Genomic DNA, 131,825 nt, shown 5'->3' on the forward strand with positions numbered 1-131,825 from the left:
TGTCCTGTGCGATCTCCAAACGGAGTTGCTTCTGCTCAATCGTTAGCAGCTTTGGTACGAACTTCGCTGAGATTCTCCTGAAGCCCAAATCCTCCTTCATAATGGAATGAACGGTGTTGAATCTTGCGGATCGTTTCCACTTGGGAATCGCCAAGCTTTACACAAAATTTGATGCAGTAGCGTTGTTCAAGTTTTTCCGTCATTTTGTCAAAAACGAAAATCCGACGGCGCTCACTTACATGTCCTCACTCATTGGCGGTCTGCCGTCGAATGACAGCTTCTGCAGGTAGGAAAAAATTCACGCGTGTGCATTAGAATCGCCTACATACGTGCACCAATCAACGCCTCCCTAGCTTCTTTTTTTTTACGCACGAAAAATAAAGGTCGGATACTTTGTGAACACAGTAGTATGTGCGACTCCTCCTGCAGCATTTTTAATGATAATTATAACGTCATAGGTCATGTGGTTCAGACGCCATCTTGGAAAAAATCGAAAAAGTTGCACCTCCATATCTCCGAAACTGCTCCATGGAAAAAATTGAAACATGGCTCATTGTCAAGTACTGCCCTTGGAGAATAAGATATGTTAATGATGATGTCATCGGTGCTTTCGCTATGATGTCATAATTGAACAAGTACAACACTTATCCGATCATTGTGATTTTTTTTTTCTCAGCAACTTTTGGTCTGATGGGCACAAAATTTTCACTATAGGAGCACCTCCTCCTGTATAATATTTTAATGGTAATCATGACGTCATGGGTCATGTGGTACAGGTGCCATCTTGGAAAAACCGAAAAATGTTGTATCTCTATATCTCCAAAACCGCTGCATCTTACTATAATTCACCAAATGTCCGTCCGTCTGTCTGTCCGTCCGTCTATCCATCCGTTCGAAGGTACCGCAAAAACAGCGAAACCAATCGCAACTATATTTTGGGTGGGTAATCCTGGGATCCCCTGGAGTAAAATAGGCTATATTGTTTTTCCAATTTCAGCTTTGGCCTCCAGCATTTTCAGGTTTGGACTCCCGCATAACGTTATTTTCCCGGGTGCCGCACAAACGGCTGCACCAATCGCTGCACAGCTGCACCGATCGGACTCTGTGACCTCAGACAAAGACCTTTTATAAGGACATGGGTTGAATCTCTGCTTGAGAGAATGCCAACCCCCTCCCCGCCATCACGATCGTCTCTCCAACTCACAATCTCACGAGATATGCGGAAAGGACGACCCAAAACCAATTTTATCTTCTTTTTGATTCGTATATAAACATCATTAAAGGTGAATATTGACCCCGGCCAAAGTTCAAATGACGTGGATTTAATCTCTACATGAGAGAATTCCACATAGCTATTTGGGCGGTGTATAAGCTAACAGATCGCTGTCTCCATCGATCTTGCCAAGGCCGTAACACCTATCGGCTAAAAATCATTTTAACTGTTGACTTGATAGTTTTTACAATGAAGGAAACATTAACAATGTTGTTAAAAGTTTATTTTGTGATTAATTGGAGTTATGTTGTTTGGAATGAAAAAAGAGATATCGAGTTCATAGTCAGGTTCACTATGTTTTTTCGTTCAAAATCATGGTAGATTAGCAAACCTATACATTTTTGGAAACGTTATTACATGGAAAATCTGAAAATCAATGTTTACATTTGCCAATTCCGACCAATTCGATTCGACCAATTCGACCAATCGACCAATTCCATTCGACCAATTCGACCATTCGACCAATCGCTTCGATCGACCATTCGACCATTCGACCAATTCGATCGATTCGATTCATCGAATTCGATTCGATCGACCATTCGACCAATTCGATTTGCCAATCAATTTGACCGACCGTTGCTTGTGTGGAACGGACTGTGAAAACGATGCGGACTATATTGTCGGATACGACACACAGGACAGTGATGACGAACTCGAAATGGCATATTCTGTAATCGTGTATGTTTGATGCCATTGACTGCCTGTGTAGATGTGAAGTTATACTGACTGCATGTGTATATATGATTTTACTGACTGCCTGTGTATGTTTGGTGATATGAATTATTGTGACACATTTTGATGTTATTAACTGCCTGTACAAAATGATAACATGTATTTGATTATGCAACATATCGCGAATATAAAGACAGTATTTTGCAATTCAAAACCTTTGATTCATGTCTTACCATTCCCCATAGCACTAATTTGATACTTTCATTGGATTCCTTGTCCCTGAAAATATAGGTTTAGTATATTTTAAAAAGTTTTTAGGGTAATTAGAGGCAGAAATAGAACAAAATATGTATTTTACAGTGGCCATTTTGAAAATCCAAAATGGCCGCCATACAGGTATCTCTCCAAATGTAAACATTGATTTTTAGTTTCCTTATGCTATAACCTTTCCAAAAATGTATAGGTTTGCTAATCTACCATGATTTTGAACGAAATATAATTTATTGACATGGTGAACCTATCAAGTGAATGACGACATGCCGTGATGGTTGCTACTTTCTGAACGTGAACTTCGCAGATCGCCATATGCAGATTCGCCACGGTGCCACGGTCCCACGATCGATGTTTCTATACGTGAACGTACCCGTTTGTTTGCGAACGGGTACGTTTTTCATGGAAGTCCTTCACGAACTTGCTGTCCATGTCTGACGTGCGACTGAAGGTGCTACAGGAATGTGGAATTTATTGGTTTCATGCTTTAGCATTCACCGTTTCTGCATTGCCCGTTTGCTTCTGGCCTCCCAACCGTGCGTAGCATGGGTATCTCACGAGTGGAAAAAATTTAAACATGGCTCATTGTAAAGATCTCCATGTGGGGAATAGGTGTTGTTAACGATGACGTCATTGGTGCCATAATTATGACGTCATAATTCGACAGGGACAACGCTGAGTCTGATCAGTTTGAAATGTATTGAGCGTGATCTTTGCAACAATTACATTCGAGAATATAAATTTGTCATCGCTCACGTGGTCTGGCAGCCATATTGGATCAAAGAAAAAAATGGTCAAAAACAGAAGAGTTGGCTAGCAACAAGTTGACTGCGCAGGGTAAGTATTCCATGAATCTAGTTGGAAATAGGTCGCAGGCCGAGGCTGGTAAAGGAGTGAGGACGAGTCGAAACGAGTTCACCAAATTCAGCTTGAACAGGCACATCAACAAGCGTTTTATGAACTATGTGAAGTTATTGACAACAGCATACTTACGTCATAAGCAAGCTATGAAGGTAACCGACCGGTGTGACTTGTACATAGCAAACTTGGATGCCACAAAGTTTCCAAACATTAAGTAAAAGAGTGGAAAAGTCGATGATAAACTGCAGGATAGTGAGGTTTACGGAAGCAAGGTGATTCTCACCCAGGTGAAACACAACAAACGAATTCAAACAGGTGCTGTACAGCTCTGAGGTGGACATGGACAGCGCAGTGAAGTACGCTTGATCAACTTTGGACTGCCGACCTGATCAACGAAGAGACGGAGAATCTATTGTTGGTTTACTCTTGTTTTTTCTTTGTCTGATTCCACTTGGTGCAATGCTACAGAATTTCAATATGACCTTTCACTATTATGCTAAAGATACCCACATTCACCTGTCCATTGAATCTGATGATGCCCTTTCTTCTGCAACTCAGAGTTCCTGTCCCTCTGTTGCTGTCGTTTCGTATGCAGCCTGTGGCTGCTGGTTGCATCATTTTTCTGGGAGTGTTTGTGCCGCTGATGCAATGCCCCAATTACCAGTGACCAGGTATTCAATTTGCCGACCTTGGAAGGATGACAGGCTGAGTCAACCTCCCTGGCGTTAATTCAACGATCCACCGGGATTCAAACTCAGGATCCTGGGATCCCAAGCCAGCACCCTAACCGCTGAGCCAACACCAGGCTTATCCTGTCTCTCTGAAATTCAAATATGGATGTCTTTGAACTTTCTCAAACTCCATGCTGACAAGACTAACATACTGGTCCTTGTCCCCTCCTCCTCCCTAATAAGCGTCAATTCTCCTTCATTGCCCTGCCGACTGCGGAGAGGGAAGAGATGTCACAAAGATGGCGTCACCATGAGTACCCATAGTGTGCTGGGAATTTGCACAACCTCCTCCAAGGTCATTAAGTCAGTGGCTGAATTGACTGCAGTCAAGTCTGGTGTTGTCTCGTGTATTTGTCGACATCAGTGTTTGTGCGATTTGTGCTACTGCTGCTCCATGAGCCTAAGACGATGTAAAATAAATAATTATAAGCACTATACAGTACAGTTTAAGAAAGATTGATTGACGCAGTCTCCACCACTAATTTATCCATTGTCAGGGAGCAAACAAGTTTTAGATTCTTGAGATGGCTTTACTGTGAATCACGTGATTACTGTTGCCACAAAGAGCACCAACCAGCATGGCACCAATACCTTCTTCATCAGATGCTTCTTACATCAGCATGACTCTTTTGACACATTTGCTCACACCTAGCAAGACATTAAAGACATTAAAAGAGCTAACACATTAAAGATGAAAACATGCACAGACACATAAAACGTGCAATGAAGGGAGCGGGAGACAAGAGGGGGAGAGAGAGGGAAGCACACAAGCACAACAGAAGAGAACAGGGACGTCGGTAGATCTGTGGGAGGGGGAGGAGGGAAGGGTACACGGCTATAAACTGTTATCCTGGTGTTTAACAGACAGGGTGATTCATCAATGTGTGTGCCTCTCTCGGATGGACAATTAAACTGGGCGTCCCGTCTGCAAGAATTAGGTGGTGGACGTTAAAGACCCCACAGTGTCCTTCACGAAGCGTTGACGAGGTATCGTCGGAACCACGGCCAAATTACAAATTCCCGCCCGAACTACTTCTGGGAATGCAATGGCAAACCACCCAGCATAACCATTGCCAAGAAACTGCTTCGGCAGTACTGGACCTGCCTGCAGGTAGAACACCAAAATCCGAGAGTACGCGCGTACTCTTTATGTAAGGATGGCACGGAAAAGAATAGGTAAAAAGGTAAAAGAATAGGAAGGGATCCGAGGGGTGGGAAGGACTACGACTGTCAATCAGCTTGGTGGGGGCGGGGCCTCTCGACACATTTGCCTCAGTGTCGTTGTATTTTGCGTGAAAATGTGACGTCAAATAATATCAGCAGAAATTTCAGCGTTACATTTATGAAAATAAAATTAATAGCGATGTACCAGTGCTACACGCAGGACACACGTGATCACAAATCCTCTCCAGTAACGATGTCAAAATTAAAAGCGAACCGAGTGATCAAGAACCTTCTCAAGTCACAGTTTCCTGGCGGCAGATTCGCCACATCGGGGCATCACGTAGGCATTTGGCATTGCATAGAACAACCTGAACAGGGGATTATCCACCAACGATGATTACCGCGATGAAGCTAACTCCGAGGGCCTTTCACTCACACACCGCAGCCAGGTAGGTGGTCTTTCTGTCTTATATCGACCCCTAACTGGCCTTGCTCCCCCAGCTCTCTCTGGGCTCTGTCCCCCAAATATTCCTGCAGGTCGCACAAGATCTGCCTGCAACCCTCTTATGGTTAAACTGCCAAAATCAAGACTCTCTGCTCACATTCACTCCTTCATTCCCCTTTTCTCCCGCCTCTGGAACAAACTCCATCACTCTCTTCAATCCCACTCCTCCCTCCAGGTCATTAAAACATCTGTTCACCACCATCTCTTATCTTCCCCCATCCAAAACCTTGATCTCTTCTACCCCCGTTAATTCACCCAAGATCCACTTTTTTTTTTGGAAATCCCGACTTCTTTCTTTCCTGGAAGTTCCAGCAGTGTCCATGTGTTTTATACCTTTCCCACCCCCTTCCCCCGCCTTCCCATGCCTCCTCCCCCCAAGCCCTCTCCCTCCCACAGATCTTCCGTTGTCCCTGTTCTCTGCTGTTGTACTTGTATGCTTCCCTCTCTCTCCCCCCCATCTTGTCTCACGCTCCCCTTATTGTATGTTTTGTGTGTCCGTTTGTCCTTTTTTGTGATTGATGTTAGTTGTTACACGAACCTCGATCTTGTATACAAAAAAAACAAAAACAAACAAACAAAAAAACACTGAATCGAATAAATATTTGAACTGACATAGTGTTCCTTTCATCTTTGTTTTGGCATACTGCATCGAGAGGAGTGGTTAATGGTGAATTATTGATATTTGAATATAAAGATCCCAGTTTCAATATGTCTCTACCCTATGGTGACTGGGGTTGGGGATTTGAGGGAGGGAAATTATTTTGGAAAAATAATTTTGGAAGCAGGGAAAAAATTATGCAAATTGGAGCGCAAAATTATGTTTTTCCCCTGGGCGTCAGACACCATCAGTATGCCTCTGGTGAGCACGTCTATAAAGTTTGTACTACATTTGTAAATCAGTAGTAGAACATCTTTGTATATTTCTAAAAAAGTAAATAAACAAGTATTAAAAACTTTTTTTTTTAATGTAAAAGGATGTAGGGATGTTACTCCAAAAAGTATGGAAACAAGGTCGAGATGATCCCAAGATATCAGGCATTTCTTATTGGATTTTGATCCAACTAAGTGTGCACAATGGCTTTATCAAGCCTTAAATCATCATATTCCACGCACATTTTATGCACATGCCACATATTGTCTGTAATGCATCATTGAAATAAAAATGTCAAATTTGACCCTTTTGACCTTGAAAACGACCTCAAGGTCAAGACTGAAGCCAAGTCAATGGCACGCCATCGCAAATCCTCACAAAAAGCAAAGTTGAAAGATGGTAAAATATTCCACCAAGAATGACCCAATGTCAAATTTTGAGTTGGAAAAACCTTCGGTTTCGACGCCGAAAACTCCGAGTCTCCATGGTCAAATTAAAAACAAAATCATTACATATTTCATGGGTCCCCCATTGCTGATCACATATACAGTTTCATAAACACATCTTTAAATGTGAATGTACAAAAGAGCACGCACAGCTGTAAGGACGAAGGACGGGAACAGTGGTGAGTTTGAGGTGAAGGTGGGAGTGCATCAGGGGTCGGTACTAAGTCCACTACTATTTGTAGCTGTGATGGAGGTGCTGGCTCAGACCGTAAAGGAGGGTTTACCGTGGGAGTTGTTGTATGCAGATGATCTGGTGTTGATTGCGGAAAGTATGGATGGACTGAAGGAAAAGATGAACAAGTGGAAGGAATGTATGGAGACAAAAGGTCTGAAGGTGAATATCGGAAAGACAAAGGTGATGGCAAGTGGTAAAGCATATAGTGAGGTGGAAAGAACTGGGAAGTGGCCGTGTGCTGTGTGTAGGAAGGGTGTCGGAGTGAACTCCATTCAATGTACAATGTGTGCTGAGTGGGTTCATCAAAAATGTAGTGGTCTGAGAGGGTCATTAACCAGTGTGGCAGCTACATTCAAATGTAAGGTGTGCACAGAGGGAGCTGCAGATGGAGGAAATGTTGAGTTGGATCTTGGAGACGGCGTGAAGCTGGAAGGTGTGAAAACATTTTGCTACCTCGGAGACATGCTGAATGGAGAAGGTGGATCAGACTCGGCAACGGTTGCTCGAGTGAGATGTGCATGGAAGAAGTTTCGGGAACTGAGTGGCGTGCTGATGAGGAGGAGAGTGTCGCTGAAGCTGAAGGGAAAGGTGTATGCTGCATGTGTGAGAAGTGTTATGATTTATGGGAGCGAGACATGGGTAATGAACGTAGAGCAGCAACGAAGGCTGGAAAGGGTGGAAATGCGAATGGTTCGATGGATGTGCGGAGTATCGTTGAGAGAGAGGAAGACAAATGATGAATTGCGAAAGATGATGGGAATATTGCCTGTGATTGATGCTGTGAAGAGGAACAGGTTGAGATGGTTTGGTCATGTATTGAGGAAGGATGAAAGTGACTGGTTGAGAAGAGTGATGGAAGTTAATGTAGAAGGAAGTAGAGGACGGGGAAGACCGAGAAAGACTTGGCTAAAGATGGTGGAAGAAGAAATGCGGGCAAGGGGGTTAACAAGGAGAGATGCAGAAAATAGGGCAAAATGGAGAAGATTGTCATGGGGACCGCAAGGCTAACCCCCGCTCTAGCAGGGAACATGGCCTTAAAATGCATGTTGTTGTTGTATCTTTAAATGTGACCATGGTTGCATTTTTCGGTCATTCACCTTTTGACCCTCCCCTAGGACCTGGGGGGCGGAGCCAAAAATGATACCGCTCTTACACCTTCTTGCCCTGTGGTGATCATAACTACCAAGTTTGGTGAATTTCAAACATTTTTATTTTTTAAAAACATTTTAAAATGAAACTTTAGTCCCGAAAAGGGGAGGCATGAAATGTGCAACGATTTTTTGAATTTGACCCCCGGTTCATGCTCGATGGGTGGGAAATTGGGGTCACAGGGGTCAAACCATTAGATTTTTAAACTCAAAATTTCATGTTCGGTATATTACTGGAGGAAGTTTTTGGCATCGTTTAACTTGCATCGAGTGGGAAGCGTGGAGATTTGCGATGACGCGTCATCGACTTTGCTCCAGTTATTATTAATTTCCCTGCAGCAAGAACGGATCATATTCCAGGAAAACTCAATGTGCCACGAGCACATCCACAAAGAATATTTATTGTGCCACTGCATATAAAACTTGGCCTAATGAAGAACTTTGTAAAGGCAATGAGTGTTGAAGGTGTGAGACTTATTTACCTGAAAGAAAAAAAATTGGAGCAATTTTAACCGAAGCCAAATTGAAATTCAGGATTTATTGTCCGATCCCGTCGTCCAATCAAAGCTGAACGCACTTGGAGCTGGCTGCATGGGAGGCTTTCAAACTGGACGTCTCCCCAGCCAACCTTAGAGCTACAAGCGATGAGAGGTTCCACTAATATATCAGCACAATGGAGACGCACTATCGGGGGAGTTTCAACCCCCAACATGACGGGGGACCACTGCTGGTTTCTTCAGAGGCCAACCCGCTGCCAGTCACAAGCGTATAAGCAGGGGCTTAAAGTATTTTTTCAAAACAGTTAAATGCATACTTCCGCGATGCTCAAAATACAAATGTAACTAAAAATCCTGACGCACCGAGTGAATTCTCAATGCAATACTGTTCCCCACTCTGGGCCGGTCCTCCTGCCTCACACCTAGCTCGGCTTAACGCTGTTGAAACCAAAGCGTTCAGAATCATTGGAATCTCCGACGATGAAGCTACCTCCGAGGACCTTTCACTCACTCACCGCAGGCAGGTTGGTGGTCTTTCTGTCTTCTACCGACTCCTCTCCGGCCTTGCTCCTCCAGCTCTCTCTGGGCTCTGTCCTCCAAATATTCCTACAGGTCGCACAAGATCTGCCAGCAACCCTCTTATGGTGAAATTGCCAAAATCTAGGCTCTCTGCTCACCTTCACTCCTTCATTCCTCTTTTCTCCCACCTCTGGAACAAACTCCCCCACTCTCTTCAATCCCACTCCTCCCTCCAGGTCTTTAAAACAGCTGTTCACCACCATCTCTTATCTTCCCCCATCCAAAACCTTGATCTTTTATACCCCCCGTTAATTCACCCCAGATCCACTTTTTGAAATTCCGACTTCTGTCCTGGAAGTCCTAGCAATGTCAATGTGTTTTATACCTCTCCTGCCCTCCCCCCAAGCCCTCTAACTCCCACAGATCTCCCGATGTCGCTGCTCTCAAATGTTGTACTTGTGTGCTTCCCTCTCTCTCCCCATCTTGTCTCCTGCTCCCTTTATCTTATGTTTTACGTGTCATTTTGTCTTTTTTTACGTGTCATTCACCTCGGTCAATTACACCAGAGGGTAGCAGAGGGAAAGTTTCTTTTTGTCGGCCAGTGTATTCGTTCAAGCCATCACGAGGCCGAAAGCCTGAGCTGACGGACCACGTACTCGTTAAATGTCATCAGAAAATGGGCCATTAGATCGTTTCAGTCAAAACTCAAGTCACTTGCACTTTGAGCTATCCTCGAGTGATCCCCAGACAAAAGTTAGGGCTCACAAGATGGACAATTGTTTGTGCGACAATGAACACAAGGCAAACTCTGTTGACTGAGCATGTATTGAACAGCCCAGAACAGAAGTAGGCCATGCAATGAAAAAAACCAAGGTGTGTGGAGGTCTAGTTATCCGCAAGAGGTAACTAGCGATTGCTAACACACCAGGTTACTAAAGGGATTTATAAACAAGCACTTGAAGTTCTCCATGAAGAGTTGTCCAAACGAAAGTTCAACATTATATTTATTTAAATGAAACTTTCCTGACAGTGTGGGGCTTGTGGTTGGATGACGTCACGATGACGTCATCGCATCACCTTTCCCACCGCACAAATGGGAAACCAAAGGAGCGGTTTTCTTTACAGACCGTGGAATCGGTGAAGATCGCAGATTGGACGTCGTTGTCACAGTCGCTTTGGGTCGAGCCGCTCGAGGGACACCAAAGGACGCAGCAGGTCGGCCATCGCTCGGACAGCGTTGGCACCACCCTCGCCGCCTCCGGGTCCGGCCCAGCTCACCTCCACGAGATGAGACGCCGTCAGGGGTTCGGGGGGAGTCGGAGATCCGGGCTGCGGCAGGCGGCACAGCTTGGACACGGCGACCTTGACTCGGCCGCGGCGAAACACGTGACCCCGCGCCGTGTACTCGTAGTCCAGCGCGAATCCCATGTGCGCGAGGAGCGCGTGCGCCGACTCCGACACGTGCACGTCCACGCATGCGCGGACCGTGGCGATGCGCGCGCGCTCCCCGCTTTCCGCCTGGCCGAGGTATCGCAGCAGGTGCGGGTAATCGGGCCGATCGAGCGCCGTTCGGGTCCGCAGCGTCAGGGTCGGCGCGCCCTGCACCCTGAGGACCCAAACCGCCTCGCGGTCGGTGAAGCTCTCCGGGTCGAGGTTGTCACAGACGCCTCGGAGGCGGGCGATCAGGGCATCCAGGGACGAGTCCAGCACGCTCCCCTGCAAGAGGTACTCGGTCGTATTGACGCTTCCTCCAGTCAACGGCTGCACCGCGATATGCTCGTCCATGCTCGACAGGCCGATAATTCAACTTCCGGCAGCGAAGTACAGTATTACCAACTCCAATAACCCAGCCTTCCGGGCCTGAATCCTACACCATAATACAGGATGATCGTTATTTTGAGACGACTTTAATAACTTGTATCGATAAGTATAGGAAACATTAAAAAAAAAAAAACCATTCGCTTGAAAAGACGAACGCCATCTTTACTAACTGAATACCTACCAATACACCTCCGATTACGATTTCTTCGTTTACCTCGTAACTCGTATTGATTTTATCAATATATAAAATAGCCGGCTAACAACTAGATAGAGACGTGATACCGAACTGTATTACACGTAATTAACAAGACTGCTGCATTTGTTATTCTCAATTCAAATGGTGAGGCGGATTCACCTTGGGAAAAGCGGAATACTCCGCAATGCGACACCACGCGGTCTCCAGGCGAGACAAGACAAACCCGTGGCATTTGGTCGGATCTCGGATACCATTCTGGCGGTAATGGGTAATCGAACGATTAGACTCATCTAGGCAACGTTTTCATTCCCATGTCGATCCAAAGTACACGCTGAACGGTTGAACCAAGCCACCTATACCCCTGTTTGGCATTAGTAATCCTATAATAATACGATAAAATTGCTTTTTTTACTCCCACGGGGCCGGGGGAAGGAGCACTGGGGCACCCAATGGTGTGACCGCATAGCGGTCTCGTCATGACGTAAAACAACGAGGGGTGAGAAGTGCGTGAGAGTTTACACAGACGCACAGGTGAGGGGGTGCAACGAATGGAGCTGAAGACGAATTCCTAATGGAGGAAATGTTCGAAGGAGGGAAGAACTAAGAAGAGGAAGGAGGGAAGACGACGAGGAGGGGAGGGGGGATAGGCCGTGGGATGGAGAAAGGAATGTGACCATGAGGCGAGAGAGAGGCAAATAATCGAGTTCTGCGAACGTTGGGGAGAAGAACAGGCGGCGAGGGACTTGGAGCTGTGGGAAAGGTATTTTACATCGGGGATTAAATGGGATCCGGGCGGCTCGGGAATGCGGCGGGGGGTTCTGGTGCTCCGTGGGGAATCATAAAACATGAACATCCATGTGCGCCTGGGGCTGGAGCTGCGAGAACCTTTTGGAAAGTTATCCTCGGGAAACGAAACGATGGATGACGAGCTGTGTCGTTGCCGAACTCGGACCCGGCGCTCTCCCTCTGGCTGCATCTGCCTCGACTGTTCTCAAACTCGAAAACAAACACTGAGGTTGTTTTCACCCCTGTCTGTCTGTCTGTCTGTCTGTCTGTGAACAGGATATCTTAAAAAGTTGTGGACGGATTCGGCCGAAACCTGGTGGACAGGTAGGGTGTGTGACGAGAAAGAATCGATTCGATTTTGGTGAAGATCCGAATCTGGATGCGAGAATTATTTTTTTAATGTAAGTGATTTTTACCATTGAGCGATGGCGCCAAAACGATATACTGCACGATATTTCAAAAAGTTGTGGACGGATTTGGACGAAACTTGGTGGACTGGTTGGGTGTCTGACAAGGACTAACCGATTCGATTTTGGTGAAGATCTGAATATGGATTCGGATTTGAGAATTATTTAATTTTTAAGTGATTCTTCACCATTGGGAGATGGGGCCAAAAACGATACATAGCGGGATATCAAGAAAAGTTATGGATTGATTTGGACGAAACTTGGTGGACAGGTTGTGTGTGTGACGAGGAAGAATTGGTTCGATTTGGATGAAGATCCGAATCTGGATGCGATAAAAAAATTTAATGAAGTGATTTTTACCATTTAGCGATGGGGCCAAAACGATTAATTGCACGATATTTCAAAAAGTTGTGGACGGATTTGGACGAAACTTGGTGGACTGGTTGGGTGTCTGACAATGACTAACCGATCGATTTTGGTGAAGATCTTAATATGGATTTGGATATGAGAATTATTTAATTTCTAAGTGATTCTTCACCATTGGGAGATGGGGCCAAAAACGATACATAGCAGGATATCAAGAAAAGTTATGGATGGATTTGGACGAAGCTTGTTGGACAGGTTGTGTGCGTGACGAGGACTATTCGATTCGATTTTGGTGAAGATCTTAATATGGATTTGGATATGAGAATTATTTAATTTCTAAGTGATTCTTCACCATTGGGAGATGGGGCCAAAAACGATACATAGCGGGATATCAAGAAAAGTTATGGATGGATTTGGACGAAGCTTGTTGGACAGGTTGTGTGCGTGACGAGGACTATTCGATTCGATTTTGGTGAAGATCTTAATATGGATTGGGATATGAGAATTATTTAATTTTTAAGTGATTCTTCAGCATTGGGAGATCGGGCCAAAAACGATACATAGCGGGATATCAAGAAAAGTTATGGATGGATTTGGACGAAACGTGTTGGACAGGTTGTGTGTGTGACGAGGAAGAATCGATTCAATTTCGTGAAGATCCGGATCGAGCTAATATATATTTTAAAGTAATTCTTCACCATTGAGTGATATGGCCAACCAGGTGGAGGTATGCTCTCTCATGAGTGCCGTTCTGGTATGTATTGCAACATAAACTCACATGACGCTATTTTGTTGCGATTTTTAATCATTCAAACGAATATGGTAGCAGATAAACCATCATTTACAAAACCGTCCAATTTATCAACCCAAGTACGAGAATAATACGACTCAATGGATTTAACCCTTTCACTGCCACGTTTGGAAACAGGTTCCAGGGCCTTGAGGATCGAGATCGTATTTCGTTCCTGATGTGCAACACCGAGGTCTTTAGCACCATCAGAACGATAGAGTCGTATGTGTTTTCGACAGTCTGAAGCTCATTGAAGAGCTTGTACAAACATCGTAAATGCATGATGAATGGACATCAGGAGACATCGGTGTACCCTCAGAAAAATTACAAGGACATTCTAAAAGACAATGGACAAGCCAAATCGATGTAGTCTCACGAGATTTGAACGTGGGATTCCAACACCGTGAGCTCGCTATGTTATCGGGGGTGAGCGCTGAACCAGGCCAACAAGAAACAATGGCGGGGATGTATTAAACAGGGAGTGCTTGAAAACCTGGCAAGAATCTCTTACTTTCTCAGTTTTGAAAAGAAAACTGTGACTTGTTTTGTTGAAATGCATCCATTTTAGTGCTTTACTTTGGATCAGTCATATATATATATATTGTTGTATGCAGATATATATATATATATATTGTAGGATTTGAGATATTAAATGTTCTCAACTGATGAAAAACAGCTGTTCAGAGATTTTATGAAAAAAACAAAACATTCTTTCTTTCCTTCAATGTTTATTGTCATTTTCCCTCGAAATCCTGATCTTTTCAGCCGACAAGATGGTGCAGAGGGAGTGCATTTGCTTTAGAGTGGGCTAGTCTGGGTTTGATTCCCGACCCGACTATAAACTGTCAGATTGGTGTTTCACAGACAGGGAGTTAGTTGCGTCACAAAGTACGCCGTCACTTGGATTGCCATTAAGCTGGGTGTCCCATCTGCTAGCATTAGTTGGTGAACGTTAAACATCCCGTGGTGTCTTTCGTGAATAATAGGTGAGTTATTGCCGGCACACTGAACAAATTACAAATTTCTGGCACAGTCGAATGTTGCAAGTCTCACCAGCCGGATTATAAAAGACCGATCCCCCACATTGGGAATCATTTGGGCCCTTTAAGAAAATAATGAAAACATGTAGTCCATATTATTTTGAGAGATGAAAATTTAAATATTAACACAGTTGTTAACTTTTATTTTGGAACAAAGTTTGATTTTAAAATGATAAACATTTGAAGTCTGTGTCACCATCCCCACTTTATTCATGAAGAGTTGATAAGAATGTTTTGTGGCCTAGCATGGAAGGTCGAGGGAATTGAATTGGATGATTGTTCAATTAAAAGCAGAAGATTGTTGCAAAAAGGACTCGTAAAGGAAATCTGTTAAAAAATATTGTTGGAGAAAATGTTTTAAATGTTTTGTTCATTTCAACAATCAAGTTTTTACAGCGAGCGACATATTTCATTTTAGAATTCCCAGAAAGTGCCAAGAAGGTTAATATCTTGTACATTAAAAATGTAATGAAGCTGCATGCGTACGAAGCCTTCGAACCCATTGGCTGAGGAGCTGTCTTGACCTCACCCACAAGAATTATCAGGAATAAAATCAAATGCCCACCATATTGACTTTCTGGTAAGCCTAAGCCATCTTTGGAAGTCTCATATTCACAATTTTAATTATCTGAGCTATATAACCACAATGCGTTGTCTATGCACATTTAAGCAGTTGGCATGATTTTGCTTCATGTAGTAAACGGGGTTATTTTTCTTTCATTTTTGGGAGCAATCGAGACCTGTCTGGCCCATACACTGCCCAAATAAAGGAATGAACAATGATAAATGAATGTTTTTGTATGTCATTTTGGTTTTAGCCTGAACTTGAATTTTAGCATTGCAATACAGCCCACTGAAGAGCCTTTCCCGTTTGTTTGGCAACGACGTCAGTTCCCAGTAGAGCTCGCATTTGGCACAACAATAAACAAATAAGGCTCAAGATTAAACTTTGCAAAAAGTTGGAGTAACTTATACCTGCATGATCCAGTTTTCACACATGGCCAACTATATGTTGTTGTTTCCTGCATTTGCCGTCCACAAAATATTTGGTTCGCAGTAGCAGTAGATTAATTCAACAAAACCCGAAACATTGTACAATAAATGCTTTGAATTTTTTGTTGAAAAAAAAAAATGGGTTTTTTTCCTTTTTTTTCTTTTTCTTTTTTTATATACAGGATCGAGGCTCGTGAAAGAGCTAACATTTATCACACAAAAAATCAAACAGACACATAAAACATATAATAAGGGGAGCGGTAGACAAGATGGGGAGAGAAGGGGAAGCACACAAACACAACATTTGGGAGCAGGGACATCGGGAGATCTGTGGGAGGGAGAGGGCTTGGGGGGAGAAGGTGTGGGAGGGGGGGGGGGGGGGGAGAGAAGTATAAAACACAAGGACACTGCAAGGACTTCCAGGAAAGAAGTTGGTATTTCAAAGTGGATCTGGGGTGAAATTAGCGGGGGCAGAAAAGATCAAGGTTTTGGATGGGGGAAGACGAGAGATGGTGGTGAACAGCTGTTTTAAAGACCTGGAGGGAGGAGTGGGATTGAAGAGAGTGAGGGAGTTTGTTCCAGAGGTGGGAGAAAAGAGGAATGAAGGAGTGAAGGTGAGCAGAGAGTCTTGATTTTGGCAGTTTAACCATAAGAGGGTTGCTGGCAGATATTGTGTGACCTGCAGGAATATTTGGGGAACAGAGCCCAGAGAGAGCTGGGGGAGCAAGGCCGGAGATGAGTCGGCAGAAGACAGAAAGACCACCAACCTGCCTGCAGTGAGTAAGTGAAAGGCCCTCACAATCAGCTTCATCGCGGGATGCATAACCGATAACCGATAAAAACAAAATCTCCATCCACCTTTGGTGGCGGAGGTAAAGAGAGCAATGATGTTTCCTAAAAGCCCAACTCTCGTGATCTCTGTTGCGCATACAGCCCTTTACTCTTAGAACCTCCAAGGTCATTCCTCAATCACGTGGCTGCTCTTGTCATTGGCTGTCCCGCTGCAAACAAGCAAAGCACCCATAAAAGTGTTCCGCCCCTCTCCAGGGCTCCACAGCACACGACACCACCGACCTCGCCTGTAGTCCTTGGACAAAATGGCCTGTGTTGTTTCCCATGGAAGTGTATTGTGCTTTCCTGATGCATTTGTGCCCACAAGTCCTCCATCTGGCCTTACCTGTACAGGGGGCTTCACATAATACAACCTCACCCGATTCTGCTCTGTAGTGGATGAATACCTCCATAGTGGATGAGTACGATTGTGAACTTCCACCTTTGTGGCAACAGTTTGGGGAAGGCCCTTTCCTGTTTCAGGATGACAATCCCACATGCACAAAGCAAAGTCCATACAGAAATGGTTTGTTGAGATCGGTGTGGAAGAACTTGTGCCATACGTGTCACTGTCATCAAGCATATCTGAATAAACATCTTCCGTCTTAATTTCTAACAGAAAACTATCCGTATCCATATGAAGTAGAAACATTACCGTCTTATTTAAACATTATTTAAACATTATTAAACATAAAACAGAAACATAACGTCCCGTATACCGTATAACTGGGTTGATTATATAATTTTGATGCTTGCTTCCAAGATGTAACAAGTTTTATGCATCGTCTATTCCTAAGATTTTCCATCGTCTTTCCAAATACAGCATTATTCATCAATTTATAAAAAATCTTTCTCGGCAGCAGTTTTTGCCTCGGTTCTCCTTTGAGTGTTCAAATCAATACATATGACTTCATCCAATGACTTGTTTAGAATAGGTACACCGTATCCCTGCGTGTCGTAAGAGGTGACTAAAAGGTTGGCGTCAGGAAGGGCATCCAGCCATAAAAACATTGCCTCATAAAGAGGAAGTTTGGATTTATGCCAGGAAGAGGAACGACAGACGCGCTTTTTATTGTGAGGCAGTTGCAGGAGAAGTACATGGAGAAGAGGAAGAAGTTGTTTCTTGGGTTTGTTGATCTGGAGAAAGCATTCGATAGGGTTCCACGTGAAGTAGTGACGGGCATTGAGGAAGTTAGGAGTGGAGGAATGGTTGATCAGAGTAGTGATGGCAATGTACAAAAGAGTGCGCACAGCTGTAAGGACGAAGCACGGGAACAGTGGTGAGTTTGAGGTGAAGGTGGGAGTGCATCAGGGGACGGTACTAAGTCCACTACTATTTGTAGCTGTGATGGAGGTGCTGGCTCGGAACGTAAAGGAGGGTTTACCGTGGGAGTTGTTGCATGCAGATGATCTGGTGTTGATTGCAGAAAGTATGGATGGACTGAAGGAGAAGATGAACAAGTGGAAGGAATGTATGGAGACAAAAGGTCTGAAGGTGAATATTGGAAAAACAAAGGTGATGGCAAGTGGTAAAGCATGTGGTGAGGTGGAAAGAACTGGGAAGTGGCCGTGTGCTGTGTGCAGGAAGGGTGTCGGAGTGAATTCCATTCAATGTACAATGTGCGCTGAGTGGGTTCATCAAAAATGTAGTGGTTTGAGAGGGTCATTAACCAGTGTGGCAGCTACATTCAAGTGTAAGGTGTGCACAGAGAGAGTTGCAGATGGAGGAAATGTTGAGTTGGATCTTGGAGACGGCGTGAATCTGGAAGGTGTGAAAACATTTTGTTACCTAGGAGACATGCTGAATGGAGAAGGTGGATCAGACTCGGCAACGGTTGCTGGAGTGAGATGTGCATGGAAGAAGTTTCGGGAACTGAGTGGCGTGCTGACGAGGAGGGGAGTGTCGTTGAAGCTGAAGGGAAAGGTGTATGCTGCATGTGTGAGAAGTGTTATGATTTATGGGAGCGAGACGGGTTATGAACGTAGAGCAGCAACGAAGGCTGGAAAGGGTGGAAATGCGAATGATTCGGTGGATGTGTGGAGTATCGTTGAGAGAGAGGAAGACAAAATGATGAATTGCGAAAGATGATGGGAATAGAGCCTGTGATGGATGCTGTGAAGAGAAACAGTTTGAGATCGTTTGGTCATGTGTTGAGGAAGGGTGAAAGTGACTGGTTGAGAAGAGTGATGGAAATGAATGTAGAAGGAAGTAGAGGACGGGGAAGACCGAGAAAGACTTGGCCAAAGATGGTCGAAGAAGAAATGCGGGCAAGGGGGTTAACAAGGGGAGATGCAGAAAATAGGGAAAATGGAGAAGATTGTCATGGGGACCGCAAGGCTAACCCCCGCTCGTGCAGGGGAAATGGCCTTAAAATGCATGTTGTTGTTGTTGGTGTGGAAGAACTTGACTGGCCTGCACAGAGCCCTGATCTCAATCCCATCGAACACCTTTGGGATGAATTGGACCACCAACTGCAAACCAGGCCTAATCGCCCAACATCAGTGACCGACCTCACTAATGCTCTTGTGGCTGAATGGAAGCAAATCCCCGCAGCAATGTTCCAACATGTAGTGGAAAGCCTTCCCAGAAGAGTGGAGGCTGTTAGAGCAGCAAAGGGGGGTGGGGAGGGGGGGGGACCAACTCCGTAGTAATGCCCATGATTCTGGAATGAGATGTTCGACGAGCACATACGGGTGTGATGTTCGGATGTCCATATACTTTTGGCCATGTAGTGTATATATATATTGTTACGGATATGGGGGACGGCTCTCCCATTAGCAAGGGGTGATTAGCCCCTTGTCCTGTTAAGCTGGCCGTCTGCCCGGTCCTTGTACTTGTAATGCTCTCCCGCGGGATGGAACGGATCAGGGTTATGGGTCCAGGGTTTATCCCGAATACCTTTATCCGTCCCTCCGCAGACAAGGGAGACAAGTACCGCTCGAACCCCGGTTTTAGATGGACTAGTTGCCGAGCGGTTTTAGCAACCCGAAGTTCGAGCCATTAACAGTACTAAACCCGATCCTAACATTGGCCAAATCGTGCCACAGGTATTCAATGAAGGAAATCACTAAAGCGACCGAATGTGAAGAAGAAGACGAAGGTAGGAAGAACAAATATCATTTATTACTATTATTTACAAGACCAAAAATAACCAAGGAGAATGGAAAGGATAAGAAAATAACTGAACAGAAAGAAGCAAGGAGACACAGTGCAATATTAGCTTATATTAAACAGGCTTAACTTATACCCCGACAGGACAACACAAACAGACTCACACGAATGGGGAATTGCAGGTTGGTTTGGCTTGAGGGAGAAGAAGGTCAAACCACAAGCTGGAAGGCTTGGCAGGGCGCACAGCAAGCCGGTCCTTTTCAGGCTGGGAGCGAGCAGGGCGACGTCGGCACACGTATCTCGTTGCACGCAGCAGGGGCTGGTTGTCGCTGCACGCCTCAGGCTCTTTTGGTCCTCTCCTTCTCTCCAAGTCGTCTGACGCGTCTTTCTCCCTCAATCTCCTGCCTGCGCGATCGTCGCACGTATCTCTCCCTTGGGGGCCGTGCCACCGCGGGTTATATATGGCCCTCCCTTGAACCTTCGCGAAGCTCCTCGATGTTTCTCTCCACACCCTCTCCAAGCCCAACCCCTTGTTCTTGGTTGGTTGAGCGGGGCTGACTCACTCCTCCCCTCTATGACGAGGTGGAGACACACCTTTCTTCTCCGAGGTTACCTCATGCGTAATGGAGTCAAATGCAGCAAAGTGGACGGGAGATGAAAATGCAGCAAAGTGGCTAAAGGAGTCAATTGCAGCAAACCTGGCACTTGGAAGATGCCATGGGGCGTCGGAGGGACCTGTCTTATTTAATTGATGCAACTTAATGAACTAATGGATCACAGAACCTTCAACTACATTTACTAAGGACATAACTAATGAGGGAAATCACAGATTTGCTACATGTGTGCGATGACCTAACTACAGACGGCCTTTGATCTTTGACACTACAATTGGAGGGTGATATTTACAGGGAATATTTACAGCATACAAAAGGGGAAAATTTACATCGAATTACCCACACAATTCCCATATCCCCAACAATATATACATATATTGTTACGTTTGTAGGGGTAGGTGACGAATTGCCATAATGGAGATAGGAATGTATAGATTAGCATGGACTGTGTGACGTGTGGAAGACATCTTGATGTACATAAGCATGGAACCAGTGAGTTTCAGGTTGTTTATGTGTCACCACGCCGAGGGTGGTTTTGTGTTAGTTAAATAGGGCTTAAGGATAATTCCCAGAATGTACTTGCCTCCTGTGATTTTCCCTTCTGTTTTTACATTCACTCGGCCAGCCAGGCAAACGAGCGCTCCATTAAACCATGACAACCGAGATAATGCCGACAGAGACCCAGACAATTAACCCCGCCCCACAAACTGTCTAAGGGACAAGGCCACACCCCCAGAGTGGGACCATGGGCGTGGCAACTATCGTGGCCGGCAGACCACGCGCCGAGCTTCGTCATTAGTGGAGGCCGACCGTGGAGAGATGGGTGGAATGCGGGGATTGGTCGTATGACGTGAGAGAGCTGGAATGTTCGAGGAGGAGTAAAGAGGAAGATTCAATTTCTCTTTCTTTCTCTTGTGAGCCTGGTGTTGGCTTAGCGGTTAGGGTGCCGGCATGGGATCAGAGGATCCTGGGTTCGAATCCCGGTCTATCGCTGAATTAACACCAGGGGGGTTGACTCAGCCTGTCATCCTTCCGAGGTCGGCAAATTGAGGACCAGTTCACTGGTAATTCCCTGTGTGTCATCAGAGGCGACTAACATGGTTGGCGGCAGGAAGGAAGGGCATCCGGCCATAAAACATTGCTTCAAAAAAGGGGACCAAGGTGCCCGAAAAAGGCCAACCCCTGCTCTGTGGGGAAAAATGGCCTCTAAAGGTGGTTCTTCTTTCTTTCTCTGGTGCTGGCTTGTGGCGGGCGGTCGCGTTTCTCGTGTGCGCCGTGAAGGGAACATTTCGGAGCTTTTTGGAGCCTTTGCCACATTGAAGGAGGGGGTGTTGTTCGACTCGGTGGTTCTTCGGGGGAGGAGAGAGCCGTGTCTGGCTTGGCGGTGGAAGCGAGGAGGGGTCGGTTAACTGCTTGCTTCGCGCCTGTGCATTTTCGACGCGCGGTTTCGGTGCCATTGCTGGAGCGTTTCCCGTGTGGGTGGCTGCACGGGTTGCCGCGACCATCAAGCTCCCTGGCGCATTTTTGGGACGCAAAGCTAAGTGCCGGCACTATAAAAAGGGAACAATTCTTTTCTTTTCTTTTATCTTTCCCCAGTGTGTCTGCATTTGTGTCAGTGTGGAGGGTTCCTCAAGTAGAGCTATAGTTTTTTTTAACCTCAACCGTCATTTTTATTGGTTTACAATTATTTCATTAAACCATTATTTGTTGCATTTAATTTATTGTATTGTCGAGTGACAATAAGTGGTGAGGTATTTTGAATTATGTGGTAGTGAGGTGTTTTTAAATGACGTGGTGGTGAGGTGTTTTTAAATCACATGGTGGTGAGTTGTTTTGAATTATGTGGTGGTGAGGTGTTTTTAAATGACGTGGTGGTGAGGTGTTTTTAAATCACATGGTGGTGAGGTGTTTTGAATTATGTGGTGGTGAGGTGTTTTGAATTACGTGGTGGTGAGGTATTTATAATTATGTGGTGGTGAGGTGTTTTGAATTATGTGGTGGTGAGGTGTTTTGAATTACTTGGTGGTGAGGTGTTTTTAAATGACTTGGTGGTGAGGTGTTTTTAATTTCGTGGCTGTCAGGTATTCTTATTACGTGTTTTATGGCTGTGAGGTGTTTTAATTTCGTGGTGGTGAGGTGTTTTTATTCCGTGTTTTATGGCTGTGAGGTGTCTTCAAATTTATGGCTGTGAGGTGTTTTTAATTTTGTGGTGGTGAGGTGTTTTTATTATGTGTTTTATGGCTGTGAGGTGTTTTAAATTACTTGGTGGTGAGGTGTTTTAAATTACTTGGTGGTGAGGTGTTTTGAATTACTTGGTGGTGAGGTGTTTTGAATTACTTGGTGGTGAGGTGTTTTGAATCACGTGGTGGTGAGGTGTTTTGAATTACTTGGTGGTGAGGTGTTTTAAATTACGTGGTGGTGAGGTGTTTTAAATTATGTGGTGGTGAGGTTTTGAATCACTTGGTGGTGAGGTGTTTTGAATTATGTGGTGGTGAGGTGTTTTGAATTACTTGGTGGTGAGGTGTTTTAAATTACTTGATGGTGAGGTGTTTTGAATCACGTGGTGGTGAGGTGTTTTGAATTACTTGGTGGTGAGGTGTTTTGAATCACGTGGTGGTGAGGTTTTGAATTACTTGGTGGTGAGGTGTTTTGAATCACTTGGTGGTGAGGTGTTTTGAATTATGTGGTGGTGAGGTGTTTTGAATTACTTGGTGGTGAGGTGTTTTAAATTATGTGGTGGTGAGGTGTTTTAAATTACTTGGTGGTGAGGTGTTTTAAATTATGTGGTGGTGAGTTGTTTTAAATTATGTGGTGGTGAGGTGTTTTGAATCACTTGGTGGTGAGGTGTTTTGAATTATGTGGTGGTGAGGTGTTTTAAATTACTTGGTGGTGAGGTGTTTAAAATTATGTGGTGGTGAGTTGTTTTGAATCACTTGGTGGTGAGGTGTTTTGAATTATGTGGTGGTGAGGTGTTTTGAATCACTTGGTGGTGAGGTGTTTTAAATTATGTGGTGGTGAGGTGTTTTGAATCACTTGGTGAGGTGTTTTAAATTATGTGGTGGTGAGGTGTTTTGAATCACATGGTGGTGAGGTGTTTTAAATTATGTGGTGGTGAGGTGTTTTGAATCACTTGGTGGTGAGGTGTTTTAAATTATGTGGTGGTGAGGTGTTTTGAATCACTTGGTGGCGAGGTGTTTTGAATTATGTGGTGGTGAGGTGTTTTAAATTACTTGGTGGTGAGGTGTTTTAAATTATGTGGTGGTGAGTTGTTTTAAATTATGTGGTGGTGAGGTGTTTTGAATCACTTGGTGGTGAGGTGTTTTGAATTATGTGGTGGTGAGGTGTTTTAAATTACGTGGTGGTGAGGTGTTTTAAATTATGTGGTGGTGAGTTGTTTTAAATTATGTGGTGGTGAGTTGTTTTAAATTATGTGGTGGTGAGGTGTTTTGAATCACTTGGTGGTGAGGTGTTTTGAATTATGTGGTGGTGAGGTGTTTTAAATTACGTGGTGGTGAGGTGTTTTAAATTATGTGGTGGTGAGTTGTTTTAAATTATGTGGTGGTGAGGTGTTTTGAATCACTTGGTGGTGAGGTGTTTTAAATTATGTGGTGGTGAGGTGTTTTGAATCACTTGGTGGCGAGGTGTTTTGAATTATGTGGTGGTGAGGTGTTTTAAATTACTTGGTGGTGAGGTGTTTTAAATTATGTGGTGGTGAGTTGTTTTAAATTATGTGGTGGTGAGGTGTTTTGAATCACTTGGTGGTGAGGTGTTTTGAATTATGTGGTGGTGAGGTGTTTTAAATTACGTGGTGGTGAGGTGTTTTAAATTATGTGGTGGTGAGTTGTTTTAAATTATGTGGTGGTGAGTTGTTTTAAATTATGTGGTGGTGAGGTGTTTTGAATCACTTGGTGGTGAGGTGTTTTGAATTATGTGGTGGTGAGGTGTTTTAAATTACGTGGTGGTGAGGTGTTTTAAATTATGTGGTGGTGAGTTGTTTTAAATTATGTGGTGGTGAGGTGTTTTAAATTACGTGGTGGTGAGGTGTAATCGTCCCAAACCTCCAGTCTGCACCTACCCCTCCCCTATGTGTGTGCTGAGGGGTTCTTTCTTGAAAAAAAACATTCAACCTAAATCTTCAACCTAAATTGCCTATAAAAATGTAATATCACAAACACAACAAATACATTTGTGCAAAATAATTGTTTGTATTATGATTGGTGTAAATCATGACAACACAGCAACGCAGGTACAGTCAGGTGCAGTCATTTTAGCCTCAGCAAAAATAAGCCCGTTCCTCAGTAACGACGCTTGGTGAGGCGATCACCACCACATAATTTAAAACACCTCACCACCACATAATTATAAATACCTCACCACCAAGTAATTTAAAACACCTCACCACCACATAATTCAAAACACCTCACCACCAAGTGATTCAAAACACCTCACCACCAAGTGATTCAAAACACCTCACCACCACATAATTCAAAACACCTCACCACCAAGTGATTCAAAACACCTCACCACCACGTGATTCAAAACACCTCACCACCACGTGATTCAAACACCTCACCACCAAATAATTAAAACACCTCACAACCATAAAACACATAATAAAAACACCTCACCACCACAAAATTAAAAACACAAAACATATTACCCACATACATTTTATAGTCCATTGTATAATTTAAATAAACATAAATGCAAATTTCGCATGTGGAAAAAGTAAGTACACCCTTGGCTCTAATAGGTGGTATTGCCCCCTTTGGCAGAAACAACCTCAAGGAGGCGTTTCTTATAACTGTCTACCTGTCTCTGACATCGACTGGGAGAAATTTTTGCCCACTCCTCCATGCAGAATTCTTTCAGCTGTGCGATGTTTGAGGGGTTTCTTGCATGCACAGCTCGTTTCAAATCCCCCCACAACATCTCGATGGGATTTAGATCCGGGCTTTGACTTGGCCATTCCAGAACCCTCCATTTCTTTCTTTTCAGCCATTCCTTGGTGGATTTACTGGTATGTTTAGGGTCATTGTCATGTTGCAAGGTCCACCTTTGGCTGAGCTTCAACTTTCCGACAGATGGCCTCACATTATCCTCAAGAACCCTCTGGTACAATGAAGAATTCATAGTGGATTCTATGATGGTGAGCTGCCCAGGCCCTGATGCAGCAAAGCTGCCCCAAACCATATTTCCACCTCCATGCTTTACAGTTGGTATCAGGTTCTTGTGGTCAAATGCTGTCTTTGGTTTTCGCCAAACATGTCTTCTGGTACTGTGGCCAAATAGCTCTACCTTTGACTCATCTGTCCAGAGCACATTGTTCCAGAAGTGCGGGTCTTTGCCTCGGTGTTCATTGGCAAACTTTAGTCTTGCCCTGATGTTCTTTCTGGACAGCAAAGGTTTCTTCCTGGCACACCTCCTATGTAGATCAAATTTGTGCAGGCTCTTTCTAATGATAGACTCGTGCACTTTGACATAAACAGTGGCAAGAGCTACCTGTAGGTCCCGTGATGACATTCTGGGGTTCTGACAGACTTCTTTCAGCATCTTGCGGTCTGCTCTCGGGCTGAACTTGCTGGGGTAGCCTGGGCTGAACTTGCTGGGGCGGCCTGGGCTGAACAAGTTGGCAATTGTTTGGAATCTTCTCCACTTGTAGATGATCTTCCAGCCAGTCGAATGATTGATTTCAAATTGTTTGGAGATCTTTTTAAATCCCTTCCCAGACTCGTAGGCATCTATAACCTTCTTTCTGAAGGCCTCAGAGAGCTCTTTTGATCTGGACATGGTGACGCCGCACACTTCAACAACAAAGGGCAAACCAAACTAAATGTTGGAGGTTTAAATAAGACAGGTTCCTCCAAGATCCTCTCTAACGATGTTCTAATCATTTGCCCCTGAGCTGGTGCACCTGATTCTAATTTTAGGTATTTGAAGTAGTGATAAATGTAGGGGTGTACTTACTTTTTCCACATGCGAAATTTGCATTTATGTTTATTTAAATTATACAATGGACTACAAAATGTAAATGTTTCATGATATTTGTTGTATTATATCACCTTTATCTATTAATATTGTTGAAATGAAGATCAAATAGCTGTATGTTGAAATATGTTGAAAAAGTCCAAACTTTAGAAGGGGTGTACTTACTTTTTCACGTGAGTGTATATATATTGTTGCGGATCTCGAGCTCGTCGACGTACTGAGGGGGGATGAAGCCCTGCTCCCCCTCGAGCTTTGAGTCCACGAGGCCGCTACCCACCCAGCACTCGTGGGGGCGGATTGCTGAGCAATTCCAGCCGCCAAACCCGCAGCGAGCACGTGGAAGGGTTTCCGGTCACAACCCGGGTACCTTCGATACACACGCTGCTGCGAGGATGGGGGCTGGACCTTACATGAGTCACGCTGGTCTGATATGCCCGAGCGGTTTGCGTGTTGCGTAACTCGTGCCGTTAATTACTATGAACCCGATCGAGCGGTTTTAACTCGTGCAATGCGAGGCCAATGGTGAAGGGACAAAAACGGCCAAGTTGGAAACGAGCACAGGTTTATTCACAAATGTACACTGGTGAGAGAAAAGAGACACAGAAGAGAAACTTAACAGTCCTAACTTCCTTTACCCAGACAAGGGCCCTCTGACTCGCTCGGGGAAGCAGAGGAAGAAGAGGACACGCACAAAGCGCGGCCGCTTAGTGCAGTTCGCCCTTGACGGCTCGTTGGGCATTTCCCCCGAGGATGTTCGCGGCAGGGACGTCGGCCTCAGTCGTGCACGAACGGGAATCCATGCAGCATGTCCCGAAGCCAGCGAGGCAAAAGCGCATGTGCAGGGAGTCCAGGCAGGGAGATCGTTGGAGTACAGGGCCAACGAGAGAGATCGTCCTGCGAGAGCCTGAATCCCAAGAGAGCGAGGGCAAAAGAGAGACCAGAGCCAGGGAGAACGGGGGCAGCAGAGAACGAGTTCGGGGGTCCGGGCTGGGTCCTATATCCCCCCGGAGCCCCACTAGAATGTTCCACGGGCCTCCACTGGCCGCCGGGGGTCACGTGTCGTGATAGCCCATCAGTTACTCCCCTTAGTTCTCATTGGCCGCCGTTGCTGGCCACTCCCCTTTAGCTCCCATTGGCTGTTTGCTGCTTACCAGCCACGCCCTCTGGCTCCTCCCTCGGGCCTCCTCGACTTGTCCTAGGCCCACCACATGGCATTCCAGGCCCAATGAGGCCTACCCTTACTTACCTTGCTTAACGCATGCTAACACTGGGAAGGAGACTATACTTCACATTTAATAATAAATAACTGGCTAATCGAGGCTGCATGTTGTGGTGCAACTAACTAAAAGGGGGGTTGCCTTTATTCCAAAAACCACAACAATCTATATATATAAAACACAGTTTGTGTGTGTGTGTGTGTGTGTGTGTGTGTGTGTGTGTGTGTAATGTTACCGATAGACTCCGAAACGGAGAGGCTCACGTGCTTGATATTTGGCATAGACATGGCCATTGAGCCTGGGACGAACATGGCCGAGACAATATTTGACGAGATCCATATTTTTTATTCATATTTACCTCAGCGCATTTCAGCGAAGTACCCGCTAATCTCAGCCAGTCCGAGCAGCTCGCTGATTCGCTCAGAGCGATCACGTGATGTTCCATCCCATCACACGTCACACGTTTGCACGTAATTCAGGGCGAAAAGCCATTGCGTTTTTTCGCCTTCATGCGATCGTGTTTTGTGTCGATTTTGTGCGATATGAATTAAATTTTAATTCATATTTCGTGTTTACGAATTCGAATACGAAGGATTTCCCCTTTCGATTTCGAATACGAATCGAATACGAGCTTGAGCCGAGAGGGCGAATGTACGGGTTGGGAATGTGCGGGTCTCCCTTCCCCCGCCCGGCAACGCCGGTACTGGACGGCATGGGTCACAGGATCGGTGAGTCTCCAAAATCCGCTTCGTACTCTTGCGAAGATGCAAGCTCTTGCGAGAACTGCAACGTCATTGTTGACTGGCCCTCCCCTTCCCTCCCCCTTCCCCCTTCCCCGTCCGTCCTCCCCCTCCCCCGTCCGTCCTCCCCCTCCCCCGTCCGTCCTCCCCCTCCCCCGTCCGTCCTCCCCCTCCCCCGTCCGTCCTCCCCTCCCCCCCACCCTACCCCTTCCCCTTCTCCCCTCCCCCTCCCTATCCCCCTCCCTTTCCCCCCTACCCCTCCCTTTTCCCCTCCCCCTCCCCCTCCCTTTTATATATATATATATATACACGGCTATACACAAACGGCTATACACGCGTGTGTCTGCATGTGTACATCGGCTACTTGGTCCAGATTAGGGCATGAATGACAATGGGTTGGCATTAGGGCATTAATGACAGGATCAACTTTTGCATTATTGAGGGCTTACCCTGTACAGGGTGCATCTTTATTACAGGGTGCAGGCAGCAGAAGCAACCTTCAATGAAAGTAGAAATTGTAATTTTGGCCAAGTATCTTCACACAGTGGCATACCGTTTTTGAAAAGTGTCAACATGTTCAATGTCCACAAGGGAATGCTGACATACGAGAAGCTGGCCTAACAATCCTTTAAGAGTACCGCCAATATTGATGAAACGCCTGCGAAGCACCAGGCTGACCGATTATAGTCAGGTCTGCCATCGAAACCAGGCTCGGCAGCACAAAGGCAAGTACACTAACTCTGAGTTATTGTCAGTACATGTACACTCCAGTCTCTGAAAAGTTCCTTTCTTTTTTTATATGCATGCCCCTCACATTAATTGTGTTTGCATTATTTAATGCTTATACCAAACGCTCTACCTGCCTCCCGCTCTCCCTCACCCACAGCCCAGTCGCCTCTCCGACCCCCCTCAATGAGTAGTGGAATGTTGCTGCAGCAATTCAACCAGATCTTGCCTGTGCTGCTGCTGTCTGTTTGCTTTGCCTCTCACAGCACCCTCAACGGACCCACACAGTAAACCCACTCATAGAATAAGCTGAGAATGCATATACCGATACATTTGTATATTCTGAATGATTTGTCTGCAGTTGCATAACATCGTTTGTTTGTCTCTCAATTACTGTCTCATCGATTATATTTCCTCTTCTTCTGCATCTTCTTTCCATCTGCATTTCTTGGCCTCTGTTTGTCCCAGCTGAGGGGCCCCCCAGGCCCCACATCATTTTCTTATTAGCCGATGACCAGGGATGGGGAGATGTTGGTTACCATAGTGCTGGGGTGCAGACTCCAACCATGGACCGGCTGTCAGGGGAAGGTGTGCGCTTGGAGAGCTACTATGTGCAGCCTCTGTGCACTCCCAGCCGCAGCGCACTTATGACTGGACGGTAAAAAGAAAAGAACATTTCATTTATCGTTTGTTTTAAATGGATAACCCCATAATCCCCATATGGAAGATCGAAAATCATTGCCAGTTTCGTGCAATAATTTGTGTTACAGGTGATAAACAAGGCAGCATTTGTCGAAAGTTTATATTTCAGTGTTTTTCAAGCATGTTTCAACAGCAAAGAACTTCTCTCATTTGTCAAGCCATTCCCAACATTCCCAGCTTCTGTAATTCTCAACAGTGAATGGATCTCGTGATGTTGCGTTTGTCTTGACCTGTAGTATGCAGACACACTGAGATGCAGCATCTTACTATAATTCACCAAATGTCTGTCCGTTCCCAGGTACCGCAAAAACGGCTGAACCGATCGCAACGAAATTTTGGGTGGGTAATCCTTGGACCCCCTGGAGTAAAATAGGCTATATTGTTTTTCCAATTTTTCCCCAATTTTCCAATTTTTCCCCAATTTTCCAGTTTTTCCAAACACGATGGAATAATATTGTTACGGACGCGGATAAGATGTTACTTTGCCGAGCGGATGGCGCCGCGCCCGAACAGTTACCCCGACTAACCCGATTCCTGAACGTTGGCCAAAATTGCGCCACAGATATTCAATATGGAAACCTCTAAAGCGACCGAATGTAAAGAGGAAGAAGAAGACGTACAGAAGAATAACAGGATTTATTATTTACACACACTAAAGCAAAAGGAGCAGTCAAGGTTATATACAGGGAAAATGGAAAAAGCAGGTGACACAGTGAAAATACTAGCTTATCTAAACAGGCTTAACTTATACCCTGGACAGAGCAAACAAAGACGGACTCACACGGGGAATTGCAGAGTGGATTGGCTGGAAGGAGGTGGGTGGCTGGAGGGGGAGGAAGGCACGGAGCTGGCTGGAGCTTCATCCCGCACGGGACGTCGGGCTGGACCTCGACGGCCGCCGATGCCACCGATCCTGTCGTGTGCGCGGGGTAACGGGTCGGAGCTGCTTGGTGGAGCCAACGCTGCTGGTGGGGGGTCTGGCGTGACGGGTTCTCTCTCCCTTTCTCACAAACTCCAGGACTCTTTCTCTCTTTGCTTCGCTTCGCCCCTTCTCTCCTCTCTCTTTCTTAGTCCAACCCAGTCCAACAACTTCCTCTCTTGCTTAGTCCAACTACTTCAAGGCTTTTCTGTGTTCTGATCTCCTCCCTCCTCGACTCTCTCTGGGGGCATCTTCCTCGGGTTATATAAGCCTCACCTTTGACCCTTCTGCGAACCTCCCCCAAACGTTCTCTCTCCGCCCTCTAAAGCCAACCCCTCGTTCTGGGTTGGTCGGCAAGGGCTGGTTCACTCCTCCCCTCTATGACGAGGTGGAGACACGCCCTTCTTCCCCGACCTTACCTCATGGCCAATGGTGGTTTTGGGGCGATTCGAGCTAGCCCCAGCCAAAGGGCAGCAATGGCGAATGAAGAAAACCGCCCAAAATGCAGTTGGCAATTGCAGCAAAGTGGACGGCAGATGAAATGCAGCAAAGTGGACGGCAGATGAAATGCAGCAAAGTGGCTAAACCTGGCACTTGGAAGATGCCATGTCGGAGGGATCTACTTTATTTAATGCAGTGCAATGGAGTGTCAAATTAATGGAAGACAAATCCTTAGCCTAATACACAGAATAAGGAAATAACTGTCAACAAGGGGGAAAATCTATGATTGGCTAACGTGTGGTGTTTATGAACTAATTACGGGACGCACTTTGACCTTTATACATAACTGGAGCAAGGAGGGCGATATTTTTACGACAATTTACACAACAACAAAAAAAAAACACCATTCTCATATCCACAACAATATTTACCGATATGAACAGTGATGTGGCTTTTATTGAAATTCTACAAATACTGTTTAAAATAGGTACCGCAAAAACGGCTGAACCGATCGCAACGAAATTTTGGGTGGGTAATCCTGGGACCCCTGGAGTAAAATAGGCTATTTTATTTTTCCTATTTTTCCAATTTTCCAGTTTTTTCAAACACAATGGAATAATATTTACCGATATGAACAGCGATTTGGCTTTTATTGAAATTCTACAAATAGTTTAGATTTTGATGATTTGTGTGTGTTATGATTTAACGGATGTTTATATAAATCGTTTAAAATAAAAAAAACCTTCAATTTCTGATATCTTGCCTTTTCATTTGGGCTTCCCAATTGAAGCCCCGCCCGTAGGGCAGGTACCGTTGCTAGGACATATAATTGGCCAAGTGCCCTTCAACTGTACAGATACGTTTTAGCTCACCTGTAACGTAGTTCCAGGGAGCTTATCGATGGCGCGTCGTCAGTCACTCAGTCCGTAAACACTTGCAACTTCTTCTCCGAAACCGCTGATGGGATTGTGACCAAATTTGGCACAAATTGTACTTGTTGTGTTTTTTTTTTTTTTTTTTTTTTTTTTTTTGTATACTGAATCGAGGCTCGTGAAAGAGCTAACATTTACTTCACAAACAAATCAACCAGACAAACAAAATATATAAAAAGCGGGAGCGGAAAACAAGATGGGGAGAGAAGGTGAAGCACACAAACACAACATTTGAGAGCAGGGAGATGTGTGGAAGGGAGAGGGCTTGGGGGGAGGAGGCATGGGAAGGGGGGGGGGGGTGGAGGGAGAAGTATAAAACACAAGGACACCAATGACTTCCAGGACAGAAGTTGGTATTTCAAAAAAGTGGAATTGGGGTGAAATTAGCGGGGGTAGAAAAGATCAAGGTTTTGGATGGGGGAAGATAAGAGATGGTGGTGAACAGCTGTTTTAAAGACCTGGAGGGTGGAGTGGGATTGAAGAGAGTGAGGGAGTTTGTTCCAGAGGCGGGAGAAAAGAGGAATGAAGGAGTGAAGGTGAGCAGAGAGTCTTGATTTTGGCAGTTTGACCATAAGAGGGTTGCAGGCAGATCTTGTGCGACCTGTAGGAATATTTGCGGGACAGAGCCCAGAGAGAGCTGGGGGGGCAAGGCCAGAGAGGAGTCGGTAGAAGATGGAAAGACCACCAACCTGCCTGCGGTGAGTGAGTGAGAGGCCCTTGGAGTTAGCTTCATCGCGGGAGATTCCAATGATTCTGAATGCTTTGGTTTCAACAGCGTGAAGACGAGCTAGGTGTGAGGCAGGAGCACCAGCCCAGAGGGGAGAGCAGTATTCCATTGAGCTGCGGATGAAAGCCTTGTATGTGGTGAGGAGCTCAGGTGTGCCAAGGAAGGACTTCGCACGACGGAGGATGCCCAGTCGGCGACTGGCTTTGGAGGCCAGATTTGAAATGTGGTTTTCCCAGGAAAGATCATGGCAGATAGTGAGACCCAAAAGCTTGAGTGACAGAACTTCTCGGAGAGGATTATTCAGAAAGTGGATGGGAGGGTTGTCCAGTCGGTCTTTTCGGAGAGACATCGTAAGAGAGTGAGATTTGTCAGGATTGAAAGACATGTTCCACTTGTTTGCCCAATCTGTGATTTTGTCCAGGTCTGCAGAGAGTGAGGAGGCAGCAGACTGCCGATCTGAGGGATGAAGAATGGAGCGACAGAGAGTAGAGTCATCAGCAAAGAGATACAGAGGATTTTCAAGAGAGTCAGAGAGATCATTGATGAAGACCAGAAAAAGGACAGGGCCGAGAACACTGCCTTGTGGAACTCCAGCCTGAACAGGAAGAGGAGATGAGAGAAACCCATTCAGGGCCACACGTTGACTACGACTAGAGAGGAAGTCCGCCAGCCATGCGTGGAGATTTCCATGGATACCAAAAGAGGAGAGTTTGGTGAGCAGAGCGGGGTGCCAGACCGTATCGAAGGCACGTGATATGTCAATGGAGACTGCTCTAATTTCCTGTTTGGCATTGAGGACCTCCATCCATTGTTGAGAAAGCAGAAGCAGCATGTCCAGAGTAGAGTGTCCAGGTCTGAAACCAAATTGATGATCAGAGATCAAGCGATTGGAGAAGAGGAAAGATTTCATATCTGAAGCAATGATGGATTCCATGACTTTGCTGATAATTGGGAGAAGGCTGATTGGTCTGTAGTTGCTGGGATCTGTTTTTGCCCCTTGTTTGTGCAAAGCGGTGATGTTGGCAGATTTCCAAGCAGATGGAAGATGACCTTGAGCAAAAGAGAGGGTGAAGAGAACAGAGAGAGGGAGTGAAAGAGCGGAAGAACAGGATTTTAGGACCCGTGGGCTGATGCCGTCAGGTCCAGTTGCAGAATCCGAGTCGAGGGTTGACAGAAACTTTTCCACCTTGTCAGGAGGAAAGGACACAGAGTCCAGGAGCAGCTGGGTACGACTGGGTACGGTGGGTACAGAGAGGGATGGGTTTGGGACACAAGACTTGGTTGTGTTGTGACTGTTGTGACTGTTGTGAGTGTTGTGACTAAAGGTTGTTCACGGCATAAAAAAAAAAATCGGGCTCCAAGGGGGTCTACCGGGGGTCAAAGTTGATCCAGGTTTGACCCTCCAAAATGGGAATTTGCTTTCTTCCTAGAAACTACACACACAATTCTGATTAAACTTGACCACGACCTTCATCACCCGTGATGTATCAACGTTTGTTCATGGTATTAAAAAAAAAAATCGGCCTCTGAGGGTCTACAGGGGGGTTGCCCGCCAAATAGGTATTTGCTTGCTTCTCAGAAACTACACATACAATTCCAATGAAAATTGACTGCAACATTCCTTTCATCACCCCTGATGTACCAATTGTTTGTTCCCAGCTTTTTTTAAAAAAGCCACTTTGGGCATCTATTGGGGAATTGTCCCCCAAAATAAGTATTTGCTTTCTTTCAGAAACTACACACGCAATTTCGATGAAACTTCACCACAACCTTCATCACCGGTGATGTATCAACGTTTGTTCACGGCATGAGAAAAATTGGGGTCTGAGGAGGCATACCGGGTTGAGGTTGGGGAGGGGGGGGTGGTTGCCCCCCAGAATATGTATTTGCTTTATTCTCAGAAACTACACATGCAATTCTGATTAAACCTGACCACAACCTTCACCACCCATGATGTACCAACGTTTGTTCACGGCACTAAAAAACGGGGCCCTAAGGACGTGTATGGGGGTGGGGTTGCCCCCCAAAATAGGTATTTCCTTTATTCTCAGAAACTACACATGCAATTCTAATTAAACCTGACCACAACATTAGTATCCTATGTTGTACCAAAGTTTGTTCACAGCATTTAAAAAATCGGGCCCTAAAGGGGTCTACAGGGGTGTGTAAGGGGGTTGCCCCCCAAAATAGGTATTTGCTCTTTTCTCTGAAACTACACACACAATTTCAATGAAACTTCACCACAACCTTCATCACCCGTGACGTACCAATGTTTGTTCAACGCATTGGAAAAATTGGGGTCTGGGGAGGTCGACGGGGTTAGGGTTTTCCCAAAAATAGGTATTTTTTTTTGTTTGTTTGTTTAAAGTCTAATGATTACGTTAGTATGATTGTACATGCTGCGCTGTCTTCCATCAACAATTGAAGTTGGGTTAAAATACCGCGATACTGTTTAAAATAACTTTCGTCAGTGTGGTGGGGACTGCTTTATTCTAGCAGGGGTATTACCCCTATTTTTAAATATTACGATTTGGTGTCAGGATGGTTCAGACATAGCGTACTCGCCTTTGAGCTCATATATTTAGGTATGATTCCCTTACCCGTATATAAGCTGTCGTCCTGGTGCTTTTCGGGCAGGACCTTGTGATAAAAAAGGGCACATTCAGCAAGCTATCACCTCTGTAAGCATTTGTTTGTGGGTATTGAATATCCAAAGGATGGGAATGAACAAATAAAAGAATAGAGGAGGAGGGGAGACAGTAACCCACAAGACGAGGATTGGATTGTGGGGTGTGGGAGGTTACCCAACACCCTAGCCAAATGGTAACCAAATTTAAAAAGAGTAGATCATTCTGTTCCAGCATTCTGGCCAAATTATAAATGGCTGCCCTGATTAATGAGTGGCACTACATCAGTAGGATAGCCGTGCCGCCATATATGACGCTTACCCACAGCTCCTGTGCTACAGACATAAATATCCTGATTAAGTACATAATACACTGCCATATATTTTTTCAATAGGATAAGTCTGCCAAACCAGAGCTTACATAAATTAACTGGTAAGTGAGTGGATATGTGATTTGCCAAAACATTTTATCTCAATATGTGTCCGTAGGTATGAGATACACACGGGCTTGCAGCATTCGGTGATCCGACTGCAGCAACCCACCTGCTTGCCCACGGATGGTGTCACACTGCCCAAACTCCTTGCTACTCATGGATACAGCTGCCACATGGTTGGGAAGTGGCATCTCGGATATTCACACTCGGTAAACACAACAAGCAAGAATGTTTCCTCCAAAGAAAAAAGAACGTGGTGGACAGGAGAATAAGTAATATTGAAATGATCTTAAATTGTACCTCTAATCAAAATGGTGCCCCCAAACATTTAAAACATATACGTTGGCTCATAAAAGCCTTAATGGGAAAATGCATACTCTCGCCTTTGGTACTGCATTAGGTTCTATTGAGTGCTTTATTTGACTTGTTTATTTTGTCAATTTTTAGTTGATACAGTACCTTCAGAAAGTATTCACACTGTTACGTGCTCCTCCCCAAACCCCGGTCACGGTGTACCTCCGAGCCCCGAAAGGAGTCACGGCAGAAAGATGTGCTATTATGAGTGCCAATGACCAATGGTGAAACCACACCAATCAGTTGTTACAAAAAACCAAGTATTGTATTAATATCGCACAATAATAACAACTTGCACAAGTACAATATAACTTCAATTGCACAACAAAATACCATATCATTCCTATGATGGTACCACCAGTTTCTTAACTCGATAACTCACGGTGCCCCACATGAGCGAAATGTAACGCCCCCAAAGTCACTGTCACGGCACGAGGCCAAAGTCGATCCACGCTCCGGTGATCACGAGAAAAAGATCGTATTGAGACCAGAACCCAGGACGGCTGACAGTCGACGCTGCCGAAGAGCCGCTGCGTGGGTGTCGGGCCGACGTCGGTCAGGCAAAAGTTCACCCAAAAGGCAACTGGGAATTCACACCTTCAGTTCACCAGACAAGGACGCTGATATGAACGAGCAGCGGCTCCCAAGCGGAAAACAGCGAATTCCCAATCGAAATCCATGACACACACGCGAACCAGGCTAACGGCTGGGGCGAGGTGTAATGGCTGGCGCGAGGTGAAATGGCGGACGGGCCCGTAATGGAGGCGTACCGGCTCTCCCGCGATGATTCACTTTCAGAAACAACCGCAAAACCCGTCACGCAGGTTTATCTGCCACAGCGATAACTACACTGTCAGAGGCACCCCTTTCCTGGGGAAACCAATATTCGCTCGTGACCAACGTTCGCCAGCGTCCGCACGACACCTCCAAGCAGATCGGCCTTTCTCTCCCGATCTCACTTGAGCCGCTTCTTCTTCCTCCTCTTCTGGTTTCTCCCGATCCATTTCGTTTTTCTTTTAAAACACTAATTTTTACTTATGAAGACAGTTACCTCCATTTCACTCAAACTATAACAATAATAGTACATGGAACTAAAAATACTTCCAGTGGATGAAAACCACAAAGACGGAAGTGACGAATCCATAACAACAACCCTTCATCCTTTTCACATTTTGTTCTGTTACAGCCTAAATTTAAAATGGATTAAATTGAGATGTTTTTGTCACTGATCTACACAAAATACCCCATAATGTCAAAGAGGATTTTTTTTTACATATTAGTTAGAAATGAAATACAGAAATACCTAATTTACATCAGTATTCAACCCCGAATCAATACTTCATAGAAGCTCCTTTCGCATCGATTTCAGCTTCGATTCTTCTTGGGTTTGTCTGTTTCAGCTTTTCACATCTGGATTTGGGGAGTTTCTCCCATTCTTCCTTGCAAATTTTCTCAAGCTCTGTCAAGTTGGATGGGGAGTGTCGGTGAACAGCAATCTTCAAGTCTTTTCACAGATTCTCAATGGGATTCAAGTCTGGGCTTTCGCTGGGCCACTCAAAGACTTTTACGTTCTTGTTCTGAAACCATTCCTGGCTGTGTGCTTGGGGTCATTGTCCTGTTAGAATGTAAATCTTCACCACAGTCTAAGGTCCTTTTCACTCTGAAGCAGCTGCTCCTCATGGATTTGCCTGTATTTGGCTCCATTAATTGTTGTCTCTATCCTGTCAAGTCTCCCAGTTCCTGCCACTGAAAAACACCCCCATAGCATGATGCTGTCACCACCATGCTTCACAGTAAGGTGGTGTTCGATGGGTGATGAGCTGTGCTCAGTTTCCGCCAAACGTAGCGATTTGCATTCACGTCAAAGAGTAAAATGTTTGTTTCAACAGACCACACACTCTTTTGCCTCATGCTCTCAGAATATTTCATCTGCATTTTTGCAAACTACAGGCATGCTGTCATGTGCCCTTTTTCTCAGGAGTGGCTTCCGTCTTCCGTCTAGCCACTCATCCATAAAGCCTAGATTTGTGAAGTGCTGCAGAGACTGTTGTGCTTCGGCAGGTTCTCCCATCTCAGCCAAGGAATTCTGTAGTTCTGTCAGAGCGGTCATTGGGTTCATGGTCACCTTCCTGAGTGTGGGTAGTTCCATATTATTTCTATTTCCTAATGATGGAGGTCACTGTGCTCTTGGGAACATTCAACACTCTATAAATTGTTTTATACCCTTCCCCAGATCTATACCTCCTCACAATTCTATCTCCGAGTTCTACGGACAGTTCCTTGGACATCATCGTCGAGTTTCTGCTCTGACAGGAGCCTTTCTATATAAGGCCCCACTGTCAACTGTGGGGCCTTATATAGAAAGGTGTTTTTCTTCCCAAATCATGCCCATTCAATTGAATTAGCCACAGGTGGAATCAAGGTGTAGAGACATGTCAAGGAGGATCAAAGGAAATTGGATGCACCTGAGCTCAATTTGGAGTGTCATAGCAAAGGGGACTTAGTGACAAAGTATCGAGTCACAATACTTAGTGACTCGAGACATTTCAGCTTTTCATTTTTAATTGATTTGTAAAAAACTTATATTCCAAAAAAATTCCACTTTGACATTATGGGGTTATGATGTGAAAATCAGCCACAAAAAAAAAAAATCTCAATTTAATTTATTTTAAATTCAGGCACAACAAAGTGTGAAAAACGTCAAGGGGTGTGCATACTTTCTGAAGGAACTGTACACACAACACAACAACAGTAGAGAACAGGGATATCGGGAGATCTGTGGAAGAGAGAGAGGTCTGGGGAGGGGTACACAGTATAAAAAAAACAAATGGGCACTACTCGGATTTTCAGGAAAGAAAACGGAATTTAAAAAATGTGGATTTGGGGTGTATTAACGGAGGTGGAAAATATCAAGGTTTTGGATGGGGGGATGGAGGGGATGGGGATGGGGGGATGGGGGGATGGGGGGATGGGGGGATAAGAGATGATGGTGAACAGCTGTTTTGAAGACTTAGAGGGAGGAGTGGGATTGAAGAGAGTGAGGGAGTTTGTTCCAGAGGCAGGAAAAAAGACGAATGAAAGAGTGAAGGTGAGCAGAGAGTCTTGATTTTGGCAGTTTGAAGAAAATGAAGGCATTGTATATTATTTGTTGCATTCTGAAGGCATTGTATATCGATTTTACTTTACACAGTTTTATTCATGCGTTTACTGCATGAGATTGCAGCATCCTTTTCGACTGGTCGGTGTTGTCTATTGTCTGAATCATGTCATGCAAAACATGAAAGTCTAGCATCGAGCAATAGCCTCAAGGCATACAACAGGAATGAAGCATTGTTCGAGGAATGAATGAGTCAACCTTGGGCAGCCGAAACCATGGGCTGGCAGGATGGCCTGGACGTATGCACAACCGCCTCGAAGGTGTCTCGCTTGGGTTTGAATCCTGACCCAGCTATAAACTGTCATCCAGTGTTTCACAGGCATGGTAATTCATCAATGTGTGTGCCGTCCCTCAGATTGTCCTGCTGCAAGACCCATGACCTTCGACGGAGACCAAGCTTTCTGACACTGGGTTGAACATTGCACTCCAAAATGCCTTGGTAATCTCCTGATTTTATGATGCCATGCACACATTCAAGGCACCCAGTGCCAGAGGCAGCACAGCAACCCCAAAACATCACTGAACCTCCTCCATGTTTGACTGTAGGGAAGGTGTTCTTTTCTTTGAAGGCTTCATTTTGTTTTCTATAAACATAGAGATGATGTGCTTCACCAAAAAGCTCTAATTTGGTCTCATCTGTCCACAAGACATTCTCCCAGAAGGATTTTGGCGTGTTCAGGTGTGTTGTGGCAAACTCCAGTTGGGCTTTCTCGGCAGTGGGGTCCTCCTGGGTCTCCTACCATATAACCCCCTTTCATTGAGTTGGCGACAGATGGTGTTAGGCGAAACTGTCGTACCTGGTGTCTGAAGGTCAGCTTGAATCTGTTTGACAGTTGATTGAGATGCTTTCTCACCATTCGAACAATCCTTCTCTGGAATCTTCGATCAAGTTACTTCTTGCGGCCACGTCCAGGGAGGTTGGCTACAGTGCCATGGGCCTAAATTTCCTGATAACATTGCGGACGGTGGACACAGGAACATCAAGATCTCTGGAGATGAACTTGTAGCCTTGAGATTGTACATGCTTGGCTGCAATCTTGTGTCTGACCTCCTCAGACAATTCTCTGGTTTTCTTTCTTTTCTCCATAGTCATTGCGGTACACAGTGACACAAAACAGCAGAATGACTCCTTTTCTGTATTCAAACTGGTTGAATGAGTGATTTTTATATTGAAGGCACCTGCAACTCACAACAGGTGAGTTCAATTCCAAAGTAAAGGAGAATCACCTGCTTGAAATCTAATTATTTCTAACAACTTCTAAAAGGCCAATAATATTGTCCAGGCCATTTTAGGATTTTTGTGTGGAATAAGCAAAGATTTAGTAATTTTTTCAGCTTTTTTTGTTTTGTTCCACTGCAAAGGAAAGAAACACACATGTGGATACCAAAATATGTTTTTAATTTCAACAATGTTCTGGAAGAAATGATGCATTATTTTTAAAAAGTGCAAGGGTGCCAATATTTTTGGCCACGACTGTACAAGTGTGAAATTGGTGAACAGGCCTTTTCATTTTAACCTATTGTTCCCATCTCTCCCTTCACACCGCAGCACTGCCTACCCACAAGTAATGGTTTCCACTCGTTCTTTGGTCACTTGGGTGGTTCTGCCGATCACTACACCCGTCTCGCTTGTGCAGGCCGAGGCCTTTGTGGTTTCGACATGATGGAGCAAGAAGTCGAGACAGAATGGACGGAAGGTTCAGGGGCATCGGGCAGCTGGGATATGGAGAACAGCATGACAGGAGAGAGGAATGCTGTAAGGTTATTGAGGCTGGGCGAGTATTCCACCGAGATGTTTGCAAAGAGAGCAGAAGAGATCATTTCAAGGCATGCCGAGACAGAAAAGGTTTCCTCTCCCTTTTTCCTCCCCATACTTTGGTGTTCAATGCAAAACTTACTTTTCCTTTTGCTTGCACAAAAATGAATATACATTTTCGTTGGGACATCCCATAAGTTAGCATAAAAGTGTTTGCGATATTTGACATATCCTCATGTTTTGGTGCAACTCATAAGTTTTTACAACCAATTTTGTAACCTGAAATGTTTGAGCGGCAATGGACCATTCACGCGCAATGCATTTACATGTTACTGCTGTCACCCAGTATGACATCACCATTCTTTTTTGCCTCAAGTGTGTACACACAAGTTAGATCATGTGCCATCTGGTGGGAAATAAGTGGACTATAAAATGTCCTCTCACCCACTTAGCTTGTTTAAAAATTCAACCAGACCCGATGACATAATGGCTACAGCCCTCTGAGTATCGGTGGTCGGCCTTTCGAACGTGGCCCTGACTGAGTCCTACCAAAGACTTTAAACAAATGGTGATTGCTGCTTCCTTGCTTGACATTCAGCAGCCACAGCACAAGCTAATGGCCTCCTCCTGCATATAACTTCCTTGGGTATGTGACATTTACATTTAACTAATATAGCTCGCCTAATCTTCACAAAGGTCCACCAACTAATGGCGGCAGATAGGATGTCCAGTTTAACGTCATCTGAGGGATGGCACACACATTGATGAATCTTCCTGCCTGTGGAACACCGAGATGACAGTTTATACCTGGGCTGAGATTCAAAGTAAGGCTAGACAGCTTGTAGGCCAGTGTGCACACCTCTAGGCCATCTTGGCAGCCCTACCTGGTGAATACCCAAAAGCAAATATATAAAAATCCCAAACATATTGCTATTGAGACTAAATAATATGATGGGAATATTAGGAAAATACAACTGGCTTAATTGGCAAAGAAACGTAAACAAAGGAAAGGATAATAAGGGAGGACGAAATCAAAATGTAAGGAAAGTCAGAGAAAAATGTGGAAGGGAAAAATGAAATCCACCATAGACAAATGCATTTAACAGCCACTGCATATGTCATTGGCAGATGATGGGAATAGAGCCTGTGATTGATGCTGTGAAGAGGAACAGGTTGAGATGGTTTGGTCATGTGTTGAGGAAGGATGAAAGTGACTGGTTGAGAAGAGTGATGGAAATGAATGTAGAAGGAAGTAGAGGACGGGGAAGACCGAGAATGACTTGGCTGAAGATGCTGGAAGAAGAAATGCGGGCAAGGGGGTTAACAAGGAGAGATGCAGAAAATAGGGAAATATGGAGAATATTGTCATGGGGACCGCAAGGCTAACCCCCGCTCTAGCAGGCAAAATGGCCTTAAAATGCATGTTGTTGTTGTTGTTTGTTGCATATGTCATTGGAAAAATGAGTGAACCAACCACTCACTTTCAAGGACGAAGTCAAATGTGATCAAGTTCACGCAGTGCGAATGATCTACGCAGGGGAAATCGGCACAAAGAAGTTCCATGAACCACAATGAAGAACTAGTCTTGCTGATGAAAGCCGAGCTAGTGTCGATCTGCGTCAGGTGGACAGGTGGAACAACAGACGAAAGCAACAGCACGTTGATCGAGGTATGCTTACCGCCGTGGGAAGAGAAGAGAAGCTGCCATTTTGAGTGTTAACCCTTCCTCAAAGCAAAAGAGGACCATGATGGGGGTTAAGCCCACAATGTCAGCTTCTCCATCCTTCCCATGGCAGATTTCATCAATTGCAATACATGAACCCCTTCCGAAAGGAGCAATGTGGAAAGAGTTTCCACACCTCACGATCATGGATAGAGGAAGGATGAAAAAGATATGCTTGACCTTTGTCTCCTTTTTTGTTATTCTTCTTTTCACATTCCATACGAGGATGTTTCATTGCCAAGAAAAACAAATCATCCACTGGAACACCGAATTTAGACGTTCTGTTGAAACTTTCACGTACAATCATACGGATCACATTTAGCTTCAACTTCGCCCATTTCTTCTAAAGCCAAGACACATGTCTGCATCACTTCATTTAGCACATTGTATGCTCTTGCAGTCTTTCTTCAATTTATGATGAACTTACGCACCCTAACCCTAACCCTAACAACTTATGCACACTAACCCGAACCCGAACCCTAACCATAACCCTAACCCAAACTTTCAACTTCGGTCACCATCCAGGCCACAGACTCAAAACTCAACATTAGTTGTTTACGGTGATGTTTAAGCTTGTGTCTTTAATTTTCGGTTCCATATGTGGCTTTTCTTGGCTGATTTTGCAAATACTCAGGCCACATGTTGAATTTTATACGTTTTGCAATTCTAGTCTTGTATCAACATCAACCAGTTTTGTCTCACTGAAGAAGACACAAGTTAAAAAGACAATGTAAAAGTGATTATGACAGAAAGACAACGGATTATGCCAAAACTTGGTGGATGAGTTGGGTAGGTGACCAGAACAAGCCCATTAGATTTTGGTTCAGGTTCGAATCCAGATTCGGCCTATCAATGGGATACAAAACATAAACTGTTCAGCCTGGCGGAAGTTTGCTCTCTACCGAGTGCTGCGCTAGTTCTTTTTTGTTGTTGTTACTCTGTCCCATGTACTTTCATGGTAAATTTGTGCTATCTCGCTTCATATATTTATTTGTTGTGTTGCCAAGCTGGACACTTGTTTATTCTCTGAAACACAGTGTGAGAAATCGTTTCTTATTATTCAAGTCGAAGCTCGTAGAGGAGTAAAACAAGAGTATTGGGGAGTTTTGACTGATACAAAGGGCTGGAATAGAACAAGCATGCATTTGACAGACAAACAAACATGGCCTGTAAGAAAAGACAGGGTGTGGCAAGAGGTGTTTAACCATTTATAGCATTTAAAAGGACAGAGGACTGCCAATCTCCATCGGTTGGCATCAACTGGGAGGAGGAAATTCCCCGCTGATTGCGGTGAGAAAAGCGGCGCCATTGTTATGACGTCGCTGGTACCAAGAGTATCATGGAAAGTGATGACAGTGACAGCACCACCCCAAGCTCAGTGGCTGTGTTAAATGTTTGTCTCATCAGTGTGTGTGTGTATATATACATATATATATATATATATATATATATATATATATATATATATATATATATATATATATATATATATATATATATATACGCAATAGAATGAATGAATGATCGTTTTAAGGCCATTTTCCCCACTAGAGCGGGGGTTGGCCTTGCGGGCCCCCATGACAATCATGGTTCCCTGTTTGAGGCAATGTTTTATGGCCGGATGCCTTTCCTGACGCCAACCCTTGGTCATGCTCTTACGATGCGCAGGGATACGGTGTACCTATTCCAACCGGGATCATTCATCCCAGCAAGCTGGTACTCAATTTGCCGACCTCGGAAGGATGACAGGCTGAGTCAACCCCCCTGGCGTTAATTCAGCGATCGACCGGGATTCGAACCCAGGATCCTAGGATCCCAAGCCGGCACCCTAACCGCTAAGCCAACACCAGGACTTGGACACCAACACACACACACATACTCATATATATATATATCTGTGTGTGTGTGTGTGTGTGTGTGTGTGTGTGTGTGTGTGTGTGTGTGTGTGTGTGTATCAGTTCCATTAAGAACCTTAGACCATGTAAAAAAAAAATACTATTTCTTTTCTGCTGAAGCAGTAACTTGGCAAGTGTTATACTGGGTGGTTTGCCATTACCTTCCCAGCATTGATTGTCCATGGTCTATCCTATTAATTGCTGAGCATTGAGCAAGGAAGCAGCACGTACCATTTTCCTTTTTAAAAGTCGTTGGTATGACTCAGTTGTGGTTTGAACCACCGACCTCCCAGACTCAGAGATGACACTCCAACCATTACATGCCACTGTGTCTTGTTGGCAGAGTTATCTAGAATAAAAATTAACATGAATGGAAATGGGAGATCATGTGAGACTGCAGTGAGTTGTATCGTTGACACTGGAGGGAGAATCATGATTGAACAAGTATAGCTTGGAAAAGATAGGGACAAAGGATGCAAGTGAGTGAGAATCCTGGACTTTCAAAGGTTATCATAAGGAGACTTCTCAATGTTCACTCTTGTAAAGATGGGGATTGGTAGATGGCTGAAAGTGGTGATGGGGCAGAGGAGGGGGACAAGACTGAAAGAGTGACAGTAAAAGTGAAATACAACTAAACAGTCTCTCATCTCCCCTTCCTGTTCTAGCTGGAGTTCCCCAAGGCAGTGTTCTGGGCCCTGTGCTTTTTCTGGTCTTCTTCAATGATCTCTCTGACTCTCTGGTAAATCCTCTCTACCTCTTTGCTGATGACTCCACTCACTGCCGCGACATTCCTCATCCCTCAGATCGGCAGTCTGCAGCCTCCTCACTCTCTGCAGACCTGGACAAAATCAGACGTCAAACAAATGGAACATGTCTTTCAATCCTGACAATCTCACACTCTTACGATGTCTCTCCGAAAAGACCGCCTGGACATTGGACAACCCTCCCATCTACTTTCTGAACAATCCGCTTGAAGAAGTTCTGTCACTCAAGCTTTTGGGCCTCACTATCTGCCATGATATTTCCTGGGAAAACCACATTTCCAAGCTGGCCTTCAAAGCCAGTCGCCGACTGGGCATCCTCCATCGTGCGAAGTCCTTCATTGGCACTTCTGAGCTCCTCACCAAATACAAGGTTTTCATCCGCAGCTCGATGGAATACTGTTCCCCGCTCTGGGCCGGTGCTCCTGCCTCACACCTAGCCCGGCTTCACGCGGTTGAAACCATTGCTTTCAGAATCATTGGAATCTCCGCGATGAAGCTGATTCTGAGGGCCTTTCACTCTCTCACCACAGGCAGGTTGGTGGTCTTACTGTCTTTGACCGACTCCTCTCCGGCCTTGCTCCCTCAGCTCTCTTTGGGCTCTGTCCCCCAAATATTCCTGCAGGATGCACAAGATCTGCCAGGAACCCTCTTCTGGTGAAATTGCCAAAATCAAGACTCTCTGCTCACCTTCACTCTTTCATTCCGCTTTTCTCCCGCCTCTGGAACAAACTCGCTCACTCTCTTCAATCTCTCTCCCCCCTCCAGGTCTTTAAAACAGCTGTTCACCACCATCTCTTATCTTCCCCCATCAAAAACCTTGATCTTTTCTACCTCCGTTAAAACACCCCAAGTCCGCCTCTTTCAATCTCCGACTTCTTTCCTGAAGTTCCTAGTCGTGTGAATTTGCTTTATGCCGTGTACTTCTCCTCCCCCTTCCTCCCCCCCCCTCTCTCCCTAAGCCCTTCCCTCCTCCCCCCCCCCCCTCTCCCACCTCCCCCAGCCCTCCCCCTTCCACAGATATACCGACATCCCAGCTCTACTGTTGTTGTGCTTGGGTGCTTCCCTCTCTCTCCCCCTCTTGTCTCCCACCCCCTTCATTGTATGTTTCATGTGTCTGTGCATGTTTTCATGTGCAATGTGTTAGCTCTTACACGAGCCTCGATTCTTTATACAAAAAAAAAAAAATTTAACAGTGAACAATGAGAAAGCAGTGGCGCATCTGTGACAATCTCTTCATAGGTAAGGAATACATTTGGCCTCCAAGGTTTACAGTAGCATGAGGTGGCAGTGGCATATAAGTATACTGACCCACAAGAGAGAATACTCCATTGTACTTTGAACAAATACTTTACAGGCCTGATAGATTATTATACAACCAAGGAAAGTATTGCTGGTGAAAAGAAACGAAGGGATTTAGGGTGGGTCATTACCAACAAGTCCATATTGGAAGAAACTGGGGCACAGGATTATTAGCCATCGGGGAAATCATGAGTTTATAAAGGAGGATAACATGAGCCTTAAAGGAGGGATGGGATTAGGATTTTTTTCCCTATTATATACACACACACACACACACACACACACACACACACACACACACACACACACACACACACACACACACACACACACACACACACACATACAATGGAGGTGGATACCTTGAGCCCTTGTAGGTGTCCGATCCATCTCCTAAAACTCAACCACGTGTGGAGATAGCAGTCAACAACAACAACTGGCATGCACACACATACATGTAAGTATTGGAACAGTGAAGTCAAATTTGTTATTATTGCTACATAGTACAGCGGATAAGTTCTCATATTTTAACAAATTGTGCATTTTTTGAGAAAAGCATGAAATTTCTAGCATAGTTAGTATATACCATAAGGTTTATTTTCAGATGTGGAGGGAAGTCAGATTTGACCTCTGAGGACCGTGAGAGGTCAAATCCAAAATGGCCGCCAGTCCACCGGGTCTAATGTTCAAACGCGCTTGTAGGTGTCACTTCCAACTAAATTGGGGATGCCCATTCATTTGGTGATACTTTTGAGATCGCCAGAACTCAAGGACATTTATTTAGGTCACGGTCAAGGTCAAATTACGTTAAATATCTATTTTTATGATACTGCAGTTGGAACTGCTATTGGAAAAAGTTCATTTGAACTTTTGAAACTTTATTTTTTCAGGTACAGGGATAGGTACAGAACACCCAAAGACCAGAAATGATGAAAAAAAAGTGTTTACACTGCAAGGAATGATGCAATAACCTCTGAAAAAATAACTGTATTTAACCAAGTATGTCCACCAAAGCTTACATTAAATCAAGTGCAATGATGAAAATTGGTAATGATCTAAATCTAACAGTCTCCAGAACAGAAGCACAGTGCAGCGCACTTGAATGCAGCTTTGGCACACTTGCAGCGTCCAGTGCACCCTTTCTTGTAGCCACAGTCGATCAATTCATGGCACGATTTTGATGCTTCAGGAAGAGTGGTCCAAAGAGGCTGCCACCCAGTTGTCTCCTTTGTCCAGCCCCAGTCAGGTGGGTCTGGCATCTCTGGATCCATGACCAATGCCTGGTTACAACAGTTGGCCTGGTAGCAAGTGCGCTTGATGTGCTGCTTGAGTGTTGCCTGGGTTGGAGGAATGTTTTCTAGAGTTCTACACTTCTGTGTGAAGACCTGTTTCCTGGCATCATTCACTTCCGTGCTCTCACTGGTTCTATCGTACATCAACACCACAAATCGCTCTAGCAGTAACATTGAGCCTTCACTGACCTCACTTGGCATGCCTAGGAGTTCATTGAAAGCATCATTCACCTCTGGGCATCCCCAATTTAGTTGGAAATGACACCTATAATGTTTTTCAAAACTATTTGGTTCCAAAATTAAGCGCGTTGAACATTAGACTCGGTGGACTGGCGGCCATTTTGGATTTGACCTCTCACGGTTCTCAGAGGTCAAATCTGACTTCCCTCCACATCTGAAAATAAACCTTATGGTATGCACTAACTATGTTAAAAATTTCATGCTTTTCTCATAAAATGCACAATTTTTGTGTTTATCTGCTGCACTATATACTCAAGATATTTGGATTTGAGATCAAAAGATGAACATGAGACAATAATACCTGGCCTACATAACTGGCCTACATACCTGGCCTATATAACGTCAGCTTTTATTTATTGGTATTTCTATGCATTGATGTTTTAGCATTGCATTACAATAGCACTTTTTATGCTCAGTCTCCCCATTTAAATCAGCATAAATATTGAAATAAATGAACTTAAAGTCACATAATAGTTACTATTTGGTTGCATATCCCATGCATACAATAACTGCATCAAGCCTGTGACCCAATGACATCACCAAACTCTTGGTATCTTCCTGTGACATGCTTACCAAGCCTTTCCAGCAGCCATTTTCAGTTGCTTGTTTTGGGGGGTTTCTGACTTTAGTCTCGTCTTATTTAGTCCTCTTAGTCTCTTTCTCTCTCTTTAGTCCTCTTAAATTTATGATTTAAATCAGGAGATTGACTTGGCCAGTCTAAAACCTTCCACTTTTCCCCCTGATGAACTCCTTGGTTGAGTTGGCAGTGTGTTTTGGGTCATTCTCTTGCTGCATGGTGAAGTGCTGCCCAATGAGTTTGGATTCATTTTCTCGTACATAGGCAGACAAATGTTTCTGTTCACTTCCAAATTCGTTCTGCTGCTGACATCATTAGTTACAACATCAATAAAGATGAGTGAGCCAGTTCCAGAGGCAGCCATGTCATGACACTACCTCCACAATGCTTTACAGATGAGGTGGTGTGTTTTGGATCATCTGCAGTTTCTTCCCTTTTCCACACTTTCACCTTTACATCTCTTTGGTAAATGTTTATCTTGGTCTCACCTGTCCATAAAACTTTGTTCCAGAACTCACTGGCTCACCTCTCTACTTCTTAGCAAATTCTAATCTGGCCTTTCTATTTTTGATGCCGATGAGAGGTTTGCATCTTGCGGTGTAGCCTTTGTAATTCTGCTGTCAAAGTCTCTGCAAACAGTAGCTTGTGATACTTTCATCCCTGCACTCTGGAGGTTGTTGGTGATGTCACTGACAGATGTTTGAGGGTTTTTCTTCACAGCTCTGATGATTTTTCTGTCATCAACTGCAGTTGTCTTTCTTGGCCGACTTGGCCGTTGTCTATTGCTAAGTACACAAGTGATTTCTTTACTTGGCAATATATTCTAAATTGTTGTATTTGCTTTGCCCAATTTTTGTGCTCTGGTTCTAATTTAATTCTTCTTTTCTTTAAGCTTCCAAACTGTTTGCTTTTCTTTCATCGACAGTTCTCTGGTCTTCATGTTGGTTTATGCCCACTGAATCCAAAGGCAGATTCCCAGGGCAAAGGTAAAGACCAAAATCAAGACTAGCATTCAAAGATCTTTTATGTGTGAACAATCAAGGAGTGAAGGTGAGCAGAGAACTCCCTCACTCTCTTCAATCCCACTCCACCCTCCAGGTCTTTAAAACAGCTGTTCACCACCATCTCTTATCTTCCCCCATCCAAAACCTTGATCTTCTCTACCCCCGCTAATTTCACGCCAAATCCACTTTTTTGAAATACCAACTTCTGTCCTGGAAGTCCTTGGTGTCCTTGTGTTTTATACTTCTCCCACCCCCCCCCCCCCCCCTCTTCCCACGCCTCCTCCCCCGAAGCCCTCTCCCTCCCACACATCTCCCTGCTCTCAAATGTTGTGTTTGTGTGCTTCCCCTTCTCTCCACAATCTTGTCTTCCGCTCCCTCTTTTTATATATTTTGTTTGTCTTGTTGATTTGTTTGTGAAATAAATGTTAGCTCTTTCACGAGCCTCGATTAAGTATACAAAAAAAAAAAAAAAAAAAATCAATGCAACAAGAAACACCTGTCGGTCATTTGTTGCAATACTTGTGCTTACCTAAAATGGAGGACTGAACATAAAAAGTGGTGCAATTCCTACAATGGTAAAACATAAATGCATAGAAATACGAATAAATAAAAGATTACGTTCTTTACTCTTGCCTCATAGACACGCACGCACACACACACACACACACACACACACACACACACACACACACACACACACACACACACACACACACACACACAAAGGTGGATACATTGAGACCTGGGAGGTCTCCAGTCCCCCTTCTGTTCTGAAACCCGCATATGGAGATGACAACCAACGGAAAAAGCAAGGAGTATATGGAGTTATTATCAGAGTGCGGCTCCACCACACAGAGGAACAGCAACACCAGGGTTACAAAAAGGTGTGCCGAGTCATATGCATTTCAGAATGCTCAGAGGGGTTAATAAAGAGCATGAGATGTGGTGCGTGGAGTTTTTGCTGCAACCGGTAACGCCACCACAAGGGCAGAAGATAGGTCTATAAAAGCGGAAGAGAGAATAGATAGGAAAAGAAGAATCAGGAATATCCTTTATAGAAAGAAGTCTCTTAAGCAGACAATATCTGGAACCTGCAAGGAAAGGTATGTCATGATAGACTAGAGCCCTCTGATATTGGAGGCCCATAGTGTTCGAAATGAAAAATAGGTAAGTGCTGGAGTGGTGGGGCGTGCAAGTGAGAGGGGCTTAAGGGAGGGTAGAAAGCAGAACGACATGATAGGGGAGGGCAGAGAAAAGGTAGCGGAGGGGAGGGAGAAGAGTTGCTGGTTGGGGAGGTAGGGAGGGAGCAGCAGGGGATGGTTGTCAGAGGGGAAGGGATAGATTTGATGCAAAATATATTTTTCTCTCTACTGTCTTTGAATAGATAAGTATTTGTATCTGAGTTCCACATCAAAGTTTGCCAGTGTACGACATCCCACAACACCATTTTGACTTGTATCATGTTATTTATCATTTAAAATGTCACATGTTCTTTATTATCAATTCGTCTTCTCATTGATATTTGCATATTGTGATACCACATGCATGTAATTATTTGTATATTTCAGCAAAAAAAAATTGCCTCCACCACCAATCCTTTGCCATTCCCAACCAAATACCATCCAGTCCTTCATTTTCCTTCCACAACCTTCTTATTTACTTCTTCTTTGTCTTGTTTACTTATTTATTTACCTAAGCGAACGTTAACAATGCATGCATATGGCTGAGTGTTTCTCATGTCACCTTCCTGTGGTCTCACCCTAGGAGAACCCCCTGTTCATGTATGTGGCTTTCACAGCACCACATGCTCCACTGCAGGCTCCACGCCGCTATGCTGCCCCACATCGTGCTCAGCACAGTGTGCCCCGCCGCACTTTCCTTGCCATGCTGTCAGCTCTGGATGCTGCCGTCGCAAACATCACCAGGTCTCTTCAGGTTTGTATTCCACCTTAAACACTCAAAGGTATACTGTTAATACTTGTTTCATGCTAAGTTTATGGGGCCGTTATAACTGCTTAGAGATGTATGCATACTCACCTGTTCCGCCTTACTGATCCTGTCTTCAGGGAGAACAGCAGAATACTTCTTTACATTGAGCATTAATTATTTATTTTCTGTGATCATCAACATTCTCAAGGTTTTATTCTTTCTTTTTCGTTTTCCCTCTTTTCCAATTTGTAGCGGCATGGTTTGTACAACAATTCCGTTATCGTCTACTCATCAGATAATGGAGGCCAACCTTACTCTGGCGGTTCAAACTGGCCTCTTCGAGGTCGCAAGGGAACTAATTGGGAGGTTTGTACCTTTCATTTGATCTTTACCTTGCTCTATAATGACCGATTTATTTACCTTTCTCCATTCGCTATTTTTAACACTAGGGCATGCCCGTACTATATAATATATATATCTAAAATTATATCCCCCCCCCCCCCTCTATTTACATGAAATGGTTTGGTCCAAAGCGAACGGCTTGCGAGTACGGTGACAATCCCCCCCCCTCTATTTACATGAAATGGTTTGGTCCAAAGCGAACGGCTTGCGAGTACGGTGACAATCCCCCCCCTCTATTTACATGAAATGGTTTGGTCCAAAGCGAACGGCTTGCGGAGTTTGGTAAAGAAATCGCCATAGCGTGCACAAACGCGCAGGAAAGCGAAAGAATCGCAAAGTAGTTTTAATTAGTTTTAAAACATAGTTTAACGCCAACATAGTTTGCCAACGTGAAATAAATGAATACGCTCTCAAATGTGCCGTCCGAGGCAGAGTCTGTTCGCCACGTTCGGCACACGTGATAGCTCGCTGCTCTCTGATTGGTTGAATCGTTTTTTGGACATAGCTCGCTAACTACTTGTCCGATTAATATGAAACCTTGAAAAGGCACATCCTCGGGTCCCCAGCAATATACCTGGCAAGTTTCAAGTATATCGGACCCGTGGTTGTCGAGAAACAGCGGTCACAGACAGACACACAGAGATTACTGGCATTATAGATAGATTAAACCTCTTCCTGTAACTCCTCAGTATTCTCTCCTTAGTATAGGACCCTTTATTATATTTTCATTTTTCTATTTAAGATTGAGGATCAGAGAAAGGCTTGGTGACAAGGGGTAGAAATGGCAGTGAAGCAACTCTTGGACACAACTATAACGGCACTCTGGAGAGCACATAGTCTCGTCTCGCGCTAATTTGGAACCAAAATATCATCGTTAACTGAACATGCTATTATTATGGCCTACTGCTATTATGGCTCATACATTGCTATCACCTGCAGCTTAATTGATTATAATTGAATGATTATTAAAATATTTAACAACCAGTGTGTGCACATTCAGGCTAAATTTCATCAATGAACGTTATTATGATAAAAATCTCAAACTATATACCTCATGGCTAGTCCATCATATTGTCGTGCCCCCGGGCAAGAGGACGAATGGCCGAAACGAGCTTCACTCTGAGGCGTATACCCAACTTGGTGGTAGTGACATGTGCGGGAAGGTTCGAAGTCTTACCTGATCGGTAACACACGCAGGAGTTAATCCATACCCACAAACACAAAGACAGGACAGCAAAATCCACAATACAAGGAAAGTAGAATTCAATAAATAATGATTTAATGAAAATAAATGCAAGTAACAATGAAAGGTGAGGTAAAAACCAAAATTCCTAATTGAGACGTCTCCACTCAGACTCGTATCCAAACAAGGGGAAACGAAAGGAAAAGAAAACAAAAAATGATTTGGTAATCGGCCGGCACTCAGCTTTGCGTCCCCAGTTGGCTTGTAAGGCTTGCCAGTTGCTCGTCGCCTCCAAACCACTGTGCAGGAAATGCATAAAATGGTGTGGAGTGGCACTCCTCGACGTCCAGAGGAAACACGATGCAGACCCAGTCCACTGCCGACGTCGGTCCTGTGCCTTGTAGTTCTGACTGTCCCGAATCTCCGTTTCTCACTAGCCCTTTCCCAAGAGCGCACATGAACCAAAGACCACACGCCCGCGACCAAGCCGGAACAAGGAGGAAATGCGACTGCCCCCTATCAAAGCCAGGACCAGAAGAGCAAGATGGTGCGACAGCTTTTCTTTTCCTTCAGCTCTCGAATCTTTCACGTTGATGTCACACTCTCTCCAATCACCGAGCTCTACTCAATCATCCCATCGCGCCTCCATAATCACGACGGCCAGGGCGTGGCCTCCTCGTTATGGGTCGTCAGGGTGTGTGACAGAGCGGAGTCCAATCATCGTTCGGGAATGTTCAGATGACGTCATTGGTTGTGAGGTGGGATTGATGTGCCGATCGGCAAATGCTGCCCCTGCCGGCCCTGGCGGCGTGGTGAGCAAATGAGTCCATTTGTTATAGTTGTTGTTGTAATGGCGGCCCTTTTTGATGCAATAACTACAAAGGGAAAAATTACAGGGCAATGATACACTGGGGTTTATCCTTAAGCCCTACCTAATTAGCATAGTTCAACCCCTCGTATAAAGACACATATACGATCTTACCCGGACATTCGACACGACCGAGATACATCGAGGTGGGTTCTTCTTCTTCACGACTAGGAGCATGCTAATTTATACGATTCTATCTCGACTACGGTGTTTCATCCATACCCCCAAAACATAACTATATGTATATGTATGAAGTTTCGCATCGATCTGTTAAGCGGTTCTGGAGAATAAAATTTTCTACGTTTTTTTTTCAATCCAATATGGCCACCACACCATGTGACCAATAACATCATAAGCTTAATTCTTCACTCACACAGGGCCATAGATCAGATATATGAGGTTTTATATTTTTCGAATAGGATTTCAATTCACCCAATTATGGCTGGAATACCACTTCACGAATGATGTCATGATTATCACCCAATATACCCCATGGGGGTGTTGATGACATATGCTGAGTTTCAATTTGATTTGTTGAGCAGTTTTGGAGAAGATGATGTCCAAATTTTTTCTTTTAGTCCAATAGGGAGGCCATATGTCCTAATATTTTCCATGGGGAGCCCCTCATATATTTAAAATTTCGCATTGATCGGACAAAGCTGTTGCAGACAAAACTAATTTTAAACCGAAAAGATACAGTGCCTTCAGAAAGTATTCACACCCCTTGACCTTTTTACATTTTGTTGTGTTACAGCCTGAATTTAAAATTGGTTAAATTGGGATTTTTTGTCATTGATATACAGAAAAGACCCTGTAATGTCAAAGTGGAGTTTTTATTTTATTTTATTTTTACAAAATAATTAAAAATGAAAAGCTGAAATGTCTTGAATCAATAAGTATTCAACCCATTTGCTACGACAATCAAAATTGAGATCAGGTGCATCCAATTTACGTTGATCTTCCTTGAGACTCAAATGCACACACACGTACACGTACACACACACACACACGTTGCAATAGTTTTGCAGCCCCTTAGGGGCGAGATTAGTACGCAAGGGAATGAATGAACAGGAAGAGAAGAGAAGAGAGTGAACATAGCAACCTGCAAGAGGATTAGACTATAGAGGGTTAACAGGGGTTAAAAATTGTCGGGGAGAATGTGGAATGACATGAGATGGTGGTGCACCACCTCATTTTTGCTCTACAGAGAATAGTGGGTGAGAGCAGCTTGGAACAAAGAGTAGAGGTGTGCAACCTGGATTTGGGAAGTTCAACCATGAGGGGGGTGATGTAAGAACGCACGCATCATTGAGTTGTTGGGGGAAGGAGGCAACGCTGAAAGATCTGACGGAACTAAACCAGAGGAAATGTGGTAAAAGCAGAGGCCACCACCCTTCCTGTAATGTGAGAGTACTTGGTCTTTCCCTTTGGCCTAATCAAGGGATATGCGAATAATGGTTCGTTTTAGATTACACAGTATTCAGGAGAGACAGATGTGATGCTGGGGCACCAAACCATATGGGAGAACAATACTCTATTGAGCTGTGGACACTGGCCTTTTCAGCTGAGTAACTCTGATTTTTTCAACAAAAGACTTGGGATCATGTCTGTGACTAGCTTCGGTGGCCAGCGTTGTTATATGATGAGTGCGGGAGACGTCACCGCTGATGGTAAGTCCTGGAATGGAAGCTCAATAGACTGAACCTCTCCGAGTGGATGACAAAATAAATAGATAGGGGGGTTTGTTTGATGCTCGTTCCGGGGCAATAGGGTGAGACGTATCATCATTCCGGAGTGATAGGAAGAGACACATGGAATTTTACAGAATTGAAGGACATGTTTCGTTGATCAAACCAGAGTCGAATCATTCCCATACCAGGAGAGAGAGAGAGAGAGAGAAACACAGCTACTGTCAGCCCAGCAAGTATGACACAACGTGGGGTCTTCTTGAAAAAGGAAGAGAGGTGCTTCCAGAGCATTGGAGAGGTCATTTATATAGATGAGGATCAGGATCAAGACTGGGCCCAAAACACTGCCTTGGGGTACTCCATCCTCCACTGGGAGAGGGAAGCAAGGCAACACCTTGATCTTTAACTGGAAGAAGTGAATTTTGTATAGCCAGATCAAATACCATCCTGTGTCTAACATGGAACATATCCTTATTAACATTGATTGTTATTGAATGCTGGTTTGTTATCGAGATCTCACCTGTTAAAAAAAGTTTTTGATATTGTGAGTTCTTGCTATTTCAGGTCATATTCTCAAGTAGTACAATTTCAGCTTTCAAAGTTTTATAATATTCAAAAAATTCTCAAGTTATAAGTTAAAATTATGACTTAATTAATTAATTAAGTCATAATTTAATTAATTAATTTATTTATTTATTTAATTTAAATTAATTTAATTCATTTAGTCTCAAGTTAAAATTCTCAAGTCAAGTAGTCAAGTCAAGTCATATTTCAAAATTTTATAATATTTTTCAGAGATTTCAAGTAGTCATATTCTCAAGTAGTACAACTGTAGTACAATTTCAAGTCATATTCTCAAGTAGTACAACTGTAGTACAATTTCAAGTCATATTCTCAAGTAGTACAAATGTAGTACAATTTCAAGTCATATTCTCAAGTAGTACAACTGTAGTACAATTTCAAGTCATATTCTCAAGTAGTACAAATGTAGTACAATTTCAAGTCATATTCTCAAGTAGTACAACTGTAGTACAATTTCAAGTCATATTCTCAAGTAGTACAAATGTAGTGTGGCGGACACAAAAGCCCACTGGCGTGGTGACATCATTCCGCGCACCAAGTGGGCGGTGGTCACGCCCGAGGGGTAGGCGTGGCCTCATGATATACACCGGGCGCGCAGCCCGGAGCGCGCCAGTGTTACAGTGAGCTCCTGAAATAAAGACGCTTATAAGTTACCGCTTGTCCGCTTCCTCCTTGCTCGCAAGCAGCGCGCGTAACGCCGCGCTTTACTGGTGACCCCCTTGACGTTGGATCTGCCGGAGCGATCCTTCCACACGCGACGCCATTGCCATGGCCAACTTCATCAAACTTCCCGAATTTTGGGAGGCTCAGGCCGAAGTCTGGTTCGTCCAGGCCGAAGCCCAATTTCAGCTTCGGCGCCTCACCGGCGATGACACGCGCTATTGCCACGTCGTCGCCTCCCTCGGGCCCGGCACGGCCGCTCGAGTTGTGTCCGTCCTTCGCCACCCACCGGACGGCCACAAGTACGAGGCACTCAAGCGGCTACTCCTAGCCACGTTCGGCCTCACGGACGACGCACGGGCCGACCGCCTCCTGGATCTCCCCGAGCTCGGTGACACGCGCCCGTCGGTCCGAATGGACCATATGCTGTCACTGTTGGACGACGAAGCCCCCGGTTCTCTATTCCGGGCGCTTTTCCGTCGCCAACTTCCAGCGCAGGTTCGCCTCGCGTTGGCCGGGACCGGGCTAACGGAACCCCGAGCATTGGCAGCCGAGGCGGACAAGTACTTCGCCGCTTCGGACATGCGGGCGAGAGTCGGCGTGGCCGTCACGGCCCTCGTGGCTGATGCTGTTGATGCTGCTGCTGATGCTGCTGATCCACAGCATCAGCTTATACAGCATACGCAGCATGCTGATACGCACCTCGTGACCGCCGCCCCGCCCACCGCCGCGGCGAAAACCGCCACCGCGGGGAAACCCGCCAACTCCACCGGCCTGGCGGAGCCAGCCGCGCTCCTCCAGCTCCACCACCTGGTGCTGGTTCCACTCCAAGTTCGGCCACAAAGCTCGGCAGTGTCATCCGCCAACTCCTTCAACTTCAACTTCAACTTCAACAAATCCGCCAACTCGCTCCTTCAACAGGTCGGGAAACGCCTGGGCCGGCGCTCAATAGTGGCGATGAGTGCCGGCCGTTCGAGCAGCCTGCTGTCCATAACGGACACCTTCTCCGGGCGCCGTTACCTGTGCGACACGGGAGCGCAGGTGAGTGTCGTTCCCGCCGGCACGTCAGACAAGCACGCCGCGGGTGGGGGCCCCGCGCTGCTTGCCGCGAACGGGACGCCCATCCGTACGTACGGAAAACGCTGCCTCTCTCTGCGGTTCGGAGGGCAGGTTTTCCGATGGACGTTCGTCACCGCCGACGTGCCCATGGCACTGCTTGGCGCGGACTTCCTGTGCGCTAATGGGCTCCTGGTCGACGTTAAGCGCAGACGTCTTGTCCAGGCCGAGACGTTCAGCTCGCTCGCTTGTGCGTTGCCCAGCTCAACGAGCGGCTTGCCAAGCGGCTTGCCGAACGGTTCGGTTCCGGCCATGTTGGTCTGTACGCTTCCGGCAGCGGACGCATTCACCCGCCTCCTCGCCGGCTTCCCGGCCCTCACGCGGCCCACCTTCTCGGCGGGGGCCGTCAAGCACGGGGTGGCCCATCACATCCCCACCGTCGGGCCACCGGTCTACGCCCGGGCACGCCGCCTCGAGCCGACGAAGCTGGCGGTGGCAAAAGCAGAGTTCGCTACCCTGGAGCGACTCGGCATCGTTCGGCGCTCAGAGAGCGCTTGGGCGTCGCCGCTGCACATCGTGCCGAAGCCCGGCGGGGGATGGCGACCGTGCAGGGACTATCGCCGTCTCAATGACGCCACGACTCCCGACCGCTACCCCGTCCCCCACATTCAGGACTTTTCCGCCCGTTTGGCGGGCATGTCCTTCTTCTCGAAGGTGGACCTCATACGCGGCTACCATCAGGTCCCCGTCAGGCCGGAGGACGTCCCGAAGACGGCGGTCATCACGCCATTCGGACTCTTTGAGTTCCTGCGCATGCCCTACGGTCTGAAGAATGCGGCTCAGGCGTTCCAGCGACTGATGGACAGCGTCCTGCGTGACTTGGATTTTGTCTACGTCTACCTGGACGATATCCTCGTCGCCAGCGCGTCCCGCGAAGAGCACCTACGCCACCTCCGCACGCTCTTCGAACGCCTGGGCCAGCATGGCCTGATTGTGAACCCCGCAAAGTGCCGGTTCGGCGCCACCATAATCGATTTTCTGGGGCACCGTGTCACTAGGCACGGAGCCGTCCCCCTGCCGGCCAAGGTGGACGTGGTGAAGGGGTTTCCGCACCCCCGCACGATCAGAGGGCTGCAGGAGTTCCTGGGCATGGTGAACTTTTACCATCGGTTCCTGCCCCGTATCGCCCAGCTCCTGCGCCCCCTGCACGAAGCTCTCTGAGGTAAGCAGGGCAAAGGCGACGTTACCTGGACCGAGCAGATGGACACGGCGTTCACGGGCGCGAAGCTCGCCTTGGCTAACGCCACCATGCTCGCGCACCCGGCGCCCGATGCACCGATCGCCCTCACCACCGATGCCTCGGACTACGCGGTGGGCGCGGTGCACGAGCAATGGGTGCGTGGAGCTTGGCAACCGCTGGCGTTCTTTAGCCGGCAGCTTCGCCCGCCCGAACGCCGTTACAGTACCTTCGACCGCGAGTTGCTCGGGCTTCACTTGGCGGTCAGGCACTTCCGCCATCTGCTCGAGGGCCGTGCGTTCACTGCCTTCGTCGACCACAAGCCGCTGATCTTCGCGATGGGCAAGGTCACCGAGCCGTGGTCGGCCCGGCAGCAGCGTCACCTCTCGGCCGTGTCCGAGTACACGACGGACATCCAGCACGTCGCGGGGAAGGACAACCCGGTGGCGGATTGCCTTTCCCGGGCCGTCGCCCACGCAGTCCACCTCGGCATCGACTATGCCCGGATGGCAGCGGACCAGGCCGCTGACCCCGACGTCCAGGCCTTGCGGACCGCCGTCACGGGCCTCCGCGTCACCGAGGTGGCGTTCGACGGCGCGGGCGCGGCCCTCTTGTGCGACGTCTCCCTCGGGCGTCCTCGCCCCATCGTGCCCGCGGGCTGGCAGCGCCAGGTGTTTGACGCCATCCACGGCCTGTCCCACCCGGGCGCGAGGGCCTCCCAAAGGCTGATCGCCGACAAGTTCGTCTGGCATGGCCTCCGGAAGGCCATCCGCAGCTGGGCCAGGACGTGCCTCGCGTGCCAGCGCGCCAACGTGCACCGGCACACCCAGGCCCCGTGGGCCCCGTTCACGGTGCCGGAACGCCGGTTTGACCACGTCCACGTGGACCTGGTGGGACCTCTGCCCCACTCGCGGGGTTTCACCTACGTCCTCACCATGGTGGACCGCACCACCCGGTGGCCGGAGGCCGTGCCCTTGGCGTCGACAACGGCGGCCGATGTCGCGCAGGCTTTCATCGCCACCTGGGTCGCCCGGTTCGGCGCCCCCTCAGACATCTCGTCCGACCGCGGCCCCCAGTTCACCTCGGAGCTCTGGGGGGCGGTCGCGCAGGGGCTCGGGGTCCGGCTGCACCGAACCACGGCCTACCACCCCCAGGCTAACGGCCTGTGTGAGCGATTTCACCGCTCATTGAAGGCCGCGCTCCGGGCCACCCTCCGCGACGGCGGCTGGGTCGACAGGCTCCCCTGGGTCCTGCTGGGCCTCCGGACGGCGCCCAAGGAGGACCTGCGCGCATCCGCGGCGGAGTTGGTCTTTGGGCAACCGCTGCGGGTGCCGGGCGAGTTCCTCCCCGACTCCACGGCACCATGGTCCGCGGCACAGCAGCGCTCCGCTCTGCAAGAGACCGCCCAGAGGTTCGCCCCGGTGCCAACGGCATGCCACGGGCACCCACCGACGCACGTCGCCCCGGGGGCTTCGCACGGCGGAGTACGTCTTCGTCCGCCACGATGCCCACCGGACACCACTGCGGCCCCCGTACGACGGGCCTTTCCGCATGCTGGAGACCGGGGCGAAGCACTTCACCCTGGACATCGGCGGTACTCCTGACCGCGTTTCGGTAGACCGCCTCAAGCCGGCCCACCTCGACGTGGACCATCCACCGCCAGTGGCCCGACCCCCACGTCGGGGCCGCCCCCCTGCGGGCGGACCCCCGGCACCACCCAGCCCCGCCGCCCCCCGGTCCTGCACCCATCCCAGGGGCAGCCAGGGGCATCCCACCTGGCATCCCTGCACCCCGGACGCCGCCGATCGCCAGGGGGCGCTTCGGCCGGGTCATTCGTCTGCCCCGCAAACTGGCCCTCCAGGTGCGCGGGAATTCTGGGGGGGCGCGTGTGGCAGACACAAAAGCCCACTGGCGTGGTGACATCATTCCGCGCACCAAGTGGGCGGTGGCCACGCCCGAGGGGTAGGCGTGGCCTCATGATATACACCGGGCGCGCAGCCCGGAGCGCGCCAGTGTTACAGTGAGCTCCTGAAATAAAGACGCTTATAAGTTACCGCTTGTCCGCTTCCTCCTTGCTCGCAAGCAGCGCGCGTAACGCCACGCTTTAGTAGTACAATTTCAAGTCATATTCTCAAGTAGTACAACTGTAGTACAATTTCAAGTCATATTCTCAAGTAGTACAACTGCAGTACAATTTCAAGTCATATTCTCAAGTAGTACAAATGTAGTACAATTTCAAGTCATATTCTCAAGTAGTACAAATGTAGTACAATTTCAAGTCATATTCTCAAGTAGTACAAATGTAGTACAATTTCAAGTCATATTCTCAAGTAGTACAACTGTAGTACAATTTCAAGTCATATTCTCAAGTAGTCCCTGGTGTTGGGCTAGTGGCTAGGGTGTCAGCTTAGGATTCCTAGGATCCTGGGTTCGAAACCCGGTCGATCGCTGAATTAACGCCAGGGGGGTTGACTCAGCCTGTCATCCTTCCGAGGTCGGCTTATTGAGTACCAGTTCACTGGTAATTCCCTGTTTGTCGTTAAAGGCGGCAAAAAGGGTTGGCGTCAGGAAGGGCATCCGGCCGTAAAACATTGCTTCAAAAAGGGGACCGAAAAACAACAACAACCACGGTTCCCGAAAAAGGCCAACCCCCGCTTGTGGGGAAAAATGGCCTCTAAAGGTGGGTTTTTTTTATTTTATTCTCAAGTAGTACAAATGTAGTACAATTTCAAGTCATATTCTCAAGTAAACAAACAAAGTTGAAATTTAATCCATCTTCATATTTGCTTTCATGACTTTGGCAATGATTGTTCACATATGAGACATTAACTGAATTATTTCAGATAATGATGAATTATCACGTTTTTAGATATTCACTGTTGAATTTCCCTTCCCTTTCTCGTCATACGTTTCTGCACATGTAGTTGTCCTCCTTCCTTTAATTATTTGATCCATGCAGGGTGGTGTGCGTTCAGTCGGATTCCTGCACAGTCCTCTAATCCCAGTACAACATCGTGGTGTGAGCAGCAACTCCCTCGTCCACATCACCGATTGGCTTCCTACATTTGCTCGGCTCGCAGGGGCCAAGTTACCTTGTAATTCCCGGTTTTTCCCCCACTTTGCGCAATCCCACTACATTAAGCACATTTGATATGTGTGTGTGCGTCCTTGATGAAGCGAAGAAATAGACATTAAGGGTTTGATTTTAAAGAGAAATTAGAAAATAGAATTTGATGTGACTGTGCCAATGGAAATGCCTCCGCCCGCTTTAGATGTCAACCCACTGTTAGGTTTGATCTCAATTGTACGTCACATGAGAGAGTGACAGAGATAGAATAGAGATAAATAGAATAGTTTTCTCCAAAATGACCTTTGACCTGTTGAACCCAAAATTGTGTCAGTTCATCTTTGTATCGCAGTCCGTACTTGTGCCAGGTTTTGTTTTTTTTGTTTTTTTTGTATACAGGATCGAGGCTCGTGAAAGAGCTAACATTTATCACACAAAAAATCAAACAGACACACAAAGTATATAATAAGGGGAGCGGTAGACAAGATGGGGAGAGAAGGGGAAGCACAAACACAACATTGGGAGCAGGGACATCGGGAGATCTGTGGGAGGGAGAGGGCTTGGGGGGAGGTGGGATAGGTATAAAACATAAGGACACTGCAAGGACTTCCAGGAAAGAAGTTGGAATTTCAAAAAAGTGGATCTGGGGTGAATTAGCGGGGGTAGAAAAGATCAAGGTTTTGGAAGGGGGAAGATAAGAGATGGTGGTGAACAGCTGTTTTAAAGACCTGGAGGGAGGAGTGGGATTGAAGAGAGTGAGGGAGTTTGTTCCAGAGGTGGGAGAAAAGAGGAATTAAGGAATGAAGGTGAGCAGCGAGTCTTGATTTTGGCAGTTTCACCATAAGAGGGTTGCTGGCAGATCTTGTGCGACCTGTAGGAATATTTGGGGGACAGAGCACAGACAGAGCTGGGGGAGCAAGGCCGGAGAGGAGTCGGTAGAAGACAGAAAGACCACCAAGAAAGGTTTGGTTGAAATCCAATCTGTGGTTCACAAGTTGTTGTGGTAACGTAAATCTGATACCGAAGGATACTCCAAAAGCATCATGCCTCCTGCACCTTGGGCTGCGTCGCTGTAATTACTGAAGACCAAGATGATGCTTCCTTGTGTTATTAACCCCAATTAATTAAAATAATTTTAAATTAAAATTTACAATTGTAAAAAGATTTTATTTTACACTGTCCAGGGACAACGGTCACGATCTTTTTGGATTCGGATTCTACTTTTATTTTACAACTTTAATGTATAGTAATCCATACAACATGGAAACGTAGTTTGATTTATTAACAGTGCGTTAAGATAAAACATCTGCTGACAGGATGACCTTGAAGTACCCAAACGAGCTCTCCTCTAAGCTGTCTAGCCTGGGTTTGAATCTTGGTCCACGTATAAACTATCAGGAGCCAATCACATTGCAACTAGCCTCACACAGCCAATCAGCATAACTACAAACGTACAGCCATTTGTCTTATATGTGTCAAAAAGGCAAAAAAAAAAGGCTATATATATATATATACATATAATGGTGGTTCTTAGCTACATTAGGCAAAAAAAAAAATAGAATTGTTTTACTCATAACCTTTCATTTTTTTGGTATTGAGGTAAAACTTCTGCCTGTGAAATATTTTTTGAATACATCAAGTTTTCGGGGTTGCACAGTGACTCATGGTTGCCAGCCACTCATTGTTTGTGCCCGATAAGCGTTGATTTCCTGCAATCAGGAAACCTCTTGTGATGTTCTGTCACAACTTGAAGCAGATACTGGGTTTGCTGTTCATCCCTTGTCAGGAGACGATTGTACTCTTCAATGAGAGCAACTGCATACACCAGAGTACAGCTGTACTGTATTCAATTAACTTAAAAACAACTTCAAAATGTGCAGTACATAGCAAGGTCATAGGTCAACTGCAATGGTCAAAATCACAAGTATAGCGGTGGAGAATAAATATAATCAACTCCAAACATTTATTCGAGCCAAATATGTGAAATTACAAACTCCGTGTGCAACCCCTAAATTTAGTCCAAATGGCTTAAAATTTCACCACAAGGGTGTTTTCATACATACAAAACATTTTAAGGAGCATGACTTTTCTAACTTTCATTTTTAAGAACCACCCATATATATATATATATATATATATGCTAAAGTTGCTGATCAATGTATTTTTCACCAAGAAATGATCAAACTTGTATGATATTTTTCTGCTGTGTTCTATCCAGATATGAATTGTCTCGAATTAGTCATGAAGAGTTCTTGTACGATGGATAGTTTGAAGTTGTATAAAAGCCTCGAGGATTCTATAATCAACGAATTTCTGGTTGTGTGCATGAAGTAATTGTGATATAATTCATGAGGGTGGTCAGCTCATTTCACTAAAACACGCATTTCATGACAAGATAGTAAGAAAATAGTGATTAATATTTCAAAATTTTGGAAGGACGATTCACCAGTGACAAAATGTGCACAACACACTTTGGTGTCATGTTATAGTTTCAGGGGTTGCAGGTCTCTTCTCTGCCCCAAACCTCTGACTTCTGACTTCAACTTGTTTCCAGCTGATGGACCAATTCTGGATGGCTATGATCAATGGGATACAATCACAAGAGGGAGACAGAGTCCACGTACTGAAATTCTGCACAACATAGATATACTTCGGGTAGGTCGGTGCAGACTCACCTCAGGGACACAATAGTGCAGGGTGTAATGTAGTAATTATTGTAGAACGCTTCTTTCCTATTCAATCTCCAGGTGCTGCATGACGTCCTCGCCAGGCACAGAAGAGGGCTGAAAGGGAGTACTCGGTTTTCACTCCGTTTGATTGTTGTACACCGCTCCTTTCCTATGCCATCTCCAGGCGCTGCATGACGTCATTGCCCGGCACCGAAGGGGGCCCGGCAATGACGCACGCTGAAAGGGAGTACTCAGTTTTCACTCTGGTTTCTTGTTTTCTTGTTTGTCCAGGCGATATCTCAGCCATCCTTTAAGCAAGGAAGCTGAACTTTGGGCACAATAGTGAGCAAGTGCTTTGGCGAAAACAGTATTTTTTGTTTTTTAATTAATCAATTAATCGATTAGTTATGTAATTTTTATCGATTCATTAAGTACTTATTTATTTCCTTTCTCTTCTGGGCATTATCTCAAGCACCTTTTAAGTTAGGAAGCTGATATTTGGACATGACAATGACCAAGTGATTTGGCTGTAAAGGATATTTTTTATTTTATTGATTACTCAATTAATCGATTAATTATTTAATTATTCGATTAATGACTTAATTTTTTTTTTTTAAGTTACAGATTTGGATGAAATGGTGGTGGTTTAGGTATTCTGTTGGCCAATTGGTTAATTATTTAATTATTTTATGATTATTATTTATTTATTTTCAGAATTAATCAATTATTTATTTTGTTTCTCACCTGGGCAATATCTCAGGCACCTTTTGAGCTAGGAAGCTGATATTTGGACACGACAGTGACCAAGTGATGTGGCTATAAAGGATTTTTTTATTGATTAATCAATTAATCGATTAATTATTTATTAATTAATCAATTAATCATTTAATTTTTTCAATTACCGATTTATTTAATTAACTTTCAAAAAGTTACAGCTTTGGATGAAACACTGTTGGTTGAGATACACTATTAGCCAAATGACTAAGAAATTATTTTACGACTACTAGTTATTGATTTTAATTATGCAATTAATCAGTCAATTATTGCACACCTCTCCCTCCCAATACCGTCTATGTACTGCACAGCGGAATCGCCAGGCGCCGAAGGCGCACCGGCAGTGCCGTGTGCTGGAGGATGTTATTTATTTATTTGGCATGGGGGCGGTGCACTTTGAATGTTGTCTGTACTTGTTATTTTTTATTGTTTATTTAAATTATTGGAATTATAATTTTTGGAATTTTTTGCTACATTCTTAGAATCAATGTTTTTTGGCATCCTCATAGCTTTAAGCTGAACTTGGGTTGGTTTCATTTTTTTTAATAACCCATATGGCAGCCATTTAGAATTTCAAAATGATGGGTTATTTTACATTTTTACAGATTTTTGAACCCAGACCAAATAAAATTGTGATGATGTTTTTTCCCTGTGAATGCTAGATTTTTTGGTGTGGAGAATCAAATTAAACAAATTAAAATTTTGTCAGGTCGATGAAGAATCCTTTTTCAATAGTTAATTTGAATATTAAAATGGACACCATGGCTCATTATTAACTTTTCATTATCAACTTCTCAAATGATGTGAGTTATAACCTTTCAGTATAAGTTTCAGTGTATAAGTTATAACCCTGCAATTCTGGCATTGAAAATATTATTTTTGTATTGTCACAGTCAATCAAGTACTGAATGTGAATCACCACAACCGTGCTGTTCAAGCTCATATTAAGGATACTAGCAACGGTACCCGCCCTGTGGGCGGGGCTTCAATTGGGAGGCCCAAATGAAAAGGCAAAATATCAGAAATTGAAGGCTTTTTTTTATTTTAAACGATTCATATAAACATCCGTTGAATCATATCACACGCAAATCATCAAAATCTAAACAGTACATGGCGCCCATTTTGAAAAAAGATTGAATTCTGCAAAACGGAAGCGGCCGCTACACCTGTTTCTCAGTCGCTTTGCACACGCTGCCATGTTACTTCGGAGCCGCACGTTTATATAGGAAGAGTTCGTCAGGAGTCGATCTACTCTCTCCTGGTACATAGATTAAACAGTATTTGTAGAATTTCAACAAAAGCCACATCACCGTTCATGTCGGTAAATATTATTCCATCGTGTTTGGAAAAACTGGAAAATTGGAAAACTTGGAAAAACAATATAGCCTATTTTACTCCCAGGGGTCCCAGGAATACCCACCCAAAATATCGTTGCGATCGGTTGAGCCGTTTTTGCGGTACCTTCGAATGGACGCACGGACATTTGGTGAATCTCACAAGTAAGATCACCAGACATTAGAAATATTATTTGATCTCTGATTTACAGAATTCCGGAATTTAAAGACTGCAGTTTCTGAAGGGTTGTCTGACGTCATGGATAGATTGTCAGAAGCATGCAATCGTGAAGAAGGCATTGAGGAAGCCCATCAACATCTTCTAATGATAATTGAACAGTTGAACTTGGAGAAGCAGCTAGCTGAGTTTGATGACAGTCACAGCACATTCCCAATGTATTGATGCAGGGCACGGATGTATATCCCGGTATGAAGGAAGTTATGACATGACTTGAATTCACGTGTTCACTCGAGCAGTCCGATCTGTTTCTATCCTTGGCAGGTCTAGAAAATTTGTGTAAATACTTTTTCAGCTATAGGCTGGAATATGCCCAAAATATCATGGAATATATTGCAAGAGTTTTCAACACCATGGAACACAAATCTAATCATCTGGAACAGACTACTGGTAGGTGATTTTGCTCTGATGAAGAATGGCACCTCCCATTCACAGGTGTTCCTGAACAAAGTTCTGAAAGGTGATGGTGGTTCAAATGGAATCATTAACAAGCCTATGTCATGAAATACTGTGTTTGTGCCCCAGAATTGGCAAGACTAGCCAAGGACACCGTGGAGATGACTGGCATGTCAACAACATGCAGTACTCGTTACCACCACTTGACGTCAGCCACTTTTTCCCACCAGGGAAGAGTGTGAAACATCTGTTGGTAGTGTCACAGCACTGTAATCTATTTGCTGACACGTCACCTGGGCTGTACAATTTGATGACAAAACAGGTGATACCTGAGCATATTGAAAAGGACATACTGAACATGGAAGATCACGGACAGCAAGCAATCAAATCCTTTGTTGAACAACGCATTTGTAGAACTACATGTGTCACTTCACTCTCACCCAAAACCTGCAAAGAACTGGGAGGGGCCTTTGCAAGGACCATATAAATCAGATGCAAGAACTATGAAGGTGGTCGTCTGATTTTTTTTTACAATCATGTCAGACAGAACTCTATCAAGGATATCACCAGACGTCGTCAGTCAGGGCTCCCATCAACAGCAACTGCTCTCCATGTTGTTGATGCAAAGCCTATTACTGATTCGAAGGTATTCCTGGCCAACAATTAAACAAAAGACTTCCTCACTCTTTACCTGGCAGACAAAGCCATTCAGCTAATGACACCAGTGGTTTCAGTTCCAGCAATTTCAGGAAAGAAGTTGGGGATTTTAAGAGGTGGATTTGGGGTGTTTTAACGGGTGTAGAAAAGATCAAGGTTTTGGATGGGGGAAGATAAGAGATGGTGGTGAACAGCTGTTTTAAAGACCTGGAGGGAGGAGTGGGATTGAAGAGAGTACAAAGGAAAATGGACGATTCTCAACCATCAACAGGCAACAGCAGACATGAGACAGCTGACACCCTCATCATGTTACATGCAACAGGAAAGAGCATACACATCATGACACAAGACAAAGATGTGCTGGTTCTTGCTCTGTGCAGACTCCCAGCTCTTAGTCCTCAGACATCTATGTTAATGGGAACTGGCGAACGCTGAAAGAACCTGTTGCTAAAACCAATATATATATATGACAGTCTTGGTCCATCAAAAGCTGCAACCCTTCCGGGATTTCACAGTCTTCCAGGGTGCGATACATGTAGACATGTACGAGGTAAAGGTAAAAACTTCAAGCCTTTCAAGTTTTTCAATGAAGCGACACCAGAGAATCACCACATTGGCCCAACCTGCAACTCACCGGTGTTATATCGGGGTGTCAGCAGTTTCTGTGCCAGCTGATGAGAAGCAAAACGGACTCAGGAAAAACAGTTGGAGAGCTCAGGTGGAAACGTTTCAAGAACTAGTCTGCTAGTCAGGGTGTAGACAAGATCCTCCCAAAGGCTGGTGCATGGCCCCAGCATGTACATGCAAACATTTATTTGGAACCAAGACCATGTACTGGATCCAGCCATTCCAGTCCCTTGCAATCTAGGCTGGTCACGTGCCGCATGTGGTACAATCCTCAATAGTTCCTGTCCTGTCCTGTCCGAAGTGCTGATGGCACCCGCATCTGTAGTTGAGGTCACCAAGTGTGGCTGTGGATTCAGTAAATGTTCCAGACGACGCACCTGAAGGCAGAACAATCTCGCATGCACAGATATGTGTAACTGCGGAGCAGATGAAGACTACACAAACACTGATATAATCGAGCTAAGTAACTGCAAGAAGACTCAGATGAAGAGGATTAAATCTTAATGTTATGACGACATTCGTACAACTGTAAAATTTATAGCATTATGCATCCACAAAAATATAAATGCATATTTACATCATCTTGACAATTCCAATAAATAAACTCTAAATGACGGCCATTTTGAGATTCAAGATGGCTGCCATAGGGGATTTTGAAAAGATGGAACCAACTCCAATTTTAAGTGATGAAGCTGCTTCAATGTTTGGCTAGATCCTTTTTTTTTATACGAAGTCGAGGCTCGTGTAAGAACTAACACATAGAACATATAATAAAGGGAGCGGGAAAGATTAAAGGTGTTGTGGTCAGGGAATCTTTCCATGTTGAAAGAGAACCATGTTTCTTTTTCAACATGGAAATATTAGAGGTATGGCCCCGACCGTTGTCTATTGTATGTCTGCAAATGTGGAGTCCCCTGCTTTGGGGGAACCCCATCCTCCTCACTCCAAGGTAATGATGCAAATGGTGCGTCATCGCTGACAACTCCGCTCCAGCCAATCAGAGCCAGGGATAGTGGTGACTGAGTCAACCAATGGGCGTTCAGAACACCAATGATGTCATGACTCATGAACCAATCGGTGTCGCTGTTACATAGACATGCTATAAATGCAATATCTCTCACCTCTTCCAGTCTTTTGCTGTGCATCGCCTTGAGGAGTACAGCACGAAAAGCTTCGGTGTTATTGTTATTACGTAGTGTTTGTTTTCTTGTATACTTGATGAAATGTGCAATTTTCTGGGCCTGATTATTGCTTTGACCTCCCTCCCCCCGCCTCAACCCCCACCTCACATTCTACTTCATTCTTTCAGCATTACAAATGCTTCACTGTGTCCATGCTACATTGGCAATGTGAGAGCAATCTTTACCCAAACTTTTTTGTGATTTCCATAACCTTAAACCCTCGACATCTTCCACTGGAAGGCAGCATGCAGGAGGAGCCCCAGACAACATTCGGCAGCCATACCTTATTCCAATAAATTGCTCTCAATATCACTTGATTCTTTGTTTTCCACTCAACTCCAACCCATTTTTGCCTCTACAGCAAGTACCTGTGCCACGACCTTCATGGCCACCACGTTCCTGGGGATGGGATCCCCGTGTGCAAGCGGCTGTGCGTGTCGGGCGCTGGAAGTTGCTCACAGGGTCACCAGGCCAGGGAGACTGGGTTCCACCACCTGGCATGCATCGAGCACCTCCTCAACCTCCGGGAGCATGGTGGAGACTGGAGTGGGTGAGTGAAACTGCTGGAGAAGCAGCAGCAGGTGCAGAAACAGATGAAGTCAATGAAGAAGAAGTAGAGGAAGAAGAATACATGCAATACGACCCAAGCTGGAAACGCAATTGGCTCATCGATGGAGAAGGAAATATAGTGTGGGGGGAAGGGACAGACCGAGAACTGGAAGAGGAAAATTCTCACAAGAATCAAGGACAAGGAGATGCTCAAATAAAAGTTGAGAGTGACGAAGTAAGAGGACGAATTATTCAGGAAATGGAAGATATACATAAAGAACAATCAAATCATGGAAAGGAAAGAATGCCAAAGAGAACTTTGACAAATGGTAGAAGCCGGCGTCATCCAAAACCTAAGCAATTAGATAACACACCAAGGCAAGAGAGGAATAGCAGTATCGATCGTAAACCTTTATTTAGACCAGTTACTTCTAAAATAAAACCTAAGCAGCGAACCAGGACCAAGAGTACACGCTTGCAACCAGTCAGAGCCAAGATCCATCCTAAAACTTTTGATCAGCCAATCAAACCAAAGAAAATGAATGGCAATGTCCGAACAATCAAACACTCAAAAATTGGTCGCAGTGACAGTCAAGGCCCTGCTGCACCGAGGAAGGGAAAACGAGGCAGCAAGCTTGGAGGACAGTTCACGAGGCCATCAAGAAAGGAAAAATCAGTTGTGAGTGGGAGACGACAAGCGCACAACCGCCCTTTAAAAGTAAAGAAAGTCAAAACTACTGCTGCTCTTGCTCTGAATAAAAGGAGACCAAGAAAAGACAGGAAAAGCCAACTAAACGCCTTGACAACTAAACTGAAAATAATTCCTTCTCGTGGTCGTCATACTCACAAATCGGTCAAAGGATTAGGCCGAGCCGCAAGAGTATATGCTCCTCGGTTGTCCATCAAAAGGAAGACCATTGTAAGGAGTGATGGCAAGTCACGCAAAATGCCAGGCAAACTCAACAACAAAGCCACAAGACGACATAACCAGAGATTGTCCAGCAAGAGGAAACCAAGCAAGGCTAAGAAAAGGCCCTCAACAAAAGCGCAAAAGCATGCCGCGCGTAAGCGCCATTCCAAGAAACCATCAACCAAATTGCACAAGAAGATCACCGTGCTGAGCCTTACCCGAAAACAGTCAATTAGGAATGAAAAAAGAAAGAAAAAGAAGATTTCGAAAGATTTTGCTCATACTTCCGGTGCCCGGAAGCTGGTGTGGCTGTTTGACATCCACGCCGATCCCTACGAGAGACATGATCTTTCGGCCCTCTATCCACACATCGTCAGGGGTATACTTCCTTCTTATTACTTTCCTTTTCTCTTTTCTTTCTCCCTTTGCTCCATTAATTAGTGGAAGTTAATAAAACAATGTTCAATGATGATTTTTGAAATCACAAATATGTGGTGGTAGGTTGCAACATATCTACCGTGCTCGTGAAAGCAACAGTAAAATCTCTGGTTAAATTTTTTTTTAAAGTACCCAAATGGTAGTTTTGTTCTTTAAAGGAAGACAGCTCATAATTATTCAAGACAACCTTGTGCTGCTGAACTCGCTTATTTACTTCCTTTTTTTTTTTCTTTTTTCTTTTTATGTTGGAGGCTCCAGGCACGGACTATGTAGCCCTCATCCTTATTCATTTCTTCCACAAAGTATGCACAAAGATTCATCTTAATGCGTTTCCTTCATTTTCCTCCAACAACCCCCTCAGCACTCCTAGCCCGCCTCGTGCACTACAACAAATCTTCAACTCCAGCAAGATTCTTGCCTTACGATCGAAAAGCTCGACCCGGACCTCATGGATTCTGGCGTCCCTGGCTTCCTCAGTCCCTGTCCAATGGCTCGGTGTATTCCACTTCACCAAATTGGTTTCCTTCTGCTGCAAATGAAAACGATACCGCAGAAAATGCTTCAGGACCTGATCAACCCACACTGGGAAATGGATCCAATGCTACAAAAGGACTTCCCACCATACTTAGTGGCCACGCGCTGGTGAAGCAAATCTGGCGTACCCGGCAGATGTACGGACGGCGCGCGTTACGTCGTGGCATCGCTGGAAAGGGCGTAGAAGAAACTATTTGGAGCAGGAAAGGTTTAGAAAAATTGGGCAAGGTGCATGGAATTGCGGGTAAAACGAAAAGTCATGGACTAAAAAAGCCGAATAAACTCAAAGAAGTTGTGAAGGGAAAAAAGCATGGGAATTTGGGAGCCGACAGAACAGCCACAAAAGCGATGCAAAGAAAATTGGGGGACAAAATTAAAGGTAAAAAGGGACAAAACAAAAAAAGCAAAAAGGAGACTGTTCAAGGAAAGATGCGCAACAATCGTTGCCGCGTTTGTGGCCTTCTTGATTATTTCAAATATGTAAATCTGCGGCTCATGACGGGCAGACTTTAATACAAACATTTGCCCATTTTCTGCCCATGGAAATTTTATTACTCCATTTAAACATGCCCTTCCTTTCATGACCTCTAAATCATAAAGAACTTGTAACCAAAATCTTCTTTATATAAACAGTAATCGAGGCTAATGGAAGGACAGAATGACAGGAAGCCAATGGATCAACAGACAAAATGGGAGAACAAATGGATTAGTCAGGTTCACTATGTTAACAAATATAATTTCGTTCAAAATTTTGGGAGATTAGCAAACCTGTACATTTTTGGAATCATCAGAGCATGGAGAATCCGAAAATCAATTTTGGCATTTGCACAGACACCTGCATGGCCGCCATTTTGGATTTTCAAAATGGCCACCATAAAATACATATTTTGCGCTATCTCGGCTTCTAGTCAACCTAGAAACTTAAGTATGCTAATCCTATGTTTTCTGGGTCAAGGAATCCAATAAAGGCCTCAAAATAGTGCTCAGGATTATAGAAAAGCAACAAACAAAGGTAATTGCAAACCATTGTCTTTATATTTGTGATATAACTGTATTACATAATACATGATATTGCAAGTCCTTTGTAGTTATAGGTGTGGGTTTATAAAGCAAGAAAGAAGCCTTGTTAGTATCAGATTGAACTATAAGTCCTATACACAGGATATACTAGGTCTATAACGTTCAGGAATATGCTTTTACAGATCTTCATCACTGTCCTGAGTGTCATTTTTGGCAAAATTAATTCGCAAATGCCAACATTAATTTTTGGATTCCTCATGCTCTGAATATTCCAAAAATGTATAGTTTTGCTAATCTCCAAAAATTTTGAACGAAAAAACATAGTGAACCTGACTAGATGCAGCACAGCACGGGTAGAGGAAATGCAGGAGAAGGGTGGGACTGGGGACTCATCGGGTGAAGTAAAGCTCAGCAGTGGGAGAGACCACGACGTGGTAGTGGGAAGCAAACTCGAAATCCTGTCGGGGCGAGAGACAACCGACTCGGGAAAAGAGCACATGGGCAAGAAAAGAGCAATATGAAAGAATATAAGGTGAGCATGGAGATTAGACTTTGGGGGAGAGAGAGTGAAACTAGGAAAGGGTTTGTGGCATGACATGTTGGCAGAAATTGGCAAAGGAAAAATGATAAATAATTTTCAACTTGTGTCCATTGTTAGGATGTGGGATATTTGGGGTACATCCTTATTGTTTGGCCGACTTGCATAACTTTTTGGAAGAGTCGGTATCGCAAGGTATGCTCATATTGCGCTTAAACCGCCAATAGTTCCTGCCGTGTAGCTTTCATATGCGCTTTAAACCCTCATGAGTGGCCAACGAGAAAGGAAGAACGATGGTCCATTCACAAGGCCTCAGCCAAGGAGCGGCCGGGTGAGACTTTGAGGATCTTAAGTCATGATGCTTGGATGCTTATAGTCATTTTTACCTTTGCACAAGAATGTCGAGGTCATGGTGAGAACCTGAAGTGTAAAGTGTGATCAGGCAGAGGGAATGATGCCGTCTATTTCAGTTTCAGGAAATGGAATAAATATATCAGTAATGTAGGGAGAAGCTGAAACTGAAACAAGAACACCACAACAAATAAAACTCAAAGATCACAATCAACAGAGTAAAACCAAACCATAGAATTTTTTTTATTTTATGGCACTTTCGACCCCGTTTTGTGGGATAAACCCGGAACAATGGTAGTCGGACATTTAAACGTGGTTGACTACTCTGAAGCAACTCGGCGATATTCCAAGAGATGAGGCTATGAACTATAATGTTAGGGATTTGTATGTGTACGTTAACTTGTCTCATACATGACATGTTCATGCTTTTGATGTACATGACAGAAATATCATCACACGCATTACATTAGACCTCCAACTGAGCACTTTTAGCTGCTCCCTACAGAAATGCTAACCAAGCTGTCCTGTTTGGCCTAGTCATCTCACTTAGCCTGGTTTCCATCCGGTCGATTGGAGCAATATAAACATACCAGCAGAGACCCATGGAACTTCGACGTAATGTAAAATGCTACTTCAAGACCTCAACTCCTCTCCTCACCGTCTCTCCACTCCCACTTCTTCCCCTCACTCTGTCCCTCTCCTACCTCCCTACTCTTCCCCCCACCCCCCACTTCCCCTCCCTCCCTTCCCCTCTCCCCCCCCCCCCCGCTTCTTCTCCCCCCCCCCCCCCACTTACTCTCTCCCCCCCCCCCCACTTCCCCTCTCCCCTACCTCTCCATCTTCTCCCCCACCCATTCACCTCTCCCCCCTCTCACTCTCCTCTCCCCTCTACTCGCATCACACCAAACGAGAAACGGCTATTAAAATGCATTTCCCTGTTATAACATCAATATTCGCCTAATTTTCTTTCCGTTTTTTTTGCAACCAAGTCTTAAACCACATTAGCGACTATGAAAATTGAAATTATATGTCGAATAGAGTTAAGATGAAGTCGTGAGGGAGTCTGAATGGACTTGCATTACAACCCTGAGATTGAAAATAGGCCTATCGTCACTTAAAATGCATTTTTGTCGAGACATGCCAACTTTTGTCCAATTTTCTTCCTGTTTTTTTGCAACCGAGTCTTAAACCATCTTAGCGAACGGATGTCAGGTTAGAGTTAAGATTGACCAGTTTGAGAGCTAGCCAAAAAAAGGCCTCTGAAACCCCAGACATATACAGAGCAAGGAAAATGGCGGTGATTTGATTTTGAAACCCCGCCCTGAACGGACAGACAGAGGGACAGATTGGCGGAGAATATGTATATGATGATGATGGTGAATGTGCCTGAAAATGGAAAAACAACTTGAGCGCCACTCTTCGATGTCTCTGCCCACATTATTACATCATCATACAAACTTGTACCAAGTTTGATTAAAATCTCTTCAGCTGGTCTCAAGTACCACATTTTTACCTGACATGACTTTTGGTGCCTAAATCTAATCAGTTCATATTTGTATCATAATATATACGAACACCAAGTTTGGTGAAAATCACATCACTGGTTCACATGTTAGTGCAGTGACAGAATTTTTACCTATCATTACCTTTGACCTTTGAACTTCACCCCATAATCGAATTGGTTCATCTTTGCATCATTACATATACTGGTACCAAGTTTGACTTGATTCCCTTCAGCCGTTCTAAAGTTATCGCGGTAATGAAAAGTTATTACAGACTGACCTTTGACCTCTTGACCCCAAAATAAAGTCCGTTCATCTTTGTATCACATTACGTATCTGGACCAACTTTGGCCAAAATCCCATTGCTGGTTCATAAGTTATCGCGGTAACAGGATTTTCACCTGAAATCTCAGGGGTTTCACCTGAAATCTCAGGATTTTCACCTGAAATCTCAGGATTTTCACCTGAGATTTCAAAATCTCATCAGTTCATCTTTAAAGCATCGTACATACTTGATCTAATTTAGATTTAAATCCCTTTAGCCATTCTCAAGTTATCGCGGTAACTAAAACCTATCACGGACATATGCAGGACAACCGGACAGAAAACCCAAAAACATAATGTAATGCTTCTGGCGACTTACATCAGCAGAGGCAAAAAAAAATAATTATTGGCATGACTATGCTCCAGATTGCAAAAGTCAATGTTCGGAGAAATCAAGAAAACAACATTTGGGTGAAAGTATTTGACTTGCTGTACATTGCAAGATTTTCTTAAAAATATAATTTATGTTGATTACAAATGGTTTTCATAAATGATCTCAGAATCCTCTGTATCTCTCTGCTGATGACTCTACTCTCTGCCGCTCCATTCCTCATCCCTCAGATCGGCAGTCTGCAGCCTCCTCACTCTCTGAAGACCTGGACAAAATCACAGACTGGTCAAACAAGTGGAACATGTCTTTCAATCCTGACAAATCTCACACTCTTACGATGTCTCTCCGAAAAGACCGACTGGACAACCCTCCCATCTACTTTCTCAACAATCCTCTCCAAGAAGTTCTGTCGCTCAAGCTTTTGGGTCTCACTATCTGCCATGATCTTTCCTGGGAAAACCACATTTCCAAGCTGGCCTCCAAAGCCAGTCACCGACTGGGCATCCTCCGTCGTGCGAAGTCCTTCCTCGGCACACCTGAGCTCCTCACCACATACAAGGCTTTCATCCGCAGCTCAATGGAATACTGTTCCCCCCTCTGGGCCGGTGCTCCTGCCTCACACCCAGCTCGTCTTCACGCTGTTGAAACCAAAGCTTTCAGAATCATTGGAATCTCCCGTAATGAAGCTAACTCTGAGGGCCTTTCACCGCAGGCAGATTGGTGGTCTTTCTGTCTTCCACCGACTCCTCTCCGGCCTTGCTCCCCCAGCTCTCTCTGTGCTCTGTCCCCCAAATATTCCTTCAGGTCGCACAAGATCTGCCAGCAACCCTCTTATGGTTAAATGGCAAAATCTAGGCTCTCTGCTCACCTTCACTCTTTCATTCCTCTTTACTCCCGCCTCTGGAACAAACTCCCTCACTCTCTTCAATCCCTCTCCTCCCTCCAGGTCTTTAAAACGGCTGTTCACCACCATCTCTTATCTTCCCCCACCCAAAACCATGATATTTTCTACCCCTGTTAATACACCGCAAATCCACCTTTTTCAAATTCTGTTTTCTTTCCTGAAAGTCCTTGTGATGTCCATCGTGTTTATCCCGTGTACCCCTCCCCAGCCCTCTCCCTTCCACAGATCTCCCGATGTCTCTGTCCTCGACTGTTGTTGTGCTTCCCTCTCTCTCCCCCTATCGTCTCCTGCTCTCTTTATTATACGTTATATGTGCTCGCTCTTATGAGAGCCTCGAGTTAGAATACCAAAAGTAATCTGGAGATCACAATGATTTTTCAATTTCACAAGGGTGGTACTTTTTAAAATGTCAACCATACAACTATGCTCTTTTTTTTCCTATCTTACAACTTATTATTATTATTATTTTTTCCTATCTAGCGTCGGGGATTTTGTAGCATTTTACGCCTCGATACCGTAAGGGTGTTACGAGCCAAACACATGGTGGACCAACATCGCATGTAGACCAGACTGAGGAGCAGGCCCCTGCCCTGAAGGTACATGCCCCTGAGGATACATGCCCCTGAAGGTCATTAATGAGACATTAAATTTTTTTATTGCGGACCCAAGGCATCAAAAAGTTACAAAGATCGAACAAACTGTTTCAATTGTAGCACTGCGCTGCCATTATATCTTTTCAATTGCATCAGATGTGGCAATAAATGTGAATTGTTGCTCCCAGTTTGCCGGCTCGATGACAGAAGACGCCATTTACGTTTTTGCCGCCTCCATCCCGACCTCGTCTATAATCCCGTGCGGGCACGGGCAACTTGCTAGTATTCAAATAACGTTGCGTTCAGCCACAATTTCACCCACCACCAGTGGTGTCCTGACCGTTTGTACACATAGTCGAGGCTCGTGGAAGGGCGAGTACACAAAACGGATCAGGACGCACAAGGAACAGGAGTGGTGGGGTGGGGCACTAACAGCAGAGTTTTAGGCCAATATAGAGGGAGACAGACAAACAATGGTTGTGGGGAGAAATGAGGGGAAGAAGAGGATGCATGTGGTTGACAAGATGGATACAGAAGGAAACTCCAAGAAAGGAAAACTGGAAATTTGAAAGGAGGGATTGGAGGAAGTGCGGGGGGAGGCAGGTAACGAGGACAGAAAAGATAATGGTTCTGGACTGGGGATGATCTGAGATGGTGGTTAAAAGTTTCTCACCACTTTCACCAAGATTGCTCAAGATCAATGTTGGAACTTCACAACAACAACAAAAAGTCAGGATATCCAATGTTTTCTGTTCTTCGTGAGGCTCTGCAGCAGATGGAGGTTAAACGTTACAAAGATAACTGAATAACTTGAGAATGTACCTTCTTTCACCTCTTCAGATGGTAATAAAGCATTCAGACTTCTATTGACACGAAGAGTTCCAGGAGTGTTGGCACTTATCTATGAGTAAAAACAATAAGATGGTTCACCAATCAGACCCCAATGACCCTCCTTTTATACAGTAGAGTACAAACAGTGGCTGAACCCATATCCATGTATTTGATATATTGGGATGCAACTATTGGAAGCATCACCTTGCATTGTTCAACAATTATAAACATTTTTTGTTTGTCATAAAATATATCACTTCAGTGAGATTTACACTGTCTTCTGTGAACTTTTGGTGAACAAAACCAATATTAACCAAATCTGCAAGTATCTATTTATTACGTACGAGCGAGCGGGTAAGTCGAACGTTCTGCCACGTTCGTTTTGTGCTGGCATTGAACACGTCACTTCGCTGATGTTACTTGAACAACATAACAGCGTAACACCGTAATGATGTCCCATACGTAACGCCATCTTACTACACCGCCATGTTACTTCATAGATGTTTTCTGTACAACTAATTATATGCTATTCCAAGGGTGTTGTGCTGACCGGGCCGCCGTGGTGCTGACCGGGCAAACGTGGTGTGGTGCTGACTGGGCTGATGTGGTGCTGACCGGGCAAACGTGGTGTGGTGCTGACCGGGCAAACGTGGCGTGGTGCTGACGGGGCCCCCGCAGCCGTGAAGAAGTTCAAGGAGTGGCAGAAGGCGAAGGGTACGGGAGCAGAAACAGCAGAGCATGAAAGTTATAAGGCAGCCAAGAAGGCTGCAAAGAAAGAGGTAGCAAAGGCACAGGAGGCATGTAGGAAAATGTTCGGAGAACGCTTGGATTCGGAAGAGGGTCAGAGAGCAGTATTCAGGATTGCAAAGCAGATAGCGAGAGGTGTGATGTGATGGGGGTGAGTTGCTTGAAGGATGAAGTGGGACAAATCGTTGTGGACCCAGATGGAATTAAAGGAAGATGGAAAAGATATATGGAAATGCTATTGAATACAGAGAATGAATGGGATGGCAACATAGAGAGTAACCCAGTTTTAGGACCGGCAGAGAAGATAACTGAGAAGGAAGTTGAGGAAGCGATAAAAGCAATGAAGAGTAGAAAAGCGGGAGGGCCGACGGGAGTTGTGGGAGATATGTTGAAGGCAGCAGGAAGTTGGGGTGTGAAGAGAATGACAGAGATCTGTAATCTGGTGGTGAAAGAAGGCCACTTTCCAGTGGATTGGGAACCGAGTACCCTCGTCCCTCTACACAAGGGGAAAGGTGACCCTCTAGAGTGTGGCTCGTACCGAGCGATATAGTTATTGGAGCATGGAATGAAGGTATTGGAAAGGGTGTTGGAGGAGGATAAGGAAGAAAGTGAAGATCGACGAAATGCAGTTTGGATTTATGCCAGGAAGAGGAACGACAGGCGCGCTTTTTATTGTGAGGCAGTTGCAGGAGAAGTACATGGAGAAGAGGAAGAAGTTGTTTCTTGGGTTTGTTGATCTGGAGAAAGCATTTGATAGGGTTCCACGCAAAGTATTGACATTGGCATGAGGAAGTTAGGAGTGGAGGAATGGTTGATCTGAGTAGTGATGGCAATGTACAAAAGAGCGCGCACAGCTGTAAGGACGGGAACAGTGGTGAGCTTGACGTGAAGGTGGGAGTGCATCAGGGGTCAGTACCAAGTCCACTACTATTTGTAGCTGTGATGGAGGTGCTGGCTCAGAACGTAAAGGAGGGTTTACCGTGGGAGATGTTGTATGCAGATGATCTGGTGTTGATTGCGGAAAGTATGGATGGACTGAAGGAAAAGATGAACAAGTGGAAGGAATGTATGGAGACAAAAGGTCTGAAGGTGAATATCGGAAAGACGAAGGTGATGGCAAGTGGTAAAGCATGTGGTGAGGTGGAAAGAACTGGGAAGTGGCCCTGTGCTGTGTGCAGGAAGGGTGTCGGAGTGAACTCCATTCAATGTACAATGTGCGCTGAGTGGGTTCATCAAAAATGTCGTGGTCTGAGAGGGTCATTAACCAGTGTGGCAGCTACATTCAAATGTAAGGTGTGCACAGAGGGAGCTGCAGATGGAGGAAATGTTGAGTTGGATCTTGGAGACGGCGTGAAGCTGGAAGGTGTGAAAACATTTTGCTACCTCGGAGACATGCTGAATGGAGAAGGTGGATCAGACTCGGCAACGGTTGCTAGAGTGAGATGTGCATGGAAGAAGTTTCGGGAACTGAGTGGCGTGCTGATGAGGAGGGGAGTGTCGTTGAAGCTGAAGGGAAAGGTGTATGCTGCATGTGTGAGAAGTGTTATGATTTATGGGAGCGAGACATGGGTAATGAACGTAGAGCAGCAACGAAGGTTGGAAAGGGTGGAAATGCGAATGGTTCGATGGATGTGCGGAGTATCGTTGAGAGAGAGGAAGACAAATGATGAATTGCGAAAAATTATGGGAATAGAGCCTGTGATTGATGCTGTGAAGAGGAACAGGTTGAGATGGTTTGGTCATGTGTTGAGGAAGGATGAAAGTGACTGGTTGAGAAGAGTGATGGAAATGAATGTAGAAGGAAGGAGAGGACGGGGAAGACCGAGAAAGACTTGGCTAAAGATGGTGGAAGAAGAAATGCGGGCAAGGGGGTTAACAAGGAGAGATGCAGAAAATAGGGCAAGATGGAGAAGATTGTCATGGGGACCGCAAGGCTAACCCCCACTCTCGCAGGGAAAATGGCCTTAAAATGCATGTTGTTGTTGTTGTAATTATATGCTATTCATTTTGCTCATACCTGTGACACATTATTCGGAATGTTTGGCAAGACATCACAGTTTATTGTGCACCGATCTATGAGCCGTCAGTTTCCGAAGTCCGATGAAGGATTTTTTTTTTTTATGGAAAGAAAAATGATGGACCTTTTGATCCTTCAATTCCCCCATAATGCCTCTTACTGGCTGGTTTGATAAAGCCTTGTTGCATTGCACTCACAGGTACCACAAACCACCACCATGCCTTCTCATGCCACATGCGTGCCTTTCCCTCCCCTCCACATGCCATTCTTCCCCCTCTCCACAAGCTCTTCAAAAATCCCCTTTCTCTCCCATTAACATTTTCGATTTATTTTATTATTTATGCCATCACCCTGCCCCTTCCCAGCAACACAACACACATCTGATCCTGTGGGGGTGTTTCAAAAAATTTTCCGAGTGTTAAAGACCAGCTTGGTGTTGTTTAGAAGTGCAAGTGATGTGTGCCAGTGCATATCTCGCATGCTTCGTAGATAGCAGAAACCACGGTGTTACATAAGAAGCATTGGCGTGCTCATCCAACCTGCCCTGAAGGCATTCGCAGTCAACCACAAAGTGCAGACCTACACAACTAGACCAGGAAAGACAAGCAAACTAATGTTATCCTTCTCTTTGGGTCATTTGTGAGCCAGCTAGATTTGTAATAACAATCCGATAACAACACTGTAATTCACCTGTGATTATAACTCACAACCCCTGAATGGAATTCCAGTATCGTATTGTCACCAGGAATACACCACCTGACTAAGGTAACTTTTGATGGGATTTTGCCCGCCACAAAGCCGACAAGGCCACTCGAGGTGGGGGCTACACAAAGGAAAGAAAATTATAGATATTAGACAGAAAAGAGGAATCTATTGACATTCTTCTTGAATTGAGGTAGGTTGGGGTAGAGGGGAAAACAAGATGCAGGTAAACTGTTCCAGAGTGATGCAGCACGGGGAAAAAAACTAGAAGAATACCTCATGGTCTTACACCTCAGGACAGATACAGTGTATGAATGGGGAAAAAACTGCCAAACGTATAGAGCGACTGAAAATATGCGCAGGTGAAACAACCTGTGAAAGATCCTCAGAGCACATTCCATGATAATATCAATAGAAGAGGCTCAAGGAAGCAACAGAGCGACGGACTGAGAGAGGTTCCAGGGATGATGCCAACTCCTGTCCCACCAGAACTGCCATGTAATATAAATTCCCAAATAATACTCTTTTCCGAAGAAACCAAAATATTTCAAAGCTCACAGTGAACACGACGGGTATTTTTTTGTATACATACAGACAAAAACAGGATGCAAAAGGAACAGTGGAGACGCAGGCAAAAGCAGCAGTAGACAGAGGGGGAAACGCCAACAGAAGAGTTGAAGGCCAATATAGGGAGACTTGGACAAACAATGGATGTGGGGAGGACTGGGGGCAGGAGGATGCATAGGGTGGACAATATGGCTACAGAAGGAAACTCCAAGGAGGAAAACTGGGAATTTGGAAGGAGTGGGTAAAACGAGGGTAGAAAAGATCATGGTTTGGGACAATCCGATACACTAATTTTAAATCGACACGACATTCAAGTGATCAGCAAAAGCCTGCAAGGAGTCCATTTTGCTCGGCAGCATCCGATCATTCTCTTTATTTTATGGAAATGCAACAGCAGCCGATCATCCCCGTTTATGTCAAGGTGAAAATGAGGATTAAATATCAGTCTTTGTCAAGGCTGGTGTCGCTCTGCATCGGTGGGCAAGCCGATAGTTTTGTACATTGGACCTTCGACGGAGAAAAACGAAAACACCAGGAAAATCAGCTTCATTTTGCTTCGCATGACAGTTAGCACGCCTTTGTCTACCTTACGTTGATTAGACCTACCGTAATGGTGACAATGGCCTACTTGGTGTTGCCATCTGACTACCGAGCTCATGGTTATGCGATCCCAGGTTCAAATTCCACACAGTGTCGATTTCTCGATTTATAATGTACTCGTAATTCATGTCAAAGTACATTAGCATCTCCCAATTTCCTTGCCCTGCCTCTATAGGCCTTACATCACTGTAGAAATAAAATAAAGAACAAAAAGAAACATCCCAACTGTGCAAAATTAAGTTTCTGGTAGCACTCTAAATAAAGTGAAAAAAAATGAATGAATGAATGATCGTTTTAAGGCCATTTTCCCCGCTAGAGCGGGGGTTAGCCTTGCGGGTCCCATGACAATCATGGTTCCCTGTTTGAGGCAATGTTTTTATGGCCGGATGCCCTTCCTGACGCCAACCCTTGGTCACGTTCTTACGATGCGCAGGGATACAGTGTGCGTATTCTAAACCGGGGTACACACCGTGATCATTCATCCCAGCAAGCTGGTACTCAATTTGCCGACCTCGGAAGGATGACAGGCTGAATCAACCCCCCTCGCGTTAATTCAGCGATCGACCGGGATTCGAACCCAGGATCCTAGGATCCCAAGCCGGCACCCTAACCGCTAAGCCAACACCAATAAAGTAACAAATAAAATAACATCTTCCTTGCAAAATACATAAATCTGACAGGACCATTTATTTTGCGGAGGACAGAGGGGATAGTGTATTTGAATCATTCTCGTTCACTGTGGAATTTCGCATCTCTGTGTGAGAAAGCGCTCATCACAGAAACGCTGTACATTGCTGGTATTGGGAGGACCCGGAGCCTCGCAAAGTCGATGGCAAATAGTCCACGGATGTCACGCTGTGCCAGGATGCCTGCATGATCAATCACCGTACTCGCACTGAAGTATGTGCATGCTCATCGAAGGTCCCTGGATGCATGGCCACTATGTACGTGTCGGAACACCTCAAGAAAATGGAAACGTCAGTAATGATAGAGCTGGCAGAATGAGGAGGGCGAGGACAATGGACGAGGAAAGAAGATCCCGGACGATCACTTGAGTGGGCTCTGCTCGACTCTCTCAAACACAGCAACGAAAAATCCACTGGTGAGGTCTGAGTGAGCCGAGGCCCGCAGGCACAAAGCAGCTCCAGGGAAGGTGCCTTCACCTCGATGTGGCCAATCAGGGAGGGGATCTACCAGCCTAGACAGAGAGAGAGAGAAGGCAAAGGATGGAAACTCGGATGAAGTTGAAGCTGGACCATTAAACAACACGAAAATCACAAGAATCGGCTACAATCAGCTTCATTTTGACTAGTTGTCACAAAAATTAGAAATTAGTTCTGCTTAGGACAGCGGCCTAGGAGCGAGGACACCGAGACACGCATCCTGGAGGCTGTGGGTACTGAGGACTTACATTATTGGCTTCTGGAGTAGACCAGTATCAGTAGAATTATCATCGCATGATTGTATTCGACAAACGTCAAATTGGAATCGACAAACATCCGTTCAGGACTGAGAAATGTAAAAACTTCGAAGAAAAACCATAAATAAAGGAGCAAAGACAGAGATGCCTCCTGCAACGGTAGCCATGTTTACCTGAATGAGTTTTCAAAGTGCTTCAACACATCCTGCACAACCTCCTCATTTTCCTGCAAGTGCAGCGAACAGGTCGAGTAGACAACGCGTTGAGCACGTGGGAAGGAGAGTGCATGTCGGAGTGCAAGGTATTGGAATCCGCTCAACGCAGCCAAGCGGTCGGGAGAAACTTTCTCTTCATCCACCTGTCCGACATGCCGGTTTAACATGCCTGAAAAGGCAAATCATTAACCCTCAACCGTTGTGTTCCAAAACTTCCTTACACTCTGAAAACAAGACAATATTATCCCTTCAATGTAAACATGAAATCCAAGAACTCACTAAGCCACAGTTGCTCATACCTGAGCCGCTGCAAGAGGGGTCCAACAGCAAGAAGCGAACGTCCCGGAAGCGGGGATCATGGGGGTCGAGCTGCAGGAAGTCTGTGTGTAAGAGGACATGACACGTGACGCCAGCACGGAGAAGCTGAGTGCTGGCTGTGGCGAGGCGTGCCTCATCACGATCCACTGCAAATATCTTCCTGGCACAGCAAACGAGCCAGAAAACCGTGATTATCATGCCTAATATTAAGAGAGACATCACACCAATGATGCCAATTCAGCATATTGCACAGAGAGAGAAAAAAAAAAAATAGTACTGCTCACAAAGGCAGTGATAGAGGAACCGTCGTCAAATAATCTGACACCTCGCACACCTACCCTTTGTTTTTCATAATGGCTGCCAACTGGCTGGTCTTGTTCCCAGGCGCAGCACAGCAGTCCATCACGTGAGCACCAGGGGTTGGCGCGAGCAGGAAGGCAGGTAGGCAGCTCGCCTGAAAATTGATAAGAGCATGACATGAGAAACGGACAACAGTGTAAATCAACAGCAACAAACCAACAGTGTAAGTATAAAGTCGGGGATTGGTGCCAACTCATCAAAACAAAGGAACGTATGAGTGGTTCTTGCAATCATACTAAAATATGCAATTTGGTGTCTGTCTGTCTGCGGCTGCTGCATCTGGTCGTTACTTGTCCAATCTCAACCAAACTTGTCAGGAGGACAAGGGGTCATTACACAAATGTTATAACAGGTTTATTTGCTTCCCCCTACCCTTCCGGATTCCGAAGGTGGATCAGAAGCATATTTGTTTTACGTAAAAGTGTACTGTGTAGCACGGCTCCTGGTGGTGGTGGTGGTGGGAGAGGGTATTACGAGTGACGTTTGAGAGACCTTATTTGCATCACGGGTGGGGCCTTCACCTTATTTTTGCAGCCGCTTAGCCTCAACTCCAAAGAAATTCATGTTTTATTGCCTTTTTCCACAATGGGAAAACGCCATGTTCAGGTGTATAGATGGCATCTCGAGCGTCGTTCTACGTTATCGTGCCGTTTTTCCAAGGCAGCTTCCAATAACAAAAGTCACTAGAACTGGCACTTTATAACTGCTGACAGTGATGACCGGCTATCACGACGTCCCGCTTTGATACAACCCTGCTTTGATCGGACACGTGACACATGACATCCTCTTTAAAAAAAAAAAAAAATGGATTCATAATAGGATTTAAGAAATTCAATTCAAAGAATTTTCTTAAAACCTCAGATTCAAAAAAAAATTTTTTAATGGCTGCCAGACCATAAGACAGATGACATTTGAATTATCAAACTATATTCCGAAACACTCGTTGATCATGTGCATGAAGTTTCACATCAATCTTATAAGCCGTTCTGGAAAAGATGAAGTTGTAAGGTTTCTTCTTCTTCAAATAATTAATACGTTCTGGCTGCCAGACTGTTCAACCGATCACGTTGAAATTTTTAACTTGTATTCCCCTTGACGACTCGATTTTACTTGTAAAGTTTGACTTCAGTAGCTTAAGCCGTTTCAAAAAAAAAAATGAAATGAAAAAATAACCCACATTACAAAACTGACTGCTGGATCATAATTGTGAAGTTTCAAATCGATCGATGAAGTGGTTCAAGTGACAAATTCTTTAAGATTTTCGTTCAATCCAATGTGGCTGCCAGACCATGTGACCTATGAATTATTCTGGAACACCATGGTATCCCCAAAGCATGGGGAACATGTGTGTGAAGTTTCCACTCAATCTGTCTGGCCGTTCTGAAGGAGTTGGTTTTTAAAGGTTTAATCACCAAAAAATCATAGCTGCCAAACCATGTGACCTATGACATCATGGCCTGGGAACGTTTTGTTCATCATGGATAGACGCTCATGCCTGTAAAGTTTCGCCTTGATGTGTTTAGCCGTTTCGGAGAAGGTTTTTTGAGGGTTTTTATGTTCAATCCAATAAGGCTTCTGAACCACGCGACCAATGACATCGATTTAATTCCACCGATACAATTTTTGCGTAGATCACGCTCAATAAATTTCGTACTGATCAGATCAATCATTATACTGGTCAAATTATGACATTGTTAACATATGTTATTCACCATGGGGAGGACTTTACTTACAATGAGCCATGTCTCAATTTTTTCCCATGGAGCAGTTTCTGCGTGTTTTTTCGTTTTCTTTCTTTTTTCATATTTTTCGTTTGAATTTTTTTGGGTTTTTCCAAGAAGGCACCCATACCACGTGACATATGATATCAAAATTATCATTTTTAAAAGTCTACAGGAGGAGGCGCTCCGATGGTGAAAAATTTGTCAATCGAACCAACGGTTGCAGAGAAAATGAATTTTAAAGGGAATAAACCCGCAAAATCCCAGCGGAATAATAATAATAATCTGAACAATAACAATAGAGTATGACAACCTGAAAGGCATGTGGTGCCCTAACTAGACTGGCACTCGGTATAAAGCATACCTCCACCAGGCTGAACAGGTTACGTTTTGTATTCCACTGATAGGCCGGATCTGGATACGGACCTGAACCAAAATCTAATCAGCTTGTTCTTAATCTAAATTTCTAATATTAATACCCAACTCGTCCACCTAGTTTTGTCATAATCCATCCACAAATTTTAGAAATGTCATGTTAAACTGTATATCGTGTTTGGCCCTATCACTCAATGGTGAAGAATCACTTGACAATTTAAAAAACTCTCTGATCCAGATCCGGATTCAAATCTTCACGGAAATTGAATCAATCTTTCCATGTCACACACCCAACCTCTTCAACTTTTGTCCGGATCCATCCACAACTTTTGAGGTATCGTGATATATATATATATCTATATATCTTTGTTATATTATCAATATAACAGTTTATGTTTCTATCCCACTGATAGGCCGGATCTGGATTCGGACCTGAACCAAAATCTAATCGGCTTCTTCTTGTCACATAACCAACTCGTCCACCAAGTTTAGTCATAACTTGTCCATAACTTTTTTTAAACATCATGTTATTTTTCGCTTTTTGCCTCAATGGTGAAGTATTATTTAAAAAATTAAATAATTCTCGCATCCGAATCCATATTCAGATCTTCACCAAAATCGAATCGATTAGCCCTTGCCACACACAACCTGTCCAACAAAGTGTCATCCAAAATCAACCATAACTTTTTGAGATATATCGTATTTTTGAAATGATATATATCGTTTTTAGCCCGATCTCTCAATTGTGAAGAATCACTTAAAAAATTCCACTTGCCGGATCCGAATCCAGATCTTCACCAAAATCGAATCATTTCGTCCTTGTCACATACGCTTCCTCTCGGCCAAATTTCGTCTGAATCAGTCTACAACTTTTTGAGATATGTTATTCAAAGATAGACAGACAGGGGTGAAAACAAAACCTCCATCCAACCTTCAGTGGCAGAGGTTGCAATGATAATAGCATTACCATCATTCCAAAATAATAATATTGATAATTAATAATAATAATAATAATAGTAATAACTGGCTTATAAGTCTTGGTCTTCTAATAATTGGCAATAATAATAAGGATAATAACACGACCCCTCTTGGCCGCTCCCACTACAGCCCATATGGAGCGCGTAATTCCAATTTTTTAAATTTCACATTAGGTATACTCCAAAAGCCATGTATCTTATGGTATCCATGAAAACCTCCACGCATGGCTTGTGGACTTCCTCTCTGGTCGAAGTCAACGTGTGGCCCTGAATGGATTTCTCTCATCTCCCCCTTCCTGTTTAGGCTGGAGTTCCTCAAGGCAGTGTTCTGGGCCCTGTGCTTTTTCTGGTCTTCATCAATAATCTCTCCGACTCTGGAAAATCCTCTCTATCTCTTTGCTGATGACTCCACTCTCTGCGGCTCCATATCTCAACCCTCAGATCGGCAGGTAGCAGCCTCTTCACTCTCTGCAGACCTGGACAATATCACAAACTGGTCAAACAAGTGGAACATGTCTTTCAATCCTGACAAATCTCACACTCACTTTGTCTCTATGAAAAGACCATCTGGACAACCCTCCCATCGACTTTCTGAACAATCCTCTTGAAGAAGTTCTGTCACTCAAACTTTTGGGTCTCATTATCTGCCATGATCTTTCCTGGGAAAACCACATTTCAAATCTGGCCTCCAAAGCCAGTCGCCGACTGGGCATCCTCCGTCGTGCGAAGTCCTTCCTTGGCACACCTGAGCTCCTCACCACATACAAGGCTTTCATCCGCAGCTCAATGGAATACTGTTCTCCCCTATGGGCCGGTGCTCCTGCCTCACACCTTGCTCGGCTTTACGCAGTTAAAACCAAAGCATTCAGAATCATTGGAATCTCCCGCGATGAAGCTGATTCTGAGGGCCTTTCTCTCTCTCACCGCAGGCAGGTAGGTGGTCTTTCTTTCTTCAACCGACTACTCTCCGTCTCCGGCCTTGCTCCTCCTGCTCTGTCTGTGCTCTGTCCCCCAAATACTCCTGCAGGACGCACAAGATCTGCCAGCAACCCTCTTCTGGTGAAACTGCCAAAAGCAAGACTCTGCTCACCTTCACTCTTTCATTCCTCTTTACTCCCGCCTCTGGAACAAACTCCCTCACTCTCTTCAATCCCACTCCTCCATCCAGGTCTTCAAAACAGCTGTTTAACACCATCTATTGTCTTCCCCCATCCAAAACCCCATTAAAACACCCCAAATCCACCTCTTTCGATCCTCAACTTCTTTCCTGAAATTCCTAGTCATGTTCATTTGCTTTATACTGTATACCCCTTCTCTCCTCCCCAGCCCTCCCGTTCCACAGATCTACCGACATCCTTATTCCCTTCTGTTGTTGTGGTAGTGTGCTTCCCTCTCCCTCCCCCTCTTGTCTCCTACTTCCTTCATTGTATGTTTTATGTGTCTGTGCATGTTTACATGTTCAATGTGTTAGCTCTTACACGAGCCTCGATTCTGTATTCAAAAAGGAAAAAAAAGCCAAATCCAAAAGGTTGCTGGACCAGGACTTGAGATGAATGAGTGATGGAAACAAAAAGACGAATCAAGAATGATGTCACAGTGAAAATAATTTTATTTCTTGCCTTGTCCTGCAGAATAATGTTGCCACAGCGGTAAAGCTCATGGTCATGAAAGTCAGTTCCATGGGCAAAGGCAAGCACGTCGGGTAGGTGAAGGTCGGTCAAAAATTCATTGTTCTTCAATCGTTCTAGATCCTTCACGCTTTTAAGAGGATAAAAAAACAAAACACAAAGACAAATGGGTTATTTGCACAGCGGAACTCATTGGGGTCTTCATCTGACAAAATATTGCACTGGGGTAACTATTTAACCAGAGCTGGCTCAACGTGATATTCAACTGTGTGATAAGGATAATTTAAATACCAAATGGTACAGCAAGGAAATGTACAGTTGTTCATTCACAAATATATACTGTAAAACCTCGACATTCGCAGAGGATACATTCCTGAAAAATGCCGCGAATGGTGGGGCATCGTTTCAATGTGAAAAAGGGGGGATAGGTTCCCGATGGTTCGTGATTGAATGAATGAATGAAATAAAAAATAGTATGAACATTAATGTACACCATTACAGATTCATTTAAAATGTTTACAAATAAAAAAGCAACAGCAGGTACTGCTTCCAACTTTTATTTACGATACAATATGAAGTTTAAGATCCAATACAATTAAAAAAACAATACAAAGTTTTTTTATTTATTTAAGATCCAGCCTCTTGATGATGATGATTTTTAAAAACCCACCTTTAGAGGCCATTTTTCCCCGCAAAGCGGGGGTTGGCCTGTTTCCACGGTTTCGGTTTCGGGAACCGTGGTTGTTGTTGTTTTTCGGTCCCCTTTTTGAAGCAATGTTTTACGGCCGGATGCCCTTCCTGACGCCAACCCTTTTTGCCGCCTTTAACGACAAACAGGGAATTACCAGTGAACTGGTACTCAATTAGCCGACCTCGGAAGGATGACAGGCTGAGTCAACCCCCCTGGCGTTAATTCAGCAATCGACCGGGATTCGAACCCAGGATCCTAGGATCCTAAGCCGGCACCCTAGCCGCTAGCCCAACACCAGGGATTCTTCAGGGCCTCTTCAGGGCACCAGGGATCTTGATGATGATGATAATGATCAATGATGATGATGATGATTTAGAATCCAGTAAATTCAATGAACTCCACTGAAGAAGATGCAGGAGAGGTCGCTGATGAGTCGTGCACCAAAAGGAATGTACTGTATGTAAGTAGAAGAGGGCCCTGAAGAGGACGTGGGGGGGGGGGGGGGGGGGGTCTCTGATGAGTCGTGCACCAAAGGGGATGCATGCAAGGGTGCTGAAGGCGTTGAGGTGGAGGTTGAGGAGGAGCAAAAAGGAGGAGGTGGAGTTGAGGCGGAGGTTTCGTTGAGGTTTTGTTGAGGAGCAAAAAACAAAAAATTGGTGATTGTGAGCTTCTTCACCGAGTGCTGCAGGTTTTCCTGTGCAGCACTTTGTGTGGCAACAAAACATCATTGACCCCGCACTGGAGGCACCGCTTCCAACATTTCCCGACGCTAAGTTCAGGGCGAGCTCAATAGCATCCAAGATACAACAAGCCTGGTGTTGGGCTAGCGGCTAGGGTGCCAGCTTAGGATCCTAGGATCCTGGGTTCGAATCCCGGTCGATCGCTGAATTAACGCCAGGGGGGTTCACTCAGCCTGTCATCCTTCCGAGGTCGGCTAATTGAGTACCAGTTCACTGGCAATTCCCTGCTTGTCGTAAAAGGCAACAAAAAGGGTTGGCGTCAGGAAGGGCATCCGGCCGTAAAACATTGCTTCAAAAAGGGGACCAAAAAACAACAACAACCACGGTGCCCGAAAAAGGCCAACCCCCGCCTTGTGGGGAAAAATGGCCTCTAAACAGTGGTTGGTTATACAACGGAAGGCGCGGCGGGTATAATATGTTTTAAACATTGAAACACGCTTTGGTCGAGTGGTTGGAACAGGAAGGTGGTGTTGGGTGGCAGGAAGATGACCTCGACATTGGCATGGGCCACCTTCAGCGGCGACTCAGGGCGGCCAGGAGCATTGTCCACCAGCAGAAGAATCTTGAAGGAGAGGTCCTTGTCTGTCAGGTACCCCTCCACTTGAGGGACAAAACTGTCCGCTCGCCTGTGAGCTTTACATTGCAGAGACTGTACCTCTCCTCGAAGTACTCAAACCAAACCCTGCTGGCTTGGAAGGGTCCGGGACCACTCGTACCCGCATCGCTCGTATTTGCTGCTCCACCCACGTCAGCCAGACGATCATACATTCGCTTTGCCTTTTTGTGAATCAGAGGTCCGCTTAAATGAATGTTTCTCTGGGCATTGTCCTTTTTACACACATTTAATGCATTCTCTGTTGCTTTGATGTGAATATCCCTGACATGGGTAACCTCTTTGGTGCTGGGTACTATGCTCACCACGACACTTCCCCGAATTGCCTTCTCGTTTTTCTTTATGTAGTGCACAGTCGACTCACTCACACCATAGTGCTTGCCCACAGAGGCCGCACTCTGACCTCTTGATAGTCGGTCAAGCAGATCCACTGGTACGCTTAGGACCCACGATTGAACAATGTGCACAAAAGTTCATGAGTGGGAGGAATCACAGCAGGTCAAGGCAGCGGGACGAGAAGAATGAAACGCAGGTCACGCTGCGCATAAGTACTCGTGCAGGGGTTGTGGGTAGATGGAGGATGGGTGGGTAGTGTAACCATTGTTTGTGGGGGATGGTGGTGGGAGATGTTTTTTTGCGCATGTACAGCTGCTTTATGTGCGACGTGTGGAAGATGCTTTTAGAAGTGTGATTTGCACGGCTAATGGTAGATGGTTGGTTTGAGCTGCTTTGTGTTAATGCGCTGCTGGCGGAAGATGGTTTTAGAATTTTGTTATATGTGCGACTGGTGGGAAATGGCTTTTTCACCCGCGAATAGGCGAAGCACAGGGCCGCGAATATAGAAGGTCACATTTTATGAACTGCGAATATGCGAAATCCATGAATATCAATGTTGTACAGCATTTGGTTTTCTTGGGCGTTTTGATACTTCTTTGGATACAAGTTGAGCTCAGTTATCCCCAAAACATCACAACAAATTTGAGTAGATAGTAGGCATAATATTATGCCATTCCATGTTGTGTAAGGTTCTTGTGGTCAGATGTGTCATTAACTTTGGCCTGCCCATCCCATTTTCAACATTGATAAAACCTGTTCTCTCCTGTGTTTGCAAAACAACAAGGAGGTGATAACTCTTGATCCCTTGCCTTTTGGGTGGTATGAGGAATATATCTGTGTAATATAAAAGCTAAATCTTGAACGGTTTTTGAAATATCGCATACACAAGCCAAGTTTCTGAGATGGTTGCCATGGCAACGGAATTCAGCCAATCACACCTGTGATCCAATGAGGTTGAGATAATATTATGAGGAATAGATATTTGCGATATGAAAGCTAAATGTTCAAGGGTTTTTGAAATGTCGCGTACACAAAAGTACATGGACGGATGATCGGTCGGTGCTCATTTGAATGTCCCCCATATCCGACCTTGTCGGAGGGACGATGGACAAAAACATTTCTAACAGTTGGAATTTTTTTTACAGGCTCTAAGGCTCATAATGGAGCTGTCAGATGCACGTGCGCGCGCACCCCACACACACACACACACACACACACACACACACACACACACACACACACACACACACACACACACACACACACACACACACACACACACACACACGAAGTTAGACGAGACAAAAAGCCACTGAGCTTGGGGGAATATCTAACCAATGAATTTCTCATCTCCGGATAACGGCTCGTGTCCAACTTTTCAAAACCACAGCGCTCTTCAATGGTCCCGATGGAGGACCGCTCATGTCGGATTGGATCCTCTGTCCTGACTTGGGAAAGGCCAATTTGAGAAAAATGTGGTGAACCTTCTCCACCAAAAATAACCATTCCATGCTGAATGTCAATCATCTCTTCACCTCATGGTATCTCGGTTACAACTGAGTTTCAAAAACTGGGACAAATCAATACAAAGCACACGCTGCCTGCCTTGCAAGGAAGGAAAAGCATGTGCATGCAAGTTGCCTCATGGCAGCAGTCATTTCAAACTTCACTGTGCTGTCCCATTACTTTGGGTAACAGTGTGCAGTGAGGTTTCCTTCATTTTTTTCCCCATTGTGCAAGACTATTTTAATGTTCGCAACAAAACTGCAGCATCAACCCCTCAACCAATTTTAGCATCAGTTCAATTGGTGGCTTGGGCCATTTTGTACAGGTACATTCATCGGAACCTTTCACATTATTTTCAACAGCATGGCCCATCAATAATCCAGGGTGAGTTAGCTTGTTACCAGCAAAAAGCCAAAGCTTTTGGGGGCCTCACCTTCTTGCCTTCCCAAGATAGGTATGGCCGTGTCTCTTGAAGTAATCCATCACATCATGCATGGAGCTACGCAACACGTTCACACGGCAATACCGAGGAATCTGTCTTCCTGCACACAGAGAACACCAAATGTGTTACAGCAACCTACATGTGACCATTAACACTAATTATAAACAGTGGAGCAACAGTCTGATGACAATGGGATATGTGGCTGATAGTAGACGCAGTGGAAGACTCCAAAGACCCTTTAGACCCTTTCAACACTTCAGACACATTTAGATCCCTTCACCCTTCACACCTTTATACCCTTTAGATCCCTGGAATATTTCGAACTTTACACCATTTAAGTCCCTTTTGACCTTCACACCATTTAGACCCCTTGCACCCTTCAGACAGATTAGACAGCTTGGACCCTTGACCATTTAGACATTAGTAGATTACAAATAAATTACAAACAAGTAATATCACCAATATTACAAATAAATTTGTATGACAACACAGCAATTCACAGTCATAATTCACAGTCATTATCCTCAGTTAAACAAGCCTCTGTAGCAGATGAGCTGCCTCTGTAGCAACGTGTGGCATGGTGAGCGCAGTGAGCTGATCCACGCTTATATATATATATATATATATATATATATATATATATATATATATATATGTTTTTTTTTGTTGTTGTTTTTTATAATTATATATATATATATATACACAGTGGTTCAGAAACCCAGGGCACATTTTGAAGAACGATACCTGCAACGAACAACGAAGTTTATTATTGTTCTTTGGTGCAAAACAAAACATGAAGAAGAAAGAAGAACCACCTTTAGAGGCCATTTCCCCCCGCAGAACAGAGGTTGGCCTTTTTTGGGCACCGTGGTCCCCTTTTTGAAGCAATGTTTTATGGCCGGATGCCCTTCCTGCCACCAACCCTGTTAGTTGCCTCTTGCGACAAACAGGGAATTACCAGTGAGCTGGTACTCAATTTGCCGACCTCGGAAGGATAACAGGCTGAGTCAAGCCCCTTGGCGTTAATTCAGCGATTGACCGGGATTCAAACCCAGGATCCTAGAATCCCAAGCCGGCACCCTAACGGCTAAGCCAACACCAGGCTTGGGGATGACAACAACACCAGCTCAGCCAACACCCCCAACTATTTTAATGTCACATGGCAGCAGTCATTTCAATGTTCGCATGATTTCAATGTCACGGTGCATTCGCAAAAAAAAAAAAAAAAAAAAAAAAAAATATATATATATATATATATATATATATATATATATATATAGTGTTGCGGATATGAGGATTGAGTTTTTTTTGATTGTGTTGTATTGTATACCAATTGTTGTGTAATATTGCTTGAATATCGCCTTCCTGCCTCCAGTCTGTTGTATAAAGGTCAAAGGGCGTTCCGGTAGTTAATTCCATAAAGCATACATTGAAGGACACTATAATACCCTTGTTCAGTAGCTTATATCCTTATTATGTGTGTTAGGGTAAGGCTGTGTCTCCCATTAATTTAAATACTCCATTGCACCAAGTGAAATAAGAGTAGATCCCCTTTCATTTCATTTCAATGGCCAACTGCATTTTGGGCGGTTTTCTTCAACCACCATTGGCCACGAGGCAAGGTTGGGGAAGAAAGGCGTGCCCGCCCGTCGTCATCAAGGGCGGAGCCAGAGGGCTGTGCCCACCAATCAGGGCCGAAGGAGCTCACCGATGGGCGTGTCCGGGAGGCCGGCGGCTTGATTCGCCGGAGGCGTTATAAAAGCGCACGCGCAAGAGTGGTCAAGAGTTGCGTAGAGAGGTCCATGACAAGAGAGGTCCATGACAAGAGTTGCGGCGAAGAGATCACCGAAAAGAGAGTTGAGTAAGGGATCCCTGAAGAGAGCAGCTTGACCCACCGCGGCTGCATCAACAGCAGCTTGAGCCACCAAAACTGCAGCCACAGCAGCTTGGGGCCTGGACGGACGTTTTGGAGCAGGGCCGCGAAGGAACGGCAGCTGCCCAACGCACCGATCATGCTGCAGGACCCGTTGGACCTCCCTCTCCCTCCAGTCATCCACCTCCTGCCATTCCTATCATCATCCCCCGTGTAAGTGTGTTCGTAGTCTGTCTTTTGTCTTGTCCCTGGGAATAAGTTAAGCCTGTTAGATAAGCTAGTATTTTCACTGTGTCTCTAATATCTTCTGTATATTATTTTATTATCTTTCCTTCTCCTTGGTTTTTTTGAGCCTGTAAATAGCAAATAAATTATATTCGTATTTCCAATCTTTTTGTCTTCTTCTTCTTCACATCCGTGTCGCCTTAGTCTTTTCCCTATTGAATATCTGTGGCGCGATCTGGCCAACGTTCGGGGATCGGGTTAATCGGGGTAACTGTACGACCGCGGGGCCATCCGCTCGGCAAACACAACATCTTATCCGCGGGCCGTAACAATATATATATATATATATATATATATATATATATATATATATATATATATATATATATATATATATATATATATAATGAGTTAAAATTTGTATTTGTATATAAAATTTGAGAAGGCTTTTTTTTGAGGAGCGTTTGTTACCTCTGCCACCGAAGATGGATGGATGTTACGCTTTCACCTCTGTCTGTCTGTCTGTCCGTTTGTTTGTCTGTGAACAATATATCTCAAAAAGTTGTGGACGGATTTGGACGAAATTTGGCAGAGGTAGCGTATGTGACAAGGACGAAATGATTAGATTTTGGTGAAGATCCGGGCTCGGAGCTGGCTACTAGAATTTTTAAAGCGATTCTTCACCATTGGGAGATAGGGCCAAAATTAATATATAGCAGAATATCTCAAAAAGTTGTGGACGGATTAGGACGAAACTTGGTGGAGAAGTTGCCTATGTGACATGGAAGAATTGATTCAATTTTGGTGAAGATTCAAATCCGGATCAGAGAATTTTTAAGTGATTTTTCACCATTGAGTGATTGGGCTAAAACTGATATATAGCATGATATTGATATCTCAAAACGTTATGGACGGATTCGGACAAAACTTGGTGGACAGGTTGCGTGTATGTATTTAGACATTAGTAGATTACAAGACTGAATCGATTCGATTTTGGTGAAGATCTTCATGTGGATTTGGATAGGATAGTTATTTAATTTTTTAAGTGATTCTTCACAATTGAGAGATCAAGCGAAAAGTGATATATAACATGATATTTTAAAAAGTTATGGAGGAGTTGTGAATAAACTTGGTGGATGAGTTGGTTAGGTGACAAGAACAAGCGATTAGATTTTGGTTCAGATCCGAATCCAGATCCGGCCTATCAATGGGATACAAAACATAAACTTGTCAGCCTGGCGGAGGTATGCACTCTAACGAGTGTCATTGTAGTTTGTTTTTGTGTTTGTTTGACTTGTATTGTTTGTATGTTTGGCTTCTATGTACTCCCCTTCCGCTGAAAGGAATGAGTTGAAAACTGGTGTTTGTATTCACGTTGAAAATTTCATAGTTCAGGGGAATTTTAGGGGTAAACAATATTTGTAGTCCCTGGGGGTTCAGGGTTCAGGAAGGACCCCAATTCTCTTTCTGTTAATGTTATCATATAGTGCCATCTGGTGGAAACTGGTATTACAGGTAAGTATAAAACGAGAACTGCACTCGGTAAAGCGCATACCTCTGCCAGGCTGAACAGTTTGTTATGTATCCCACTGATAGAGTGGATCTGGATCTGAACAAAAATCTAATCGCTTGTTCTTGTCACTTACCCAAATCATCCACTAAGTTTTGTCATAGTCCGTCCATAACCATCTGAAATATCATGCTATACTGCATATCATGTTTGGCCTCATCTCGCAATGGTGAAGAATTACTTTAAAATTTCAAAAGCCAGATCCGGTTCCAGATCTTCACTAAAATCAAACCAATTTGTGCTCGTCTCACACCCAACCTTTCCACCAAATTTTGTCTGAATCCATCCATGACGTCCAATACCGACAGACAAACAAAGACAGGGGTGAAAACATATCCTACATCCACCTTTGGTGGTACGCCGTACACATCATAAAAATGGGGGAATTTACCCATCTGTAAAGACTGGTTCGGTGCTAGTGAAGTAAAACTCATTATTATTATTATTATTATTATTATTATTATTATTATTATTATTACTAGGGCATGCCCGTACTATATATATATCTAAAATTATATCCCCCCCCCTCTATTTACATGAAATGGTTTGGTCCATTCGCAAAGCCAAAGCGAACGGCTTGCGAGTACGGTGACAATCCCCCCCCTCTATTTACATGAAATGGTTTGGTCCATTCGCAAAGCCAAAGCGAACGGCTTGCGAGTACGGTGACAATCCCCCCCCTCTATTTACATGAAATGGTTTGGTCCAAAGCGAACGGCTTGCGGAGTTTGGTAAATAAATCGCCATAGCTCGGTAACTACTTCTCCGATCAATATGAAACCTTGAAAAGGCACATCCTCCGGTCCCCAGCAATATACCTGGCAAGTTTCAAGTATATCGGACCCGTGGTTGTCGAGAAACAGCGGTCACAGACACACAGACACACAGACATACACACAGAGATTACTGGAATTATAGATAGATTATGGCAATTTAATCAAGTGGTATTTTGGTCATATGTGAACTGCAGGTAGTACTGTGCAAGGTGAAATGTGAAAATTTACATTTATTTAAATTATTGGGGCGATGCCACTGCAGTATGCTCTGCTCACCTGCACATCATACTAGAGGCACCCTCTGTTGGGGTGGGGGAGAGTTGGGATTTTTTTTTTTTTTTTTTTTTTTTTTGTTTTTGTATACAAGATCGAGGCTCGTGAAAGAGCGTGAAAGAGGGATAATCCGAATATTAATTTTCAATATGATGACCAATCCCCAGTGTGTATCCATTTGTTGCAATGAGACCCCAAAATTCCCAATACAAACTTGAGCAAATAAACTTTACAACAAAAATATATACCATAAGTTTTCACACCACGTAACGACTATCAGTTGCATTTCGCACTCCGTCGGTCAACTAACCCGTGTCATCTGCCGCTTCTTGGAAACTCGACAGCAGCTCCCGGTTGCTGCTCAAATGACGCGAGACTTTCATTCTTGCTACTATTGAGTTCAGCTGGCCATGGTTTTTCCGCATTAGCAACTTCCAGTGGCCACCACATTTTAGGCCCTTCCCAAACACATAGTCATACACCAGCAGCTGAATCAATAAGGGAGGGAAGAGAATGTATCGATTGATGAACGATAAGATTTCATTGCCTGGTGAATTACAGCCAATTGTGAAAAAAACCTAACAAAAGAGATTCCATGTTTTGAAGTGAATACCGTCAATTATAATGTTTTTCTTACGTGTTATCATAAAATGTCGGATTAAACTATTATTTTTCAATCCCAAAGCCAAATAAAAATGCCGGTGGACCAAACCACAAAACTGATGAGATGCACGTATATGAAGAGGTCTAAGGTTGTAATGCAATTCGGTATAAATCTGGCAAATAATTGTTATTGATGAGGTTACCATACAAGGCATCAATAAAGTCTTTGTGCATCTCTGAACTTTTATAACCTTCGATGTACACATGATATGCACAAACTATAAATGGTGCATTCAACCAATTAATTTGTACTCAAATTACTCATTAATAAAGTCTGTACAAAAATAAACAGTTCAAGTTTTTAGATTTCAACCTTTGGAATAGAGTACGTCGTTAAATCCGATTTTCCAACTCAATGAAAACATTCCCCAGTTACTGCCAAGTAATTTAATGAATTGAATTTGTGCTTGTCGTATTAAGTTCATCTAAAGAATGTGGTTTTCATGAGTAAACAACAGTTTTACATCGTCCCAATAAAAAAAACGTAGTCCGAGGGGGGGCACATCAGGCGAACGAGGTGGCCAAGCAATTGACACTTGTCTGGGAAGACAATTCAAGAACCTTTTCGCACATTTGAAGCTTAGTGGCAGGGAGCCTTGTCTTGCTGGTACAGTACAAGGTGATATGGGAAATATTGAATCGTCGTATTTTGGGAAAAAATGCGATAATTGTGGTGGTTGACTTTACCGCTGATGCAGAAGTTGCGTCGTCTTCAGAAAATGTCAACTCGTCAATAAAACCAGAGGATTTGTTGATTTAAAACAGCAATAACAACGTTAATAACTGCAGAGTTCATGAAACATCTTACCCTGCACAGTGTTCAAGTATATAATTCAAATAAAATAAAATAATGGGGTTTCTTGGAAGCAATATGAAGGTGGTTCGTGTTCTGCAGTTTTAAGTATGTAATTACAGACTTTTTTTTTTTCTTTTTTTTTGTATACAAGATCGAGGCTCGTGAAAGAGCGAAATCGGCGCTTGGCATTTAATATGGAATTTTTTTTTTTCTTGACTTGGGTTTACTTTCTTAACTCAGTATATCAATCTGGTGAGTTTCTTTTACACTTAGCTTTGGTGATTTATTTGTTAAAATAACCATGTCACTGATTGTCTGTCGCAGCAAGAAGTCAACCACAGGATTATATCACAGGTGGCGTGGCAAAATGTACGGACAGGTGCATTTGATGATTGGCTTCACAGTCGGGTATACAAGGGTTGTTGCGTTCTGTATTAGTGGAAAACAACTGCTGCACGTCTCCAAAAGTTATTGCCGCTTCCTCTGGAGATGGTCCGTCAACTCGACAATGCTGCTTGTCATGGAGTGGTGGCTTTACGAAATTACGGCATGAAACAGCGTGCTATTGCTCGGCAGTATGGCATCACTCAAGGTCAGGTGTCAAAGATCCTGAAACGAAATGCTCAGAGGGGTGTCCCTAACTCCAATACCGAGGCCAGGACGTCCCCGCAGAACCACAAGGAGGGATGATCGCCAGCTGCACCGGTTAGTCCGCAATGGCCGTACCAAGTCAGCTAATCGGCTTAGGGCTGAGTGGCAGCAACTGACAAATGTGCCTGTATCCAGAAGGCTAGTCGACCAACGACTGGTTCAAGCAGGCTATCGTGCCAGGCGTCCCCTGAGAAAGCCATGCCTGACCAGACAACACCGCCAGCGCCGATTGCAGTGGGCCAGAGAGCACCGTCAATGGCAGCCAGGACACTGGAATCACGTGATCTTCAGTGACAAGTCTAGTTTTCTGGTCTATCGTCAAGATGGCCGCGTCCGAGTGCGCAGACAAGTGCATGAAGCCTACAACAAAGATTGTATAGTGCCAAGAGTCCAAGCTGGAGGTGGTGGGGTGACCGTTTGGGCTGCTTTTCATGCAGGGGACAAAACTGACCTGGTTGTTCTGAATGGAAACCTGAACCAGTTCAAGTACAGGGCCATTCTGGAAGAAAGATTGCTTCCATTTGCTTGTGCAGCCTTTCGAGGAAACTTTGTCTTCCAAGATGACATGCACGGCATCATCGTGCTCGCATGATCCAACACTTTCTTGCTGACCGTGGTGTAGAGCATATGGAGTGGCCTGCCATGTCCCCAGATATGAATCCGAGAGAGAACTTGTGGGCAGAATTAACGCATCAAATCGACCACTTGGACAAGCAGCCGACATCTGTGCGTGAATTGCAGCAGGCTATTGTCACTGCATGGCAAGCGATTCCTGTCCAAACCTTGGCAAATCTCGTGAACAGCATGCCTCGACGTGTATGTGCTCTCCTGAATGCTCGTGGGGGTTACACGAAGTACTGAACTGTAATTTTACTGTCCGTAATCCTAGTCGTAATTTAACTTTTGTTTTTGTTAAAAAAAATTTTGGCTAATGTGCAAAATAAAGAGATACTTCTGGAAAACGTACAGAAGTTTAACACAGTACTGTCCATGAATTGAGTTCGATATCAGTTTACATCACTTTCAAGGATCAATTTATTTGTTTCGAAATGTCAAATGTGGTTTTTGTTTCTTTTAAAGGTCACATTAACAAAATCTGGAATAATTTCAACATAATTCCAATGAACTTTTGGTCCTAAGACATCTTGAAAAGTAAGTTCACCCCCACAAAAAAAATATTCCATATTAAATGCCAAGTCTGTAAATTGAAATAAAATAAAGATTGGAAAATTCGCATTATAAAAATTAATTCCGGAAGTTTCCTGTCGTTGACACAGTGGCTATTACACCACCCTATCTAACACGTTACATTCGTTATTTCAGCATGTTGTTTGTGTCCTTTATGACGTACTTAAAAACAGTAGGTTTCCTGTTTGGAATGATTTTTAATTTTGATTCACTGACAGGCAGACAGAATCAAATAAATCGCACATGTGTCCGAAGGAAGCGGTTTAGTTTGGTATTTTTAATATGAAATAGTTAAGGCCTAGAAACGAACGAAACCCATGAGAATTACCCTTTAGAACCACTTAGAATTACCCCTTTGAACCCATTAGAATTATCCTTTAGAATTACCATTTAGAACCCATTATAATTACCTTTTAGAACCCATTTAGAAGTACCGTTTAGAACCATTTAGAATTACCACTTTGAACCCATTAAAATTACCCTTTTGAACCCATTAGAATTACCCTTTTGAACCCATGAGAATTATCCTTCAGTACCCTTTAGAACCCGTTAGAATGACTCTTTAGTACTCTTTAGAATTACCCTTTAGAACCCATTAGAATTACCCTTTATCACCGATTATAATTACCCTTTAGAACCCCTTAGAACCATTTAGAATTACCCTTTACAACCCTTTCAAATTAAACACGGTGGGTTGGAAGGTTTATTCTTCTTCATTTTTGACGGATGGACGGACGGACATAGCCAAATATTGAAGTGGCTTCTTCGCTTAAAAAGTATCTCACTCCTCTCTGCGCATGTGTGATCGGGCCAAATTCAGAGGTAAGGTACTGTTGAACTGCAGTTTTGTGTTCCGATTTGAGTTCAACATATAACATAAAATTGAAATAAGTTGTTCCTCAATCATAAACCGACATTTGTGGATGGATGGACAAACGGACAGACAGAAGTGAACAAATTGCTTTAACCCGAGGCTGCATGACCCGGCTGCCCGTAGAATGAACATTAACAAACGTTGATGAATTATGGTTCAATGCACCATTTAGAGTTTGTTTCTATTATGTGTACATCAAAAGTTACAAAAGATCAAAGTTACACAATGACTTCATGGACACCTTGTATTGGAATGGTTCAAAATGAAGATGGCAGTTCAGTGAGGCTACTTTGTTACTAATCAGTGAGGTTTCTTGGTTGCCAATCAGTGAGGCTTATTGGTTGCCAATCCGTGAGGCTTCTTGGTTCCCAATCAGTGAGGTTTCTTGGTTACTAATCAGTGAGGCTTCTTGGTTGCCAATCAGCGAGGCTTCTTGGTTACTAATCAGTGAGGCTTCTTGGTTATCAATCAGTGAGGCTTCTTGGTTACTAATCAGCGAGGTTTCTTGGTTATCAATCAGTGAGGCTTCTTGGTTACTAATCAGTGAGGGTTCTTGGTTACTAATCAATGAGGGTTCTTGGTTGCCAATCAGTGAGGCTTCTTGGTTGCCAATCAGTGAGGCTTCTTGTGAGGTATATTCCACCCATAACCTTCCCTGGAAGGGTTTAAATGGTGGGGCCTTTTAAGAAAAGGAAGGCAAATATTACCAAGAGGACAAGATGGATGCTTGAGCATATTGGGAGGTAAATTAACCATTTTCTTGACCTTCAATTTCTAACCTTTGCCATGTGTGGTTTAAGTTTCTTGTCATCCTTCAGCAGGCGACTCTTGCTGACTATATCTTCCAGCACGGCAGAGTGTTTCAGAACGCCGCACACCAGCGCATACAGCTGCTTCACATTCTGCTCAAACACAGAGGAAAAACACAGTCCATCTCCACCCATCATCTATAGCTAAAAGTAGAAATGTCCGTCTGTCATGCTTCATTTTAAAAAGGCTCCTCCTGTCGTAGAATAATAAAAGATGGAAAGAACATTGGAAAGCTAACAATCAATTTACTTGGAACAAACATTAGTGTCTGCTTAATCATATGGATGCCCTCTTTCCGGAATTGATGAAGAACCAGGAATGGGGGCTTAATGCACCAGTTCAAACGGTTACTAGTCATGACTCGCGGGTATTCCGTGTATTATAAAATGGGACTTCAAGTCCTGAACCCCGACCAACCCCAATCCTCCCCCCTCCCGCCTTAAGTCTGCATCCGAGACCCAGAAGGGCTCTGCTCCACCTTCTGAAACCTGCATGTGGAGATAGCAACCATCAACACACACACACCTCATTTTTAGCTCACCTGGAACGAAGTTCAGGGGAGCTTAGGCGATGGCGCGTCGTCCGTCCGTCAGTCAGTCTGTCTGTAAACACTTGAAACTTCTCCGAAACCGCCGATGGCATTGTGACCAAATTTGGCACAAATTATACTTGTGTTGCAACTAAAGTTTGTTCACGGCATCTAAAAAAAATCGGGGTCTAAGGGGGTCTACCGGGGGTCAAAGTGGATCCAGGTTTGACCCCATCCCCCACCCCCCAAAATAGGATTTGCTTTTTTCTCAGAAACTACACACACTATTTCGATGAAACTTTACCACAACTTTCATCACCCGTCATGTACCAAAGTTTGTTCACGAGATTTTTTAAAAATGCCTGCTTTTTGGGGTTTATGGGGGGGGGGGGGGGGAGGTTGTCCCCCAAAATAGGTATTTGCTTTCTTCTCAGAAACTACACATGCAATTTTGATGAAACTTCACCCCAACCTTAATCACACATGATGTACCAATGTTTGTTCAAGGCATTACAAAAATTGGGGTCTTAGGAGGTATATGGGGTGAAGGCTGTCCCCTAAAATAGGCATTTTTTTTGTTTTTTATTTAAATTCTTATGATTATGTTGATATGATGCTACATGCTGCCCTGTCTTCTACCAACCATTGAAATTGGTTTAAAATACCGTTAGTCGGTGCAGTATACTGTTTATTCTACGAGGTGAGCGCCAGGGGTATTGCCCCGATGTTTTAATTTCTGTTCCTCACACTTCTATCTCTCTCTCTCTCTAGCATACACACACACACACAAACCTCGTTTTTTTTTTTTTTCATTGTTCCTAATCTTCAATATAATTTATATTGGTTGTCCCTAAACTTCTAAACTATAAATCGCCTTCGTGTGTGTGTGTATATATATATATATATATACACACAAGCCTATGACTATGTGCCCGGCATTGTCTCGGGAGGGGGAGAAGGGAAGAGGAGGGAGAAAGGAAGTGAAGAGGAGGGAGGGAAGAGGAGGGGAGGAAGGGGTGGAAGGGGAAGATGGGTGGAAGGGGTAGGGAGAGGAGGGGGAAGGAAGGAGGACAAATTTACTCGTACGAAGTGTCCTTTATTCGTCAGCGTTGCCCAGGTTAAAAAAGAAAATTGTAATACTCCAACGCCACCACCACCAGGTGGCCCTACACGGTTCACATTTACACATATAATTTACGCAATTTTCCCCCACACCTCCGTATGAGGCCACGGCCACGTAGCCCTGGTTACCCCCACCCAAAGTTGTATTTGGACCCTGAGTTTGGAGTTTGTAACTAAAAAGATGTTTCCGTGCATAGAACACACAAAAAAGTGAGGGAGACATATTCTTCCCCATTACTACAAGTATTTACATTTCACACCTGGTTTACGCACGCGACTGGTAGGATATGTGCCAGGATAGTCAGTCATCGGCCAAAGTGACCAATCCATGCAGCCGAGATGGACCTTTCACTCTCAGACACGAAACTCGTCGTAATGGACCGACCCACTGACTATACATACGTAACGTCGTACTGATACTTTATGGAAAATTCAACCTGTTTATCAACGAAGTAGCTGCAAACTCGAAACCTCCAGATATTTTCCTGACCAAAGGACGCACCTTGTACTTGCTATTATACACGAGATTCTTCACACATCCCAACTTTCCTTCTGCTTGCTCGAGAATCTCCGACGCTTTCACGTACAGCGCCATTGTCTTCTTGCACGACTGTACCAATTCACACATAGTACACACGCCTTGGGGGCAGATATACTCTCCGAATTCGTCTTGCGTATGCGTTTGCACTGCCTTGAGGGTGAGATTACCTTACAAAGATTGGAGAGAGCGCTTCCATGTGCAGCTGCGAGTACAGTGTAGTTGCGTTAACATTTGTACCAAATCCAACATGCGAGTTCTTCGTTTAGTCTTCTTCTTCATCTCGTTTTCTTTGTTGGACATGGCTGAGAGTCGCATAGTTTGTTGGGGGCGCAGCTGCAACTGTGCCGTCGATAACGTGCGAGTTGTGCTCTCGTTTCGTTATTCGAACTGGAAACGTGCTCGGGGATATCTCGAGAGATACCTAGGCCTAGCTCGGCTAGGTTGTTTCATCGGGCTCAGAATTAAAATTAATATTACTAGGGCATGCCCGTACTATATCTATATCTAAAATTATATCCCCCCCTCTATTTACATGAAATGGTTTGGTCCATGAAATGTTTTGGTCCATTCGCAACGCCAAAGCGAACGGCGAACGCTTTACATGAAATGGTTTGGTCCATGAAATGTTTTGGTCCATTCGCAACGCCAAAGCGAACGGCGAACGGCTTGCGAGTACAGTGACAATCCCCCCGGGGTTTTTATTAGTTTTAAAACATAGTTTAACGCCAACATATAGTTTAACGCCAACATAGCGGCAACATAGTTTGCAAACGTGAAATAAATGAATACGCTCTCAAATGTGCCATCCGAGGCAGAGTGTGTCCGCCACGTTCGGCACACGCGATAGCTCGCTGCTCTCTGATTGGTTGAATCGTTTTTTGGACATAGCTCGGTAAGTAATTGTCCGATTAATATGAAACCTTGAAAAGGCACATCCTCGGGTCCCCAGCAATATACCTGGCAAGTTTAAAGTATATCGGACCCGTGGTTGTCGAGAAACAGCGGTCACAGACAAACAAACGTACAAACGTACAAACGTACAAACAAACACACAGAGATTACTGGAATTATAGATAGATTGAATGGATAGATTGGGATAGAATGCAGGACTTACCTACTGTAGGCTATATATATAGTCTAGACTACTAGTACTACTACTAGTCGACTGGACCAGGTACGTAGGTCCGACTGGCAGGTACGTACTGAAATCGGTGTACCTGGCTTAAATGAAGTCGGTGTAGCTGGCGGAAAAAAGAAGTCTGTGTAGCTGGCGTAAATGATGAGCGGTTTCGAATTCAAAATCCGTTCTGTACAGTACTGTATTGTAATTTATTGATTTTAATCACCAGGTGAAAATAATTTATCGGTCGCGCCAGACCAAAGCAAGATCACGTGAGCAAGATGGCGGATGGCCCATTGGAGGGGCACGGTCGTCGATCGATGTTGGGTCCCGGACCCCCGGCCCATGTGGGCATTGCAGGCAACGAAGTGTGTGATCAGGCGGCCAAACGCGCCCTCAATCTGGATTTCGAAACCCCGGTTCCGCTAGGCCAGGCAGACCTCTCTAATTTAATTAAACAGAAAATTAATGCTATATGGCAAAGTCAGTGGGACTCCTCCCCTAAGTAAGGGGAGGTGGTGTCACAAGGTGCATCCATCGATCGTGTCCTTGGGGTCGTCTCCCCGGCTCCCTCGCAGGGAGCAGTCTATCTTATATCGACTTAGAATTGGACATTGTTTTCTCAATTTTTATCTTCACAGGATCGGGCACCATCCCTCGGGGTGGTGTGATCGGTGTAAGGTGCCCGAAGATCTGGACCATGTTTTTTCTTTTTGTCCGCGTTATAATAATGCTAGATCTCGTCTTCAGCTTTCTGTCCGCAGAATGGGGATCCCGTGGTCAGGTCTGCCGGAAGCCTTTTGCTGGCTGGATCTGAAACATCCTGGGTTTTGTAGATCAGTTTTAAAGTTCATCAAAGATACGGGGTTAGCAGTGTGCGTCTCTAGTTTTTCTAGTGTAAACCTCCTGGTTTGGTTTTGCTTGGATGTTAGGGTGCGTGGCGTATATAGAGCCTCGCGGCTCTGAAAGCGCCATTAAACCTTATAAAAGAAGAAGAAGATGGCGGATCATGGAAGGGACAAGATGGCGGATCATGGAAGGGACATTTGAAATGACAACATGAAATTTTGTTCCCAAGGGAATGGGGAAAAATTTGAATATTTATTTTGTGAAATTTGAAATGAAAGTGAAATTTTGAATGGATTTACATATCTATCTATAATTCCAGTAATCTCTGTGTGTATGTGTGTGTGTATGTCTGTGTGTTTGTCTGTGTGTATGTCTGTGTGTTTGTCTGTGACCGCTGTTTCTCGACAACCACGGGTCCGATATACTTGAAACTTGCCAGGTATATTGCTGGGGACCCGAGGATGTGCCTTTTCAAGGTTTCATATTAATCGGAGAAGTAGTTACCGAGCTATGGCGCTTTATTTACCAAACTCCGCAAGCCGTTCGCTTTGGACCAAACCATTTCATGTAAATAGAGGGGGGGGGGGGGGGATTGTCACCGTACTCGCAAGCCGTTCGCTTTGGACCAAACCATTTCATGTAAATAGAGGGGGGGGGGATTGTCACCGTACTCGCAAGCCGTTCGCTTTGGCTTTGCGAATGGACCAAACCATTTCATGTACATAGAGGGGGGGGATTGTCACCGTACTCGCAAGCCGTTCGCTTTGGCTTTGCGAATGGACCAAACCATTTCATGTAAATAGAGGGGGGGGATATAATTTTAGATATATATATAGTACGGGCATGCCCTAGTACATGCAATTGCCATAGAGGTTTGCTGAAGCTCTCCATGATGTGACAGTTTCTCATTTATAGATCACAGTTTCGCCTGGAATAGGAATGGATGGGCACATGAAGATTGTGGAGCAGCGAAGACCAGAAAACGTGTCAACAAACAACAACCGGGTGAACACCAGAAAATGTGTCAACAAACAACAACCGGGTGAAGACCAGAAAACGTGTCAACAAACAACAACCGGGTGAAGACCAGAAAATGTGTCAACAAACAACAATCGGGTGAAGACCAGAAAACATGTCAACAAACAGCAATCGGGTGAAGACCAGAAAACATGTCAACAAACAGCTGGGTGAAGACCAGAAAACGTGTCAACAAACAACAACCGGGTGAACACCAGAAAACGTGTCAACAAACAACAACCGGGTGAAGACCAGAAAACGTGTCAACAAACAACAACCGGGTGAAGACCAGAAAACGTGTCAACAAAGAACAATCGGGTGAAGACCAGCAAACATGCCAACAAACAGCCGAGTGAAGACCAGAAAACGTGTCAACAAAGAACAATCGGGTGAAGACCAGAAAACGTGTCAACAAACAGCCGGGTGAAGACCAGAAAACGTGTCAACAAACAACAACTGGGTGAAGATCAGAAAACATGTCAACAAACAACAATTGGGCGAAGACCAGAAAACGTGTCAACCAACAGCCGAGTGAAGACCAAGAAACGTGTCAACAAAGAACAACTGGGTGAAGACCAGAAAATGTGTCAACAACAACCGGGTGAAGACCAGAAAACATGTCAACAAACAACAATTGGGTGAAAACCAGAAAACGTGTCAACAAACAACAATCGGGTGAAGACCAGAGGACGTGTCAACAAAGAACAATCGGGTGAAGACCAGAAAACGTGTCAACAAACAACAATCGGGTGAAGACCAGAAAACGTGTCAACAAACAGCTGAGTGAAGACCAGAAAACGTGTCAACAAAGAACAACTGGGTGAAGACCAGAAAATGTGTCGACAAAGACCCAAACACCCCAAAGACCGAAAATACCCTTCCTGGCCCTGAGGCTCAAAAAGACCCTGAACACCCAAAAACCCAGAAGACCCAAAACACCCAGAAGACCCAAAACACCCAGAAGACCCAAAATACCCCGAAGACCCAAAATACCCCGAAGACCCAAAACACCCCGAAGACCCAAAACACCCCGAAGACCCAAAACACCCCAAAGACCCAAAACACCCCGAAGACCCAAAACACCCCGAAGACCCAAAACACCCCGAAGACCCAAAACACCCCGAAGACCCAAAACACCCCGAAGACCCAAAACACCCCGAAGACCCAAAACACCCAGAAGACGCAAAACACTCTACTCTGGACATGCTGCTTCTGCTGTCTCAACAATGGATGGAGGTCCTCAATGCCAAACAGGAAATTAGAGCTGTCTCCCTCGACATATCACGTGCCTTCGACACGGTCTGGCACCCCGCTCTGCTCACCAAACTCTCCTCCTTTGGTATCCATGGAAATCTCCACGCATGGCTGGCGGACTTCCTCTCTTGTCGTCGTCAACGTGTGGCCCTGAATGGGTTTCTCTCATCTCCTCTTCCTGTTCAGGCTGGAGTTCCCCAAGGCAGTGTTCTGGGCCCCGTGCTTTTTCTGGTCTTCATCAATGATCTCTCTGACTCTCTTGAAAATCCTCTCTATCTCTTTGCTGATGACTCCACTCTCTGCCGCTCCATTCCTCTTCCCTCAGATCGGCAGTCTGCAGCCTCCTCACTCTCTGAAGACTTGGACAAAATCACAGACTGGTCAAACAAGTGGAACATGTCTTTCAATCCTGACAAATCTCACACTCTTACAATGTCTCTCCGAAAAGATCGACTGGACAACCCTCCCATCTACTTTCTCAACAATCCTCTCCAAGAAGTTCTGTCGCTCAAGCTTTTGGGTCTCACTATCTGCCATGATCTTTCTTGGGAAAACCACATTTCCAAGCTGGCCTCCAAAGCCAGTCGCCGACTGGGCATCCTCCGTCGTGCGAAGTCCTTCCTCTGCACACCTGAGCTCCTCACCACATACAAGGCTTTCATCCGCAGCTCAATGGAATACTGTTCTCCCCTATGGGCCGGTGCTCCTGCCTCACACCTAGCTCGGCTTCACGCTGTTGAAACCAAAGCTTTCAGAATTATTGGAATCTCCCGCGATGAAGCTATCTCTGAGGGCCTTTCACTCACTCACCGCAGGCAGGTAGGTGGTCTTTCTGTCTTCTACCGACTCCTCTCCGGCCTTGCACCCCCAGCTCTCTCTGTGCTCTGTCCCCCAAATATTCCGACAGGTCGCACAAGATCTGCCAGCAACCCTCTGATGGTTAAACTGCCGAAATCTCGGCTCTCTGCTCACCTTCACTCTTTCATTCCTCTTTTCTCCCGCCTCTGGAACAAACTCCCTCACTCCCTTCAATCCCACTCCTCCCTCCAGGTCTTTAAAACAGCTGTTCACCACCATCTCTTATCTTCCCCCATCCAAAACCTTGATCTTTTCTACCCCCGCTAATTCACCCCAGATCCACCTTGTTTGAAATTCCAACTTCTTTCCTGGAAGTCCTGGCAGTGTCCATATGTTTTATACCTCTCCCACCGCCCTCTTCCCATGCCCACCCCCCAAAGCCCTCGCCCTCTCTCAGATCTCTCGATGTCTCCATGTCTCTCGGTCCCTGCTCTCAAATGTTGTGTTTGTGTCCTTCCCCCTCTCTCCCCATCTTGTCTACCGCTCCTGATGTTATATGTTTTATGTGTCGGTTTGTCTTTCTGTGTGATTAATGTTCGCTCTTTCACGAGCCTCGATCTTGTATACAAAAAAAAACAAAACAAAAAAAAAAAACACCCAGAAGACGCAAAACACCCAGAAGACGCAAAACACCCAGAAGACGCAAAACACCCAGAAGACGCAAAACACCCAGAAGACGCAAAACACCCAGAAGACGCAAAACACCCAGAAGACCCAAAACACCCCGAAGACCCAAAACATCCCGAAGACCCAAAACACCCCGAAGATCCAAAACATCCCGAAGACCCAAAACACACTGAAGACCCAAAACACCCCGAAGACCCAAAACACCCCGAAGACCCAAAACACCCCGAAGACCCAAAACATCCCGAAGACCCAAAACATCCCAAAGACCCAAAACACCCCAAAGACCCAAAACACCTCAAAGACCCAAAACACCCCGAAGACCTAAAACACCCCAAAGACCCAAAACACCCCGAAGACCCAAAACACCCCAAAGACCCAAAACACCCACGAAGACCCAAAACAGCCCGAAGACCCAAAACACCCCGAAGACCCAAAACACCCCAAAAACCCAAAAGACCCCGAAAACCCAAAAGACCCTGAAGACCCAAAACAGCCCGAAGACCCAAAAGACCCTCCGGAGACCCAAAAGACCCCGAAGACCTAAAACACCCCAAATACCCAAAATACCCTTAAATGCCCAGAGGATCCAAAAGACCCTGAAGACCCAAATGGCCCTGAAGATCCAAATGGCCCTGAAGACCCAAAACACCATGAAGACCCAAAAGACATCGAAATGGTCAAAGATGCCTACCCCTCTGAAACGACGTGTGGTGAGGCACGCCGAGCGTGCCGAGTCACGCTAGTACTGTATATATAACGTGTGTGTGTGTGTGTGTGTGTGTGTGTGTGTGTGTGTGTGTGTGTGTGTGTGTGTGTGTGTGTGTGTGTGTGTGTGTGTGTGTCAGGGTTTGTTATGATAATACGGAGAAGGTTACGGAATAATTTTGTCAAAAGGTTAAAGGTCAGCATCACATAAAATCATCAATTTTCATCCAATTGACCTGAAATTTAAATTTACCATTTCAGTTTTGTCATCAAATTTTCAACAAAGTTTTATTACGATAATACGGACAAGGCAAATTCATAATTTTTTTCAAAAGGTTAAAGTTTAGCATCACATAAAATCGTCAATTTTCATTCGATTGACCTGAAAATTTAAGAATTTGCATATTGGGTCACAGAATTGGTTCACCAATCAAAAGCTAGAAGCTGGTTCTTTTTTTTTTAGATCTAAAGCTCAAAGGTCAAGGCTGCATGAAATCATAAATTTAAATTTGTATTTTTTAAAACTGTTTTCATTATTTTGAGCATACAGAAGAAGAAGACATCTGAATACAAATGGATGCAGACGGGCTTTGCATTTTCAGATGCTTTCTAGTTTTTTTTTGTGACACTAGCCCAATATAACGTTTCTGTAAAATATTTAGGATTTTCGATTTTGTTTAGATCCCACATCAGGATCAGGTAAAAATAGGGTACCCCCACTAATGGGTTGCTTTGCCCAAATGTGAGACTTTTCGAATTTTATAAAAGCAATAACACTTTCTTACAGTAAATCCAGGGTCACTGATTCCAAAAATGGACTCTAAATTGTGGGGTGATCAAAATTGGAAAAATTTTAGTTTCATTTTTTGGAAAATTGCGTAACTGGGTAACCAACAAACCAAAAAAAGAAAAGTTTTTCAATTTATTTTATTATTCTCTATTTGAAACTTCGTCAATTATAACGTTTGTGAAGCTGGCCTGTTTTGTCGGTGTAAGCTTGAGTCGAGTGGCCAGGGAAACCAACTTTGGATGGCATAGGATATCGTAGGGGATGAAAACTCAGCTGGAAACTGGTTTAGGCACGTTTTGAACATACTGCCTGAAGGACATAGTTTGAACATACTGTTCTCCCCTCTGGGCCAGTGCTCCTGCCTCACACCTAGCTCGGCTTCACGCTGTTGAAACCAAAGCTTTCAGAATCATTGGAATCTCCCGCTATGAAGCTAAATCCGAGGGCCTTTCACTTACTCACCGCAGGCAGGTTGGTGGTCTTTCTGTCTTCTACCGACTCCTCTCCGGCCTTGCTCCCCCAGCTCTCTCTGTGCTCTGTCCCCCTAATATTCCTTCAGGTCGCACAAGATCTTCCTGCAAACCTCTTATGGTTAAACTGCCAAAATCAAGACCTGTGCTGTCTTTCCCCCTGTGCTGTCTTTCCCTCGCGGTCCCCCTGTGCTGTCTTTTCCTCGCGGTCCCCCTGTGCTGTCTTTGCCTCGCGGTCCCCCTGTGCTGTCTTTCCCTCGCGGTCCCCCTGTGCTGTCTTTCCCTCGCGGTCCCCCTGTGCTGTCTTTCCCTCGTGGTCCCCCTGTGCTGTCTTTCCCTCGTGGTCCCCCTGTGCTGTCTTTCCCTCGTGGTCCCCCTGTGCTGTCTTTCCCTCGCGGTTGTCAGCTCTTTCACGAGCCTCGATTCAGTATACAAAAAAAAAAAATCTGCTCACATTCACTCCTTCATTCCTCTTTTCTCCCGCCTCTGGAACAAACTCCCTCACTCTCTTCAATCCCACTCCTCCCTCCAGGTCTTTAAAACAGCTGTTCACCACCATCTCTTATCTTCCCCCATCCAAAACCTTGATCTTTTCTACCCCCGCAAATTTCACCCCAGATTTACTTTTTTGAAATACCAACTTCCTTCCTGGAAGTCCTTGCAGTGTCCTTGTATTCTATACCTCTCCCACCCCTCCTCCCCCCCCCCCCCGCCCTCCCATGCCTCCTTCCCCCAAGCCCTCTCCCTCCCACAGATCTCCCGATGTCCCTGCTCTCAAATGTTGTGTTTGTGTGCTTCCGGCTCTCTCCCCATCTTGCCCCCCGCTCGCTTTATTATATACTTTGTGTGTCTGTTTGATTTTTTTTGTGTGATAGATGTTAGCTCTTTCACGAGCCTCGATCCTGTATACAAAACAAAACAAAAAAAAACTCGGCTGGGAAACTGGTTTAGGCACGTTTTGAACATCCCGCCTGAAGGAAGATCAAAGAAGTTCTTTCCATGTCAACTGACCACCTCCGGGCACCTATCCCTCTCCACATCGCTTCTTCAGCCCACGATACTCCCCCCTCTCTCTATACTCCCCATAGTTCTGCTTTTGGCAATTTCCATTTGATATTTCTCAGAGCATTTCTTTCTGGTTTCCCATTCGATGACCCATAGATCAGTATTTTCAGCTTCACTTTTCAACATCAGTTTCACTTTAGGATCGTAGTTTGGATTTGTGATTGCAATTTGTGATGCAACACGAATGGTGCATGGAAATGTCGTCAAAAACGATTATTGGGAGAATTGTTTACCCTTTTCTAAGGGGTCTAAAGCGGCTTAACAGTCTTAGAAGGTCAAAACGGGTTTAATGGTCTCACAGGTCCAAGAGATCTCAGGGTTATAAACTATCTCAAGTTTCTTAAGTGTCTAAAGTGTTTTAAGGTTCATAAAGGGGTGTATGCTGTTTAAACGGTCTTATAAGGGTGTAATGGTGGGTCTAGTGGGTCTTAAAAGGTTGTAAATGTCTAAGGGGATCACTTAGCCTTAAGTAAAATATCAAGGTCGTTGTTGAAAGCTGTGGTAAAGTCATCAACTCGGGAGTGCAACACGGCAATAATAGGCCAAATAACCACCTCATGACTGTTTTTGAACCCCCTATTTATGTGCATCGTGGTCATAAATCTGATCCTTAAGTTTTGTCATGATCAACCTTGGGAGGTCAAACGAGTAAGGTCACAAACAAACATTTCGCTTTTAGATACAGGGCGGCCACAATGTCTTGTCACGCCATGTAAAAATTGTGACTTTGCCTTTTGTCATATTATCTGACAATACTGAAGGGGATACAAGTTATACCACATGCATTTGCAGTACTCGTTTACTTTATTACACATTTTACAATATGACACAAGCCTTAAGTGTCCAGTGGATCCGTTTGTAGCTCCAATCTTGACATTACAGAGATGGTGTAATTGTTCTTCAATGGTGTAATTGGTTACGTTCACTCAGTCTGAAAAAAGGGAAAAAGGAAACGCATTAACACGGATCTGCACAAACAAAAAAATCTTCTGCTTCTACAAATCTTCTCCAAATCCCCTAATGCCCCCAACACAAAGCTATTGTTCCCTATTTTCTGATCCCCACCTCCAAGCGAACATAACTTGATTGCCAGTGGAAACGCAGATTTTCCTCTCTTGTATTCTGTCTTCTGGTTCTGGTTTTACTCGTCTACTTCTGCTTCAAGCTAATGGACAAAAACCTCACTATAGATCAGCTGCTCAGACCAGAACGTCTAGATACAGATCCAAACTCAGCTCGGCTACTAAGGAATGGACAAACTGGTTCAAGACTTTTCAGAACTTTCCTGCCATACTCCCATCTGAAGGAATGAACAAAACTATGTGTTCTGCCAAATTTTGTTACACCAAGCATCTACAAGGGTATTGTGGACTCTATTACATATGAGAATGCCATTGGGATATTGGAGGCTTTGTACATAAGACTGACAAATGAGATTTTTGTCTGCCATCTCCTCACTACTCGTTGCCAACAAGCTGGCGACTCCTTGGACGAATATCTACAGGCTTTAAAGACTTTATGTAAAGGCTGCAACTTCAAGGCCGTGATAGCCGCTCAACACCAAGAAGAATCCATCAGAGACTCATTAATCATTGGCCTACAATCCTCATTGATCCGTCAATGTCTCCTGGAATATAAGACATTTGAGTTGGTGACTATGTTCGATCAGGCCAGGGCTTTAGATTCGGCGCGAAAGAGTTCCGAGCTATACAGTTCCCCGTCGGGGTCATCGTTCAGTGCCACTGTTTCTGAGCCAAAGCTATTGAGTACTCACCTGATTGTCCATCTGTATCTGCTTCTGCTGGCAGTAAATGTTTATTTTGTAGTTACTCAAAGCATCCTCATTCAAGATGGCAGGCCACATGTAACAAGTGCCAGAAGAAGGGACATTTTGTGAAAGTCTGCTGTTCATCATCAGCGTCCGCAGTTTCTGGAGCTACCCAACCATTGCTTCTGTGACATCTGCAGCTGCTCCTCCAGCATTATCCAAAGCAGCGTCTAAGGTTGTCATCAACGGGGTTGAAGCTGATGGCCTCAGACAGTGGAGGCACTGAAAACTTCATTCATCCAGAGCTCGTCGGACGAAATTCCATAAAGATTCCCCATTTGGGCAACGCTGTTTCTATGGCTTCGGCGTCTCTTTCAACAAAAAACGCTTGGGTTCTGCATAACCAATCTAACTTTAAAGGGATGGAACTACCAAGATGTGCGATTGTCCATTCTTCCTGAGCTTTGTGTAGACATTATCCTACTGGCAAGATTTTCAGCAACAGCACGACAGTGTTACATTGAAATACAGCGGGAATCTGCGTCCTCTCATTCTTCGTGGACTGACAACCCTGTGTGTTGACCCTCCGGAACAGTTTGCTAATCTGATTGCCAAATGTCATCATGTTGTCACAAGGTCACACCGGTACAGCTTTGAGGATCACACATTTAATACCCTGCGCTCGCGAAGCGAAAAGCGGGGTTGAGCATTAATTACGTACGTTCGTGTGCCGTACGTGTGCCGTACAGTGCATTCAGAAAGTATTCAAACCACTTCACTTTTGTCACATTTTGCTATGTTGCATCCTTATGCTGAAATCGTTTAAATTCATTTTTTCCCTCATCAAACTACACTCAATACCCCATAATGACAAAGAGAAAACAGGGTTTTAGAAAGTTTTGCAAATTTATTGAAAAGAAAAAACAGAAATATCACATTTACATAGGTATTCAGACCCTTTGCTATGACACTTGAAATTTAGCTCAGGTGCCTCCCATTTCTCTTGATCATCTTTGAGATGTTTCTACACCTTGATTGGAGTCCACCTGTGGTAAATTCAATTGATTGGACATGATTTGGAAAGGCACACACCTGTCTGTCTACATAAGGTCTCACAGCTGACAATGCATATCAGACCAAAAATCAAACCATGAGGTCGAAGGAACTGCCTGCAGAGCTCAGACAGGATTGTGTCGAGGCACAGATCTGGGGAAGCCTACAAAAAAAATTCTGCTGCATTGAAGGTTCCCAAGAGCACAGTGGCCTCCATAATTCTTAAATGGAAGAAGTTTGGAACAACCAGGACTCTTCCTAGAGCTGGCCGCCCGGCCAAACAGCAATCGGGGGAGAAGGGCCTTGGTAATAGAGGTGACCAAGAACCCGATGGTCACTCTGGCTGAGCTCCAGAAATCATGTGTGGAGATGGGAGAAACTTCCAGAAGGACAACCATCACTGCAACACTCCACCGATCTGGGCTTTATGTCAGAGTGGCCAGACGGAGCCTCTCCTCAGTGAAAGACACATGAAAGCCCACAGAATCTTGTTTCTCACAGTCTGACAGTCCTTTAGGTGCTTTTTTGCAAACTCCAAGCAGGACACACACACACACACACGACGCTTTTATTTTCCTTTAAATTCTCCCCTCGTGTGTGTTATAAGTCTGGTGTGAGGGATCCCAATTTAGGACATTTATTTGAGCGTCGCGTTTTCCTTGTTCTCGGGTTCCGTTAAATAAACCTGTTTATTTTTGAACATTTTAAAATCCTGTTTTCGTTTGAGTTACTTTTCTCAGGGTGAAGACATCAGCGAGGTCGTCCAGGTAAGTCGGTACTCTTCTTCCTCATCGCGTATCATCCGCCATCAATTTGAGTTGAACGCCTCCATTAACGCTCGTTGCCATCCGTGGCGCTCCCGGTATTAACTGAAAGCAGTCACGTGACAGTATTATGGATTTATTCATTAAGGAGGAAACATTTGCTTACCCAGACAATATTAGACTGTCTGTGGCATGACACAAGCCGAGCATGATGTCAAACTGAAGCAGTTTCCTGAAGCAGCCAAAAGGAAGAACATCGGCTATAATCAAGATAAATGTGTGTTTTTGACCATTAGGCTCAGCATCCTGTGCTATGTAGTAGAGGATAGTCCAATGCGGTGCGATTCTGAAGTTGAAGTACCCAAATGCATCCTTTTTAACATCCATACTGGTCAGTGCATGACCATGATATTTCCTTCAGTGTAGGATAGCACTACCTCCTGCTGTCATGATTCATTTTGTACATTTGAATCAATATTTGAGGCATTACAGCCTTGTAAAAACGAAGAAGATTCTCGAAAATCACTTTTTCTGAATGATTCACCTTGTTGCAGTTTTGATTGCATGGTCAATACTTCTGATTTGCAAGCTATGTTGCTGTATCTGATGGCCCCTGGAAAATTGAACCTTGGAAGAGCATATTTGAGGAGATATAGGTGCATGAAAATGGGGAAAATGCCAAAAAGTCACATTTCTGACCCTGACGTCCAACTTTAGTTGCTCATCGACCACGCGTACCACCAATCGTACGATGACCTACCACCAGTCTTAGAGCAATCGCAGTATGCGATCGCAAATGGAGATCGCAGCAAACATTGCCGATTGGTCGTACCTCGGCCAAATTGCCACCAATCACACGATCCAGAAAACGTACGATCCAGTGTGACTGAGGCTTAAGACAACTACTTTTTTCAACAGGCCATAGCTGCGTGGCATGCTCTCGCGAGATCTCACGCGATCTCGTTCGAGTCGCAAGGGCATATGGTATCTCAGTAAACACGGAACTAAACACACACATGGAGCAGGACCGGCATTGCATTATAGCACCTCCCACCCATGCACAGCACGCACAGGTACCTCACTAGTATCTTAATAAATGGACACACGCAAGGAATTTGGACGCAGGAGGAGGCAATTCAGCCCATCATGCCTGCGACACATCAACACCAGACCAATTTACATAAAAAAAGAAAATTGCAAAATGTTTTTGTATTCCAACCCTTCCTGTTCCATCTTGAGGTGCTGCATGACATCATCGCCAGGCTTTGAAGAGGCCAAACGATGATGCGTGCCGAAAGGGAGTACTCAGTTTTCACTCTGGTTGTTTGTTTTCTTGTTACTTGCAAAATCGAAGATTTTTCAAGTATATTGGTCGGTTGCGTTTGTGGTTCTGTCTGTCTGTTTGTCTGTTTGTCACCGGCCTACAGGTCACAATTCTAAACCGATCGTCACGAAACTTTACCAAGGTGTATAGGTCGTCCCAATTGAGAAGCCTATTGATTTTGAGGTCAAAGGTCATCTGGAGGTCAAATTTCTAAAATCGCCATTTTAAATCCGATTGACTTGAAAATTGAATAGCCTTTGTATATTGAGTCACTAAATTGGGAAATGAACTATTTTGAGGTCAAAGGTCAACTCAAGGTCAAATTTAAAAAATCATCAATTTTCATCTAAAAAGCCGTCAATTCCCAACCGATTGACTTGAAAATTGAACAGCATTTGCATATCGAGTCACTAAATTGGGAAATGAACTATTTTTGAGGGCAAAAGGTCAAAGGTCAACTCAAGGTCAAATTTTTTTCAATCATCAATTTTCATCTAAAAAGCTGTCAATTCTCAACCGATTGACTTGAAAATTGAACAGCATTTGCATATTGAGACACTAAATTGGGAAACATACTATTTTTGAGGTCAAAAGGTCAAAGGTCAACTCAAGGTCAAACTTCCCAAATCATCACTTTTCATCTGAAAAACCGTCAATTTTCATTCGATTGACTTGAAAATTGAACAGCATTTGCACATCGAGTCACTAAATAGGGAAACCAACTATTTTTGAGATCAAAGGTCAACTCAAGGTCAACCTTCCAAAATCATCATTTTTCATCTGAAAAATCATCACTTTTCTTCCTATTGACCTGAGCTTTGATCAAGATTGTCAATTTTAATCTTGATAAAATGGACAATTTGCTGTATCAATGGAAAAAAATTCTTGGGGAGGGGGGGGGGGGGGCGGATTTTGTAAGTATCATGCTCCGCATGACGTCTTCTTGTTTGTTTGTTTGTTTGTTTGTTTGTCCGGGCGATATCTCAGCCATCCGTTGAGCTAGGAAGCTGTAATTTGGGCACAATAGTGAGTACGTGCTTTCTCAAAAACTGTATTTTTTGTTTTTTGATTAATCAATTAATTGATGAGTTACTTCATTATTAGCGATTAATTAAGTACTTATACATTTCCTTTCTCTTCTGGCCAATATCTCAGGCACCTTTTGAGTTAGGAAGCTGATATTTGAACATGCCAGTGACCAAGTGATTTGGCTGTAAAGGCTATTTTATATTTATTGATTAATCGATTAATTATTTAATTATTCGATTTATGACTTCATTCATTATTTTTTTGAAGGTACACGTTTGGATGAAACAGTGGTGGTTTATGTATTCGATTGATTAATTATTTAAATACTTTATGATCATTATTTATCTGTTTTCACTATTAATCATTTATTTATTTTCTTTCTCATCTGGGCAATATCTCAGGCACCTTTTGAGCTCAGAAGGTAATATTTGGACAGGACAGTGACCAAGTGATGTGGCTATAAAGCATATTTTTGATTTATTGATTGATCAATCAAACAATTATTTAATTATTTGAGGTATGACTTTTTTTTTTTTTTAAATTAAGTTACAGATACGGATGAAACGGTGGTGGTTTAGGTATTCTATTAACCAATTGATTTATTATTTAATTATTTTATGATTATAGTTATTTCTTTTCCTTTCTCATCTGGGCAATATCTCAGGCACCTTTTGAGCTAGGTAGCTGATATTTGGACATGACAATGACCAAGTGATGTGGCTGTAATGCAAAGGGTATTTTTGATTTATTTATTAATCAATTAATTCATTAATGTTTCGATTAATGACAATTAATTTTGGATTCGGATGAAACGGTGGTGGTTTAGGTATTCTGTTCACCAATTGATTAATTATTTAATTATTTATGATTATTATTTATTTCTTTACATTATTATTATAATTTTTTTCTTTCTCGCCTGGGCAATATCTCAGGCACCTTTTGTGCGAAGAAGCTGATATTTGGGACACGACAATGATCAAGTGATTTTGCTGTAAAGTAAAGGGTATTTTTGATTTATTGATTCATCAATGAGTCGAGTAATTATTTATTGATTAATCAATTAATCGATTAATTATTTAATTTTTGTGATTAATTCATCATTTAATTCATTTTCAAAAAGTTACAGCTTTGGATGAAACACTGGTACTTTAGGTATTATATTAGCCAATTGATGAAGAAATTAATTATTTTACGTTTATTATTTATTTTAATTATGCAATGAATCAATCAATTTTTGTACATCTCTCCCTCCCAATCTTGTCTCTATGTGCTGCACGTCTCAATGCCAAGCGCTGGTGGATATGTTATTTACTTATTTGGCATGGGGACGGTGTACCTGAATGTATCTGTTTTATTATTTTTTATTTGGCATGGGGCGGTGTACCTGAATGTATCTGTATTATTTATTTATTTGGCATGGGGGTGGTGTTCCTGAATGTACCTGTATTATTTATTTGGCATGGGGGCGGTGTACTGAATGTATGTTTTATTTATTTAATTGGCACGGGGGCGGTGTACTGAATGTATCTGTATTATTTATTTGGCATGGGGGCGGTGTACTGAATGTATCTGTTTTATTTATTTAATTGGCATGGGGGTGGTGTACCTGAATGTATCTGTATTATTTATTTATTTGGCATGGGGGTGGTATACCTGAATGTATCTGTATTATTGATTTGGCATGGGGGCAGTGTACTGAATGTATCTGTATTATTTATTTAATTGGCATGGGGACGGTTTTTTTGTTTGTTTTTTTTTTTTTAATAATAATACTGAATCGAGGCTCGTGAAAGAGCTGACATTTACTTCACAAACAAATCAACCAGACAAACAAAATATATAAAAAGAGGGAATGGAAGACAAGAGAAGGGGAAGCACACAAACACTTGAGAGCACACAACATTTAAGAGCAGGGAGATGTGTGGGAGGGAGAGGTCTTGGGGGGAGGAGGCGTGGGAACGGGGGGGGGGGGGGGGGAGAAGTATAAAACACAAGGACACCAAGGACTTCCAGGACAGAAGTTGGTATTTCAAAAAAGTGGAATTTGGGTGAAATTAGCGAGGATAGAAAAGATCAAGGTTTTGGATGGGGGAAGATAAGAGATGGTGGTGAACAGCTGTTTTAAAGACCTGGAGGGTGGAGTGGGATTGAAGAGAGTGAGGGAGTTTGTTCCAGAGGCGGGAGAAAAGAGGAATGAAGGAGTGAAGGTGAGCAGAGAGTCTTGATTTTGGCAGTTTAACCATAAGAGGGTTGCAGGCAGATATTGTGCGACCTGTAGGAATATTTGCTGGACAGAGCTCAGAGAGAGCTGGGGGGGGGGGGGGCAAGGCCAGAGAGGAGTCGGTAGAAGACGGAAAGACCACCAACCTGCCTGCGGTGAGTGAGTGAGAGGCCCTTGGAGTTAGCTTCATCGCGGGATATTCCAATGATTCTGAATGCTTTGGTTTCAACAGCGTGAAGACGAGCTAGGTGTGAGGCAGGAGCACCAGCCCAGAGGGGAGAGCAGTATTCCATTGAGCTGCGGATAAAAGCCTTGTATGTGGTGAGGAGCTCAGGTGTGCCAAGGAAGGACTTCGCACGACGGAGGATGCCCAGTCGGCGACTGGCTTTGGAGGCCAGATTTGAAATGTGGTTTTCCCAGGAAAGATCATGGCAGATAGTGAGACCCAAAAGCTTGAGTGACAGAACTTCTTGGAGAGGATTATTCAGAAAGTGGATGGGAGGGTTTAGTCAGGTTCACTATGTTTTTTCGTTCAAAATTTTGGTAGATTAGCAAAACTATACATTTTTGGAATATTCAGAGCATGAGGAATCCAAAAATTAATGTTTACATTTGCGTAGACACCTTTGCGAAAATGACACTCAGGACAGTGATGAAGATCTGTAAAAGCATATTCCTGAACGGTATAGACCTCGTAGATCCTGTGTAAAGGACTTATAGTTCAATCTGATATGACCTATAACTTCCTATAACAACCTATAACTTCAAAGGACTTGCAATATCATGTATTATGTAATTCAGTTATAATAATAATAATAATGCATTTATTTTATATAGCGCTTTTCAGGAAGCCCAAAGACATATTTATATCACATTTAGTTATCTATCTATAATTCCAGTAATCTCTGTGTGTATGTATGTATGTATGTATGTATGTATGTATGTATGTATGTATGTATGTCTGTGACCGCTGTTTCTCGACAACCACGGGTCCGATATACTTTAAACTTGCCAGGTATATTGCTGGGGACCCGAGGATGTGCCTTTTCAAGGTTTGAAATTAATCGGACAAGTAGTTACCGAGCTATGTCCAAAAAACGATTCAACCAATCAGAGAGCAGCGAGCTATCACGTGTGCCGAACGTGGCGAACAGACTCTGCCTCGGACGGCACATTTGAGAGCGTATTCATTTATTTCACGTTGGCAAACTATGTTGGCGTTAAACTATGTTTTAAAACTAATTAAAACTAATTTGCGATTCATCGTAACTGCGATTTGCGACCTTCCGGACAGTGAAGACTTCACTTCCGGCAGCCAATCACAGAACGAGCCGAGCGCGTGCGCCATTACGGTTCGTAATTCGATTTCTTCCGGAGAAAATAATAATTTCTCGATTTCTTATGCGCATTATTTCTCCCAATTCAGTCAGAGCGAAGGGCGGAAGCGAAGAGCGTTGTTTTTTTTGTTTACGGGCGTACGGGCAGGGTAGAGCGTACGGGTAGCGTTTTTTTTTTTTTTTGGCAAGGAACGGGCACCCACGTACGGGCATGCCCTAGTATTTAGTACAGACAGGAATGTATCTGTATTATTTATTATATTTAGTTATATCACAAATATAAAGACAATGGTTTTCAATTACCTTTGTTTGTTGCTTTTCTATAATCCTGAGCACTATTTTGAGGCCTTTATTGGATTCCTTGACCCAGAAAACATAGGATTAGCATATTTAATTAAGTCTCCAGGTTGACTCGAAGCCGAGATCGCGCAAAATATGTATGTTATGGCGGCCATTTTCAAAATCCAAAATGGCGGCCATGCAGGTGTCTGTGCAAATGCCAACATTGATTTTCAGATTCTCCATGCTCTGAAGATTCCAAAAATGTATAGGTTTGCTAATCCCAAAATTTTGAAAGAAATTATATTTGTTAACATAGTGAACCTGACTATCTTCATCACTGTCCTGAGTGTCATTTTCGCAAAGGTGTCAATGCAAATGTAAACATTAATTTTTGGATTCCTCATGCTCTGAATATTCCAAAAATGTATAGTTTTGCTAATCTACCAAAATTTTGAACGAAATTATATTTGTTAACATAGTGAACCTGACTAGTTGTCCAGTCGGTCTTTTCGGACAGACATCGTAAGAGTGTGAGATTTGTCAGGATTGAAAGACATGTTCCACCTGTTTGCCCAGTCTGTGATTTTGTCCAGGTCTGCAGAGAGTGAGGAGGCTGCAGACTGCCGATCTGAGGGCTGAAGAATGGAGCGACAGAGAGTAGAGTCATCAGCATTATTTATTTGGCATGGGGGCGGTGTACTGAATGTATCTGTATTATTTATTTATTTGGCATGGGGGCAGTGTACTGAATGTATCTGTATTTATTTATTTGGCATGGGGGTGGTGTACTGAATGTATCTGTATTATTTATTTATTTGGCATTGGGGCGGTGTACTGAATGTATCTGTATTATTTATTTAATTGGCATGGGGGCGGTGTACTGAATGTATGTGTATTATTTTTTTATTTGGCATGGGGGCGGTGTACTGAGTGTATCTGTATTATTTATTTATTTGGCATTGGGGCGGTGTACTGAATGTATCTGTATTATTTATTTAATTGGCATGGGGGCGGTGTACTGAATGTATCTGTATTATTTATTTATTTGGCATGGGGGCGGTGTACTGAATGTATCTGTATTATTTATTTATTTGGCATGGGGGTAGTGTACTGAATGTATCTGTATTTATTTATTTGGCATGGGGACGGTGTACTGAATGTATCTGTATTATTTATTTATTTGGCATGGGGGCGGTGTACTGAATGTATCTGTATTATTTATTTGGCATGGGGGCGGTGTACTGAATGTATCTGTATTATTTATTTATTTGGCATGGGGGCGGTGCACTGAATGCATCTGTATTTATTTATTTGGCATGGGGGCGGTGTACTGAATGTATCTGTATTATTTATTTGGCATGGGGACGGTGTACTGAATGTATCTGTATTATTTATTTGGCATGGGGACGGTGCACTGAATGTATCTGTATTATTTATTTGGCATGGGGACGGTGTACTGAATGTATCTGTATTATTCATTTGTTTGGCATGGGGAGGTGTGCGGAATGTATCTGTATTATTTATTTAATTGGCATGGGGGCGGTGTACTGAATGTATCTGTATTATTTATTTATTTGGCATGGGGGCGGTGTACTGAATGTATCTGTATTATTTATTTAATTGGCATGGGGGCGGTGTACTGAATGTATCTGTATTATTTATTTATTTGGCATGGGGGCAGTGTACTGAATGTATCTGTATTATTTATTTATTTGGCATGGGGGCGGTGTACTGAATGTATCTGTATTATTTATTTATTTGGCATGGGGGCGGTGTACTGAATGTATCTGTATTATTTATTTGGCATGGGGGCGGTGTACTGAATGTATCTGTATTATTTATTTATTTGCCATGGGGGGCGGTGTTCTGAATGTATCTGTATTATTTATTTGGCATGGGGACGGTGTACTGAATGTCTCTGTATTATTTATTTGTTTGGCATGGGGCGGTGTGCGGAATGTATCTGTATTATTTATTTAATTGGCATGGGGGTGGTGTACTGAATGTATCTGTATTATTTATTTATTTGGCATGGGGGCGGTGTACTGAATGTATCTGTATTATTTATTTATTTGGCATGGGGGCGGTGTACTGAATGTATCTGTATTATTTATTTGGCATGGGGGCGGTGTACTGAATGTATCTGTATTATTTATTTGGCATGGGGACGATGTACTGAATGTATCTGTATTATTTATTTATTTGGCATGGGGGCGGTGTACTGAATGTATCTGTATTATTTATTTATTTGGCATGGGGGCGGTGCACTGAATGCATCTGTATTTATTTATTTGGCATGGGGGCGGTGTACTGAATGTATCTGTATTATTTATTTGGCACGGGGACGGTGTACTGAATGTATCTGTATTATTTATTTGGCATGGGGACGGTGTACTGAATGTATCTGTATTATTTATTTGGCATGGGGGCGGTGTACTGAATGTATCTGTATTATTTATTTGGCATGGGGTGCGGTGTATTGAATGTATCTGTATTATTTATTTGGCATGGGGACGGTGTACTGAATGTATCTGTATTATTCATTTGTTTGGCATGGGGAGGTGTGCGGAATGTATCTGTATTATTTATTTAATTGGCATGGGGGCGGTGTACTGAATGTATCTGTATTATTTATTTATTTGGCATGGGGGCGGTGTACTGAATGTATCTGTATTATTTATTTAATTGGCATGGGGGCGGTGTACTGAATGTATCTGTATTATTTATTTATTTGGCATGGGGGCGGTGTACTGAATGTATCTGTATTATTTATTTATTTGGCATGGGGGCGGTGTACTGAATGTATCTGTATTATTTATTTATTTGGCATGGGGGCGGTGTTCTGAATGTATCTGTATTATTTATTTGGCATGGGGGCGGTGTACTGAATGTATCTGTATTATTTATTTATTTGCCATGGGGGGCGGTGTTCTGAATGTATCTGTATTATTTATTTGGCATGGGGACGGTGTACTGAATGTCTCTGTATTATTTATTTGTTTGGCATGGGGCGGTGTGCGGAATGTATCTGTATTATTTATTTAATTGGCATGGGGGTGGCGTACTGAATGTATCTGTATTATTTATTTATTTGGCATTGGGGCGGTGTACCGAATGTATCTGTATTATTTATTTAATTGGCATGGGGGCGGTGTACTGAATGTATCTCTATTATTTATTTATTTGGCATGGGGGCGGTGTACTGAATGTATCTGTATTATTTATTTATTTGGCATGGGGGCAGTGTACTGAATGTATCTGTATTTATTTATTTGTCATGGGGACGGTGTACTGAATGTATCTGTATTATTTATTTATTTGGCATGGGGGCGGTGTACTGAATGTATCTGTATTATTTATTTATTTGGCATGGGGGTGGTGTACTGAATGTATCTGTATTATTTATTTATTTGGCATGGGGGCGGTGTACTGAATGTATTTGTATTATTTATTTGGCATGGGGGCGGTGTACTGAATGTATCTGTATTATTTATTTATTTGGCATGGGGGCGGTGTACTGAATGTATCTGTATTATTTATTTATTTGGCATGGGGGCGGTGTACTGAATGTATCTGTATTATTTATTTATTTGGCATGGGGGCGGTGTTCTGAATGTATCTGTATTATTTATTTGGCATGGGGGCGGTGTACTGAATGTATCTGTATTATTTATTTATTTGCCATGGGGGGCGGTGTTCTGAATGTATCTGTATTATTTATTTGGCATGGGGACGGTGTACTGAATGTCTCTGTATTATTTATTTGTTTGGCATGGGGCGGTGTGCGGAATGTATCTGTATTATTTATTTAATTGGCATGGGGGTGGCGTACAGAATGTATCTGTATTATTTATTTATTTGGCATTGGGGCGGTGTACCGAATGTATCTGTATTATTTATTTAATTGGCATGGGGGCGGTGTACTGAATGTATCTGTATTATTTATTTATTTGGCATGGGGGCGGTGTACTGAATGTATCTGTATTATTTATTTATTTGGCATGGGGGCAGTGTACTGAATGTATCTGTATTTATTTATTTGTCATGGGGACGGTGTACTGAATGTATCTGTATTATTTATTTATTTGGCATGGGGGCGGTGTACTGAATGTATCTGTATTATTTATTTATTTGGCATGGGGGTGGTGTACTGAATGTATCTGTATTATTTATTTATTTGGCATGGGGGCGGTGTACTGAATGTATTTGTATTATTTATTTGGCATGGGGGCGGTGTACTGATGTATCTGTATTATTTATTTATTTGGCATAGGGGCGGTGTCCTGAATGTGTCTGTATTATTTATTTATTTGGCATGGGGGCGGTGTACTGAATGTATCTGTATTATTTATTTGGCGTGGGGATGGTGTACTGAATGTATCTGTATTATTTATTTGGCATGGGGGCGGTGTACTGAATGTATCTGTATTATTTATTTGGCGTGGGGATGGTGTACTGAATGTATCTGTATTATTTATTTGGCATGGGGATGGTGTACTGAATGTATCTGTATTATTTATTTGGCACGGGGGCGGTGTACTGAATGTATCTGTATTATTTATTTATTTGGCATGGGGGCGGTGTCCTGAATGTGTCTGTATTTATTTATTTGGCATGGGGGTGGTGTACTGAATGTATCTGTATTTATTTATTTGGCATGGGGGCGGTGTCCTGAATGTATCGCATCTGTATTATTTATTTATTTGGCATGGGGGCGGTGTCCTGAATGTGTCTGTATTTATTTATTTGGCATGGGGGTGGTGTACTGAATGTATCTGTATTTATTTATTTGGCATGGGGGCGGTGTCCTGAATGTATCGCATCTGTATTATTTATTTATTTGGCATGGGGGTACCTGAATGTCCCTGTGCTTTTGTATTTTTTGTGGCGCTGGCACATCACGGGGTGTAGATATATATTAAGCATTTTACACGATTTCAGCATAAAAGAGCAGGAACGTGAGGACGCAGCGGCAACAGAAAGAGTTTTTATTAGTGTAAAACAAATGTTGTTACTCAAGAGCTCATAAAGAGACGGTGGTGAGCGGAGATAAGCACTATCTGCCATTGGTGTTACTGATAACGGCCATTTTGGCACCTGTTCGTGCCACCAGATTCAGATATTTGTTCTTGTCGGCGTGCAGGTCCATCGATTCAAATTATGTACGTGAACATGGCAGAAACCAAGTTTTTACAATTTATTTACTTCATATGATACCTGGAGGGAGCGAGGAGGTAGAAAAGGGAGGGAGGAGTAGAAAAGGCAGGGAGGAGGGGGGTTAGAAAAGGGAGGGAGGAGGGGGGTTAGAAAAGGGAGGGAGGAAGAGGGGTAGAAAAGGGGAGGGGTAGAAAAGGGGAGGGGGTAGAAAAGGGAGGGAGGAGTAGAAAAGGGAAGGGGTGTAGAAAAGGGAGGGGAGGTAGAAAAGGCAGGGAGGAGGGGGTCAGAAAAGGGAGGGAGGAAGGGTGTAGAAAAGGGGAGGGGGTAGAAAAGGGAGGGAGTAGTAGAAAAGGGAGGGAGGAGTAGAAAATGGAGGGAGGAGTAGAAAATGGAGGGAGGAGTAGAAAGGGGGGGGGTGTAGAAAAGGGAGGGGGAGGTAGAAAAGGCAGGGAGGAGGGGGGGTAGAGAAGGGGAGGGTAGAGAAGGGGGGTAGGAAGGGGAGGGTAGAGAAGGGGGGTAGAAAAGGGAGGGAGGAGTAGAAAAGGGAGGGAGGAGTAGAAAAGGGGGGGGGAGTAGAAAAGGGGGGGTGTAGAAAAGGGAGGGGGAGGTTGAAAAGGCAGGGAGGAGGGGGGGTTAGAAAAGGGAGGGAGGAAGGGAGGAAGGGGGATAGAAAAGGGAGGGAGGAAGGGGGGTAGAAAAGGGGAGGGTAGAGAAGGGGGGTAGAAAAGGCAGGGAGGAGGGGGGGTTAGAAAAGGGAGGGAGGAAGGGAGGAAGGGGGATAGAAAAGGGAGGGAGGAAGGGGGGTAGAAAAGGGGAGGGTAGAGAAGGGGGGTAGAAAAGGGAGGGAGGAGTACAAATGGGGGAGGGTGTAGAAAAGGGCAGGGGAGGTAGAAAAGGCAGGGAGGAGGGGGGGTTAGAAAAGGGAGGGAGGAAGGGGGGTAGAAAAGGGGAGGGGTAGAGAAGGGGGGTAGAAAATGGAGGGAGGAGTAGAAATGGGGGAGGGTGTAGAAAAGGGCGGGGGAGGTAGAAAAGGCAGGGAGGAGGGGGGTTTGAAAAGGGAGGGAGGAAGGGGGGTAGAAAAGGGGAGGGGTAGAAAAGGGGAGGGGTAGAAAAGGGGAAGGGTAGAAAAGTGAGGGAGGAAGGGGGTAGAAAAGGGGAGGATGTAGAAAAGGGAGGGAGGAGTAGAAAAGGGGGGGTGTAGAAAAGGGAGGGGGGTGTAGAAAAGGGAGGGGGGT

General features: G+C 44.4%; 3 protein-coding genes across 9 annotated transcripts; 1 reads left to right on the plus strand and 2 right to left on the minus strand.

Moving 5' to 3' along the window:
- Positions 1-6,422: 6,422 nt before the first annotated feature.
- MED18 (mediator complex subunit 18) lies at positions 6,423-11,175 on the minus strand. The gene has a single exon (XM_068112003.2). It carries the CDS (start codon positions 10,975-10,977, stop codon positions 10,357-10,359), a length of 621 nt encoding a protein of 206 aa, XP_067968104.1. The 5' UTR covers positions 10,978-11,175; the 3' UTR covers positions 6,423-10,356.
- Positions 11,176-11,679: 504 nt separating this feature from the next.
- Positions 11,680-73,764, plus strand: LOC137424501 (uncharacterized). 5 transcript variants are annotated; one of them, XM_068112005.2, is made up of 11 exons: positions 11,814-11,969; positions 28,980-29,106; positions 29,288-29,477; positions 35,656-35,809; positions 40,661-40,957; positions 51,426-51,596; positions 51,843-51,956; positions 62,226-62,361; positions 64,888-64,988; positions 70,571-72,047; positions 72,468-73,764. In XM_068112005.2, exons 3-11 carry the CDS (start codon positions 29,386-29,388, stop codon positions 73,151-73,153), a joined length of 3,228 nt encoding a protein of 1,075 aa, XP_067968106.2. In that variant the 5' UTR covers positions 11,814-11,969; positions 28,980-29,106; positions 29,288-29,385; the 3' UTR covers positions 73,154-73,764. The 5 variants fall into 5 exon arrangements, with proteins under 5 accessions (XP_067968108.2, XP_067968106.2, XP_067968105.2 ...); XM_068112004.2 differs by having other exon boundaries at positions 11,831-11,969; positions 29,271-29,477; XM_068112006.2 differs by lacking the exon at positions 28,980-29,106 and having other exon boundaries at positions 11,885-11,969.
- A 9,642-nt stretch (positions 73,765-83,406) lies between these two features.
- On the minus strand, positions 83,407-108,128 carry NSUN5 (NOP2/Sun RNA methyltransferase 5). Of its 3 annotated transcripts, none has more exons than XM_068112023.2 (9): positions 108,015-108,128; positions 104,678-104,800; positions 100,037-100,214; positions 95,001-95,109; positions 90,673-90,811; positions 85,959-86,074; positions 85,602-85,780; positions 85,261-85,471; positions 83,407-84,865 (listed from the first exon to the last, which is right to left on the minus strand). In XM_068112023.2, exons 2-9 carry the CDS (start codon positions 104,684-104,686, stop codon positions 84,715-84,717), a joined length of 1,092 nt encoding a protein of 363 aa, XP_067968124.1. In that variant the 5' UTR covers positions 104,687-104,800; positions 108,015-108,128; the 3' UTR covers positions 83,407-84,714. The 3 variants fall into 3 exon arrangements, with proteins under 3 accessions (XP_067968124.1, XP_067968122.2, XP_067968123.1); XM_068112021.2 differs by lacking the exon at positions 108,015-108,128 and adding an exon at positions 106,862-106,990; XM_068112022.2 differs by lacking the exon at positions 108,015-108,128 and adding an exon at positions 106,620-106,987.
- Positions 108,129-131,825: the final 23,697 nt, after the last annotated feature.

This window comes from Myxine glutinosa, chromosome 4, assembly GCF_964187855.1.
Source record: "Myxine glutinosa chromosome 4, kmMyxGlut1.1, whole genome shotgun sequence".
In the NCBI taxonomy this organism is placed as follows: Eukaryota; Metazoa; Chordata; class Myxini; order Myxiniformes; family Myxinidae; genus Myxine; species Myxine glutinosa.

Coding starts and splice junctions, on each gene's coding strand:
- LOC137424501 (XM_068112004.2), top strand. CDS start 29,006: ATGAGTAGTGGAATGTTGCTGCAGCAATTCAACCAGATCTTGCCTGTG. Junction 29,107..29,270: donor ACCCTCAACGGACCCACACA/GTAAACCCACTC, acceptor CTGCATTTCTTG/GCCTCTGTTTGTCCCAGCTG. Junction 72,048..72,467: donor CTATCCACACATCGTCAGGG/GTATACTTCCTT, acceptor CAACCCCCTCAG/CACTCCTAGCCCGCCTCGTG.
- NSUN5 (XM_068112021.2), bottom strand. CDS start 106,987: ATGTGTGAATTGGTACAGTCGTGCAAGAAGACAATGGCGCTGTACGTG. Junction 90,812..95,000: donor TATCTTGGGAAGGCAAGAAG/GTGAGGCCCCCA, acceptor TCCTCTTAAAAG/CGTGAAGGATCTAGAACGAT. Junction 85,472..85,601: donor CCCCTCTTGCAGCGGCTCAG/GTATGAGCAACT, acceptor TTGCCTTTTCAG/GCATGTTAAACCGGCATGTC.
- MED18 (XM_068112003.2), bottom strand. CDS start 10,977: ATGGACGAGCATATCGCGGTGCAGCCGTTGACTGGAGGAAGCGTCAAT.